Source organism: Mercenaria mercenaria, chromosome 2, assembly GCF_021730395.1.
Source record: "Mercenaria mercenaria strain notata chromosome 2, MADL_Memer_1, whole genome shotgun sequence".
NCBI lineage: Eukaryota > Metazoa > Mollusca > Bivalvia > Venerida > Veneridae > Mercenaria > Mercenaria mercenaria.
In genome coordinates, this window is record NC_069362.1 from 15297190 (window position 1) to 15424040 (window position 126851).

At 34.0% G+C, this 126851-nt stretch overlaps 10 protein-coding genes across 16 annotated transcripts; 2 read left to right on the top strand and 8 right to left on the bottom strand.

The window, feature by feature from the left end:
- Window positions 1-1178: 1178 nt before the first annotated feature.
- On the bottom strand, window positions 1179-6892 carry LOC123563272 (uncharacterized). Of its 3 annotated transcripts, XM_045355984.2 has the most exons (9): window positions 6750-6892; window positions 6468-6571; window positions 6024-6092; window positions 5234-5278; window positions 3981-4115; window positions 3475-3682; window positions 2170-2259; window positions 1903-1992; window positions 1179-1792 (listed from the first exon to the last, which is right to left on the bottom strand). In XM_045355984.2, the coding sequence occupies exons 2-9, from the start codon at window positions 6563-6565 to the stop codon at window positions 1505-1507; spliced, it is 1023 nt and encodes a 340-aa protein (XP_045211919.2). In that variant the 5' UTR covers window positions 6566-6571; window positions 6750-6892; the 3' UTR covers window positions 1179-1504. The 3 variants fall into 3 exon arrangements, with proteins under 3 accessions (XP_045211919.2, XP_045211921.2, XP_045211920.2); XM_045355986.2 differs by lacking the exon at window positions 6468-6571 and having other exon boundaries at window positions 3981-4117; window positions 5235-5278; window positions 6750-6791; XM_045355985.2 differs by lacking the exon at window positions 6750-6892 and having other exon boundaries at window positions 3981-4117; window positions 5235-5278; window positions 6468-6537.
- Window positions 6893-9802: 2910 nt separating this feature from the next.
- LOC123563266 (uncharacterized) lies at window positions 9803-74264 on the top strand. Of its 2 annotated transcripts, none has more exons than XM_053530579.1 (19): window positions 9803-10124; window positions 55443-55474; window positions 59278-59390; window positions 59815-59843; window positions 60337-60868; window positions 61148-61194; window positions 61395-61562; window positions 62330-62455; window positions 63004-63126; window positions 63600-63677; window positions 65915-66042; window positions 67435-67521; window positions 67874-67966; window positions 69097-69183; window positions 69410-69608; window positions 70591-70740; window positions 71664-71755; window positions 72026-72096; window positions 72731-74264. In XM_053530579.1, exons 2-19 carry the CDS (start codon window positions 55463-55465, stop codon window positions 72918-72920), a joined length of 2325 nt encoding a protein of 774 aa, XP_053386554.1. In that variant the 5' UTR covers window positions 9803-10124; window positions 55443-55462; the 3' UTR covers window positions 72921-74264. The 2 variants fall into 2 exon arrangements, with proteins under 2 accessions (XP_053386554.1, XP_045211909.2); XM_045355974.2 differs by lacking the exon at window positions 9803-10124 and adding an exon at window positions 55069-55288.
- Window positions 20631-36533, bottom strand: LOC123563277 (uncharacterized). The gene is made up of 7 exons (XM_045355991.2): window positions 36520-36533; window positions 36151-36201; window positions 35557-35622; window positions 34062-34263; window positions 22462-22551; window positions 22215-22304; window positions 20631-21164 (listed from the first exon to the last, which is right to left on the bottom strand). Exons 4-7 carry the CDS (start codon window positions 34248-34250, stop codon window positions 20874-20876), a joined length of 660 nt encoding a protein of 219 aa, XP_045211926.1. The 5' UTR covers window positions 34251-34263; window positions 35557-35622; window positions 36151-36201; window positions 36520-36533; the 3' UTR covers window positions 20631-20873.
- LOC123563270 (uncharacterized) lies at window positions 40109-50197 on the bottom strand. Of its 2 annotated transcripts, XR_008368471.1 has the most exons (10): window positions 50069-50197; window positions 49808-49911; window positions 49372-49440; window positions 48551-48595; window positions 47046-47180; window positions 46499-46706; window positions 45078-45167; window positions 44814-44903; window positions 41872-44704; window positions 40109-40768 (listed from the first exon to the last, which is right to left on the bottom strand). XR_008368471.1 is itself a non-coding variant. In XM_045355983.2 (9 exons), the coding sequence occupies exons 2-9, from the start codon at window positions 49903-49905 to the stop codon at window positions 44417-44419; spliced, it is 1023 nt and encodes a 340-aa protein (XP_045211918.2). In that variant the 5' UTR covers window positions 49906-49911; window positions 50069-50197; the 3' UTR covers window positions 40109-44416. The 2 variants fall into 2 exon arrangements, 1 of the variants encoding a protein (XP_045211918.2); XM_045355983.2 differs by having other exon boundaries at window positions 40109-44704.
- Window positions 74265-74318: 54 nt separating the features above from the next.
- LOC123563269 (uncharacterized) lies at window positions 74319-93102 on the bottom strand. 3 transcript variants are annotated; one of them, XM_045355981.2, is made up of 9 exons: window positions 93017-93102; window positions 79306-79409; window positions 78372-78440; window positions 76550-76594; window positions 76129-76263; window positions 75669-75876; window positions 75316-75405; window positions 75039-75128; window positions 74319-74930 (listed from the first exon to the last, which is right to left on the bottom strand). In XM_045355981.2, exons 2-9 carry the CDS (start codon window positions 79401-79403, stop codon window positions 74643-74645), a joined length of 1023 nt encoding a protein of 340 aa, XP_045211916.1. In that variant the 5' UTR covers window positions 79404-79409; window positions 93017-93102; the 3' UTR covers window positions 74319-74642. The 3 variants fall into 3 exon arrangements, with proteins under 3 accessions (XP_045211916.1, XP_045211915.1, XP_045211914.1); XM_045355980.2 differs by lacking the exon at window positions 93017-93102 and adding an exon at window positions 79680-79794; XM_045355979.2 differs by lacking the exon at window positions 93017-93102 and adding an exon at window positions 79603-79711.
- Window positions 82929-85760, bottom strand: LOC128548907 (uncharacterized). Its single transcript, XM_053524539.1, has one exon. It carries the CDS (start codon window positions 85758-85760, stop codon window positions 82929-82931), a length of 2832 nt encoding a protein of 943 aa, XP_053380514.1.
- On the bottom strand, window positions 86960-87640 carry LOC128548911 (uncharacterized). The gene has a single exon (XM_053524551.1). It carries the CDS (start codon window positions 87638-87640, stop codon window positions 86960-86962), a length of 681 nt encoding a protein of 226 aa, XP_053380526.1.
- Window positions 93103-93245: 143 nt separating the features above from the next.
- On the bottom strand, window positions 93246-98091 carry LOC123563268 (uncharacterized). Its single transcript, XM_045355977.2, has 2 exons — window positions 97575-98091; window positions 93246-97248 (listed from the first exon to the last, which is right to left on the bottom strand). Exons 1-2 carry the CDS (start codon window positions 98082-98084, stop codon window positions 95920-95922), a joined length of 1839 nt encoding a protein of 612 aa, XP_045211912.2. The 5' UTR covers window positions 98085-98091; the 3' UTR covers window positions 93246-95919.
- Window positions 98092-98104: 13 nt separating this feature from the next.
- LOC128548914 (inactive ADP-ribosyltransferase arh2-like) lies at window positions 98105-98707 on the bottom strand. Its single transcript, XM_053524556.1, has one exon. It carries the CDS (start codon window positions 98705-98707, stop codon window positions 98105-98107), a length of 603 nt encoding a protein of 200 aa, XP_053380531.1.
- Window positions 98708-109505: 10798 nt separating this feature from the next.
- Window positions 109506-115277, top strand: LOC123556475 (uncharacterized). Its single transcript, XM_053524559.1, has 3 exons — window positions 109506-110970; window positions 111298-112548; window positions 115269-115277. The coding sequence occupies exons 1-3, from the start codon at window positions 109834-109836 to the stop codon at window positions 115275-115277; spliced, it is 2397 nt and encodes a 798-aa protein (XP_053380534.1). The 5' UTR covers window positions 109506-109833.
- The last annotated feature ends 11574 nt before the right edge of the window (window positions 115278-126851 follow it).

The window sequence follows — 126851 nt, forward strand, 5'->3', positions numbered from 1 at the left end:
TGTTTGAGTGCAAATATTTTTTCGTAGCTGATAAGCTGACATGTCGTACTAAAGCCCAAGTATTTTCAAATCGTTAGAAACTTCTGAATATTAACTCCCAATTAGCAAACAAAAGTACATGCGCATATATTTAGACGAGGTAGCCCCTGCGCGTGAACCCTGATTATAGACCAATGCAAATGCGACTTTACCCTGTTTACTTCCTTTTCATGTGCTTCCTTAGTATTACCTTAACAATGCCGTAAATAACCTCGTAAATTCAGCGGTATCGTAAGTTTCGAGTTAGAGATTTGTAAAAAATATACGAAAGACGATCTAAATCAAGACCAAGAACTCTGTCTCAAATGGCCATAATGTTTTTCGTTGCTGTTTTAGCAGTTACCTTAGCTGGCTATTAGTTGCCTATGTGCCATTTTCTTTGTCTTTGAAATGAATGCGGATATTGTTCAAAATGAGGTCATAGCCACTGATCTTTATACTCTTGGTGGTGTTGAACAGTACAAAATAATCGAGTCGTTGACTACAAAAAACTGACCTTGTATTATCTCTTCTGAGCTCAGCCTACTGACTCATGTCAGCCACAGAAACAGTTCATTTTCATAATATGGCGCGCTTCTATTTATATTCAATAAGATTTTGGTGATTATATGATAGAAGATGGATTCCCGCGAATGTGCAATTCATTTGTACTAATAATGACTTTTTGAATCATATTTCTCAGCTCCTGTGACTAAGACGTTTCCACAAAACAAACCTGAGGCGTTTAAAGTCTGTCATCACTATAACGGTCATTAATCTGATTAGGTTCAGTTCAAATTTTAAATTTGCGAAATAAGCAAACTGTTACGAGACATATTTTTAAGAACCTTCGTTTACTTCTAGTCCCATGGTATCAAAATATACATCTGCTTTCGGTCAGTCATCTGTACATAATACAATATAGGTCTCACACGGTTTGCAAGTGTCTCTACATTCAATTTCCTGAAACCGATATTCAACTCTTCTTCTTTGCATAAACGGTTGAACTGGCAGAGTGAAAACGGCACACGGTAAAGTGCTATGAATTATATTGTTATCAACGCGTTTGTGAGGAATTTTCAACTAAGTGAAAGACATTTCGGTCGTATATCGTAATGCTGTTACAAAGGTATAGCATGTTATGCTGTTAGATAATAAAGTATTTTTTGATAAAACTGTTTATTGGGGAATTTGCTAAAAATGCTTATATTTGCGATTACAGTATATCTAATTCTATTACAAAATCCATGACACAAAGAAATACCAGGTTACAATGTGGAGTAAACTTATATACAACAGATCAATACATTTAAGCATATAATTGGGCAGGCTGTTTTATTGTGGACACAGTCAATTTCATTGAAGCTGCCATTAAGCATGAACATCTTTTAGCCAGTTGTACATAACTGTAATTCTAACATTTCACTTTCACCTTATTTCTAAAACACAAATGTATAGCATGTCTCTTATGTGCAGTATGTTAGCTTTACTGGTGGAATTCGGCAATTCCTTTCGATATGAGCGATCCTGCTTCTTCAAGAAGCAAGGCAGGCCATACAACAAAAGAAACGTGTTTGCCCCTGTTCTTGTAAGCCTTAAACTCTTCATGTACATTCTCTGTGTGTTTCAAAATCATAGACATTGGAGGATCTTGTATTACCATCAACCAACACAACTTTAAACATTCCTGCGTAAACTGTATAACTGTAAGGTTATCTAGAAAATCCGCTTTGGTCTCTTTTGCTGAGAAGTGTTCCTTTGTGGTAGACGCAATCTGTAACAAAGAAGAAATTTAAAACTGGTTTGAAAAGATCTTAGCATAGGCAAATAATAATAAAGTTCCGCAAAATACCAAATGATACTTAAATAGTTTTCTACACTTGCCTCACTATATTTTGGTTGTTCGTCTACTGCACACAGTTTTCTTTCCTCTTTAATGCGCTGCATTAGGTCACCTATTAGCTTAGTGTCTTTCTGAAAATATATATATATTTGATATATATTTGATCATTATAGATTTATCAAAATTCACGACTTCATATGAATGTAATCAGTACAAATACGTACTGTACGTCTGAATTATTCTAATTATCTCAGTTAAATTTTGAAGTATTACGATATATCTTAAAGTTTACACATTCAAGTACTTACTTTTGTAACTATTAGTACAAGTTTCTTCACGTCGTCATTTAAGTGTGTTAACTGATCATTTGCCTTGTCTTTACAAAACTTGAAACATTGCTGAAATGAACGGCATTATGTTTATTGAAAGAAAACATATTCAAATATAAATATATTAACAAAACATTTATTCGACAGCAAAGCATATAAAAGATTTCTGATTTTTTATGAGCGTCAAATGAAAAGATCATAAGAGTATTTCCCTTGTTGCTTGTTGCATACAGGAATAGGCTCGAGGTTAACATTTTAGGTGGTAATAAAGCTATGCCGAGTTGCCTCAAACACAGCTATTTAAGAGCCGGACATTTTCATCTGCGCCTTCTTCCAGTTATACATCCGTTTTCTTGCATACCTTGTTATGCAAATAATAAAAGAAAAAAATGAAATACTAATTATTTTCTTTACAGCGGTATTGTTTTATAGACGTGTATTTACACGAAGCGTGGAAGATGTACGTCTGCATAGTGTCGTCATGACGTTTCAGACGTGAACAACAACGTAAGTGTTCCAGTTAATTTATTACTGTATCTTAACGTTCTGTGTGTCTCGTATAAGAGCATTTTGGCATCGGGAACTTTACTACAGGGAATAAGCGAAGCTATCAATGTATTATATGTAAATTCGGTTTTACATAAAAAGTAAAAACAAATACACGAAATTTCCCATTTTGATATCATTGACAGCATGCTAGTCATCATACACCGCTAAGTGTAAGATGTAGTTTTACAACACTGGCGAAAACACTATGAGCCATGCCATGAGAAAACCAACATAGTGGGTTTGCGACCAGCATGGATCCAGACCAGCCTGCGCATCCGCGCAGTCTGGTCAGGATCCATGCTGTTCGCTATCAAAGCCTATTGGAATTAGAGAAACTGTTAGCGAACAGCATGGATCCTGACCAGACTGCGCGGATGCGCAGGCTGGTCTGGATCCATGCTGGTCGCAAACCCACTATGTTGGTTTTCTCATGGCGCGGCTCCTATAATCTCCAGTCTGGTGTGCAAGAAACAGGTGTAACAATTATTATACCTCATTTGTCTCTTCCGTTGTTATAATTTACTCTAATTTTAAATTAACTGAACTGTTTGACCAGTAGATACTGATACTGAATTGAGTTTGGCTGGTATCTTTAATCCAATTTTAACGCCATGCTTTCCTTACAGTAAAATTATGAAAATATCTTATATATTTTGTGTCTATTTTCAACATAATGTTACATTATTTACGTATTTCAAAATTTTGTATTGGTGTTCTTACAGAATAATGTTTTACCTCTAAAATGTCTAGCAGCATGCCTATGATTTCAGATTCATTCTTCTGTTGATCAAAATAAGTCTCAATGACACCATATGCATCGGTCCATTGATTGTCATAAAGTTCTGAAAACTGTTCTCCTATTTTGGTTGGGCGATTTTGATCATTCAGATCTGCTACATTAGGATTTCCATCTTTCAAACGGCTTGACATGATAGCACTCAGTCTGCAAAATGCACAGAAAAGTTTGATGTGATGTTTCCCTAAAACGGTTGATCTCAGCGTTTTTAATTTTCTAGTCATTTGCAATTATGGAATCCATTCAACTACTCTCTTTCCTCGAAGCAGGTACTAATGGAATTGAGGGGTGTTGCACGTTTCATAGACCAAACGTGCCTGCTTCTATGCTGTATTTGATTTTACCATTTGAGTATCTTAAACCCTAAGTATAAACGTCCAGGTATCTTATTATTATTTATTTTATTTATAGCTAAATTTCAATACAACGCAAAATAAGATCTTACCGTTTCAGAGCATCTTCTTTTTCAGCTATTTCTTTCTTCTTTTCCACCCTTTCCTGACTAAGCTGCTCTTGGAGTGACTTGATTTTTTGTTTCTGATTTTCATACGACGCTTCAATTTCGTCTAACCTGCTCAGTCTAAAACGGAAGTCCAACATGGTTTCAAGTTCAATGCTATTAGAAATAAACTGATTTTAATGATATCTAACGATTGATAGGAACCTAATAAATAATTGTCTGATGTAACGCTGTTCATGTAATGTCTGTAAATTGTCAAATAATCTTACTAAAAGGTAACGTTATTTAAAAGAAAATATGTTGAATGTTGCAAGGATACATTACTTTCTGTAAATTAAAATTACATAACAAGCCAATGAGAAAAAATAACAGTTAAAAATTACTGCAGTCGAGCGTCTTGCGTATACAGCTGCGTTAACTTATTAATATACCTCCGGGTTTGCACACCTCGGCCATACTTTAGGAGCGATGGCATCACAGTGACAACAACTAAATGTTTAAATGAATTATTTCTACAACCATGATACAATATAAGGATATTATCATCTAACGAATGTTAAGAAGACATTCAGGCCAGTCAAAAATGTTTTTTTATGACTTCAGAAAAAACGATCCCTTGGTGGGATGAACCTAGCTTTAAATATATTACAAAAGATACATAATCTTATTGTTTATTGTCTAAATAGTTAAAACACCAACAGTACTGGATTTTAATTTCTATTTACAAACAAATATTTACAACCCATGTACCTAACTCATTTTGCACCAGAAAATGGTATGTTGCACTGCCAAAGCATCCAGTAACTGTATACAATGTTTAACAGGGGCTTCACAGATGTTGTGATGTAGAAATGTTGTGGCGTTCACATCATTCATTTTAGCGGCATGAAGATTCATTCTACATGTTGTCTCTGTGTGGTAGGTCTATTATTTTCCTATTTCATACTAAAGTTGCTTCATGGAGCCGGGCTGGCACGATGTAATCCCGTAGATGCCACTACCTGCCTCATAGCGACCAGTACCAAGTTGCACCAATTTTATGAATTTTTATTCTTTGGTTACTTATTGCAACCGTCGCAGCTCAATGAATTTATATCAAATTGTTATCGTTATTATGTTTTATTTAACTAAACTAATCATTTAACAGTGTGTCCAATATTCATTTAGATATATCGATATTTTACAGAGTTAACAGTGAAACAAAACAAGTGTAGATTTAGAAAAGATGTCGTATATACCTTTTTTGTATCCAATTGTCCACCTGATCATTGCCTTTGTTGCTCCTGAAATAAAAACAAGGTATGTCGCATGCTAAGAAAGCGTTGATAAACATTTTGCTAAAAGTGAATATGAAGCCCCAACGGCCGAATGATTAAACGCTGATTTTGAATCTCTTGGCTAAACCTTCATGTGTTCGGGCCTTGCTTGTGTCGTTTATAAGGATGTCATAAAAATACTTGCGGAAGATCGACAGCGAAACCTATAGGACAGCCAATGCCTGAAGTAATAGCTTTTGATCTTCTTCCATAATTACAATGGAAAGTCGTAATATGATAATAAATATTATGGTGGACTTGAATCCATAGAAACAAACAAATTATACGATTGGTTATGGCATGCTTTATCTGATAAGTACTTTTTCAAATGTTGTAACATAAGCTTATAAATGAAGGAATATTAGAACTACAGATATTTTCACCTGCATAAGTAGGAAAACGGACTGTATAAGTTTCTATTCTATTCCCATCATCAAATTACTTTAATGGTGAGTTTATTATTATAAACCAAACTTTACTTAATTCATGACGGCTCTAAACCCTAATCAGATCGTTATAAAACTAACTAAACATTGAATTATTAAAATATTATTTAAAACAACAGTAGGCCTACATGATTACCGGTAAGTAGTCAAGCACTGACGCGTATGCGGGCAAAAATGTAGTCGGTCGTTTTAGCAAAACTATACTTTTATTCAATTTCATATCATATGTGATTTAACATTTTTAACTTTATGGTTAGTTTGTTTACCTTTCATTGGACTCCTCAAGGTCTAAGTAATTCCGGCGCCTTCTTTTAGGACGATAAATTTCTATACATCTGAAAACAGTTTCAGTTAGTTATTAGTACAAAAAAAATATGTATAAATATGTCCACTACTGGCTGTATTGTCAAGGTTAAAGCGATAACTATTAACTAAAACTAAACAAAACTAACAACTAACTACAAATTATCGTAATTTCTTGTTTTGTGCAAAAACGTACGTGTAGTATTTATGTATCATATATCAAAACAAAATCATTTGAAATCTTCAAACACGAGAAGTCCAGACGATAGTGATATAACGTGTTTCAAGTTCAGTCGTAATGTAGGTGATACACAGCTATTGACAATATTTATTTAAATAGCTACACTAAATGTGATAATAGTTCAATTAAGTATTGGAACACATCACATATGTGTGTTTGGACATACCCTAAATATTTGGCTATCAACAAACCCAACACAAGAAGAATAAGTGAGGCTAAAGCAACCGTCTCTATGATAACCACAAGATTGATACAGGAAGTCATTCTGTCCTAAAAGTTAAAATCATCCATATTATTGTAATATAATAGTTGATTTACGCAGCAATGATAAATAATAATGTATAAATGGTTATGGAAAACAATTGTCTGTTATAATAGAATTGAACTGAGCATGTATCATATAGATTTAACATTTAATTGGTGATAAACCTATCTATTACATACTTACCTTTGTCCAGATTATAGATTAACGTCAACAGTTTATAACTTAAAACAAATTACACTTTCGATTTAAAATATGTGGTAATTTACTTCCTTTTCTGTATACGTCTACCTGTCTAGAGCAATCAATATGCATAACCTTTTATACCGTGTTCAGACTACGTTTTTAATCCTACATTAACTTGGGTTTATTTTTTAAACTCGTTTGCGTCCACACTATATGTGATGTAAAACGTGAATTTTGTAAAGGTCAAGTGGTTTCTGTAATGTAGCATTAAAACTACCTCGGGAGGTGGTTTTAATACTACATTAAAAAATAATGCTACATTATTACCGTGTTCAGACTACGTTTTTAATCCTATTTTAACTTTGGTTTATTTTTTTAAACTCGTTTGCGTCCACACTATATGTGGTTTAAACCGTGAATTATGTAAAGGTCAAGTGGTTTCTGTAATGTAGCATTAAAACTACCTCGGGAGGTGGTTTTAATACCATATTAAAAAGTAATACTACATTATTTTACAAGTGTGAACGCAAATGTGAGTTATAACTGGTTTTACAATCCCAAATCCATAGATCTTACCTTTTGGCAGAAGAATACCATGTGTTTCGCTTTTGTATCAAACAATTGATGCTATGGCTGGCAAAAGTAATTGGAGTGTTGATGAAATACAAACATTAAATTGCGATATGGAGTCATGCTGATGCTCAAAATGGACTATAGATGGAATGAACAGAAATTCTTAGATGAACACAGAAGTTTAAACATTGATGACTCCTTCTTGTTTCTGTTAGCCTCCTTCTTTGTTACCTTTTTTAGCTTATTGCAAAATATTTGTTAACTTCCAACATTGCATGTATATATTTAAACCACATTTCTTTGCCTAGTGTGGATGCAAACTAGATTATATTTTGATGGGTTTTAAATGCCAAATACCAATTATAGCCAATTAGTGCCTGATAAAAATAAAACAGATCTGCTAGTGTGAACACGGTATATTTTACAAATGTGAGCGCAAATGTGGGTTATAACTGGTTTTACAATCCCAAATCTACAGATCTTACCTTTTGGAGGAAGAATACCATGTGTTTCTCTTTTGTATCAAACAACTGATGCTGTGGCTGGCAAAAGTAATTGGACTGTTGTTGAAACAAAAACGTTAAATTGCGATATGGAGTCATGCTGACGCTCAAAATGGATAATAGATGGAATGAACAGAAATTCTTAGATGAACAAAGAAGTTTAAATATTGATGACCCCTTCTTGTTTCTGTTAGCCTCAATTCTTTGTAACCTTTTTTGCTTATTGAAAGATATTTGGTGACTTCCAACATTGCATGTATGTATTTAAACCACATTTCTTTGCCTAGTGTGGATGCAAACTAGATTATTTTTTGATGGGTTTTGAATGTCAAATACCAATTATAGCCAATTAGTGCCTAATAAAAATAAAACCGTTCTGCTAGTGTGAACACGGTATAAGTAGTATAAATTTTATGCACAATCATGCACAGAATAAATAAAACGCAATTTACAAATCTTTTGATCATTATAGTGTTAAAGCGGACACGTGTCTGAACTTTAAACTAAATGATCTGTTCATTCAAGTTGACAAGTTGCAAACCAAAAATTATCGTATGTGTATACGGAAATAAGGTTGGAAAATAAAGTTAAAATCAAAGCTAATGTACTTGCTCAAATTTGCAACATTTCCATTCTTACATCCTACCATTGTCTTTCTATCATTCTATTAACGTCATCCTAGGGTAGTAAAATATACACAGAACAGGATTTTACACTGTACCAAACCAAATAGAGTGCCATTGTACATATTATGCCCTGGTAATGGTAGTATTGTGTGACGTGCACGAAACAAGAATCCATAGTCCAGTATGTTAAAAATTAAATAACTGTACAGAAGAAGGCAGGTAAATCCTCCTTACAAAAATGAATATTTGAGCACCTTAACTTTAAATAGTTTCCATTATAATGCTGGTTCGTTAGGAAAATGGAAAAAGAGCAATATTTTTATGAGGTTGACAAGACAATAATACGATTATCTTTAGTATCACTTTCTTCGTGTAGTTTTTTTTAAGTGTATTTAGATATATTCAGGTTCCATAAGGTTTTTAGTTTGATGTTAAGAACAGATAAAATGGATAACCAAATAGATGTTATGCATAATCACATTAATATAACAGTAACATAAGAAAAGTGTTACTTCTAATATCGCAAATGAACTTAAACAGTTTGAGCAATAAATGGGGGAGAGGGCGTGAGGGATAGGGAAATAGAATTTTTTAATTCAATAGTATTTTCTACTATGTAAATTAGTATTCAAAGCTTTGAAAATTGTAATAATTGAAAATAGTATTTAATAAGAAATTAGTACAGTTTTTGTTCGTAATAAAATCTGTGGTAGCAACAATATAAACAAAGACATTATGAGCCTTTGAGGTCCAACTGTGTTTCACTCAAAAATGGAATTATGCAGTGTATGTTTAGTCTACAAAAGACAAAAGGCAACATATCATTTTGATACAAAGATATTTTAGCTGTGATAACGTGTGTTTTAAGACGTCGCGTAGTCTTGAACGTCGGCGATAATTAAAGATTGGCCATGCTAAACATATCTAATATCTTTACATCGAACGCTTAATATGTTTTGAAGGTATTTCTATACTTCTATAGTTTTTTTCTGACCTATCTCTTTGAAATAATTTCCGATTATTTATAAATAATTCTTTCGCGTTCAAGTGTAGTTCCGTAACAGTGAAAATTATTAAACGAAAATGTCGCTGAAATTTACAATAAATTTCAATGAACCACTTGTAACAAGTTTACTTTTTCTATACCTCTTGCTTTTGCTTGTTTTATCGCGGAGTCAAAAAGTCACGCTTGATAGCCAGTCATTCCGTAAAACTCTCTGCAATAATACGATATTTTTCATACAGTTATATGCAAAATGCCTACCCGTTTACTAATATATTAAATAAATATTGACCAAAGCTATTTATAGATTGAAAATGACCTATATTCATTTTCTGAAATATCCGTTGGAAAAGCTGTTTTCGCTACTTTCGGTTTAAGTACATTTCTTATATGGTATGGGAAATCCTACTGGAATTTATAGTAAGGATTTCTCGCCGAAAAAATGTGTCAAATGTGTGATTATTGCCTATAACTTATTCCTCTTCTAGAGACAGGAAAATGATATAAGATGACTTATAGAATTATCATATAAAGTACTTCCTAGTGTGACATATTATGCTTATTTAAAAGTGAAACATATTTGAGAACAGATGTTTTTACCTTTGGCGATTCATATTCACTTTTGTTTTGTGTTTTAGTGTAAACTATCTTGTTCATGATGGAGGAGACGGTAAGTTATATTTGCTTATTTCATATGATATTATTTTAAATTACATGGTTAAATGTATATAATTATAACACATTCAGTTAACCTGCATTACATGTACCAGAATGTTTTATAGTGAGTGAGTGAGTTGGGTTTTACGGCGAATCGACACAAAATGGTCATATATCGCCGAGAAGAAGTTATATTGAAAACGCCAATTGTAAAGCATACCTTAAATCATTTATGTAAAGATGTAAAGCATAATTATCTAAAATCATTTATGTAAAAATGTAAAGCATATCTAAAATCATTAATGTAAAAATGTATATACGTATATGTTAAAATATCAGCTTCAAACATAATAATATTGCAAAATATGTGAATAAAAATTCAGATTTTTTGATAAATTCCTATCTGCTTTTAAAACGATAAAATATTTCCGACTGAAACTTTTTCAAATAACTCTTTCAAAGATTGAACGTCATACGTTTATGCAGGGCCTGTTGGACGAGGAGGGAAGTAGACTTATACTTTATAATAAATTCTCGTAATCTAGAAAACCAAGTGACCTTATTGAAGGATAACCATATGGCATGTGCAACAATGCATCCACTAACAAAACAATAGACTGAAAATAAACAATTTCATTATTATAGCTTAAGATATACAGCTGTTAAAATATCAGTTACAATTACATTTAAATGCGGAAGACGCAAGTTGATGAATAGTAAAGAAAGTATTATCATAGATGTTTTATTTAGTATATAAATGTGTCCTTACGGAACGATAGCCATATAGCAAGTTTAATGACGCATTGCACTTGTCTAGATCATCGTTGCATAAGGGCATGGTATACGGTTAGCATGTATTAATAGGAGGGAATATAATACGAATAACGGGACTATCGTATGGTGATATATAAAGCCCAAGTAAGAAGTAATAAAAGTAACAATCAAGCGTGTGAAGTTTCCACAATTTCAAACAATAAGTAAATGAGATACCAACTTACATGTAATATTTGAAACCAAGCGTTGGTACGTTTTAAAAGCGGTTTAAATTTAAGAAAAGGCAAATCAGTGTGTTTACGTAATCTATCAACTGTATGTCATATAATCACTGTAAACAGGTGTGTTTCGTACGAATCTATTCCAAAGGGTGTTTACAGAGAAATCATCGTGCATGCAAAATTCACACGAACAGATGATTGCAATAGCTTTACCAGTTTTTGAGTAGTCGTGCTAAAATCACTTTCTTTGGTTCAGTTCTTTTGTCTTATAAGGGGGCTAAATCAAATGAAATTGTTCACACAAAATGTTGCTTTAAATTTGTGATTGTTAGATGACAGGGTTGATCTGTATTAGTTGACGCTATAGCTTCAATATCCAATGAAATTCATCAAATCGTGACAGTAATGTGCATAAAATAGTAATATTGTTCGCTGTAAAATTTCAGAACAAGAAAAAATTGCATAATAAATCAATTCATATAGCCAACTATATGTGGGTTTTGATAGAAGAATTTTGCTAAACAAAACTTCTGACTAGATTCCGTAGCTATATGAACATTATAAGAACAGTACTATTATATTAGTCATGTAATAGCTATACTGTCGTAAATTCATCAAAAAATGACCTCACAATGATATTTATGTATAGCCATTATGATAATTAAAATCACAAAAGTGATGTCTTATGTGGAACTGCGATACCGTTAGCCCAGCTCCTTTCTAAGGACAAAAACAGCTGGATAAATGATTTTACTTTTAGCACAACTATTAAAAATCGGTGGGTATATTTCCTTCACCCTTTTGTCTGCGTCCGTGTCGTCATCCGCGTCCAGATTTATTTGGTTTATGTTTGTAAGCTTGTATATTAGTAACCATTTGCGGGAACGGATTTAAACTTCACACACATATTTGCCCCGCTGATATGACATGCAGAGCACTAGTTTAATAACTAGGTGTTGCCTTTTAATAAAGTAATGTCTCCTTTTTGATCTGAAATGTTTGAATAAGATTCTTGTGCATTTGACTGTATTTGAGTAACCACTCGTTGACCTAAATTGTCATTCAATGTGATGATCTTTCATGTAATGCACATGCCCATAACTATTATCACAACAGTATGCCTTTTTACGACTTAGCGATGTTTGCTTAATGTTTTAGTATGTAAGCTGGTAAATTACTAGAAAGGGATTTGATTGAAACTCCACACACTTGTTCATTGTTACGATCTGACGTGCGTTGCACAGGTTCCGTAATTGCATTTTGCTTTGTCATAAAGTTGTCTCATTTTCGACTTATTTTGTGGTTAAATTGGCGTACAACTTCTGTTTCTGACAAGTCTTTCGAACAGTAGAGCGTTGCTGTCATCCGCGGGTTGTTGTTATTCAGTGTGGTATTGTTGTTTATAAATTTTAATGAATTAATGTCAATTTGCGGTCTTTTAGTAGCAGACTCACGTCGTTCACTATTTTTATCCCCCTCCCTTCCGCCATATTGTTTTTGTGTCGTCCATCCAGCTGATCGTCCGTCCGTCCGTTTGTGCATGCATGCCTATAACTTAAAAAACCTATTTAAGATAAAATCATAAACCTCGTATAATTATCAATTTTCATATGACATTTACTAACATTATACTGTTAACCCCTTGATTCAGTTTAAGCAGAGTTTTTCCCATTGAATTATTTGAAAACAAAAGAAAATACTTATAATTTCAAAAGTAATCAGCTAGAATCACCAAATTATTAATAAGCACATGACTTTTGCTTACATATTACTGTAAAAGCAAAAATTTTCGAGAGGGTTTCAATTTTGTTATATTCGCGAGGCCCTACATATTGCGAAAATTATTCCTCGCGTAAATACCCAACATTTCAAGTAGGATACCATTTTTACAATTTCGCGAATACTAAACCTCGCGAACGTACTTAAAGATTCAAATTCGCGAAATTTTTACCCATCGAAAATATGTGTTTTTACAGTATTTCATCACCCTTGAGCCAGTATGGATTTCCCCTTGATATGGTAAAAAATGAAAATAAAGCTTATAATTGAAAAGGAGTTTAATTAGAATCACAGACCTCACATATTGACTAATCAGCACATGACATTTGCTCACATTTAGAATTACCCACCTCCTTTACCCATATTTACCCACAGAGTTTTTCCTCTTGATTTGGTATATGGATTTTTGACTGCATCTAAGTAACCGGTTGAGGAATCTTCATGAAACTTGAAACTGTAGATCGTTTTTTTTTTTGTCAAGATTACTTCATAACCAGAGTTATAACCCTTTAATTATTGTACAATCCATAAATTTCGACATTACAATGTAATTCATCGATGGATCTTGATGACATTTAGTACAAATATTGATCACTATGGGGAAGTGTTGCATGCGTATCTTTCATTAGGGTCTCTTCAGTAACTGCAGAGTTATTGCCCTTTAATTGTTTTAAAATTAATAAATTTCCACAAAACAAAGTAAACCATTAATGGATCTTTATGGAACTCAATACAATTAGAGATCACTACAGGGTAGCTTTGTAAAAAAATAGAAACCAACAAACCGTTTCACGGACATTTTGTACATTTCTTGGGTATGTCTGGAATTTAAATGTTTTTCAGAATATGGTCCCCTCATTCACAAAACTGCTTATTCGGCGGGAATGCAATGCAAATTCACTGAATTTGCTTGTTTGCCATGAGTTCTGGCACATGTGGTCTTGCTGTAGTCATGTTTGTATTTTATATTAGTGATATCAACTGGCAATATATTGCAATTTCGAAGTTTTAACTTGATATTGCACAAAGCGTCCATGATGATTTATGACAAATTTCACGTGTACGTCATGGCCAGAAATAAGAAGTTAAATTGTTTTGTTCAGTATTAAATATAGCATAGTCCTTATTAAATCATTATTATTTCAACATATTAGCTCTTAATTTATAGTGGTACTTTCAACATTTTTTCCGACTAGAAGCTCTTTCAAAGCAATAGGTAAAAGGAAAAAGATCTAATATAGGAACAGACACGTTGTAAGAATTATCATCCTAAAGTAGTGTCTGTATGGATGTCTGTAACAATGCAGTGTCAGTGGTCTTCCATCTCTTCTTTCAGACACAGTCGAAATGTATTCCAACTATTTACTAGACTTAGTCACTTAAAACACTAACTTTTGTCCGTATATTTATAACGGATCTACATATGTTGACTAAAAAACTACTCGTCAACGGTTGTATTTTTATCTTTATAAGATAAAGGAAATTAGAACAAAGGTGGAAGATATTGAAACTGGCCTAAAGTCCATGTTAAATCGGTTCAACCAGTTAGTCGACTCATCTGGATGTTTAGGGGATCTCTGTGACTGGTAAGGTTTAATGTGTTTAAGAATTTGTTAGTGATATCAGATTATGTTTATTGGATAATACTTATTGTAAAGCACATCTATTAAATTTCGTTCATTTTTATTCATTAAGATATAATTACTTCTTTATAATCACTGAAATCAAAGAATTGCAATATCAAAAGCAATGTTGTCGTTCATCATGGTAAATGATTTGGCTCGTCCACGCTGCTTTTGATTAAACAAAAGAGTTTGTATAATAGAAAAAAAACTGCATTTAATAACAATTTATTGAATGTTTAGCACCGCATGTCATTTAACTGAGACTCTTTCTGTTTGGAAAGGACTTCGGACACTTTCTATATGAATTTGCCTACTCCAAGAGTGAAAAATAAACCACTAAGAAATAAGTATTTAATTACATATACCATCAAAATACATATTTGAGATTATTTCTTAAAGTCAAGTTTTTCAATATTTGTTTCATAAAATGGTAATTTTTGCTCTAAATAGAATTACATACCCTGTTATATACATATAAAAGCTATTTTGCTTTAAACAACATTGTTCCCCCCCCCCCCCCCCGTGCATCAAAACCATATTTGGCCGGCATATGTAGATATTAATTATACACATTTTCTGTGACTATTGTGTTGATGCAAGGGGTGGAGCAGTACTTTTAAACAAAAAATATAACTACAGGGTGTTCCCAAATGTAATGTAACCAATACTTTTTATATTCATTTTTAATAATTTGATAGTCACATATTTTTACATCTGTTTGTAACTCAAATACTATACAAATGTTTGAAAGGGCACACATAGGCATGTTATACATGTATAGTAGTGAGAGAAGCAAATACAAAATGTACTGTGAATTCATTATTATTCCTTGGGTTAAATTTTCATTGGCTTATCCTGGTTGTTTGTTGCAGTAGATTGGCAACTGTGTGCTGTAAAATACTAGCAACACACCAGGTAATCTTCTGCATGCCCTCCTCGCAACGCGCACACCACTAGCGATGAAGATGTGATTTGTTTTCCATTTTGTTTTTATTATTTTTTGTATTTTTTATATATTTTTCGTTTCCTTATTTCTTTTTCTTCTTTTGTGCAATTATATTTATTTCTTTTATAATATACTAAATGTAACACGCATTCATTACTTCATGTTTTTCCTTCTGTGAAAACTGAATTGAAGATTGTTCTTTGCGGCGGACTAGGCCTAAACACAACAAGAAAAAAAAGAGGCAATATGTGCACAGCAGTTAATCTGATTCTGATTATAGTCTATCCAACAGAAATAACGCTTGGCATTGATATGCCTGTCATGCATAGGTGAAGAACAGTAGCTTCTTGGCAGGTCAGATCGGTGACGGTTTCACATTCAGTGTGATGCCACGAAAGTGATGTGTCAAGTCGCTTTCCATGCAGATGGCATATACAAATACGGCTAGACGCGAAAACGAACTAAACGGTCCAGCCGAGTTTCAGGTGGAATTTTTATGCAGAGACCTGCTTCTACTTTAGCCCTACAGATGACACATTTTGAATATGTTTTGCCCACAACTTCAGCCCTGAATAGACAACATTATCTATAGATGGGTTGTTGTCAGACTTATCCCGATTTAACTTTTTTCCGATCCAGCTTCCTTAGGCAAGCCTCAGAAGTAACTGTCATTTCGGATACATTTTTATTACATGTTTAAGCGAAATGAGCCGTGCCATGAGAAAAACACCATAGTGGCTTTGCGACCAGCATGGATCCAGACCAGCCTGAGCATCTGCGCAGTCTGGTCAGGATCCATGCTGTTCGCTTTCAAAGCCTTTTGGAATTAGACAAACCGTTAGCGAACAGCATGGATCCTGACTAGACTGCGCAGATGCACAGGCTGTTCTGGATCCATGCTGGTCGCAATTGCACTATGTTGGTTTTCTCGTTACGTGGCTCAAATATTATCTGTGCCACTGGTACTTATCCCAAGCAAACCCACCCTACGGCCTTGATAAGATTACTGCCTTTTCTTAGTATTAATGTTATACAGCACACAAATATCTGCCATCACTTATAACAGAGCTATATAGACATGTACATGTACTTAAATAACTACCTGAACCACTGTAATAAAACTGACCGGTCACTTATACATGTATACCTATTCACACATGTAGTGCATCAATAACTTTACATTACGAACAGTGTATAGATAAATCAAGTACAGGTTGTTTGCAAAAATACCGTTCCCTTTTTTATTTATTTATGGGATTTTAATCTTAAAATGTCATTTTTTCCTTAAATAAACAGATTTTGTCACCGTTTTCGACTGGAATTCATATATTTAAAACTTCCGTAAAGTGATGACATTATATTTTTACGGAAATTAAACATTTTATTTTTTCAAGAAAATATACCCTGGCCCACATAAAATAAGAAAAATATCTTGATAGGAACAGATACAGATCAGTTTCTGCTGTAATAAATTAACTAATACATTGGTTTATCATTGACTTGAAACGATTTGGGTATTGTTCAAATACTTAATGAGAAATTTGCATTTAAAGTGTAGGCTAGAAGCATACGATAGTGTCCGAAGTCCTTAAGGTGTTCATTCTATTATTTGCATAGCTTTTTATTGATTATGCAATACGTTTTGATATCATACCCTGAAGAATGGTGTTATTTAACAAAAAATCAAACATAACATTCTTTTTGCAGCATAACGTTTTACAAAGGAACAGAAACACGTATGTAATATTTTAGTTCTTAAAACTTACTCAATGATTGAAAATACAACAATTATGTGTGAAAGTAAAATTAAAGCTTAAATGACTAATAGAGGGAAACAACAAAGATCTCATGAGCACTCACAAAGACGAAAATCCAAAACTGATTCATGCGAAAGTGATGAAAATAGTTCTAACAGTGATAATGGAGGAAGTGATCTGCGTAAAGGTCTTTTAAATCTACAAGATATTGCACAAACAACCCAGACAAACCACTTGAAAAACCAAAATGGAAAACCGTTTGCCAGTTTAAAACACAGGAAGAGAAACAATCGGGGTAATATAAACACCATAACACCAATGTATCAAAGTTGCATTATCTTTGTTAACACACTCTGTTTTGTTTTTGTATATGCAAATGAACATTTTAAAGTTTCTAAAACTGAATTCACAGCTGTAATGAATTATGCAATGAAGATATATTTCATAGTTTCTAAGCGGCTGCTCTTTATGCACAACTGACCATTGCAGAAGATTTTTTTAAAGCTTTACAGTAACTGTTATAAATATGTGACCGACATTAATAAATGTTAAATATTTTTCAGCGCTGAAGCTGCATACCGGCCTAACTTTAAAGCATCGACGGAAGTTGGTAATTATTTATTGTCATAACTGTATGGTACATTTAACTGATATGTAAAAAATAACTACTATTTTAGGATCTATTGCTTAATACTTTGGAGATAAAAGAATGAAAACACGGCGTACTAAATTTCGACATCCAAATAGCAATTTATTGATTGATATGTGTAGTACATGTTATACTCTTGAATATTATATTTTGGTTTCCTTTGCCGACAGAATTGAGACAAACAACTGCTCCTGCTGTGCCTGTTTCTAGTTTAGGATCGCAACAAGCAAAATATTGTAACACTTTACCGACGGTTGTTGAACAAAATGAGAAGGAATATTACCTTACACCAGATGTGTGGGGGGTAGAAGCCAAGACCAAACAGCATTCATGTAAGACATTATAGTGTGATCATTGTGTTTATTTATATACTTGTCTTCAACCCCAAAGGCAGGGACATCTGGGCTGAGATGCATAAACTCCTATATAATGCATGTGATATCATTAATTCAAGCCAGTTGATTCGTAAAAATAAAGTACTTATCAATATATATATATACCTTCGCACATTGTCTCGGGGTCAGATATACAGGGAAACATTTTATTTATGATATTAATTGTGATCGATGATAAGAAGGATAAAGCATATTTGTCAATAAAATTTTGCCTTGAGTTAGCAAAACATATTTTACATTCAATAATGTATGACTAATGATTATATGTCAATATTTCTTGTCATGTGTTTTTGTAATATTTGCTCTCTCATCTCTTTCAAAGCACAAAAATCTTCTCTACCTTCGCTTGAAGCTGTTACGACGATACTACTGATAGACACATCACAAAGCATGGCCTCTGGGGATAAATGGATGCAAGTGAAAACATTTGTGAACGATTACATCACAGGTTATAGCTATAATTGTTATAACTGTCAAATCATTATATCAGTTACTGTTTTCTAAGTGTTTTCTTTTTCAAAATTAACTTTGATGAAACATCCTTGCCATTAGGAGAAGAAGTAAATAGAATTATATAGCAACTTACATTCAGTGCTTCCAAAGGATCTTCATATAGATTTTATTGTTCATGACGGACATTTTACCGTACCAAGTTTACAACATATTTTCAAAGAAACTGCTAACAAGTTTGTATAGCTTAATGTTTGGAAGTAACAGATCTGGTTAAAGTGTGCTATCCCTTACAGAGAAGCAATTTGATTCTAAATTCTCTGTTTTAATCCCAAAACTCGGTTGTTCCAGAACCAAACAAGTAGTTCTTATTAATCAGTATTACAAAGGCAAGTAAATGTATATATCAATCATATTAACGTTATGTGTTGGTCAGGAATATATCAGTGCAATATATACACATTCAATATATCAGTGCAATATATACACATTCGCAATTAGAAACTGAGACAAATCTACCATTTCTGTATCCTTTGTTTACAATAAGAAGCGGAGAGCTTGTAGAATTAGCTTTTTTTCTCAATTACTGTTTTATATTGGAGGAATTCAAGGCTCTGATAAGGTCAAATTTTTATAAATATTGTAAAATCTAGACATAAACCTGGCTAAATACACAAACATTAGAATGGAAGATTATTTACATTTTTGCAACTTAGTTTGAGAGATTTTATTGCACTAAATATTCAAAGTATAGAAGTGTGTGAGCTTTTGTGTCATCATATAATATTACTTTTACCTGTTTTGCAACTATTTTAACATTGTACATGTTGTATAGAATAATTTATATGAAATATAGGATTAAGTTAATAAACACAAATATTGACTTTAACTATAATAATCATAAATTAGCGTAATATACACAATTATTTAGGTACATGAGAGTAGCCCAAACTTACCCTTACCTGGTCAATCAGTTGTTCAGTTGGAATTAGAAGGATAAATATATGTTTTCTGGATTTTTGGCGTTTCATAAAATTTCAAAGACACCTTACAAATTTGACGTAAAGAGTTTCTCAAAATTTTATAGCTCTATTCTTCAAATAATATTTTATAAACTTGATTTATGTAAGTTATTACAATCACCTAATACCTGTACCTACTATGATGCTCGGTTCTTTTAGAGTATGGGCAGCAACGGAAGTAGCCTTTGAATCTACTATTAAATATTGATTCCAAGATAAAAAAAAAGACTTAACGTAAAAAGTATGGATGCACCCTGGAGAAACCTAACTTACTCTGACGACAATTTGACTTGACCAACAAAATTATAATTATTTCGAATCATTACACGATTACTTAATTGTTTCTATTACTGTGTTAGACCTTACACACGTACATTTTTGTTATTTCTTACTGATTGTTTATGTTACACAAGACCATTATATTTAAAATGGTCCGTTTGCTTAATAACATAAATTCAATATTGACTTTACAGACATAGTTTAGGATAATGTTTTGAAATAACAACGTTTGGAAAGCTTCAGTATTATTAAACGTCTTCAGAACGTATGTCCTGTGGAGAGCTTCTGTTTAGATTTTAACATGTGGACGGATCGGAGCGAAGACATGAAGAAAACTTAATTTGTCGCGTGCACAATGTTATAATTAATTAGACATGTAGAATTACAAACATAAGCATTGCAAACAGTAAATAAAATCAGTAAGAAGATCATTTGGAAGCATAGAATGCAACGAAGCAAACTTATAGCAGACTCGGTTTGACTGAGTCTGTTCATGAGAGGAAGTGAAAAATCTCTCACGCACCCTAGCATCGGCTTTAGTGGAACTCTATTACCTATGAACATTAATTGGACTCCATGTTCCCAAAGGACCAGAAAATATAACAACACTGAATCTAAAGCTACCTTATTTTTTTTGTCTAAGATCACTTCTATAACAATTCACTATGTGGCTAAATGATGGGACACGTTTTGTTTTTAAACAATATATACATTGTTTTCAGGGTACATACCGTCATAATCTCTCTAAGCATAATGTACTGCATCAGTTACTTGTACAAACGTAAATACTATTTATATTCTGCAAAATTTAAAAGTCTAATATGGTGTGTTATATTCTTCATCATTTACAGGAACAGTTCATATCCTATTTACGGAACTCGGCAACTCCTTTTGATATCAATTGGCCGCCTTCCTGAAGAAGCAAAGCGGGCCATACAATAAAATCAACACGGTTGCCTCTATGTTTGTAAACCTTAAAGTTGTCAATTGCTTTTACTTCAGATTTTAGTACCATTGTCATTGGAGGGTCTTGTATTACCATAAGCCAAGACAACCTCAAACACTCCTGTGTATAGTCTTTTAGTGCCGATTGTTCTAGAAGATCTGTCTTGTCGCGAACATGAGATGAAAGGAATTTCTTCAGTTGAGGTACCATCTACAATAAAGACAATATAAAGCAACACAAGAGTAATAAACATGCAATATTAAAAGTTAAAACTTGATTACTTTGAAATAGTTTGTACCCTCGGGTCCCCCAAAATCATGTAAAATGCAATATAATCCAGGAATGTACACTTATACACCAATAGCAACATTGACAATGTATTTCAAAAAATATAATTTGATTTAGAAACCTTGATTTAAGCAATAACGCTAGTAAACCAATACACATAGGTCAACCATCTAAAGTTCGTGACATCATGAAGCACTTTCTTAAGCCAACCGCGGTGCTAAATGTTTACATGTACAAGACAAAATAAAACCACAAAAACTTAAAAGTGAAGTTACTTTTTCAATTTGAATCATAATTCAAAATTGATGGGAGTATTTCATGTACAATGTATTTGAATTTTGTTTGCAATGAGGACAAAGAAAATTTTATAGGCCAGATGTAGTGCATTTGGAAAAAAGGGATATTTTTTGAGACATAAATATACCCAATAGAAAACAAACTTAAAAGGGGCGTAGTTCTGAAAATATATGGCAGGTGAAGTTACACAACATGTCACACTATTGATTATTGTCACTATAAGCAAGTACAGCAAGATCCAATTGGATTATCTTTACTTATGAAGAAGTTATTGAACTTCAAAAAAAAATATAACCAACGCGGACGCCGACGCCGGTGCAATAGCCTTCCTTCTTCTTCGAATAGTCGGTGAAAAGTGTGCCCAGTCTTAACTTTAAAAAACGACATTGACCTGAGGAAATGTGTGGACAATTCAGATGACGGGACCCTAAATATTCTGCGGAAATATTTGATAGTGGTGATTTACTTCTGCGATTCCATGTCAACAGAAATTCAACAGTATTCATTGGAGTTTCGGGATCACATTGGACTTTCAAAATGTCCTCTTAAATTACATGAGAATGCAAATTTGAAATTTATTATATGCTATTTACTTATAATATTCTATTATGTAATATAGGTCATCATAAAATGGGCATTTGTAGCGAAGTAAGAGTATTTTATGATTCCACTTACGTTTGTATATTCTGGTACTGCATCGGCAGCACTATGTTTTCTTTCTTCTTTAATACGCTGCATCAAGTCATTTGGTAGTTTGGTACGTTTCTAAAGGAATGAAATAAGATAACAATGATATTATTTGATTGACAGTATACTCTACTAGATTATTTGATTGGATTCTACATAGTGTATTGTTAATACACTGTAGTAAAGACATACATAATTATGTATTACGATTGGTATGAAGAAACACTTTTCTTACCTTTGTGATCATAGCTTCAAGATTTGTCACACCCTTTTGCAGACGCTCCAACTGGTTTCTTGCTTTGTTTTGGCAGGTGTTAAAACATTGCTGCAATTGATACAGTATTAATATGCTAAGGAGTTTCATGTTATTTTAATCATGCTTTCCTGTATAATCATTATATCATCAATAAAAATCTATAAGAAAGTGAAACAATATAATGAGAAGTTGTGCGAAAACTTATTCCAAATAAATGCCAGATACAATTCTAAACAAGAGGGCAATGATGGCCTTAAATCGCTCACCTGAGTTACGCTGCTTGCGTAAAAAGGTCTGGTAGATGGTTATGCATGGAAAATGACTGTGAATTTATATTGAAATAGTACTAGTGTTTTGACATGAATATTTGGCCATATATGGGTAAAACTTACGAGTAAGTTTTGCCTGAGGGGAATAAATCTTGATCTTCTAGACGCTTGGAACTATTTTTATGCGCATTAATAATGTGTTATTAGGTTTTATTATATATCGATATATACTTCATATATTTTCTTCTATATATGTTTCTAATCCATATCTTCATGGTATTTGTTAATTACGATTTTTTTTGTTTCTAACCTATACATGTATGTACTGTACACGATTAACGTTTACCGTATCTACACGCCATATTGCGCAAGCGATAAAACCAATTAATTTAACGTTTACCGTATCTACACGCCATATTGCACAAGCGATAAAACCAATTAATAACTTTGCATGACTGTGTACTGTTTACAATGAACAATGTAAAAGTCGATTTATTTTAACAGAACAGAACAGAACAGATATTTTATTAACGTATACAATACATGTATCTTGTTAATACAACATGAAATTATACATATAATACAATATACGTGATAGGCAAAATGACTTTTCGGTATATGTAGAGAATGAACAGATCTGATTTTAACCATCAGTATATTACAAGAATATTACGACGATATCACAATAGAAACAATATCAATCTTGTTATACTAGTATACAAAAATTAATGCTAATAAATAATCTGCATTTACGAATTCAAGAAGTATAGGTAGTGTAATATAAACTGAATGGCAGTATATGTATATGTTATATTATAATTAATGTCAACACAAACAAACTTACAAGCATTTCCAAGACACGAGTTTAAATTCCTTGCAATAATTCCTTTCTCTTGTTATTAGCTAATGTTTATATTTACACAAATTAACTAGAATAGATTTATTACTTGATTGTAGCAATTCTAAGAATTTATACATACTTGTATGAGTATAGAAATAACGTTTAATGAACTTTGCACGTAATTCTTTATAAACTCTGCATTTAAGAACAAAATGAAATTCATCTTCAATCTCATTAAGATCACATAACTGACAAATTCGTTCGTGTCTTTCTAACCTGTCTCTGCCGTACCTGGCAGACTCTATACGTAACTTATGTGCAGATATACGGAGTTTCGTTAAACAACTTCGTGATGTTTTACATAATAATATATTCAAATAATTTTCAATACCAAAATTTGTTTTAACATGTGAATATAAAGTATTTAAAACATTATTTGCAGCAATGTCGGCACACCATTTTTGCTTAAAACAATCTATAATTCTTTGTTTAAAAATGGGTACAAATGTTTTGGCTTCAAACTGACTTGGTAGATTCCAAACATCAGAGAAACCATGCTCGTTAAGAAGGCATTTCACATGGTATGCCCAATTTTTTACACCATTATGATTACACTGGTCTAAAGCATTTTGGTAAATACCTTTTAAAATAATATTATCTGTATTTAATAACTTAAACCAATACTTAATAATATGAACATATCTATTTATATACAGGGGATAACGCCCAAGTTCACCATAGGTTGCAGCGTTACATGCACTTTGTTTCACGCCAAGTATGTTTTTACAAAATTTAAGGTGAACTCTTTCAAGATCTTTAGACTTTGAGAAACCCCATACCGGACATGCATAATTTAAAATAGAACCCACAAACGAGTCAAACAGTTGAAGCGATATAAATGGACTTATATCATATTTGTTAATATTATTCATTAAAACATTCATTGCCTTTAAGGATTTGCCAACGATACACTGATTATTAAGAACAAATGAACCAGTATAGTTAAAAACAACCCCTAAATAATTAAAATCATTTACAACTTCTAATGGTTCATTATCATAATACCACTTCTCATATAGTTTGATGGGTCCCCTCTTTCGAAATACAACAACTTTTGTTTTAGAAGTATTAACTTCAAGTCCCCAGTAACAGCAATATTCATGTAAATTATTTAGACTGTTTTGTAAGTCTTGTTGAGTTTTACCAACTATGACCATGTCATCAGCAAATAATAGAAGAATTATACTCAAATCATACAATGAAAGTCCGCTGTCTTGCTTACCTTGTAAAAATAATTCAAGATCTTCTACAAATAAAGCAAAAAATGCCGGGGAATTATTTTGCCCTTGTCTTAAACCTATCGATATATCAAAAAAATCAGAAAGTGCATTACAATGTTTGACACATGATTTAACCACAGAATACATAGCTTTAAAAGATCTAAGTATTTTACCATCTAGACCCATATTGAATAACTTAAACCATAATGCATTTCTATAGACTGAATCAAAGGCCTTTTTCAGGTCCACAAAGGCACAATATAATCTTAAGTTTCTAGACAATATATTATTAACTAGATTATGTAAGACGAAAATGGCATCTATCGTACTACAGCCTTTACGAAAACCAAACTGTGCGTCTGACAAAAAATTGTTTTCTTCAATCCATTTATCTACTCTAGATGTCAAAATACTTGTATAAATTTTACCTAAATTGCTCAGTAAAGTTATTCCCCTATAATTATTTGGATCGTTACGGTCACCTTTCTTATGTAAAGGCACTATAAAACCTTGAGACCATAAGTCTGGAAAATAACCAGCATCAAATACTTTATTAAACATATTGGTAATATGACCAACAAGGATATCCAAAGATTCAATAAAATATTCATTTAATAGGTTATCACTAGGACACGAAGCTTTGTTTCTGTTTAAACTTTTAATTGCTTTCCTTACTTCTATTGGTGTTATTGGTACATTTAATTCTTCAAATGTTGGGTTATCAATATTTAAATTACTCTCCTCATTAAAAGATTCTACATCATAAATAACTGTGGTTCGTATGTCATTAAACATATCTGAGAAGTACTTTTTGAAATCATCTAATGGGATATCACACCCAGTTGTTGACCTGTTCCTTTTGAAATGTTTCCAGAAATCCCTAGGTTTTGATTTACGTAGATTTATCAGCTCCTGAGACTGTTTCCGTATGTAAGAGCGCTTTGTTTTGCGCACAATATTTTTATACACATTTTTAAGGTCACATAAAATAATTCTATTTTCGAATGATTTATCACAATTAAAACTATGTAATGCTTGTTTATACGCATTTTTCGCATTTATACACGCAGCATTGAACCACTTATTATCTGTTATTTATGTATTTATTTTAACTATTACTGATATTTACTCCGTTCTTTAGTTTTTTATTCAAAAGTATTATTTTAGAAAATTGGTGTTATAAATGTTGACTTATTCTAAAGTATTACATAATATAACACAAACAATTTATATATTTTGCTTTGTTATTTATATTGTTATCATTCACCTGTATATTCTTATATTTCAGTTTATTCATTCTTTTATAATATACCTTACGTCTGTTATTCTTTTATAATGCATAAACAAATGTTTCGCATTTTAATATATAGATCTATAACACCTTCCTGAAATATTCTTTCATATTATAAAACTTTTAGCCTTCCACCGAATATTGTCGCAGTCATTTAAGAAAAAAATTCACCCAATCGCCGAAAATATAATATGTGGACACAATAAAGAAACTTATTTCATAATAACTTGATTACTTTATAGTAGTGTTATAGAAATGTATAAAGTGTATACAGTATAAAGGTGTTAATACCTCCGCGAAGGATTATCGCTTTTACATATTTAACTGTACTTTGAATATAAATGCTTACAATTACACAGGGTCTGTAAGTTTTACCCATAGTATTATATAGAGCGACGAAAAATTTTTCAACACTACTAGTAATGCAATGCCCAGCGAGGGAAGTTTCTCCCGGGAGAAGGGTTTCTCTTGGGGCTCTTTATACCAGAAAAAGGGGCTACGGAATACTTTTGGGGGTTGTGAAGTGTATTAAAATGCATATTGACGGAAATTTTGCATACCAAAAGAGATAACTCTTACATAAACGTAAATTTTACATGAGTTATCTTTTTACGATTTTTCATATTTTATAAAGAGATAACTCCTTCAACCACAAGCGTTTAAGAGTTGTCTCTTTATGCATGTAACTTATCCTCGGCATATTATATACAGAAATTGAATTATACACTGAGTTATTTAAAATATTCAATATTTTTATTAAATTACTGGCAATTCATGACATATATATCACTTTTCTGAAATGTTCGATAACATCATCAATCAATTATAACGGATTATTGTCGTATTAGAAGGTAGAAAGTTTTTTTCCAATACCTTACAATCTTTGTATATAGAGTTATTACATTTTATACCTTACAATAAACATCGCTGATTACTTTGTTACGATTATGTGAATAGTGTAAAATATTTTTAATGTTTTTATAACCTTACTACACAATTATCTGTATGAACTTTGTAACTGTAACTTAAATAGATGAATCAACTTTTCTGAAATACAGTATTTGTATAATGATCGATATTATACACTTAGTGCAGTATAATCCAATGTGTACAATACATGTTTATTACTGTTATAATGTCTGATTGACAGAAAATGGTAAATATTATACGCTGTATTTCAGAAAAGTGGATTATAGAATTTCATACAATATTATATAACTGTTAAATTATTATAAACTTATGGCTGACAAAGCATTCCATTGAAAAGTTATATTACCCAGAGTATTATATAGAGCGACGATAATTTTTTTTCAACTTTGATTATATATATTGCCTTGCGAGGGACGTTCCTCCCCGGAGAAGGGTTTCTTTTTGGGATGTTTGCATCAGAAAAAGGGGCGGAATACTTTTGGAGGTAATCAAGTGCCTTAAAATGCGTGTTTTATGGACAACTTCGATGCAAAAGGGAGACAACTCTTACACTTTGTAAATTTGACATGAGTTATGTCTTTACGATTTTGCAAAACATTTATAAAGAGATAACTCTTCCATTGTTATATATGCATGAGTTATCTCTTTATGTTTTACATCTGCGCAACACATATTTTGCTTTCACTTTGTACAGAAATAAAATGAATCAGTGCTTAGATATACGTAAGGTCTGTAAGTTTTACCCATAGTATTATATAGAGAGACGAAATTTTTTCTTTTCATGTATGAATATTTATATTGCCTTGCGAGGGAAGTTCCTCCCGGGAGAAGGGTTTCTCTTGGGGATCTTTGCACCAGAAAAAGGGGCTACGGAATACTTTTTGGGGTAGTCAAGTGTCTTAAATTGCGCGTTTTATGGACAACTTCAATGCAAAGGTAGATAACTCTTACACTTTGTAAATTTGACATGACTTATCTCTTTACGATTTTGCATATTTTCTAAAGAGATAACTCTTCCATTGTTATGTATGCATGAGTTATCTCTTTATGTTTTACATCTTACCAACACATACTTTGCTTTCATTTTGTACAGATTTAAAATGATTCAGTGCATATATATACGTAAAGTCTGTAAGTTTTGCCCATAGTATTATATAGAGAGACGAATTTTTTTTTCATGCATGATTATTTATAATGCCTTGCGAGGGAAGTTCCTCCCGGGAGAAGGGTTTCTCTTGGGGATCTTTGCATCAGAAAAAGGGGCTACGGAATACTTTTTGGGGTAGTCAAGTATCTTAAAATGCGTGTATTATGAACAACTTCAATACAAAGGGAGACAACTCTTACACTTTGTAAATTTGACATGAGTTATCTCTTTACGATTTTGCATTTTTAAAAAGAGATAACTCTTCCATTGTTATGTATGCAAGAGTTATCTCTTTATGTTTTACATCTTACCAACACATACTTTGCTTTCACTTTATACAGATTTAAACAGTTTCAGTGCATATATATACGTAAAGTCTGTAAGTTTTACCCATAGTATTATATAGAGAGACGATATTTTTTTCAACTATGATTATATATATTGCCTTGCGAGGGAAGTTCCTCCCGGGAGAAGGGTTTCTCTTGGGGATCTTTGCATCAGAAAAAGGGGCTACGGAATGCTTTTTGGGGTAGTCAAGTGTCTTAAATTGCGTGTTTTATGAACAATTTCCATGACAAGGGAGACAACTGTTACATTTTGTAAATTTAACATGAGTTATCTCTTTACGATTTTGCATTTTTAAAAAGAGATAACTCTTCCATTGTTAGGTATGCAAGAGTTATCTCTTTATGTTTTTCATCTTACCAACACATACTTTGCTTTCACTTTGTACAGAATAAAAAAGTTTCAGTGCATATATATACGTAAAGTCTGTAAGTTTTACCCATAGTATTATATAGAGAGACGAATTTTTTTTCATGTATGATTATTATATGCCTTGCGAGGGAAGTTCCTCCCGGGAGAAGGGTTTCTCTTGGGGATCTTTGCATCAGAAAAAGGGGCTACGGAATACTTTTTGGGGTAGTCAAGTGTCTAAAATGCGTGTTTTATGGACAATTTCCATGACAAGGGAGACAACTCTTACATTTTGTAAATTTACATGAGTTATCTCTTTACGATTTTGCATTTTTAAAAAGAGATAACTCTTCCATTGTTAGGTATTCAAGAGTTATCTCTTTATGTTTTTCATCTAACCAACACATACTTTGCTTTCACTTTGTACAGAATAAAAAAGTTTCAGTGCATATATATACGTAAAGTCTGTAAGTTTTACCCATAGTATTATATAGAGAGACGAATTTTTTTTTCATGTATGATTATTTATTTTGCCTTGCGAGGGAAGTTCCTCCCGGGAGAAGGGTTTCTCTTGGGGATCTTTGCATCAGAAAAAGGGGCTACGGAATGCTTTTTGGGGTAGTCAAGTGTCTTAAATTGCGTGTTTTATGGACAATTTCCATGACAAGGGAGACAACTCATACATTTTGTAAATTTAACATGAGTTATCTCTTTACGATTTTGCATTTTTAAAAAGAGATAACTCTTCCATCGTTAGGTATGCAAGAGTTATCTCTTTATGTTTTTCATCTAACCAACACATACTTTGCTTTCACTTTGTACAGAATAAAAAAGTTTCAGTGCATATATATACGTAAAGTCTGTTAGTTTTACCCATAGTATTATATAGAGAGACGAATTTTTTTCTTTTCATGTATGATTATTTATATTGCCTTGCGAGGGAAGTTCCTCCCGGGAGAAGGGTTTCTCTTGGGGATCTTTGCATCAGAAAAAGGGGCTACGGAATACTTTTTGGGGTAGTCAAGTGTCTTAAATTGCGTGTTTTATGGACAATTTCCATGACAAGGGAGACAACTCTTACATTTTGTAAATTTAACATGAGTTATCTCTTTACGATTTTGCATTTTTAAAAAGAGATAACTCTTCCATTGTTAGGTATGCAAGAGTTATCTATTTATATTTTTCATCTTACCAACACATACTTTGCTTTCACTTTGTACAGAATAAAAAAGTTTCAGTGCATATATATACGTAAAGTCTGTAAGTTTTACCCATAGTATTATATAGAGAGACGAAATTTTTTTTCTTGTATGATTATTTATATCGCCTTGCGAGGGAAGTTAATCCCGGGAGAAGGGTTTCTCTTGGGGATCTTTGCATCAGAAAAAGGGGCTACGGAATACTTTTTGGGGTAGTTAAGTGTCTTAAAATGCTTGTTTTATGGACAAATTCGATGCAAAGGTAGACAACTCTTACAATTTGTTAATTTGACATGGGTTATGTCTTTACGATTTTGCAAGTCATAAATGTAAAAATGAAAGAGTTATATATTTAAGAAAATATGCAAAATCGTAAAAAGATAACTCATGTCAAATTTACAAAGTGTAAGAGTTGTCTCCCTTTTCATGGAAATTGTCCATAAAACACGCATTTTAAGACACTTGACTACCACAAAAAGTATTCCGTAGCCCCTTTTTCTGATGCAAAGATCCCCAAGAGAAACCCTTCTCCCGGGAGGAACTTCCCTCGCAAGGCAATATATATAATCATAGTTGAAAAAGAAATATCGTCGCTCTATATAATACTATGGGTAAAACTTACAGACTTTACGTATATATATGCACTGAAACTTTTTAAATCTGTACAAAGTGAAAGCAAAGTATGTGTTGGTAAGATGTAAAACATAAAGAGATAACTCTTGCATACCTAACAATGGAAGAGTTATCTCTTTTTAAAAATGCAAAATCGTAAAGAGATAACTCATGTTAAATTTACAAAATGTAAGAGTTGTCTCCCTTGTCATGGAAATTGTCCATAAAACACGCAATTTAAGACACTTGACTACCCCAAAAAGCATTCCGTAGCCCCTTTTTCTGATGCAAAGATCCCCAAGAGAAACCCTTCTCCCGGGAGGAACTTCCCTCGCAAGGCAATATAAATAATCATACATGAAAAAAAAATTGGTCTCTCTATATAATACTATGGGTAAAACTTACAGACTTTACGTATATATATGCACTGAAACTTTTTTATTCTGTACAAAGTGAAAGCAAAGTATGTGTTGGTTAGATGAAAAACATAAAGAGATAACTCTTGCATACCTAACAATGGAAGAGTTATCTCTTTTTAAAAATGCAAAATCGTAAAGAGATAACTCATGTTAAATTTACAAAATGTAAGAGTTGTCTCCCTTGTCATGGAAATTGTCCATAAAACACGCATTTTAAGACACTTGACTACCACAAAAAGCATTCCGTAGCCCCTTTTTCTGATGCAAAGATCCCCAAGAGAAACCCTTTTCCCGTGAGGAACTTCCCTCGCAAGGCAATATATATAATCATAGTTGAAAAAGAAATATCGTCGCTCTATATAATACTATGGGTAAAACTTACACACTTTACGTATATATATGCACTGAAACTTTTTTAATCTGTACAAAGTTTAAACAAAATATGTGTTGGTAAGATGTAAAACATACAGAGATAACTCTTGCATACCTAACAAAGGAAGAGTTATCTCTTTATTATTTTTTTGCAATATCGTAAAGACATAACTCATGTCAAATTTACAAACTGGAAGAGTTGTGTCCCTTTGCCTCTATTTTGTCCATAAAACACGCATTTTAAGACACTGGGCTAACCACAAATGAATATTTTGTCTGTATAAAGCATTGTATGGCACAATTTAATAATAACTTAACAGTAATACAATATTGTAAGGAATAATACAATCCACTTTTCTGAAATACAGCGTTTATTAATTTACCATTTGTTTAATCAGGCATTACAACACTAATAAACATTAAATGCACAACTAGGTTTATGCTGTGCTTCCTATATATTATAGATCATTATACACATACTGTACTTCAGAAAAGTTGATTAATCTATTTCAGACATTTCACAACATTAGCAGTCATAACTGATATATTTGGATATTTTATAATATTGTTCAAAACAATGTTATCCACTTTTCTGAAATACTGCTTATTGATTCCCTATATTTTCTATCAGGCATTATAACACTAATAAACATGTATTGTACACGTAGGTTTATGATGTGCTACCTTATTTAATACATATCAATATAAAAATACTGTATTTCAGAAAAGTTTATTAATGTGTTTTATTCATTTCACAATATTAACAGTCATAACTGATATATATATGTAGATATTATTATTTCTTTAAACATTTTCTTGCAAGTTTAATAGTAATATCTCATCGGCGTATGAATGAAGTGAAATATATGAACGGAAGAAAGTAGTTCCAGGCGTATGAATACATAAGCGTCTACGTGATCCAGATTAAGAAAAAAGGTAAAACTCTCTCGTAAGTTTTACCCATATTATGGTGAATATTTTTAAAGTTATGGGCAGGTAATGTGTATGTGAGGGTTGGGGAAGGGGAGGTGGGGTATGAAGCTGGGATGGGGGGTGGGAATGATGTAATATGTCAGTATCAAATATGAGGATTATTTTCACTACATATCAGACAAGATTTTTCCACTACATACATATAGGAAAAAGTGAGCACACACCGAGGCGCAGACAAGATTTTTCCACTACATACATATAGGAAAAAGTGAGCACACTCCGAGGCGCTCGTTTTTGACAAAATAAAAAAAATGTACAGTCTTCGTAAAAGGTCACCCTAGAAACATTTTTATAATTTTTTTTTAAAATTGGGCCTGATGTTTCTGACAAGAATAAGTTCCCACTATATACATTCAGGAACAGTGACCATGCCCTCTAGCGGCCATGATTTATGACAAATCAAAATAATTTGAAAAGTCTTGGTAAAAGGTCTCACATGGACCAGTTGTGTGAAAGTATTTTAAAATCGTGCCAACAGTTTCATTCAAGAAACTTGTCTACGTTTCAAGTATATAAATATACGGAAAATGACCACACCCTCTGGCGACCATGTGTTTTAACGAAACATTATAAGTTGATTTCTCTTCGTAGAAGATCACAAATGGACAATTTGTGTGATTTTTTTAATCGGACCAACAGTTTCATACAAGAATATGTTTTAAGTTTCTACTATTTACATTTAAAGAAAAGTGACCACACCACCTGGCGGCAATGTTTTTTTTTTTGACGAATCAAATAAATTTGAACAAATACGGTAGGAAGTCACACAAGTACCATTTTTGTGAAACTATTTTAAAATCGAGCCAGCAGTCTCACACAAAACGATTTTTAAATTTCCACTTCATACATAAAGAGAAAGTGATCATGTCCTCTGGCGGCCATGTTTTATGACGAATTAAAATAATTTGAACAACTTTGGTAGAGGGTAACACAAGGACCATTTGTGTAACGGGCAAGTAGTTTCACTCAAAAAGATTTTTTCAAAGTTACTACTATATACATGTTGGGAAAAGTGACCACGTCCCCTGGCGGCCATGTTGTTTTTATTTCACAAATCGGAATAATAATATTAACAATCTCGGTAGAAGGGTACAAAAGGACCATTTGTGTGAAACTAATTCAAAACCGGACTATCGGTTAAGGGAGATCCCGTTTTAATTGTTTTCTATTTATAAGAATGGCGGTCCCTATGTTCAACCAAGCACAGCAACTTTACTAGCGAACCAGCCAAGTTTCATGAAAATCCATTCAGTGGTTTTTAAGGAGATGTCGTTTGAAAAAAATATTGACGACGGACGGACGAACGGACGGACTCACGACGGACACTTCGTGCTGAGTTGAACTAAAAATTACATTGTTCTTTTGTCTCACTATAGCAACATAACTTCCTTACATGTCTACAACTACCTGCTTCATAAAATTATATTTAAAGTACTTTTTTTAAAATGAAAAATCCTTTCTTAGCCAGCACTGTACAAACGCGGTATGCACTTGATTATATGCGGAAGCTTAAATTTACCATATGCCTACCTCTAAAATACCCAGCATGAAGGCAATAATCTTGGGCTCATTCTGTTTAAAGTGATTTTCGACAGCACTGTAAGCATCTGTCCATTGATTATCATAAAGTTCTGAAAACTGCTCTCCTACTTTCATTGGACGATTTTGATCGCTGAGATCTACTACATTAGGATTGCCATCTCGTAAACGACTTGACATTATAGCACTCAGTCTATAGAAAACAAATAATAAAATGGCATGTATCATATATCATATTGAATGCAAGGCAGAAGTTTAGCGTCTTTTATCGAATGGTCTCTTGTAAAATGAATATGAATGAAGATTGTTACTATAGTTCTTGCAAAGAAATTGATGTAATTTCTTTCTGTTGAAAATACCTCCAAATTATATTAAGTAATTAAGAAAATCTAGGTTAAGTAATAATTTAAGAAATTAAAGAAAACATGTTGTTTTTCTCGCGAGGTGCACATGCCATATCAGGTTCAATACATGTCTGTAGCAGTAAACTGATTAACCTATGGTGTAACTTGATTGACAATGCATCTATACTTTAAAAGAAATATTTCATTGCTTATTACTTGTGCTTTGTACCAGAATTCATTAATTTTGCTCATGTAAATGATGTATTTGATTTATCTGTATAAATACAGAGACAAATTGTGTATTTTCGGAGTAAACTGAAAGTGACGCCCGCTGACACAGCAACCACGTGGTGGCTCGGAGGCCAGGGCTAATGCCTTGCGCTGTGCGCAGCCGGAGAAGGAATGAAGACGGAGACAGTAAATTATGAAGTGCTTTGTTCGCTCTGTCAGTTAGAAGTTATACTATTGGTAACGGAAAATAAACTAGTCTAAGAGTAAATTAAACAATGAATGTTTCTCATTGCAGAGTTGGTGCAGTCGTTTCTGCGCATGCCCGGAATTATTATCAATTGCAGAGCACGCAAAAGTACTCATTTTTTAAATGATCTTTTTCAAAATACTTTGGTTCAAATTTAGTTAATCCGGTATATACCGGAGTCTGTAATATATCACAGGCGCACCAACTGTTTTTGGTCTCAGCCAAATTAAACAGTGTATTAGGTTATTTATCCAGTGGGTTTTGGAGATTTATGCTACATTCTGTCAAGCAGTCAGAAGGAAAAACTGAATTAAGCAATTAAAATATCGAAGTATGAAAATATTTTCAGACAAAAAAAAACACGATGTTTTTGTTTCTGTAAGCAGAGTTTAACTTTCAAACAGTCTTGCATACAAAACAGGTTTTGTGCGAATTTTCAGGATTGCGAATTGTCAGGATACCGGTACCCTGTTACTTACTAATTCAAAATCATTGGCCAGTTATAAATCAGTGGACATTTCATCTCCTAAGGTTAAACAATGGAGAGAACAGACGTACACTAACACAGTTTTGTTGATTACTGAATTAAGATTTTTTAATGCTTCATAAATTACAGAAATAAAATGTATTAAATCTAAGGAAAAATGACCTTTTACCTACTCACCGTTTCAGAGCATCTTCTTTGTCCGTCTTTTCTTGTTTCAATTCCTGCCGTAACTGATCAATCGTTCTGATAAATGGTAAAATATTTGAGCCGCACCATGAGACAACCAACACTATGCATTTGCGACCAGCATGGATCCAGACCAGCCTGCGCATCCGCACAGTCTGGTCAGAATCCATGCTGTTCGCTTTCAAAGCCTATTGCAATTAGAGAAACCGTTAGCGAACAGCATGGATCCTGACCAGACTGCGCGGATGCTTTGGATCCATGCTGGTCGCAAACGAAACGCACTATGTTGGTTTTCTCATGATGCATCTCATGTCATACAATGACAAAAATGTCTGCTAAAATTTGCTTGACAAAGTTAGATATTTAAATACATGTATTGAAATTAACAACTATTCAAATTTGCCTGAGAAGTGCAAGTTTTGCCATATACACCACTTATTTTGTTAAGAATATCAACGTACTTAAAAGGCTGTGTTTGTTTTTCATTTTTGACAAAATCTTGATACATGCATTCTACAAATTGTTAAACTTCTTAACCGTAAGCTACAAATATTGGTATGAGTAATAATCTGTTTTATTACGTACGTTGGAAGTGCATTTCCATCTTCCTCTCTGTTATGGTTTACGAAATGCTGTCTGTGATTGAAAAAAGTAAATAAACATCTATAAATGTCTGAAAATGGTAACAGCAAAACGAATTTCAAACTTGATAACTAAACGTGTTATTAAGTAATAACCGATCATTGGTTTTACTTATGTCAAGTCTGATAGGAATAAGGCGAGACAATTATCACGTGTGTCATGTATCTAAATAAGTAGATGTTACTTCCTGGTTCATTCCTACATATATCAATTACAAAGCTATCATATTGCTAAAGAATTGTGAGAATCATTTATCTATAATTATTTCACATAAAAAATACTGGTATAGCATGTAATAGCAAGTTGTTTCGCCCTAAAATAATTCCAGCCACTACAGCCGTAATCAGCAGACTTCATGAAACTAACGCAGTCTCTTCGGTAACAGTCACTTTGTTATCGTCGGTCATACTTTTGCTTTATTAAATCTGTAGTCGATAAATACATCGTATTCAAGCATTAGAAATCGTATGATACAGTTTCAATTAATTTGACAAATTAAAAACCCAATGTATACAGCCTAACCGCCATGACAAACAGTTTGCATGTGTACGATATGTTTTTACTGACGTACTTTAGAAGTACACGTAAGCATATAATATATTTTTTTAAAATGATATATTTAACCCCAAAAACGAAAGTGGACGCAACGAAATACTTTAAAACCGAAAGTAGATGTGAAACCTCGCAATTTACTTCTAATGGTAAAGTTAAACAGATTTTACTTTCACATATACTGTTAAACCAGATTGAAAGTCTGATCGTACTGATACTTTAATCATTACCGTTCAACTGTAAGTTAAAACCGAAAGTAGATGTGCATCAAAATTTAACGGGGATATCTTAGCTAAAATGACCAACTGTACAGAACATCTGGACAAATATCAGTGGCATTATCAGTTAAGGAGAGAACAAAAACAAAATATAACTTACATATTTTAAACTTTATATATTAAAATAAATTCAGTATTTAGTCGTGTGCTTGACACAATGTACTTCCCTGTTGAACGAATGGCTAAACTGTTATAGCAAAACACCTTAAATCTATCTATAAATTAACATAACTGGTATTAAAGAAAGCTTAAACGTTAAATGATTTGATTTCAAATAGTACGGAAATGTAAATGCCTCTGTTATGTATGATACGGAATCCGTGAAGGGACGTATTGTCTACGTTTTAATCAGGTTAACCTGATCTCAAATTATAACAAAAAAATTCTTTATATGAAAAAAGTAATTTTGTTGAAATAAGCTTTCGTTTTAATGAATAAGTTTTCGTTATTGTTATAAGGTATCACAAAAATAGATAAATAAAATAAATACATTGGTTGTTGTTTTTCTTTGTTTATACAGTTATATTTCGAAATTACAGTTTAAAGAAGTACAGTCCATAATACATTACCTCTATTATTTCGCGTTCAGCTTATATGATACTGTTATTCCTGTTATATTCCCTTTTACGTATTTATTCTAAACGTACAAGTTTATGTTCTTATGAACTGATGAGCTAGAGAAGTGCAAAGAATCATTACTTTTGCCTGATGTTTTTCCTTCTATAACAGGATATACCTCTATACGTAATAAATTATATTTGATAATATTTGGTCAGTAATTCTTGAATATTCATAACTTGGGTCTTCTTCAATATGTTACTGGAACTCGACATTTTAATAGTTATATATACCCCCCCCCCCCACACACACACACACCCGACACACACCCCGCCCACCCACCCCCCGCGGTTAATGGTGTCATCATTTACTATTTAAGAAAGAAATACTACACACTACCCTACCCATAGAGCCTTACCAACAAGTGCGTTAAATTAAACAAACCTTGGACATATAAATGTTGAAATGTGAAACCTTTTACAAAATTTTAAGAACTATCACCTGCTGTTTTCGCATAATAAACAGTGATCAAAAAATTTAAAACACTGCCGCGAAATCTCTGAAATACAGTGTCTTAAGATTAATTTTTTTTAATGTGTCAAGTGATTTACTTTTGCGTAGTTCTAATGGCAGTTCATTTCAAAGTTTTGGGCCAATAATACAGAAACTTCTATCATTGAATGTTTTGCACTTGTTGTATAGAACAACATAACGACATTCAGAATTTTCAGACGATCTCAAACCTTATGTACTGGAAATATACTCTGTAAGTAATTCTGTTAAGTACAGAGGTGCTCTGCCAGTGTGACAGCTAAACATGAAAGAGAGTATCTTGAACTCAATTCTTGCTTTCACCGGCAACCAATGTAAGTGGTACAATGCTTGTCTAGAACTGTCAAATTTCCTCCTGTTAAGGACAAGTTTTGCGCGCATGTTTTGAGTACGTTGCATCTTACGCACTTCACAGTTAGCTACACCATACAGTATGAAATTGCAATAATCCAGATGTGAAATAACTAGAGACAAAACTAAACTTTCAGTGGCTGCTTTTGTTAAGTATTTTCGGATGTTCTTAATTCGTAGGTAACTCAACATGGCTGTACGACATTTGCGATTTATGTGATCTTTAAAAGTTCAAGGTTTCTTCAAGAAATGCACCGAGATATCTAATTGTGCTTTCACGTTTATCATCATCACCAGCAATATTAATGGAATTTGTAAAACATTTGTTCCATTGAGGTCTGCTGCCAAACATAATAAATTCAGTTTTGGAAGTGTCCATTTTCAGTTTGTTTCTATTCATCCAGTCATTGATTATAACTGCGCTCCTTTCAAGGTCTCCGATCACTTGTGATTCTACGGAAACAGATGTAAGACGAAAGCTTTTATTTGCTATATGATCATAAGCAAAACCGTAGACTGATATGGATTTTGGAATGACATCAAAAAGAGTTCCAGCATAGGTGAGATACAGCCAAGGACCAAGGCAACTGTCCTGGGGCACACTGCATTCAAGATGACGGTTTGATGAATATACATTGTTGATATTAATCTTACAAGTACGAGGCCTTAAATAGGAGTCTACCCTTTGAAGAGCTGTATCACAGACGCCATTTTGTGCTTTTAGGACATTTAGAAGAATGTCGTGGTCGACAGTGTCAAATGCTGCACTTAAGTCAATCGCAATAAGGGCAGTGACTTCCTTTTTCTCCATACCACATAGAAGATCATTGACTAACCGAAGTAGCGCAGATTCACAGGAATGGCATTTCCTGTATGCAGACTGGTTCTTAGGCAAAAGGCTGTTTTGATTTACATGTTTATTTAATCTGTAAAGAACAGCTTTCTCAATAAGTTTTGATAGAAATGATAAATTACTCACTTGACGATAATTGGAAAGCTCTAGTTCAAGACCGGCTTTTTTGAGCAGAGGTCTAACAACTGCTTGTTTTATTTCACAGGGAAAACACCTTGCTGTAATGAGAGATTCACCAATTTAGGGATACTAGAGAGAAGTTCGTCTACATGTGATTACAGAATACGTGTTGGCAAAATATCAACTCTAGGACGTAGTATGATAAGCGGTAATGTTATTATACTTAAAGACATATAATGCATCCCTTACCGAGTCTGCTATTATTCTGCTTGGTTGTATTATATGCTTCTAAAGGATCTTTTTTACAGATTTATTAGCTATCACAATAGCAATCTTTAAGCGCCGTGTGGCGGCTTAAAAAAGTCTCCTTGTACATGGATTCAGTGTTGTTATATTTTCTGGTCCTTTGGGATCATGGAGTCCATTCACTCAATATATATATAATAGAGTTCTGCTTTAGCCGGTGCTAGGGGGCGCGAGAGGTATTGCACATTTCATTACCTCTCATAAATACGCATCATTTCGCGAAATATTTCATTTTTGTAAAATGTTTGTAAATGAAAGTAGATAAGTAAGTAAGTATGTGAGAAATAGAAATTCAATATTACCAAAAAGTTTTCAATAGGAATGACGGTAGCATTGCTGAAAGTGTTTATTAGTAACATAATTAAAACATTCACTGAAGTCTTATCATCATTAGTTACAGTTAAGTTAGACGTTAAACCAAAACCAATATAATGTATTTTGAAAGTCTATGGAATAACAAAATAAATTAAAATACCCTTCTGCATTAAATATTTTTGAAAACATTACACATTTAGACACCCTAATAACATTTCTTTCGGCAAAACAATTGTCAGAGAAGACTTTTCTCAGACAGTGCACAGTAAATTAATTTTAAACATCATGTTCACTGCACTTTTATCAACTAAATTGTTATATCATTGTTCACATTCATCAAAAATACTGTCAATGCTTATCTTCAAACACAGGAACAACTCACAACTTATTTTCGAAAGTCGGCAACTCCTTTCGATATCAGGGGACCGCCTTTATGAAGATGCAAAGCAGGCCATACAACAAAAGCAACATGATTGCCTTCGTGTTTGTAAACATTAAAGGTTTCATTTGCAACTGCTCTAGGTTTTCGTTCCATTGCCATCGGAGGGTCTTGTATAACCATAAGCCAAGACACCCTTAAACACTCCTTTATATAGTCTTTTAGTGCCGATTATTCTAAAATACCTGTAGTGTCACGAACATTTGATGGTAAGAATTTCTTCAGTTGAGGTAATATCTGCAGAAACGTACATAAAGCCAAACAATAGTAATAAACAGGCAATAGTGAGAAATAAACATGCAATATAAAAAGTTAAAGCTGATCAGATTTGAAATATTGTACAGGGAAAACTCGGACCCTTCAAAAACCGGAATCCTCTTAAAATCGAATGATTTTCGAAGTCCAAAGTTTTTCTCTTCTTAATTTAATTAAAAAGCACTCTCAATACAGGAAACTCTAAATTCTTAACGCTATACGGATTTTCATTGCCACAAAAGAATACTTTAGAATTATACATAAAAATCCTCTAAAAACCGGACAGTTAGTGTCAAACGTTTGTGTATTTTCACTTCGATTTGAGCTTAAAAGCATTATCACAAGCAGGTGATACATTTTTTTACTAACTAGCAATCACAAATGTTACCTAGTATGAAGGTGTGGAAAACATTTCTCTGTTTGTTTGTTTTTTCAAAGAAGTATAAAATGCACAGAATGGCAACTGGCTATAATCTTGCATCCGAGCGTGATTCGGCGTTATCTTAGTGAAACGAGCATGGAGTTGCGATTTGTACCTTTAAAACTACATGTAGAATACATGTTAGCTTCTAAAACAACATTTGTTTAATATGAAATAGTCTTAAGCACAAAATACACGTATTTTACTATAAAAAGCGTGGTCATACGGTGATAATTGATTAATTGACAGTGTCATTCTTTCGCATACAAAGTGGCGCGTGGAGAACTTCCGGTAACGAGATCTCGTTTGCAGCCGCGGGATGTTGGCGAGGTTTGCTCTATATGCCTTTCAATTTGCCGATCTATTTATTTTTATAACTCTTTGTTTTTTACATTACCTGTAAGCTGCAAAATATCTGAATCTAACAGGAGAAGTTGATTGATCTACAGTAACAGTTGTACAGATAGTTTTACATAACATGACATTTTTTGGGAGTATGGGAAAGAATAATACCTGTATTCTTATTTATTGTTAAGTATCGATATTTACATCAAGCATGTTCAATGAGTTATAGCAGCTTGTCCATTTATATCTGCACGAGAAACACCTGTTACCATAAAATGAGTTTTTGTAAGCAAGTAAAATACTTTATGACTCCACTAACGTTTGCATATCCTGGTGCTTCATCGGCGGCACTATATTTTCTTTCTTCTTTAATACGCTGCATCAAGTCATTTTGTAGTTTGGTACGTTTCTAAACGAATGAAATAAGATAACAATTTTGACTGATACAAAAATCTTGTTCTAGATTAATACAAATGAATCCTTCATAGTATATTTCAGTACACTGTGATAAAGATATATATCTCCTTTTCTCGTATTCTTAAGGTTTCTCATATTAACGTTTTTGCTTTATAGTCGTCAAATGATATAACGTTTGTTATTTTCTTGACCAGGTATGGGACAAAACTGGCACACCGAAAACTTGAAGTGATTTAAACGCAATTGAATGAAAATATTGACATTTTACTGCATTTCCATAAAAATTCTGGATGTGTAAGCAAAATTACAATAATATTACTTGTCATATTTCTTGATGCATTTACTACAGAATCTATCTCTTTAATGAACCATGGTTATTTAATGTTTTAAATGTTACAAGTTGTTTGCGCTGAGGAGTCATATCTGTATCTACTGAAATACGAGAAACTCTTGGTCCTTTTCTGAGGTTGGGGTGGTATCAAATACAGTTACAGAATCAAAACAATTCTGCTCTTATCTCTGTGGTGAGTTATACTGATATTCAGTCATTTTAGTAACATCCTTGTCATTGTATGAAAGACGAACTTTTTTCATAGAAAACTAATGTCATTTCCTTTTTAGACGGAAAATTTGATTGTAGGGAAAATTGTTGTTTGAACAATTTTACATTTAATTGTACTCGTATGAGATAAACCGGGAGCTCCATCAAGAAGAATATTATACATACACCTCCCAAAAAGTAAGTCCTGTGTTGCATTCGAGAATCCGTAGAATCAACATTTATTACACGAAATTCATTTTTAAAAATATTTCTGAGATGTCTAGGTTGCAGCTTTCAAATACGGAAATATCTGATATCCGATGCAAATATATACTGACATTTTTAGACAAGAGCAAAAAGGACCTTTTGAACGATTTCACGAAGTTCCAAAAATCTCCATATACCCTTGCTCCGTTACGGAACCCTACGGGATTTTTGTTTGAGTGCAAATATTTTTTCGTAGCTGATAAGCTGACATGTCGTGCTAAAGCCCAGGTATTTTCAGATCGTTAGAAACTGCTGAATATTAACTCCCAATTAGCAAACAAAAGTCCATACGTTTAGACGAGGTAGCCCCTGCGCGTGAACCCCAATTATAGACCAATGCAAATGCGACTTTAGCCTATGTACTTCCTTTTCATGTGCTTCCTTAGTGTTACCTTAACAATGCCGTAAATAACCTCGTAAATTCAGCGGTATCGTAAGGTTCGAGTTAGAGATTTGTAAAAAAATATACGAAAGACGATCTAAGTCAAGACCAAGAACTCTGTATAAAACGGACATAATGTTTTTCGTTGCTGTTTTAGGAGTTACCTTAACTGGCTATTAGCTGCCTATGTGCCATTTTCTTTGTCTTTGAAATGAATGCGGATATTGTTCGAAATGAGGTCATAGCCACTGACCTTTATACTCTTGGTGGTGTTGAACAGTACAAAATAATCGAGTCGCTGACTACAAAAAGAACTGACCTTGTACTAATTCTTCTGAGCTCAGCCTACTGACTCATGTCAGCCACAGAAACAGTTCATTTTCATAATATGGAGCGTTTCTATTTATATTCAATAAGTTGTTGGTGATTATATGATAGAAGATGGATTGCCGCGAATGTGCAATTCATTTGTACTAATAATGACTTCTTGAATCGTATTTCTCAGCTCCTGTGACTAAGACGTTTCCACAAAACAAACCTGAGGCGTTGAAAGTCTGTCATCACTATATCGGAGATTAATCCGATTAGGTTCAGTTCAAATTTCAGATCTGCGAAATAAGCAAACTGTTACGAGCCATATTTTTTTAAAAACCTTCGTTTACTTCTAGTCCTACGGTATCAAAATATACATCTGCTTTCGGTCAGTCATATGTTACAGTACATAATACAGTATAGGTCTCACACGGTTTGCAAGTATCTCTACATTCAATTTCCTGAAACCGATATTCAACTCTTCTTCTTCGCATGAACGGTTGAACTCGCAGTGTGAAAACGGCACACGGTAAAGTGCTATGAATTGTATTGTTATCAACGCGTTTGTGAGGAATTTTCAACTAAGTGAAAGACATTTCGGTCGTGTATCGTAATGCTGTTACAAAGGTATAGCATGTTACGCAGTTAGATAATAAAGTATTTTTTGATAAAACTGTTTATTGGGGAATTTGCTAAAAATGCTTATATTTGCGATTACAGTATATTTAATTCTATGTGGAGTAAACTTATATACAACAGATCGGTATATTTAAGCATATAATTGGGCAGGCTGTTTTATTGTGGACACAGTCAATTTCATTGAAGCTGCCATTAAGCATGAACATCTTTTAGCCAGTTGACATAACTGTAATTCTAACATTTCACTTTCATCTTATTTCTACAACACAAATGTATAGCATGTCTCTTATGTGCAGTTTGTTGTCTTTACTCGTGGAATTCGGCAATTCCTTTCGATATGAGCGATCCTCCTTCTTCAAGAAGCAAGGCAGGCCATACAACAAAAGAAACGTGTTTGCCCCTGTTCTTGTAAGCCTTAAATAAATCCTGTGCATTCTCCGTGTGTTTCAACATCATAGACATTGGAGGATCTTGTATTACCATCAACCAACACAACTTTAAACATTCTTGCGTAAACTGTATAACTGTAAGGTCATCTAGAAAACCTTCTTTGGCCTCTTTTGCTGAAAAGTGTTGCTTTATGATAGACGCAATCTGCAACAAAGAAGAAATTCAACTTGATTTGAAATAATTTTACCATAGGCAAATAATAACAACGTTTCGCAAAATACTAAATGAAACTGAGAAAGTTTACACCACTTGCCTCATTACACTTTGGTTGCTCGTCTACTGCACACAGTTTTCTTTCCTCTTTAATGCGCTGCATTAGGTCACCTCTTAGCTTAGTATCTTTCTGAAAATATATGATTGATACTTTTATATTTATAAAAGTTCACGACTTTTTTATTCAATTGATATGAATGTAATCAGTACAAATACGTACTGTATTTATTAACTATTCTAATGATCTTAGTTCGATTTTCAAGCATTACGATATATCTTAAGGTTTACACATTTAAGCACTTACTTTTGTAATTGTTAGTGCAAGTTTCTTCACATCGTCATTTAAGTGTGTTAACTGGTTATTTGCCCTGTCTTTACAAAACTTGAAACATTGCTGAAATGTACGGCATATTTTTGATGAAACAATACAATTTCAAACAACAACATATTAACAAAAGCATTTATTCGATCGTAAAGCATATAAAAATCGTCTGATTTTTTATGAGCGTCAAATGAAATCATCATAAGAGATTTTCTCTTGTTGTATGTTGCATACAGGAATATTAGGCTCAAAGTTAACCTTTAAGGTGGTAATAAAGCTTTGTCAAGTTGCCTCAAACACAGCTATCTAAGAGCCTCATTTGCTCTTACTTCCAGTGATATATTCTTTTTCTTGCATACCGTGTTATGCCAATAACAGAAGAAATAAAATGAAATATTAATCTTTTTTTTACAGCGGTATTGTCTTACTGACGTGTATTTACATGAAGCGCGGAAAATGCACGTCTGCAGAGTGGCGTCATGACATTTGACGTGAACAACAACGTAGCATAACTTACAGTGTTTCTCGTATAGAAGCATTTTACAGGGGCTATCAATGCCTTATATGTAAAGCTGGTTTTACATAAAAAGTAAAAACAAATACATGAACTTTCCCATTTTGATATCATTGACAGCATGCTAGTCATCATACTAAGTGTAAGATGTAGTTTTACAGCACTGGTGAAAACACCAGAATCTCCAGTCTGATAAGCAAGAAACAGGTGTAACAATTAATACACCTCATTTGTCTCTTCCCTTCTTTTACTCTAATGTTAAATTAACTGAACTGGCCAGTAGATACCGATACTGAATTGAGTTCGGCTTGTAACTTTAATCCAATTAGAACGTTATGCTTTTCTTACAGTAAAAATATGAAAAAATATTCAAATTAAATGAACTTATACATTGTGTGTCTATTTTCAACATAATGTTACATTATATATATTATTTTCAAGCATTGAGTTTTTTTTGCCTTTGTAGTCTGCTTACTGCTATTGTGTCTCCTGTACATGTATGTAGTTTGATTTTGTCTTCCAGAATTTGCTATAGCTAAATGTTTGTTTGTATGTAATTGAGTCCTACTTTTGTTTGCATTTAACTATGGCACCTTTGCCCCATATTCTTGGTCAACTTGTAATTAATTCATCTTTGAAGCAGTTTTAAACCAAAGTTGGTAGGTTTAGTATGTTTCTCATAGATTTTATGTTGTACATTGTCCTTCGTACTTGTAGCTTATTTACTTTTGTTAACATACACTTGTTATATAGTTGGCTAAAAAAAGCTCATCAGGTCTTATGTTACTTGTAGTTGTCTTGCCGACTCAAAATAAATCTTATCTTATCTTATCTTATTATTTAGGTAGTCAAAAGTTTGTACTGGTGTTTTTACAGAATAATGTTTTACCTCTAAAATGTCTAACAGCAGGCCTATTATTTCAGATTCATTCTTCTGTAGTTCAAAATAAGTCTGAATGGCATCATACGCATCTGTCCATTGATTGTCATAAAGTTCTGAGAACTGTTCTCCTATTTTGGTTGGGCGATTTTGATCATTCAGATCAGCTACATTAGGATTTCCATCTTTCAAACGGCTTGACATGATAGCACTTAGTCTGCAAAATGCACAGAAAAGTTAGATGAGATGTTTCTTTAAAACGGTTGGTCTCAGTGTTTTTAATTTTCTAGTCATTTGCAGTTATGGAGTCAATTCAGTTTCTCTCTTTACTTATTCCCTTGAAGCAGGTGCTAATGGGCGTGAGGCGTGTTGCACATTTTACAGACTCAACTAAACGTGCCTGCTACTAATTTACTTAATCGCAATCTGCGCTGTCAGAGGACCTTCTTACACATTTGATTTTACCGTTTGATTATCTTATACTGTACGTACAAACGGCCAGCCATCTTATATTATCTTTAATTAAATTTCAGTACAACATAATATAAGATTTTACCGTTTCAGAGCATCGTCTTTTTCAGCTATTTCTTTCTTCTTTTCTGCCCTCTCTTGTCTAAGCTGTTCTTGGAGTGACTCGACTTCTTGTTTCTGGTTTTCATACGACGCTTCAATTTCTTGTAACCTCCTCAGTCTAAAACGGAAGTCCAGCATAGTTTCAAGTTCATTGCTATGTAAAGCAAACTGTTTGTATTAACATTATTTAATTTAGCGATTTATAGAAAACCTAATAAATAATTGTCTGATATCACGTTGTTCATGTAATGTCTGTAGAATGTTAAATGATTTAACTAAGAAATAAGGATGTTTTAAAAAAATGATATTAAATAGTACAAGGAAACAATACTTTTCGTAAGTTACAACTATTCACACAAAAAATAAAACAAATGAGAAAAAAATTACAATCGAAAATGACTACAATCGGGCTTCTATGGTATACAAGTGCCTTAACTTATTAATATATATCCGAATGGTATATTTCGACCATATCCTAGTAGCGATGCCATCACAGTGACAAAAATAAATGTTTAAAGTGAATTATTTCTACAACGGTGATAGTGATACAATATAAAGATACTTATCGTCTATTAACAAAACCATAACGAATGTTAAAAAGGCATTCAGGCCAATAAAAAGTATTTGTGTTTGATGACTTCAGATAAAAGGAATATTCAATTTCATGCCATCGGTGGCTAGAGCTTTAAATATATTACAATTAGATATATATCCATATTGTTTATTATTTAAAAAAACGAAACACCAACGGTACTTGATTTTAATTTCTATGTACAAATAATTATGATTGATTTTTACAACCCTTACACATTTTGCACCAGATAATGGTATGCATCCAGAAATAGTATATACTGTTTAACAGGATTTTCACAAACGCAGATGTTGTAATGTAGAAACATCATTCATTTCAGCGGCATGAAGATTCAGATTACAGGTAGCCTCTGCGAGGTAGGTCTATTATTTTCCTCTTTCATACTAAAGTTCTTTCATGGAGCCGGACTACTGGTACGATTTAATCCAGTAGATGGCACTATTTGTCGCAAAGCGACCATTACCAATTTGTACCGATTTTATGACTTTTTATTCTTGGGTTACTTATTGCAACCATCGCAGCTCAATGAATTTATTCCCAATTGTTATTGTTGTTAACAAAACTGATCATTTTACAGTGTGCCCAATTTTCATTTACAGTTCGTTTTTGTAAACATCATGTTTGTAAACATTAAATATTGCGTTTTGTAACCTTAACTCCGGCTTCCATAATTTAGTGTTTTTGGTATAAGAAAAACGTGAGCTCAAGCTAAAACAAAAGTAGAAAGGTCATTTTGTAAGTAGAGAAATTTTGATTTGAAAAAGTGTAAACAAGTATGACCTATTAATCGAACTGTAGATATATCGATGTTTTACAAATAAACAAAGAGTTAACAAAAAAAAAAAAGAAAAGAAAAAAGAAAACAGGCATGGAGTTAGAAAAGTTGTCGTGTATACCTGTTTTGTACCCAGTTGTCCACCTGATCATTGCCTTTGGTGTTTCTGAAATAAAAATCATGGTATGATGTCATGCTAAATAAGCATTGATAAACATTTCGCTGAAAATAAATATGAATATGAATGAAGCCGACACGGCCGAATGATTAAGCGCTGACTTTGAATCTCTTTGCCTACACCTCCGTGTGTACGGGCCTTGCTTGGGTCGTTCATAAGGAAATCATGCACATGAGTTGCGGAAGGTCGATAGCGAATCTATATGGCAGCCGGGGGCCTCCGTGGCCGAGTGATTAAGGTCGCTGACTTCAAATCACTTGCCCCTCACCCATGAGGGTTGGAGCCTTACTCGGGGCGCTGAATTCTTCATGTGAGGAAGCCATCCTGCTTGACAACGGAAGGTTGGTGATTCTACCCAGGTACCCGCTCGTGATGAAATAATGCACGGAGGGGCACCTGGGGTCTTCCTCCACCATCAAAACTTGACCTATGGTTGTGTCGGTGCGAAGTCACACCCAACAAAAAATATATATAGATATGTCCACCTGCATGAGTAGGGAGTTACTGTTCTGTTCTCATCAACAAATTAAACTAATGGTCTAATGGTTTGTTATTAAATCGAAGTTTACTTAGTTTGTGACGGCTCTAAATCAAAAAGATATAGATTTACAACTACCTAGCCATTTAATTAATAAAATAGTGATATTTAAATTCAGTACATGATTCTTGAGGTAAGAAGTTAAGCAATGACAAGTTTGCGGGCAAAAAGGTAGTATGTCTATTTTTGTAGAACTATACTTGTGTTTAATGTCAAGTTTGTATACCTTTCAGTGGACTCCTCAAGTTTTACGTAATTCTGACGCCTCCTTTCAGAACGATAGATTTCTATATATCTGAAAACAGTTTCAATTAGCTATTTGTACAAAAACAAATGTATAGGCATGTCTTTGTAATTTCCACTACTGAGTGTATTACAAAGGTTAAAGCGATTACTAACAACTAACAACTAACAACTAACTACATATTATCGAGACGCATTGTTTTGTGCAAAAACGTACAGGTAGTATTTATGTATTACATATCCATTTAAAATCCTCGAACACGAGAACACTAGACGATAGTGATATATCATGTTTCAAATTCAGTCGTACTGTATGTGATACAAAAGCTATTGACAATATTTAAATAGCTACACTAAATGTGTTAAACGTTGAATTTAATAGGTATTGGAACACATCACATATATGTGTTAAGACATACCCTAAACATTTGCCTATCACCAAACCCAACACAAGAAGAATAAGTAACGCTAAAGCCACCGTCTCTATGATAAACACAAGACCGCTACAGGAGGCCATTTTCTCCTAAAATTTAAAGTCATCCATGTTATTGCGATATAGTTGATTTACGCAGCAGTATTAATACATAAAAACAATTGTTTGTTATAATAAAATTGAACTAAGAATTTAATAATTTCATTGCTGATAACGCTATCTATTAGAATGATATTAAATTACTTACTTTTATCTAGGTTAAATCCCTATTTCAACCGTTTGTAACTTAAAAACAAATAACAACTTTCGATTTGAATTATGTTGTAATTTACTTCCTTTTCTGTATACGTTTACCTGTTTTAAACAATCAATATGCGTAAACATTCAGTAGTATAAATTCCATGCACATGCAAACACAATATCAGTAACAAGAAATGTCTTTAAAAAGATAAACGGCGTAGAGGCAATAATGTTTGGCGTATGAAAAATTCAGAATTAAACAGAATTTAATGTACAGACAAAAAATATTTGGACAGGTATATAGTATATAGTCTATAGTAAATATTAGTCTTATATATACAAACACATTATTCATTTGCAAATATTCCAACTAAGCAGCAAATTTAAATGATTAAGAGGTATCCTTTCAGTGATAGAAGTTCAAAATGATTTGACGTCCTGGGTTGATTATGAAATAATTTCGTGTGGGTCAGAATCCCCCATAAGTAACCCACTAGCACAATATGTCGACCAGCGTACAATTAGTTGGACTGAAAAAGGCTAAAGCAGTTGACATGAAAATAAAACCCTAGCTTTTAAATCACTAGTAGTGACCCCCATAACTCTAATTACTTGATTAAGTTCTGTTTAAAAAAAACAACTTAAAGCAAAAAATCAAACATTTGTAGATTGGGATACCTTCAATAAATGTTGAATTTTTTTTTATTTGGGTAAAGTAATAGGTATATACTTACATAATATATGATGGAATAGTGATTTTTAAATTTAATTTGCACATTGTTGTTGTTTGCGTAGTCATTATTTTCATGAAATTTAAAAATTTTCAGCTGACCTACTGACCTCCATTGGTGTTGTTATTGTTTTTGTCTGCACTTGGCAGAGCGAAGCTCCAGTGGGGAAAGACCCCTAGTGTCAAATTATGTAGGGAATAACTCAGTTTCGTGAAATAATAACAAAGAATTATTAAATTTCCTGCTTTATTTTCACGAAGAACATGAATTTGCCGTGTGTGCGAAACCGCGTACAGTCCGACACCCGGAACACTGACTCTACAGTTACAACCAGCCACAACTCATTCATCCATAAGCGAGGTACGCAACGGGGGAAGAAGTTTACTTTCGATTTCTCTAGCGGTGATAAATTACTAAACACTTTAAATTAGAATATATCATTTTAGTTCAGGATAACAAAACTACTAAATATGTTTCATTTGATATGTGCCTTCTGATAATGTCATTTAAGACTTAATAAATTGTTTATCTTCTCAGTGCGCACCTGTTCCCTGTCCCGATTACTACAGAATCTAGGTCAAAATCCATGTTATTCAGCTAACGCCGAAATATGCATATGCAAAGCTTTTAATTATTTTAGAATTGAAGCGGACACGTGTCTGAAGTTGAAACACTTGAAACACAACGATCTGTTCGTTTGAGGTGCAAAACCTCTTTTACGTAACCAACACGGAAATTTAAAGCACGCACTTACATTTTACGTCATGCTGTAAAAATAGGCCGGTCATTTGCAGGTAATATGGGACAGAATTTAGAAGGTTGGCACTTTGGACCATTTTTAATTTTTATCAAAATATTATGTCACGAAACCGATAATTAATTTTTTTATCACATTAATGACGGAATGAGCAGATTGTAATTGGTATGGGATAGATGTTAGATATGTCTACATTTATGATTTAAAAAAAATCTAATGTAGGCATATATACTGAAGAATATTTCTAATTCTACCGTCGTTGTTACTCATTTATGACAGGAGAAAATATAACACATGTTCTTTTGAACACACATAGGGCGTTTTGTGTCGTTGTGATTTAGTTTGCCAAACAGCTGTATATACGCCCGTTTGTTGGGAGGTGGGAATGTAAAGGTTGCCTGAAAAAAGCCAGGTAGACGATGGTCGGCGATTTTACAGCATAATTTTAAATGTTACAATTATCTCATGAAGAGAAATTATCAATTGTTCAAAATGCGTAGTACCAATTTGCCCAAAGACGCGATTGGAACTGGCTAGTATAATATCCCGTTGAGTACATAATTATGGTTGTACAAGTATACCCGGGGCCGGGTATAATATGGCAGGATGATAGAATGATGACGGTAGGATGGGGATTGCAGGAAGATCGAATATGATGGTAGGATGATAAAATGACAAATTGCCACCCTGCCATCCTACCGCGGCCATTCTTACATCCTTCCATTGCCTTTCTATCATTCTATCATCTTCATTCTAGGGTAGTAAGATATACAAACAGGATTCTGCAATGTCACCAAAACTAAAAGAAAGCGTCATTGTAGAGTTTATAACCTTGCGCTGGTATGATAGTTATGACGAGTAAAAAACAAGATTTCATAGTCCAGTTTGTTGAAAATCAAATAACTGTACAGGAGATTGCAGTTAAATCCTCGTTCGTTTAAAGAATGGAGAAAAAGCAATTCATTTTATGGCGTTGACAAGCTCTGTAAAATAAATAATCGTTAGTATTTCTTTTTTTTTTTTTTTTTGTTTTGTTTTATTTTGTTAAGCGTATGTAGATATATTAAAGTTCAAGTAAGGTTTTTTTTATTTGATGTTAAAAACAGATAAAACAAATAACCAAATAGATGTTATTCATAATTGCATAATAAGAAAAAAAACATAACTTCCTATATCGCAAATGAACTTACACAGTAAGAGTCATAAACCGTGGTGGGATGGGTAGTCGGAAATTCTTAATTCGATTATATTTTCTGCTATGTAGAAATATTCAAAGAGCTTTGAATACTATTTTTATTGAAAATAAGATTTTACATGAAATTTTCATCATAAAAAAAGTAGTAGCCACATTATAAACAAAGACATTTTGAGCCTTTGAGGTCCAACTGTGTTTCACTTAGAAATGGAATTATGCAGTGTATATTTATTCTACAAAAGAAAAAAGGCAACATAAAGTTGTTTTTTTATACAAAGATATTTTGCATGAAATAAATGTGTGCTATAAGTTGTCGCGTAGTCTTGAATGTCTGCGATAATTGAAAATTGTCCATGCTAAACATATTTAATATCTTCGCTTCGAAGCGAAAATCTTGCTGAAATTTACAATCAATTTCAATAACACACGTAACAACAATATACTCCTGTTCAGTTAGTCTTTATACGACTATACCCCCAGCAGAGCTATTGTGAAAGTGTCTTCTTACGGTTGTAAGCGGACACTTTATAAATAGAAGTGTCCTGTATTACGCACTCTATCAGTTAACTACCTGCACGTGAAAATTGTGAACAAAATCATAAACTGTGCCTGATGTAAGAATGTCCCTTTTTAAGGTGAATTAATTTTTGACTATCTTCTGTTGAAGGTATCAATAATTTAAAATTGCAATGCAAATAAAGCTTTTTAAACAACATAAGAAAGAATTATTAATTTCAATTTATAAACAGAACGACAATGATAGCTTTAGACCGCACTGCAATACCTGACAAATTAAAAATTAAGTGAGCCGCGCCATGTGAAAACTACGGTGTTCCGTTAAGGCCAGCGATTGCTCCCTATGAAGGCGAAGGTACGGTTGTACGATGACTAAGCGCGACAGTACGATGACGATAACACAACAGCCCGATGGTGGAGCGCGACAGTATGATGGTGACAGTCCATCGTACTGTCGCGCTCTGCCATCGCATCTTCGTTCTTCACCGTCGTACTGTTGCCGTCCTGTCAGTCATGCGCAGAACTTATTTGTACGACTTATTACCACCCGAATGTATAAACAGTGCTAAAGCACGGTTTGCTATATATTATTTCGATTCTAATATGACCTTTATCTAAAACAATAGATAAGATGTAGTAGCGCTCTTTTTTGGTGGCAACAAAAACTTTGACGTCACCGCACGTTAGCGTGATGTCATTCTAGCGTAAACTTGTTTTAACAGAGACAAGCATATTAGAATTACTAATAATCTTTTGTACCATAAATTTATAAGAACATAACCGAACTTTATTGAACGAACACATATTACCAAAAGATTAGCGAAAACAAACGACTATTTTCTAGACCTAATCAAATATTATTTATATTAGGCCCTGAATATTTTTAATTTCTCACGAGAAAAGTAAACAATTTGTTATTTGTTTATAAATAACACTTTGCCTGGTGATATTCGTTTGAGTAGTGTGTTCAAGTTAGATATACATTGATTTAGCAAGGTAATCGAGATCCTTAAAGAGCATTATGTCCTCAGTTGAGCTTAGTAACCATTCTTTTTGTGAGCCTACATTGCTCACTTTACCTCTTGTGGCCTTTTTCTGTTTAACAGGCTGTTTTTAAAACATTAAGGCGAGTGTATTACTAACAGATATTATAGACCCCTTTTACGAAGTCCAAGATTATAATCACAACAAACCTCTATTAAACTGTTGAAACGTAATATTTATAAACAGATAAAATATATCGTACCTACATTACAAAATGACACATCCAGCAACGGAGCTCCGATGCCTCAATGTAAACAGTCAAGGATGGTACTAAGAGGTCTAGGATTTCGTCCTGTTCGTTCGTTTCCTCGTCAAAAAAAGCGTCTGTCATTTTTAAGAACTTGTATATCATGTAGTGATGCATACCAATGTACAAACACATGTACAGCCACCCGTTTAAAATTTGAAAGCACGAAAATTTCAGTTGATACAGTATATTATAAAGGCACACGATAATAATTTAATGTTTATCTTTCGAAAAAAATATCTCTATTAATATATTCTGTACAATTATCGTCGTATAAGTCAGATACAATTACTCGTTTTTCTTCAAAAGTGTCCTCTTACAGACGCAAGAAGCCGTTTCACTAGGACGAACACCAATTTTATCCTCGGCTTCGCCTCGGACAATATTGGTGTTCGTCCTAGCGAAACGGCTTCCTACGTCTGTAAGCGGACACTTTTGAAGAAAAAACTCGTACTGTATCTATTACATATTTTGATATTTAGGATCACAAATAGATATGTGTGGTACAGGTTTATGACAAATGACTACCCGTTTATCGATTTAAGCTAATTGAAACTGACCTACATTCGTTTTCTTAAATATCCGTTGGAAAAAACTGTTTTCGCTACTTTCGGTTTAAATTTATTTCGCATATATAGTATAGGAAATCCTAGTGGAATTTATCAGAAAAATGTCTGAAATTTTTTCAGAGCTTAAATGTGATTATTGCCTATAACTTATTCTCCTTCTAGAGGCAGGTAAACGATAAAATTTGAATAAGATTTTAATAAAATTATCACATAAAGTACTTCCTAGTGAGAAATATTAAGCCTTATTTAAAATTAAAATAGATTTGAGAAGGGATGGGTTTAGCTCTGGCGATTTATATTCTCTTTTGTTTTGTGTTTTCAGGGTAACCTTTCTTGTTCATAATGGAGGAAACGGTATGTAATAATTGTTTGTTGTCATTGTCATTTTTCTAATTTATATAGTATCATATGCTTGGTTACATTTAGATTAGCTAACATGTATTATCAGAATGTTTTTCATCAGTTTATGAAAGGCTGTGGGAGGAGGGAAAATAGGTCACTGAGCTGCAGTGGTGTCTGTAAGCTTTGCCAGGGGATCGAACCAGGTAGCCTTGTGATTTCCTACTGTACATTCAAAACACGTTGTCTGTACGATAGTTTGTCGTTTTTCATCAATCTTAAAAACTGATTTTCTTTTTTCAACACCTTTTTATTTATAGGCCATACACACAACATACACACTTAAAGACGCACCACAGAATAACTGTATTCTTTTGTTTTGTATTTCCATGATGGTAATTATACATGATTTGCATGAAACAAAAATGAGATATACAACTATTTAGTTACAAACTGACAGTGACGTATATTAGGCCAAGACAATGTGTGCAATGTGTGTAATGTAACATTTGATTGAATTACTGTAGCAATATGTACAGAAATCATTGTATTTAGTTAAATTTCAATCACATTTTGTTTCTACAGTGCAAGATAGTTATTCATCTACATTTTTGAAGTTGACTGAACAAGTTTGTAGATGAAGTTGTCAAAACACACTAGGGAAGGGCCTAAAGTGTCCACCTGAAAATTTTTAGTATAGCTGTATATTGCCTGTATTATAAGAATGATTTTCATGAAGTTTTTGTGGGGTGAAAAAGTATGTCACTAGGTCATGGTGGGTCTTTAACCGTTCATTGTGAAATAGAAACCTGGTCTTCCACTTTCTTGTTACTTGCCACGAATTGCACGTGCATTTTATAACAAATACTCGTGCACTCTTTAAGCATTTTGGAAACGAAATTGTACTTCGGTTTTGCGATCAGCGATGATTTTGAACTTTTAATAATGGAACGTTCTGTTATTTAGGTAATGTTTCCAAATAATAGTTTGATTTTGACATTTGAGAGCTCAGTTTATAGACTCGTCTATCGGGTAGGGAAATCAGCAAGATTTGCTTTGCCTTATTTAAATTAGATTTTTTTCTAGTCACACCTAATTAGAGTGATGTAATGGTTTCGTGGCGGCTTGTCACATAGGCGGGTGGGGTTCAATATTCCGACGTTTCATTTTTTTCAGTGCGTTCTATAAAATAATTTGTACTTACTTGAAAAAAATATTTAAATACGTAACAGACTTCCAAGTAATATCATTCTATCTTTTATGGATTTATGTAACGCTATGTTAAAGAAGAAGATTTATATAGATTAAAATAGTAAATAGACAAATTGCGACTGCAGAAATGGAACCCACACCAACAAATTACAAAGACTGCAGTGCTTATATTCACATGTAGGGCCTACGATTACGGCTATTAAGGCGGTACATATTTTTTGTTTCTAAAATTAATCAAAATAAAATGTATATCGTATATATTGTACTGAATCATACTGATTTGTAAACATTACCTAGATAATGGACCGTTCCAATAATCAATACAATTTTTGAGTGATGAATGTTCATTTTGGCAATACATAAATGCACGGCCTTAATATTAAATATATGCGAATTAATCTGATACCAAATCCGAATTTACTTCGTGAATATTTTATGGACTTCCAGAAACCATATAGTGATATTCAATTCTAGATTGGTAAACACATTACCTTTGAGTCATAATTGTCGATGAACTTCACATTTTACTAAACCGACTACATTATGTACACAATTCTCACCGAAAGAATTGCAAACCTAACCGTCTCCAGATTACATTAAATTGATCGAACCCGCTGTCTCATCAGAATATAGCTAAACATATCTTTAACTTATCTACTCTTAAAGTGTTGTTCATTGCATTTACTCATGTTTTGAATAGTCGTGTTAAAATAAGTTCTTTTGTCTTGTGAAGGAGCTAAACCAAATGAAATCGCGTGTTCACACAAAATGTTGCTTTTTTGATTGTTACATGATAGGCTTGGTCTGAATGAGATAGCGATATAGCGCTTTTTAATTGCAATATTTGAGCATAAGTTTGTATTTGAGTAACCACTCGTTGAACTGAATCGAAACTTCACACAGTCATTCAGTCTGATGATTTTCATGTTTTGCATATGTCCATAACTATTATCGCAATATTATCCCTCTTTTTTGACTTAGCGGTGTTTGCTTAATGTTTTGCATTCTCGCATACCATAGGTCTACCATGGTACCCCGGTTTGTCTCGGGATTTTGACGAACCTCTGATGGATGAAAATGAATGTTTTGTTAGTAAGGTGGTATTTAAATAACCACAAATGAATTGGATCGAAACTTACCACACACTTGTTCATCGTGATGATCCGACGTGCATTGCACAGGTTCTGTAACTGCAGTTTGCTTTGTCATAAAGTTGCTTTTTTGTGGTTGAATTTTCTTTAAACTTCTGTTTCTGACATATCTTTTGAATAGCCGAGCGTTGCATCCGCGGGTTCTTGTTATTCAGTGGGGTATTGTTATCTATCAGTTTTAATGCAGATTAATGTCAATTTGTGGTACTTCAATAGCAGTCTCACATCGATTACCATTTTTTTATCGCCCGCCCTTCGCCATATCGATTTTGGTATCATCAATCCGGCTGTCCGTCTGTTTATTCCCGCATCCGAAATAAAACATGCTAATATTTCAAAAAGTATTTCAGCTAAAATCACCAAGCCTCATCTGATTATCAATTAGCACAAGACTTTTGCTCATATATAGTATTATCACCCTTGACTAAGTAAAAATAGCAGAGTTTTACCTCAAAATGAAAAACATATCTTTATTTGAAACATTATTTTAATTAGAATCACCTTACCTCACATAATGACTACTCAGCACATGAACTTAGCTCACATTTGATATTATCCCCCTTGACGAAGAGCTTTTCCCCTTGATTTGGTAAAAATAGTGATTTTTGACTGCATCTAAGTAACCTGTTGAGGGTCTTCATGAAACGTAAAAATGTAGATCACTAAAGGGCGGTAGTACACGTTGTAATTTCGTCAGGATCACTTCATTAACCAGAGTTATTGCCTATTAATGATTTTACAATACATAAGTTACAAAGTAATCCATTGATGGATCTTAATTATACTGAACACCAATGTAGATCACTAAGTGGCGGTGGTGCTTGCGTATCTTTGATCACGATCTCTTCAGTAACTGTAGAGTTATTGCCCTTTAGCTGTTTTAAAGTTCATAAATTTTCATAAAGTAAACTATAAATGGATCTTCATGAAACTTAATACAGTAGAAATCACTCAGTGTATAGCTTTTCCCTTGATTTTGTAAAAAGTAGGAATCAATAAATCTTTATACGGTCCTTTGTACATAACTTGTGTATATCTGCAAAATGGATATATTTCAAAATATAGTCCCCTTGTTCATAAACAAGTATTCCGCGGGGATGCAAAGTCACTGAATTTGATTGTTTTTCGTGAGTTCTGGCACATAGTGTTTTGCCTTAGTTATTTTTGTGTTTTCTATAAATGATATTAACTGGCAATACAACTGCCATTTCAAAGTTTTAACTTGATATTACACAAAGCGTCCATGGTGATTTATTACAAATTGCACCTGTACTTCAATGCAGTCCCAGTGGTCTGCCATCTTTTCTTTCAATCACATTCGAAACGTAGTCCAACTATGAAAAAGGCTAAGTCATTCAAAACACTTATTTTTGTCCATGTATATATTACGGATAACAATATCTACAGATGTTGCTAAACACTTCTCGACAACAGTTGCGTTTTTATCTTTTTAAGATAAAGGAAATTAAAACAAAGGTGGAAGATATTGAAGCTGGTCTCAAGTCGATGTTAAATCGGTTCAACCAGGTAGTCGGCTCCTCTGGATGTTTAGGGGATCTCTGTAACTGGTAAGGTTTATTATGTTTAAGAATTATTTTAGTGATATCAGATTATTTCTATTAGATAAAATTTTTCTATTAAATTTCGTTCATTTGTATTTGTATTCATTTAGATGTACTTCCTTCTTCGTAATCACGGAAATCAAACAACTGCAATATCAAAAACAATACTGCGGTTCATAATAGTAACTGAGTTTGCTCGTCCACGCTGATTTTGACTAAATAAATGAGTTTGTATTGTGTAAAAACTGTATCTAATAACAACTTATTGAATGTTTAGCAACCCATGTCATTTATGTTTGGTAATTAAGCTATTCATTATATTTTTTTCATAGATTCTATTGAATGAATAGCTTTTTGATTGACTTTGAAAACGTTTTGATATCAAACGATATGATTATAATTGTGTCATTTAACATACAATTTTTTACAGCATTACGTTATACAAAGGGACAGAAACACGTATGTAATATTTTATTTTTTAGAACTTATATAATGATTAAAATACAATACTTATGTGTAAAAGTAAAACAAAAGCTTCAATTACTAAGAGAAGGTCACGTATTGGGCATGAGACAAAATATACAACTGATAAGCAGTCCAATATCTAGTGTCTCCTAAGTTTTTCCACGAGATCATAGTCCCAACGGAAGCCACGGCCTGGTGGCAACTTTCCAGATTCTGTGGAGGATGAAGGATTGAGGAGATCCTCAGGGAATTCAGATAGGTGATCAATTATTCAAAGACAGCAACTGTAACAGCTAAGCTTTTTTGAATTATAAATATAAAGGTATGGTGTTTTGATTTCTTCGTCACAAAGGCATAAGCGAATACATTCTTTATATTGACGGAACACTAGTAAATGCTTCCATATGAACAATATTTTTATGTACATACCGAGCGACAAAAAACAAATACTGGATTAAACTAAATGTTAGTTTTGTGTTAATTTCAGAAATGAAAGATATCATTCGGCAAGTAAAGTCTTTTGAGATTAAACTGGAAGAAAAAGATAAAATAGATATAGAACGTGATAGAAAATTGGAACAACTGGGTCAAGACATCACCTACATGCGTGGTAGGCAGGATGTAAACCAATCACAAATAGGCATTCCTAATGCAAACTTACGAAAAGAAAGAGATGACTCATTGCAGTCAAGTAATCTGAAAAAGAGAGCACCTGAAAAAGACCAAAAGCCATCGAAAAAGAGTGAGAATGAAACACTTACAAAAGATGACAATAAATTACGTAAAGGGAAACAACAAAGATTCCATGAGCACTTACCAAGACGAAAATCCAAAACTGATTCATGTGAAAGTGATGACAATAGTTCTAATAGTGATATTGAAGGAAATAATCTACGTAAAGATCTTACAAATCTACGAGATATTGCTCAAACATCCCAGAAACCGAAACTGGATCATGACTCTTGCAAAACCGAAATGAATGTTTGCCAGTTTAAAACACAGGAAGAGAAACAACCAGGGTAATGTAAACACCAGAGTATCAAAGTTGCATTATATGTGGTAATACACTCTCACAATGTGCCAACACACTGATTTGCTGCTGTAATGTAAATGCACAATTTAAGGATTCCAAACTTGACTTTTTACTATTGTCCTGATATATGGTGAGACGATATATCTCATAGTTTCGAAGTGGTTGCTATTTTATGTACATTTGGCCATTTCAGAAGAATTTTTTAAGTATTTTATAATTATTATGAATATGTAATCGACATTTATAAATGTTGAATATCTTTCAGCACTGAAGGTTCATACCGGCCTAACTTCAGAGCATCAACGGAAGTTGGTAAATTTTATTTATCATATCTACATGTAATTTCTTGGAAGCTGATAAATTAATTTATCATCTATTGCCTAATACATTGAATAAATGAAAGAATGAAAACACGGCATTCCAAATAACGGCATCCAAATAATAACATTGATTGTTATGTGTAGTACATTTTGTACATCAAAATGCTATATTTTGTTTTCGTCTTCCGACAGAATTGAGACATGCAAGTGCCCCTCCTGTTGCTGTTTCTAGTGTAGGATCGCAGAAAGCAATAGGCGGTACATGTAACACGTCGCCGGCGGTTGTTGAACAAAATGAGAAAGAATATTACCTTACACCAGATGTCTTGGAGGTTGAAGCCAAGGCCGAACAGATATCCTGTAAGACATAGTAGTTTGATAATTATGTTTTTCATGTAATATTCTTAAACCCCAAAATCAGGGGCATGAGTATGGGGATAGAGCTCAGTGCAAGTTCTCATATAATATCATATTCTAATGTATTCATACAATAAAATACTTACTGATATGTATACCCATATGGATGTTACATCACCAACTTTTTCAGAAGAAAGCTACGTAAGATAGGCTTTCACAGATTCAAATGTTTTGACTTTATTTCAGATAAATTGATTTTGAGGTTAATTGCAATACAAAGCAATTATGTTCGGAAACGAATCATTTCATATAGAGAAGGTTGACTTGGGATCGATTGCCTTAGTGTTTGGATCGCAAATTATTTCAGGGTCAAACATATATAGGAGCAATTTCTTGCTTTACCTTGTCATCGATTATTGAAAGAAAAAAACTCATGTGTCAATTATAATATTGCCTTGGCAAAAAGTATTTCTAACCCTTGTCATACTGGACACGACTGAGTTTGCCTTTGCGACCAGTGTAGATCATGATATGCCTTTACATCCGTGCAGTCTGATCAAGATCTGCATTGTTCGCTATTCAGTATCGTTTTGGTTAGCAACCCTTTTAAAAGTAAATGGTTTGATCCAATTTGAAAGATGGACAACTTCATAATAGAAATTTAACAGGGTAAGGGCTAAATTCAATATACTAGTTTGAATAAAGGTAAATTTCAATAGTGTCTATGTATTGGTTTTCTTTTAACATTTGCTATCTCGTCTCTTTAACAGCACAAAAAACTTCTCTACGTTTCCTTGAAGCCGTTACGACAATACTGCTGGTTGACACATCACAAAGTATGGCATCTGGGGATAAATGGATGCAAGTAAAAACATTTGTGAACGATTACATCACAGGTTACAGCTATAATTATTACAATTGTTAGAATAATTATATCGGTTGATTTCGTAGTTTTTTCGAACTTATGTTCAACGAAATGTCATTGCAGTGATAAAGTTAGAAAAACCTATCATCTTTTTATACATCGTATTTTATAAAAAGAAGATAATGTTTGTATAAATAACTTGCTTACTGATTACTGTTTAGTTCATTTTTACATTCAATTTGGTGAAAAACAAGATTCTGTGAGCATATAACGGGGGGCGAGATGATGATTTAAATGAAGAACACGAGCAGTTCAAAATGACCCAGATATGACAGGGATAAAATTGACAAAAATTATAACAGTACACTGACTAAACTAAGATATAAACTTCCTACGGAACATTACACAGTCTGTAAAAATGTGTAAAAATGTATAATATAATTGGCTCAAAATAATATGTATTGAACACGAAGATATCAATTCATATTCTTTCACTGTAACCTTTATTCATTTGTCAGTCTGTAAGCCTTCCATGGTATCAAACTGATCCTGAAGCCCTTTTCACGATGTCTGTTTTAGGGTTAGAACAGCTGTCACCAAGAGTCAGTCATTTGGAATATTTAGCTCTGGTTACATTTGGAGCACAGACGCGGTGTCATCAAAGATATACACTTGACTTTAGTTTGATACGATCGGCTTTTGGTGAGGCAAATATTAATGTATCTTTTTTGTCTTTTTTATAAAGAAACCTGAACTTAAGTAAGTAATAAGTGAAATGGTCATTACGTCATTGATCATGTTAAATGTTTCTATTGTCAAGATGTCCGATTTCCAAATTATTTATGGTTACGTATAATTCTAAAATCTTTTAATATAATGAGCTATGAATATGCCTGCATAGGACTCAATATAATCAAAATATGATACTACTTCTCTCTAAAGGAGACTTCATGTCCTTATATGTTGGCTTTGAGTGAGTGTGTGTGTGTGTGTTGCTAGTTTTGTCCTGATGTGTAAGCTTCGAGTGTGTGTGTGTGTGTGTGGTGCGCGCGTTTGCGTGCTGGGGGTTCGTTTTGAGGAGGCTGCGCTTTTGGTGCGTGGCATTCCCTGTTTGATATTTTCCTTTGTTTTTAAGTTTATCTTTTCAATGCTAGACTAAACCCTTAAATTTTCAGACAAAATACAGCTTGGAGGACCCAGTCCACTTTACGGAGGATTACTGATGGCTGATTCTGTATCACTTACACCTGAAAGTAAGTGTAATGATATTAGAATATATTTTTATACTGTAATTTACTATACATTCCATTAGATGATACGACTGATCTTCAGTTCCAGAAACTAAATTAAATACATTTACTACTTTCTGAAATTATTAGTGCTTTGTCTCGATTTTGTACTGCTCAAGTTTTTCCAAACACAAACATGTGTCTTTATTCTACGCAGAACAATGTATTTACAACATGAAGCAATGAATTGGTACTAGAAATACAGCAAACAAATATAAAAGCTTACTATTTTTACGGACCAATTTTTTACTCTCAAAGCAGTATTCTTAGAAGACATACAACAATGATATTTATGAGAGAAAAGGCAGTAAATAAACAAATGTTTGAAATAGTTCAATGATTAATGAAAATTAAGTACAGTATAACATATTCCAGTGTGCATTGATATGTTATAATTCATTATAAAGTTCTGTTTGCCGTGTGTTTTGTTTGGACCTGTAGAGATAAATGTTTATTAGCTCCTACCTCATTCAGTTGTCACGAATTGCACTCTTTTTTTGAATTATTTATTTTACATTTTAAGGACTTTGTAAGTCTCAGCCATTCCTGTTTAAACAATGTTCCACTTACAAAATATAAAAAGAAATTAAACGAAAAATTACACCATAGTAATGAATTAACGATAACTGTCCATAGTTGCCACTGTGCTTCCTCTCTGGCACTGATAACCGTTAATTGACCTCTTATGACACAATATATACACCAAGGCATAGTTGTGACTAGGAACATAAAGCTTAGAATAAAAAGCATTTTTCGTGCTGATTTCGCCTTTTCTATTACTGGTATATATAACTGGCAGGCAGGTCTTACTTTTGTGACCTTGTTTCTATGGAGATTCACAACAATAGCGATGTTTATATTTCCAAAAAAGATGATAAAAGCTGGTAACAACATATAAAAAATCAACATTATAATGCTCCAGTCGCTTTCATAGAAATTGCGATAACGGTCAGATACAAAGTTACATGGTAATTGTCCCGCAAAGTAATGGCTTCCAGTTGAATTTTGTAGGTCCGTTGTATTTTCTGAAAAACCTACTATTGTAAAACCGTATATAACGTGACTATTTAAACATGAAATAAATACGAAAATTGTAATTGATGCAATAAATGCGTTCTTTGGTGTAACTTTTCCTCTAGAATATACTGGTAGTTTTGTCATTAAAGTTCTTTCTATAGTCAGCAACACAAACATCCATACTGAAAATCCACCTGCAGTGAAACAAAACCAGAATCTCAGGCGACAAATGCCCTCCCATTGGTCATCTAAACGATACCTTGTCATGGAGTATAAAGTTTCAGGCAGTAGGTTTGTCCATAACAACGTTAAATCTGACACAGCCAAAAGAAGTAACAAAACTGATGTTGAATACTTTTTCATTCGCTTCCGTGACAAAATTATTATGTTTATAATATTTCCTAACGTGCCGACCGCAAGGAGAACAAACGGAACTGTCCTCCATAACCAAGAGGCAATTCTGCATTCCAAAAAGTAATTCGGTTCACAAGACCCGACGTAATAGAACAATATATCATCCTTGTTTATCATATCAGCTTACTATTAGGATTTGTTTTTCATTTCTAATAATTGTGAACGTATACTAGTTATAAGTACCTAAATGATGAAGATGAGCTCGCCGGTAAACACTGCCCTTTATAGTAAAGTCTCGCGAGATTTGGAACAAAATCATTAATTATTAAATTACATGTCAGTTCTTTATAACAATTATGAATATGATATCAGTCCTACATTACTGCATTCCACTGAGAGTAAGTGTTGCTAAGGAACATTTCAACCTGGGAAATCTATTACTGACCTTACGCCGAGAGCCTTTTGTGTGATATCAATTTTACATTATTTGACTAGAATGACTGTATGGAAATTGTCTTTAAATTTAGATTTCAATAATTCTCTTTATGTTTCAGATTTTAGACTTTAGTTTCTTCGACGTTGTTTTCATCTACTATATTTTAATCATTACATCTCGTTGGTTATGCTGTTCAAACGCTTTCTCTGTTTTTCAACAAGTTCTACAAACTGTAAGGATGCTTTTGTAAGTAAATATAGCATAATATACAACTCACTCAATCACTTTAGTTTTATTTTAGCTCCTATTACTTATTAAAGGAAGCACTTTTCAAAATTAAGAATCATTGACTTAACCTTAGCCTTTTAATATAATTTAAACATGTGTTTTCCAGAGGACCTGATCGTGTTACGGAACGGGATGTACGTTTATACAAAGATAATCCTTATAACAGACGGTGAACCGACTGAAATTTGCCTTCACAGAGGACCAGATATTCCCGACCCAAAGCAAATGGATCAAGTATTCTTGTTTTTTTACAATACTATATTGCTAGAACGCCGGCAGGCGTATGATTTCAGTTACGATATTTGGTGTCTCATAACGAATTAGAGGTTACTATTTATTTTCAACAAGAAATGTCAGCAAAATCGATTTGAAGCTATATGCGATCTACATGATTAGTATTTTTATGAAGGCTTTGCGCATTACTGTCCTTATTCGACATGTATCTGAATAGATATCTCACTTTTCACTCATTTACTTTAGTTTTGAAAAAGGATTTTTTTGGTTGTTGTTTGCTTTTCAAGTTTCAATCAAAGGTACAAACCATAAGGTGTTTGCTGGGCTGTTATATTTCGATCTTCTCAGATCGCTCGACACGACTTTTATGTCGTGTTATTTCTACATGTACTGTTTAGTTTCTTGGCTTGAAAATTTCGGCCTGGGTGGTTCCAATACCCATGCTTTCATAGCTTTGGGTATTGTATCACCACTTGGATATGGTGCCTGCTTTTTAAATTTGTCTTTTGGCAATTCCTCTGATATATAGGTTTCATAACCTCAGATCCCTTTTTAAATTCAAGTGTGTTTAGTTCTGTCCATTGTTTTCTCGTTTAGGGCAAACCCATTATTTTAACTGGGGACCACGCCGATTTTCATGGAATTACACACTAGTGTATCATTGAAGTGTAGATGTGATCCGCCGTATGAATACATCTGCGGATGTCTCTAAATTGTTTTTTGTACTTGTAGCATGTGTAAATATTCAGTTCTGCTCAACCCGTGGGCTAGAGGGCGTGGACGGTAGCATGCATTTTCACTGCCGTCCATGAATAGGCTCAGTCACACCGGACCTGCAACATTTCCGTTTTTGTCGTGTTAGCGACCTGTGGAGTTTCTATTTTAATATCACTGCAGCGTTGTTTGTGCCGTGTGGCCGCCGTAAAATGTCTCTCTATATATTCAGTCAGGGCTGTAATATTTCGATCTTCTCAGATTGCTCGGCACGACTTTTATGTCGTGATATTGGTACTGGTTAGTTTCTTGGCTTGAACATTTCGGCCTGGGTGGTTCCAATACCCCAGCTTTCATAGCTTTGGGTATTGTATAATCACCCCTTAGATATGGTCCCTGCTTTTTAAATTTGTCTTTTGGCAGTTCCTGTGATATGCAGGCTCCATAAATTCCAGTTTGTTTAGTTCTGTCCATTGTTTCTCGTTTGTTTTTGTCGTGTTGAGCGACCTTTGGAGTTTCCACTTTTTCTATAGTATTATTCTGTCTTTTAACGAAGTTACAAACATGCATGTGTGCGTGTGTGGTTTGTTGTGAATGCAGCATGCGCGTCTGTAAATTACAGTGCTTTCAAGTTTGTAAAAAGTAATTGAAAGAGAGATGATTTGAAATATATTTCAGACGAAGGCTGCCCTGATTACCATGATGGATGTCATGTGCTGTAGGGCTATTGATATATTCTGTGTTCCTGTTGGAAATGCTGATATGGTAAGCAACTTTTAAGCGGTAAGCGGGAGCATTTCAATGTTAAAACAAGAATCGTTTAACTATGGCCAACTGACGCAAAGTTCGGATTTACAATATTTGCTTTGTTTAACGGTTCTACCAAGTATGATTCTTAAGAAAAGACTATTGTAATACTACTTGATGCGAGCAATTAAATAGAGGTTACAATATTTTTAAATCTTTGTGATTATTTAAATTTTGTCTGATTTTTGTTTCATATCAACAAGCCCTAGCAGTCTGCTTATTGTAAGCTGTTTTGCCTAATGAAATCTACGAAAGTCAGTTAGCAAATGCAAGTCTGTTTTATATAGAATATGATTTATGTTTTCGCAAGGAATTCCTACACATGCTGTTTGCAAAGGAAGGAGGGAGAAGATTTCTTAGTTATAAAGATGGCAGCTATTTTTCTAGGAGATTATTTCTTTGTGTAAGAAATGTTCTTATTCGATTTATTTCTAATGCGAAATGTTCAAATTGAAATAACGTTGTTCTAGATATCGTACTTGAGAATCTAAATTATATAAATAACGTTTGCATAAATTTGCTTTAGAAAAGACTTGTTTAAGGATTTTTTTTCAGGATATCCGCTATTTTGAAAAATGTTTCTTCGGATATTGCTTTCTAACAAAAATTTGGCAAAAAATTAATGCTAAATAATAAAATATGGCTAAAATATACCATTTAGCCAAATAGATTCTATTTTTTGCGAAAAAAATATTTTACCCTTATTTTTGGCTGGCATTTGCCTAAAATTGACGTAAGATTTACAATGGGGTAGGGATAGGTCATTTCAAATATCTATTAAAGTATATCAGGTTAGATTTTGATATTTTCCTGACTGATACATATAATGATAAGCTATAATTGAAACTAAAATTTTCAAGATAGCACTATATATTATTGAGAAAATATAAATTAAAACAAAAAGAACGAAAGATATCAAAATTCACCAGTTTTTAACAGTTTTTTTTTTCTTAATAAATCTTTTAGATGCACGGTGGCCCCATATTTTTTCCATTTTATTGCATTTTTGTATGTCATTAAATATGCAAAATATTTTGAAAATCTTAACGTCAGATTTTTTTTTGTAGATCGAAATACGTTTTCTTCTATTGAAAATAAAGTGGGTGGGGTAATTATGTCATCATGTAAAAATGAAAGAGATTTGTTAGTGACATTTATGCTTATATAATACTGACATCACCTTGTATTCATATTAACCTGTAAGACCTGAAATCTCTATAACATTAAGTGGGATATTATATGTTTTATAAAGTACCACCATTTTTTTCAATTTTACAAAATTTCAGAAATGCTAAAACAGTGGGTGAAGAAAATACCCTATAAAATTAAAACAATTACGGTGATCTGTTTTTGGAAACTAATGTTCTTCAAGCTCACAGAGCATGAAAAAAAAAATTCAACGTTAGAAAAAATTCGTTCCTACATCCTTAATTTTGTTTTGCATCAAATATCTACAGAATTAACAGAACTAATTAGTTCAGTATCTCATTTTATATTCTATATTTAATATGCTCGATTGAATATGAATTTCAGATGAAATTTGAACAACGTCGAACTTTATTTGGAGGTTTTAACTTTGTTGTTCCGCGAGACGATCCTGAAGTGACTGCAAGAGATTTTGTAAGTAATACGGAAGATAAAATGAATGGATTTCTATAAACTTGAATATAAAAATATTAACAAGGCGTTCTTTGTGAAGATGTGAGTGCAACTGTAAAGATAACTAATTTATTTTGCGGTTACTGTTTTGCATTTAACACTGCTTTTGTCATACATTTCCGCGACATTTTTTTTTATTTCAAATAAAGTGACGAAATTAATATAACGTTCATATTACTCTTCAAAGGCTCACATGCAAGAAATACTTGATGATTCCAACGCTAAAAACTATGAAGCAATGAAAAGAAAGGAACAAAATCCGTATGAAGAAAGTCTCAATAAACGACTTTTACCGATTGGTTCACGAGTGAGACGAGGCCCTGATTGGAACGATGGAGAAAAAGACAACGATGGACCGGGAACCGTAATTGGACACAATCTCTATGGTATGTATAAAATTTGTTCTTGTTGTTTCGATTAGTTGTCCAAGATGAGCTTCTGCAAGATTAAGAAACGCCTTCGATTTAATCAAAATCACACAATGCAATGTTTGACTGTCATGTAACAAAAACGAATGTCGAGTAGAACTCCACTTAAGCCGTAGCCTAGTGTGATATTGATATCAAATGTCTTCATAAAATATTATTACACTGAGAGTGCCTGGTCGACCTGGAAGTGTAAATTTGAAACAAGATATAAAACTATTTACGAATTATTGTTTATGCGGTTGCAAAACAAATGAAAAAATAAGTTATTTACAAAATATATTGATTTTATTATATTTACATTATTTCATCTAAACAAAACAAATTGTGTATGTTTGACCTAGCATTGAAAATTTATTCAATGATACGTAACAAGTTGTCAAATACGTTATATCTGTAAACGATATTATAACTCGACTTGATGCAAAGACGGCGTAAACTTGTCCAAAAGTGGATTTATAGAAGGATTTCTTGTGTCAGTTATGTTATTTGCGGAAGATTGGGAGGTCAGCAAATTCTTTCAGGCACTGAAATAAAGAAGACAAAATATCCTTCTGGAAAAAATTGTCTCTATGGTGGCGTGATAAGGTGTTCTTATATGCCGTAATTAACACTAAATCATTAACAGTATATATTGGAGTACTTCATAACAAATGAAGAATAGTATCCTATTAGTAATGACTGTAATGACCTCAAATCATTGTCTATTCCCGAAATGTGAGAAAATATTCTGCATCTCTTTTTATTTTATTTTCTGTACAAAGTCATAAAATGCCATTGTATATAAAGTTCCCTATATCTAACATCACAATAAAACACCCATTTATAAGTCGTTAAATTTACCGGCATCATTTATGTACTTTAAGTACTCGAAGCAAGTAGCTTAGTGTATTACCTTGATGCTCGTTAATAACCATGCATGAATATTTTGTTAATATAACAGTTAACAAATTATGGGTAAACTGGGACAATAATGACGAAATTCGACAGTACAGTTATGGGGAATGGAATTATTATGGTGTACTTCCTGTTGAAGAGCCAAGAATACCATTACCCGGACAGCCACTGGATGTTGGTTGTGTTGTTTCTACAGGCAAGTACGCGGACTAAATCTTAAATTGATATGCTATTATCTCTGAATATAAATCAGATAAGTGTCCTTTATCATACATAAGTGCTTAAGACTAATTTCACTTCATTTTGAGAGCAATTGTTGGGTTCTAAATGATACCGTGTCATAATAAGCCTGGTCTAAAAAGGTGAAAGTATTTCATAACAGTTTCCAAGAGCCTGCGACATTGTTGCTTGCATGGTACATTCACCGGCAGTAAACAGCATGCAAGACATGACGAATGCCTTTATTGTCAACTGTTTGATATATTTAATATGTTTACACATTTCACCTATTGAAATTGTCAGTGAAAGAGATTACAAATAAAACAATGAAAATAGTTGAAATAATGCAGAAAATACAAAGAACAAATAAAATTAATGTCTATACCAGAAATAGTTAATATATTTGTTTGTCTGCTAATAGTTTTATTGTTGCTCTGCGGTGTCTAGTTAACTTAATATTTAAATAGTTTTGTTAATTCCGCCTCTATTTGTTGAAATCTCTACTGATATAAGATCACTGCTTAGTTTGGAAAAATATGCAAAAGAATAAACAAATGGGATTCTAGGAAAATTTTCTAATTGTTTGGAATATTTCTGTTACATAACAATTGCTCCTTGTGATGATTTGATATGTATGGTATGTTCAATTATTTAACAACTTGAGAATTCAGATCAAAATTTACTGGCGTCTTTTAATTTTTTAAGCAGTTTTAGATACGTATGATATCAGTTACGGATAGTAATCGGTTACGGATAGTGCATCGGTTATTACTTGTGATCGTATCTTATACAGTCAAGACACATGTAAATCATGTAAAGAATGGAAACCCTGCCTCTAATAATGTTTGATATTTCAGAGTCGGAGACCTATGTTATAAAGAATAATTTATACATTTATAGGCAAGGACTGGAAGAGTGATGTGGCTTCACCTGGTAGTAGGGGTGTGATTATAAAAATGGGTGCAACAGAATCTGGGATCAGAAAGGCACTGGTAAGCAATGCCATATAAAACTTCAGAATTCTGATTTTTTAAATACCTGTTTACGATTTTTATTTAGTTTTATCATTAATAAATATAGTTGACAGTTATTTCGAGAATGAATATTAAACTAACTAACAGAATATCAAATTAAGAGTTGCCAGAATGTTTAAAATAAAGTACTCGTACTTTGACGTTCATATTTAAACAAAGTTAATTAAACTAAAAAAAAACATATAATCACCTTATTGCAATGTAATTCGTTGTTATTTTTTAATGCAGGTTCATTGGGAAAATGGGAAAAGGGCAGCCCATTCGTACGGTGACGACAAGATATATGAAATCAAATTATGGTTAAGTTTAAAAAACACTTTTGACTTTATGATATATTGCCAACATTAAAATGAAATCTAAAAGAAAACCATTAAGAAGCAAATAACGCAATAAAAATTATTACTAATCGAGTGTGTGTTGAGAGTTAGGTCCTTATGCCCCTTGCACCTGTTTGAGAGAAACTCTTTGTTGATTTAGATATATTGAATGGACTCCGTTATCCCGAAGTACCAACTCTGAGTCAAAGTGCGTAATGGCTCTTTTTACAACGCTAAAAAGCTTTAAAATTCCATCGTAAGTTAAGAAACGAATCAAGAAAAAACTAACGTAGCTAACTGAGTTTCTTCATGACAGTTAATAAAATGTTCGATATCTCTCACAGTGGCTAACGGGAAGTTAATATACATGATATATACTTGAATGGTCTCTATTATCTAGAAAGACCCAAATAAATGACGTACTTCGTTTGCTCTCAAAACATTACGAAATACAGAGCATGCATTTGATCTTTGTACTTCATGTTAATCTTTAAAAAGAATAATTTACAATATAAGTCAAAAGTTTGAAGAAAAAAGTAATTTATTTCATTGGTACAAGCTCGAGTACATTAACTAAAATATTTTTATAGAGACGTATTTGAAAATCTTTTTTCAGTATGACAGATACGAGTGTTCCAACAATGCAAAGATCACCAAGGTTACCAGCAGTTCCAGGTACAGCTCAGAGGCCAGCCATACAGAATCGACAGACAATACCAGCTATTAAAGGTCCAACAACGTCAAGCGGAAATCCTGCAATACAAGGCCAGCCAAACCGAAAGAATAAAAACAAAAATAGTCATTGAATCTAATGCTTGCTTACTGAACGATATACAATTGCTTCTTTGAGCCACTGCGGTAACAAGCCGTGTTAGGAGAGTATTTCACATTTCATTGCCTGTTATGAACAAGACTTATTGTACTTAAACAAATGCTGGATCCTAAGGTCTATGTTGAAGCCCGATACCGAATTAATTGCGTCGTTATTTCTTGTATTAAATACATTATTTAACCGAAAGCATCACGAAATAAGCTGAAGAGGGTCCATGTGTTCCTCGAGTGAGCGACTTCGGTCCATTTGAGCTTCCATGTATTTTGCTATCAATTTTCTGAAACAAAATCGTTTCCAGTTTTATCAGTGTTCACTTGAATCTTCAGTGGCAACAGTTTAGCCATTCCGGTGTATTTGTTGATATGACATAGTGTTTAATCGCTTCTAATGCAAACACATAAAACAATATCATCCATCAAAAGTACAATATCTTTGTATTTTTATGTCACAAGGAAATGCCATTAACAAATTTGTGTTTTCTATAACTTCATTATTTTCATCAGTTTTCGTAAGTTTTGTAGCAAACATTGCAGTTGCAGCGATAATGTGTAAAATGCATGCGTATTTTACGTGTGAGACATAGAGAATCTGTCATTGGTCTTCGGTTAAGATGAGAAAATCCCACCCCGAGGGCTGTGCCGAGTTTAAGACGTGAGCGGTCCGCCCGAGGGTTGGGATTTCCGATCTTCACCGAACACCAATGATGGATTCTATTTCTCACTTACCACAACAGAAACAATCAAAACAAGCATGAAAATATGAAACTATTTAAAACGCGGGAAACTGACGTCCATAAGCAGAAGTGACGTCATGACATTTCAGTGACGCACAATAACAAAGTTCCGCTTTAGTTTTATCGTTTGTAGCGTAACGGTACGTTCTTATCATAAAGTAATGAATTTTGAATCGAGGAAAACACTATAAGGAACGCAGAGAAAAGATAAAGGTACCTGATTTTTAATTATTTTACATAAATAATATGTATATCAGTGCATGAAGTAGTCCGTCACAGGAGTGTGGGATAACCCATGTGAGAAAAGATTTTCCAGCATTTCTAAAAATAGTGATTTTTCTGTCCGATAAGTGAGAAAAATACTTCTTTGTAATTTATATCAAGTTGTTTCTGCTCTATGCTCAACCAATTTAGGCTTATCATCCAGTAAGACTGGCTTGATTTTGTATGAAAGTGTCGTTATGCATTCTGTACAAAACAAGGAAATATTGTGCTTTACATTGATAAAATATTTTCCTTTACATGTACTCTAACTTTTTTTACGCATGCCATAGATATATACATTATATTATTTATAAAAATAGAGCATGTCGTTTTGTATTCAATTTGTTTATTTTGCAAAATTACAGCATACTGAGGCAAATGGATGTTTGGATGTATTTTAAGTGCGGAAATTCATGTCATTCTCACAAACTTTTGGATAAACAATTAAGAAAATATTGTTTAAAAATAAATCCATTGATTCTTATCCTTTCCATGAAGTCCTTTACAAAAGACATCAAAGCTCCGTCAGGTTTCTAAATATTACTGTACATACTGTGTTCAAAGATTTAATTAAGCTGCCATCATACATCATAATCTTTCGTTAGTTGTACGTAATTGTAATCCAAACATATTTTACTTCTAAAAGCAAACACACAGTATGTGTTTAAGAGTCCTGTCAGTTGTGCAAGTTTATTGTCTTTACTCATGGAACTCGGCAATTCCTTTCGATATGAGCGATCCTCCTTCTTCAAGAAGCAAGGCAGGCCATACAACGAAAGAAACGTGTTTGCCCCTGTGCTTGTAAGCCTTAAAGTCATCATGTGCATTCTCTGTGTGCTTCAAAACCATAGACATTGGAGGATCTTGTATTACCATCAACCAACATAACTTTAAACATTCCTGCGTAAACTGTATAACTGTAAGGTCATCTAGAAAGTCCGCTTTTGTCTCTTTTGCTGTGAAGTACTCCTTCATGATAGTTGCTATCTATAAAAGAAAAGAAATTAATTTCTTTTGAAATATTTTATCATAGCTACTTAGGCAATTATATAGTTTCGCAATGATACTGAAATACAAGTAGTTTATAACACTTGCCTCATTGTACCTTGGTAGTTCATCTTCTGCACACATTTTTCGTTCTTCTTTAATGCGCTGCAGTAGGTCACATTGTAGCTTAGTGTCTTTCTGAAAATATAAAGTATATCATTCTAAGTTTATAAAAAAATAAAAACTTATTCATTCACTTAATATGAATGAAATAAGTACAAATACGTACTGAAATTTTGAATATTGCAACCATTTTCAGTTACATTTCGAAGCATTACGATATATTTATACACAAGTACATAAGTATACACATTTAATTACTTACTTTTGTAATTACTAGTGCAAGTATTTTCACGCCGTCACTTACGTCCGCTAACTGTGTATTAGCCTTGTCTTTGCAAAACATGAAACATTGCTGAAATAAACTGCGTTTGTTTTTAAAGAATACATACAAATGGCATATTTAAACACATTTACAACGTTTATTTGAATGTAAAAATTGGTGTCCCTTTCATCAATAATCTGACATGGTAGAACATTTTAAAAAATTTGAAAGTCATGCTTTTAGTAAATTATTACACAATTCAAATCGAATGATCTTGTATCAGTTTGAAACATAATGCTACATTATTGAGGTTCGTCAAAAGTCTGTTTTAGTATCTTAGGAACATTGTTTACTTCTAAAATTCCTAACAGTATGCCAATGATTTCGGGTTCCTTCTTCTCTTGTTTAAAGCAAGTCTGAACAGCACCATACGCATCTGTCCATTGGTTGTCATAAAGTTCTGAAAACTGTTCTCCTATTTTGGTCGGTCGATTGTGATCATTCAGATCTGCTATATTAGGATTTCCATCTTTTAAACGGCTTGACATGATAGCACTCAGTCTGCAAAGCAAAGAACATACAGCTAAGTTTGATAAGGTAATTCTCTATAAGGTCTGGTCCTGTGGAACCATGAAGTCCATTCAATGTTTAGGCTTAACTGAGTTCTATAGACTATTGAGACAGCGCTAAAGGGCGTGAAAGGTTTGTCTGCTGCTATTATAATTGGTCCTGTCAATGCTGTCAAAGGAGCTGTCAGCTATCATGTATATGATGTATAGCTAATTTCCGGTATAGGCTAAAATAATATCTTACCGTTTCAAAGCATCTTCTTTTTCAGCTACTTCTTTCTTTTTGTCGGTTCTTTCCCGTCTGAGCTGTTCTTGGAGTGACTCAATTTCAATTCTCTGATTTTCATAGGGTTCTTCAATTTCCTCTAACAGCTTTAACCTAAAATGTATTGCAAAATACTTTAAAGTTTCATGCTAGGTAAAGTTAAATGAATTTAATTGCATGCGCGTAATGACTGATAGAAAATCTAATAAGTTATATGTCTGATAATGCTGTTATAAACGTAATGTCCTAAACTTGTTAAATAATTTAAGAATTAACCTGATGTTTTAACAAGTTAATATTTTAAGTTACAAAAGAGAAACAATACTTACTTTTTGTACGATAAAATTATTCGTTACAGGTAACAGTCGATAAAAACTACAATCGGGCTATTAACTTATACCTGTTTTGAATCCACTTGTCCACCTGGTTATTGTCTTTGATGCTTCTGAAATGGCAAAATGGCAGGATGTCGTGCTAACAAAGCATTGATACACGATTTGCTAAAAGTGAATATGGAGCACCGTGGACGAGAGAGTAAAGTGTTGACTTTGAATATCTTGATTCCTACCTCCGTAGGGACACAATGTTAATTAATAAGTTTAGTTTTATAAAACGTATCAATAATGCCATTCGGACGTACATTCATTGAGTTGTGACGGTTGCAAAGAAGAATCCGTAAAAGAAGAAGTCACATTATCAGTAACTCCCAAATGACTGGAATATACTTTGAAAGTATCGAATCGATGAAATTTAAATTATCATTACTCATTTTAGTTGGAATGGAACATTCGTCAATAGATTTAGTATAACTGTGTGAATTTCATATCGGGTGTATGACACTGCATGAATGACGCGGTCGTAACACGTATATTAACGTCGACAATCTTCGACTTTACTAAGTCAAACAAACGAATGTATATGAAGCTGAAACAAACATACTATTACCGTTGCATCGAGAAATGTGCACTCGTTTTCGCTAATTGACAAAGTACGTACCGCTAGATTATAATGGTAAAGGGGGATGTGTAAAGAAAGGGGTGGGGTGTTGAGTGGAAGAGAAAAAAACAAGAATGGATATTCAATAGTTAAAGCTACGATCCAGAATCGCATCCTACCCAGACCACGAACCACATCAGCATAAACATGGGCGAATACAATACAATCAACTCCCCCCACCACCTCCTCCCAACCACACACATACCTACACACACGCGCATACTCATAGCAAAAACACCAGTTGGGAGCTCCAGTCAGTGTATGATAAATTCATAAAAAGTAAGTAGAAGGGGAAGGAGCAATACCAAAATACAATACAATATGCATACTATAAAATACGAAACGAACAAAAAGCAAGTTGAAAAAAAGGGGCACGGCACCGCCTTGGAACAGTCAGTAACCTATTTAAAGAGAAATGGGGGGATTTAAACGCCGAAACTCTTCAATATTTCTCTACTTTTGCAAATTTGCAGGATAGGCGCCTAATAGCCCCGAGCCCTGACAAGTGCAAACGTTAGCCGATAAAATTATTTAATCCTGCGGGTGGTACTACTTGTCACATGGGTACCGCACCAAGTTGCACTCGTTATGTTATTTTTTATTTTAGGATTCCTTTACTGAACTGTCACAGTTCAATGAATTTAAGTCCAATTGTTATTATTGTTATATTTTATTCCATTGAGCATATGTCAATATTTGAACTAGATAACAACAAATAAGCAAATTTGAATTTGGAATACATGATATCCTGATCTTTCTCCACAAAAACAGCTGGACAGTCGTGATATGACATAAGCTATTAAAGTGTGACATAGATTAAACAGAATAAACTAATTATATGATTGGTAATGGTATCTTCTCTCTGCTTAAGTACATTTTCGAATGCTGTAACCTTTATTTATGCAAGAAGAAAACATGAATGATAGAAGTACAAATATGTTCACCTACATGTGTAGAAAAACTGATTGCTTTAGTTATTTTTGGCATTGATGCTTTAATTCCAATCGACAAATGAATGCAGCAGTCAGTTTATTATTACACAAACTTTTATTTAGATTAACCAGAAACAAATCGCAGTTAAACTATCTAAACATTTTATTATCAAAATGATATCTAAAATCAGTACGTGACTTGGGCGATAAATATTTTCACACTTGGCAATAAAGTATTAGATTTTCGTTTGTATGTTGACATAGATTTTTTAACCTTACGTTTAGTTTGTATACCTTTCAGTGGACTTTTCAAGGTCTACGTAATTCCTGCGCCTTCTTCTAGGCCGATAAAATTCTAGATATCTGAAAACAGGTTCAGTTACATATATAAACATGTCACTCTACTTAGTGGATTGTAATAACTAAACATATATACAAATGATTGTAAATCGTTTTTGTACAATAAATTTTTGTACTAAATGACTGAATAGCTGAACAACGTAGTTGGACAGATCATATTTACTGAAAACAAAACTAGTTATTTTGACAATAGATTGACAACAACTGTTCATACATGTTTTGAAATTTAGAAGGTGTTGATGTTAATAACATAAGTATTAAACATTTAAAATACCAAATGACGTAAAGGAAGAGTTTTGTTCATTTTACTATCTCACCCTATTTCTAAATGGTCGGTATATGAACATACAAGTTCTGTTTTAAGGAAACAGGGGTGTTCATCCTGATCTTTTACTAGAAAATAGTTAAATATTACACATACATTAAATGCTCGTTTTAAGTTGGACACAACAATGACGTTATTTCATATTCTTGTAAATTAATGACAACTTCGCTTATTTCTTTGACTTTTGAAACATGGGTTTGTCATAAAATGAATAAATTTATCTGACGGCACGGTTTCTTCGGTTGAAAGTTTGCCATTTCATTAACAACACATTGTTATGAGTGCGCCAAATTTACAAAATTGGCAAAATACCAAATCACCCCAAGGCACTCCAAAACCCACAAAGACACTTCAAGACACCTAAAAATAATTATCCTATTGTTTAATATAAAGATGTCAAACTTTCTTAATATTAGAGACATAGTAACTCAAGGGAAACAATAAAAAAAACTTAGCTGTGATAAAGGAGTTCCAGTTATTTCCCTGGGTGCCTTTGGGTGAAAAGACCTTCCGAAATGAGGGTTACATATATGTATTACATACCCTAAACATTTACTTATCAGCACACCAACCACAAGCAGAAATAATAACGCTAATACAGCCGTCTCTATGTAAAACACAAGACCAATACAGGTTTCCATTGTCTCCTAAAATTTAAAATCGTCCATAAAATTGTAACACTTGTTTAATTCCGAAAAACATAACGTATATAAAGTTATTTAAAGCATGAAAACAATTACATATTTGTTGTAATAAAATTACATTTATAATCTATCGTTTATAATCTTAAAGATAGTGTTATCAACAAACAAATGTTAAATGTTGACATTAAATTACTACCTTTGATCCAGATTTAAAACCTATTTATAACTTATTTTTCTATTTCTACTTTCGATTTGAATAATGCTATAATTTACTTCCTTTTCCTGTTTCGTAAACAATTCTATTTTAATCTGCAAGAAAGGTGAATTCCCAAAAAATACTGTTTCATTTATTTAGTAGTAACGAATCGAATTCACTGGGGCGGCACTTAATAGTGGAATAAAATGGGGGCAAGGGACAGTAAATTTGAAAACTCCACAACTCTGCGCTGATACCAGTGCGAAAAAAATCATAAAAAATCCAATTTCGAAAAATTCAAGGCAATTTTTGAGCAAATATCTCGCATAGACATAGCACTTCATTATGTGACATTTTCAGTCTGCCGATTCTGTTGCTTCTGTGATAAAAACGAGTAAAACGCAGGTTTCAGGACACTAAATTTTTAGACAAAAATGGCCCAAAATGCACTCCTTGCGCGACCTGTACCGTATTATCTGCAAATGACTGACCTAAAAAACATGCATATTTTTAAAGCATGTGGCCAGACGAAAACAATGGTGAGAAGAAAAGTATCTCATAACCGCTTACTTTTTCCGCAAAATTGAGCTGAAGCTGGATGGATGGAGGACCGTTTCCAATTCGTCTGACTTCCGTTACCTCAGGTAAAGTTTTAGACACGGCCGTCTACATGGAGCTAGGAAAATCGATACATGCACATATTTATTTTACACAATAATCACTCGTACGCAGGAATCCTTAGTTCTATAAACATCATAAATAACCAGTTGAATATATATGCCTGTAAAGTACATATGTCTATTTTATTTAAAAAACGTACCCGGGCCAAATGCGAAACTGGCCCCTGCCATTAAATTTTCTACGAGGAGCTTTTAATTGGGGTAATAAAAAGCGCGCGTTTGATAGGTTCTAATTTAGTACGCTCAAAGTAATCACTCTTGCTACGTGTAGCGAATGCCCCAGTTTTTAAATGCTACATAATATTTTATTCTATTTTTGAATGATAACAAATATCCGTATCATTTAAATCATATTTTATTTTCTTAAACACCTTTTTACTTCTATTAATCCCAAACTGAAAAATAACCTTTTTCTTTTAATATAATACACCTATTTATAGTAATTTCAAACAATGCAATTCACATAAAAAGCGTGAAAAACATGAACAAAAGTCCGCCGACGCTGATCCGCCGGTAAACATTATCATTAAATTAACACACATCCGCCATGCCGGCGTATACATATAAATGAATAATATTGCATACTTTGCAACAGTTCAAATTTATAATAAGTTCGCGTACTTCGCGACACTCCCATACCGGAGATTACTCAAAGTCATCTATGTACTCTTGTTCAGCTGTTATTACAGAATCCACTTCTTCATCACCAATGTAATATGTTTTCTTCGTAAAAGTTAATATCAACGTTTGTGTTCGGGTTGTGACATTCGAGGGCACTAATGCCGTGGATATCTCTTCTTCTTTGAGATATTCATCAGCACTGTTTTCACTTATATCTCCATAAGACCTTTCTTCTATGACTATACAGTCATCACTTTCATTTATATCACTATCACTAGTAATGGCATCATCACTTCTACTAATGACATCACGAACACTGTTGACATCATCAGACTCAACTACATTGTCGATCTTATTATCAGTTTCACTTATGACGTCATTATTATTTGTACTCGTGACGTCACAAACGTCATCTGTAACACTGCTGATGTCACTATAATCCAGTTCATCAGCATCCATTTTTTGAAATGTGTTATCATTATTTATCTGTTGACCTAATTCTTCAGTATCAACAGTATCAGATACACTCTGAACAATCACTTCACTTTCTCCATGGTGACACTCTTTTTCAATTTTATCTACTAGTAATTCATTCACTTCTGATTCATCATGATTGGAACACATGTCAGTTTCGTCGTTGTTCTCTTTGTTGTCAACATGTGTATCTGCTTGAAGTAATGATAAGTTATAATCGCTAACAGTTCCAACAAAGTCACGTTCTTCAAGCTCTCCATTTTGTTCTGCCAGTAAGCTAAAGATGCTTTCATCATCACTAATTTCTTCATAATACCCATGTTCTTTAATATCCCCTCTAAGTGCACAACACGCCTTTTCCCTCGCCGTTGCTGCATCATGTTTATGTGTCAATATCAAATGTTTGCTGAGATAGCTTCTCCTGATAAATTTCGATGAACAATTATTTTCTGTACAGTTCCAGAACTCTATTGCTGTGTGCTTTTCTTTAATGTGTCGTTTTAGATTTCTCATATTTTTGTAATATTTATTACACGTATCGCACTGAAACATCTTCGACAATTTTAAATTATGTCTTTTACAAATGACAGCCTTACAATGATTTACTCAATGTAAAATATCTTCTGAAAACCTCGTGCAAACTTTATTGTCTTTTATTTATAGATACTTTTGTTCCGCCAAGCGATTTGCACGTGAATTTCATGATATTGTTTAAATATAATACTATGCTCCGCCGCAACAAAAATGTCCACGTGAACTGCATGGGAATTAATTTTACTTTGCTCCGCTAGAAAGCAGTATTCACGAGAATTTCGTGTAAGTACATTTTTATTGAATATGCTCCGCCGAAACAAAATGCCCACGTGAACTGCATGGGAATTAATTTTACTTTGCTCCGCTAGGAAGCAGTATTCACGAGAATTTTGTGGAAGTACATTTTTATTGAATATGCTCCGCCGAAACAAAATAAAACTAAAACTACGATTTTATATGCTGTATAAACAGTTTCGTTAACTGTATTTATGACAGTTGGTCCTTTATTTTTTGTCTAGCACTTTCCGCTGCTGTTCGGGGTGTCCTTAATGTCTTTCCAGCTTCATCTGTAGTACCACATTTATCACTATGAAAATATGTTTCACCAGCACTAGATGACGTCTCAATAGGAAAAAGTAGCTTAAGGGGACGCCCAAGCACTTTTCCTGAAGAAACTTTAACTTTTGCTGATCTAATTTTACCGTCACGGCTTTGAATTAAATTCACTATTTTTCCTAACTTCCAACTTCCTCTAGGCAAATCCTCTTTTAGCAACACTATGTCGCCTATACTTGGTTGATCAGAAGATTGAATTCTCCCAGTTTTTAATTGTGTTTGAGTCCTTTCCCGAAGACTCAACAGGTAATCGTTGCGCCAAATTTGCCAGAACATGTTAATCAATTTCTGACCCTTTTTCCAAATTTCTAGAAGACGATCACTTGAACTATAACAAGCTAAAAAATCAGAATCCATGTCATCTGCTTCCAATTCCGGAATACCTGTTCTTGGGTTTAATGTTTAAAAATGACTAGGCGTTAATGTGATGCTGGAATTTACGTCATCACCTACGTAGACAAGAGGTCTTGAGTTCACGACCGCTTCCGCTTCTTTCACTAATGTTTGCAACTGAATAAGTGTTAAAAGTCTTCGGCCTAACGTTTTTCGAAACACTTTTTTTACTATGCCTACGAGTCTCTCGTAATAGCCTCCCATCCACGGAGCAAGTTCCGTAATGAAATTCCAAGTGATTCTGGAGTTAGACGCATACGTTTGAACTTCATCACTATGGAGCGTTCTGTTCCATATTCGATCTAATATTGAACTGGCAGCTTTGAAATGCGAACCATTATCACTGATCAACTGAACAGGGGTGCCTCTTTGAGAAATAAATCGTCTCAGGCACATTAAAAATTCTTCAGTAGACATATCAAGCACGACTTCAAGATGCACGGCTCTAGTCACGAGACAGGTGAATAAACAAACCCACACTTTCTTTGGTGTATCATTTGATTTCACATAGATGGGACCCAAGTAATCTAAACCTGTTCGTGAAAATGGCCTACATTCTGTCACTCTAGATGGAGGTAAAGACGGCATCGGCGGCATCTTATAAGGACCTCCGTCAAAGCGTCGACACACTGTACACATATGTAGAACAGACTTTATTGTTGCTCGACCATGTGGAATCCAGAATCTTTGTCTTGTTTTTGCTAACGTTTGGGAAACACCACTATGCAGAATTTCTTTGTGTGTTTTGTCAATGAAAAGATATGTCAAACGATCTTTTCTTGGCAGAAGTACTGGATGTTTGGCATTTTCACTGATATCCGCATTCTCTAATCTGCCTTTGCATCGCAGTAGTCCAACTTCATCAATATGAAGACCTAATTGTTGTTGCAGATTGTTTTTCTTTGCACTTCTAATTGACTCAAATTCATCAGCAAAGTGTTTTCTTTGAACATGTAGTAACCACATTTCTTCTGCAGTTTTCATTTCAGAACTTTTCAAGCTTCCATTTGTGTAAGGTAACTTGCGTATTTTTTGTATAAATCTTAGAGCCAAAGCTGTCACTCTTAGCATTTTTGTAACAGAAGAATATTTTTCACTGTCGATTTCAAAAGGAGATGAAAACACACAAGAATTTTTATTTTCACGGGTAGAAATTTGTATCATAACATTTTCTGAATCATTTATTTCCTCTTTTGCGCAGGAATTTCTTTCACATACGTTGCCGCTGTGTTTCAACCAAGTGCTTTCTTGCTCATGAAGCCACCATGGACCATTCCACCATAATTCAAAAACACTAAGTTTTGTTAAGGAACAACCTCTAGAAGCTACGTCCGCCGGATTCTGATCTCCTGAAATATATTCAAACTTTATTTTTTCATCTGCCTTTATTTCACTAACTCTGTTTCTCACGAATATGGGCAGATCTTTATATGATTTAATCCACTGAATAACACACTGAGAATCCGTCCACACGTACATGTTTTTAATATCTAACTTCAGTTGATCACGCACAAATTTCAAACATCGGACACCCATAAGAACAGCCATCAATTCTAATCTGGGTATAGTTATTTCTTTTAAAGGAGCCAGTCTGCTTTTAGCAAACACTAGATTCACTTGTGTGTCTGATTCACCTTTTTGATGAAGATATATTGACGTAGCGTAGGCGTCTGCGGATGCATCACAAAAACACAATAAGGTGTACTCAGTATTTTGCCTACACGTATACACTGCCATGGACCGAGAAAATGAGAATGCTGTTATCTCTTCTAGGTTCTTTTTCACGCTCGACCAGGTATCAAGAATATCGATTTCTTCTAGTGGATCGTCCCAGTCAAATTTTCTCTTCCATATAGTTTGCAAGAGAATTTTTCCTTTTAACAAAACTGGACTTAACCCCAGTGGATCAAAAACAGAAGCAATCTGTTTCAAAATGATTCTTTTTGTTAAGCTGTTTATTTCACTCAAGGACTGTGGTACACTTACACTAAGTGTATCATTTTTAGTGTCCCAGGTATTTCCTAATATTTTGATAACCGAATGTTTTGCTTTGTCCTCTGATGCAATTGATTCTAATAGGTCAGAACTATTTGAAGCCCATTCTCTTAAATTCATGGAGGCTTCACTAAATATCCTTTTACTTACACTATACAAGTCAAGTGCTTCTTGCCATGTGTCAGTGCCCGTAATCACATTATCCACGTAGATGTCATCTTTGATTTTGTTGGCAATACTGTTGTTATAAGATTCCAAGTGACTTTCAATAGTTGCTCCCAACAAAAAAGGACTGGAAATAACACCAAATGGAACACGACAAAATCTGTACTCCTGTACATTTTCTTTATTTACAAAAGGCCGTTTTATGTCTCTTATCCAGAGAAATCTTGTCTCGTCCCGCTGGTTTTCTTGTAGCCCGATTTGTAAAAAGGCCTTCTCTATATCTGAAACCACTGCCACTTTATGTAACCTGAAGCGCATTAATAATCCACAAAGATCACTTAGTATTACTGGGCCTCGATACAAGCATTCGTTCAAACTTTTGTTCTCTTTTCTAACTTTCGCAGATGCATCATACACTACACGTAATTTCGTTGTAGTTTTTTGTGGAGTAATCACAGCATGGTGTGGAATATAATGTATCACTCCATTTTTCGTGTTGTTATCTACCTTTTCAATTACACCTTTGCTAAGTTGTTCCTGTATCACGGTGTTGTATTTCTCAAGAATCTCAGGCTTGTTTTTCATTCTTGCTACATTTGATTTCAACCTTGAGAATGCAAGATGTCTATTTTCCGGTAGTTCTGGATTTTCTTCTTTCCATGGCCAGGTCACAAAGTACATTCCATTTTTATATCTCAACGTCTCTTTGAATGTCGCCAGAGCAACCTTATCACTTATTTGACTTTGATTTTCACATTTAGTAATTCCCAAGGATTCGATCCAAATCTGGCTTTGTTGGAACAATCGAGTCGACACTTGAAAACACCTTTGTTGCACTGATATTTGTTCCGTGTGTAAGAATTAGCATGTTTGTTTCATTTTCATTTTCGCGTGTTTCCTTTGTTCTGCCTGTAAGTATCCAGCCTAACTTTGATGCTAGTAGGTAAAGTCCTGATGTAACCTGAATCTTTTGTAACATAACAATATCCAGGTAATAATCGTTTCCTAATAGCAAGTCTACATTTGCTGATGTTTCTGCTGGTTCAAGTGTATCAGCCATATCTAAACTTTTCAATAGGTGCTTTAAGTTTTCATCTGTAGACATGTTTATTTGTCTTTGCTGTATGTTCTCACTTATGACTGGAACAATATTTGCACTGATTTCAATATACTCTCCATTTTTTAACTTTAAGCACAATTGTGTGGCATATGTTTTAATAATCTTCGGTTTATCACAACCAAATGTGACTAGCTTTATTTCTTCTTCCTTGCCTTTCTCTACACCGAGCTTCTTGGCTAATGACTGTGTAATGTAAGTTCTCTGGGATCCAGAATCAAGTAGTATTCGTGCGTGTTCTCTGGCTGTTCCTTTGGGGTTTTGCACTTCCGCTCTTGCTGTTTTCATTAAAACCATTTCACCAGATGAAATTAGCACGTTTTCCTCACGTATTTCACTATTCTTAGAAGAGCCTGTAGTCTCTGAACTAACCGCACAAACGTCTGTCGATTTGAATTTGTTTGGACACAAACTACGATGGTGAACGTTTAGTCCACTACAGTATACACAACTTTTATTCCCTTTACATTCATCTGAAGAATGTCCCACTTTCAAACACTTATAACAGCTTCCCTTTAACTTCTTTTTTCTTTCATCAATAGTGCGAAAAGTAGGACATTCGTCACTCCAGTGTCCCTTTCCACAATAACGACATTTGTTAAACTTCGTGTTTACTGACTTCCTTTGTTCGGTAGTAACTAGAGCCTCGGCAGAACCTAGTTTTCCAGAATTGTGTAAAAAACTTGGTTCTCGAAACTTGTTTCCGTGACCATCTCTCCCTTTCGGCGTATGTCGACTCAGAGAATTCTCATTTGATCGATTTCTACTTGAATCTGATATTGATGATTTTTTTTTCTGCTTTCTCACGAGCTGTTACATAACATCTGAGTTTGTCTCTAAGGATTGAGACAGTCCACTTATCCACTGTTCCTTTTTGAATTTCTAGTTGAAGCAACACATGTTGAGGAAGTTTTGAACGTATCATTGAAACAAATACGTCCTGATTGATATTTTGATGAAGCACTTCTAGACTTCTAAGATGTTTTTCGACTTTGTCCAAAAGTATTCTCAAACTTTCTGTTTTGTTGCTTGCTGGATACAAATTTATCATCTGGTTATAGTGCAAGTCAATCACTTCTTGTATATTTCCAAAACGATCTTTCAGAATTTCGATTGCCACATCATAATTTTCTTCAGTAAGGGCAATACCCATTATGGCCCGTTTTGCTTCCCCGTACAACTTATTCCTTAGATATGTAAACTTCTCGACGTTTGAGAGCATTTTATTTTTATGGATTGTACACTCAAATGAATCCCAAAACTCCAACCACTTAAGTTTATCTCCACCGTAAGGTAGTAAGTCTAGTTTGGGTAATTTTACTGATGATTTCATGTGTTCTTTTCTCTCGTTCATTTCTATTAGCTTTTGTTGTTGTTTCATTTGATTAACAACAATATTTTGTAATTCATATTGTAATTCTACAATTTGGCTTGCACTTACCATTTCTTCGTTTCTTTTAGACTCTTCTTCTTTCTTCTTTAGATTTAACTTTTTTTTTTCATTTTATTAAGTGCAATGCAATTGTCCGTAACCTTTTCACAAAGAGAACAATCCTCTTCAAGTATACTTTGGGTGTAATCAGCTTCTTCTTCACTAACTGCACTTGCTATTTTATCCGTTTGAATTTCAAGTTTCTCAGTATATATCGTCATTTTCTCTACACATTTTTCAGCACTCTCTATGCATTCATCCTTGTCACTGAATTCTAAATCACGTTGCAATATTTCTTGTGCAGTTTCAACTTCCGTTTTCAAGATGTTGAAAAATCTTGTCCTAACGCCTTTTAAATACGATATTTTCGACATTTTTCCTTTTTTTTTTTACACTTTTATTCACAATCACAAGCACTTATTATCGGTGTTTCTTTGTTCCCGGGTTCCGGAGCCAATTATGTAGCGAATGCCCCAGTTTTTAAATGCTACATAATATTTTATTCTATTTTTGAATGATAACAAATATCCGTATCATTTAAATCATATTTTATTTTCTTAAACACCTTTTTACTTCTATAAATCCCAAACTGAAAAATAACCTTTTGCTTTTAATATAATACACCTATTTATAGTAATTTCAAACAATGCAATTCACATAAAAAGCGTGAAAAACATGAACAAAAGTCCGCCGACGCTGATCCGCCGGTAAACATAATCATTAAATTAACACACATCCGCCATGCCGGCGTATACATATAAATGAATAATATTGCATACTTTGCAACAGTTCAAATTTATAATAAGTTCGCGTACTTCGCGACACTACGTACACAAATGTTTCAAACGTTTAATCCAATTTTTAAAGCCATTTTCAGACACATTTTTAGGTATACCCAGCATGCATTGATAAACAGGGCCTGTTGTGAGCTATTATGTTTACTAGCTAAATCTATGGAAAAAGAAACAGTCACAAGGGGCTAGGTCAGGGGAATATGGTGCACGTGGAAGAACTCGAACTCTTTCCTTGTTCAAAAACGAGGTCACAACAGTAGACTTATGTGCAGGAGCGTTGTCTTGCAGCATGGATAGGTACTTAAACCCAGTGTGTGGGCATCGTTTAAAACATTTTTATTTAAGTTTCTTCAACTCTTTCATTTTATGAAATAATCCAGCCACAGATTTTCTATTTGGTACAACAAGTTGCATAATCGTACCACGGAAATCAAAGAAAATAACAAAGTTTAACATTGTTTTCTGAGCACCCATCAATCTTTTGGTAATTTAGGGGAGGGGGGGGGGGGGGGCGGCAGTTTTTGGTAGCCAATAGTTTGTTGTTAATTTTCCTGGTAGGCTCAAAAAGTGTACCCGTGTCTCATCTCAAGTAATTATGTCAGAAAACTACTGATTTCTATTACATTTTGGAAACATTTTAAGCAGATTATTGGCTGTTTTAAGTCGGACACGTTTTTGCTTGTCCGACAATAAATGAGGGAGCCATCTAGCTGTAATGCGTCTCATTTTCAAATTACGTTTTAGTTTGCGGAATACACTTGCGTCTGAGATAACAACTATACTAGCTATCTGTTGAACAGTTAGTATTGCGTCAGACTTAACCACATCACATATTGTTCGACCATATTGTTAGAAGTGGCACCACAAGGACGTCCAGGTTTTGGTGCCTCATAAATGGAGTCAAAACCGTTTTTAAACTTATGTAAAAATATGTAAAGCGCCTTTGAACGTGTTTATCATGAAAAGGGCGCTATATAAATCTGGTATTATAATATAACAATAACTTCTTAATCCACCTTGTGACTGTGGCATACGACACTTTATTCTGCCCATGAACATCGCACAATTCCTCAAAAATCACGAAGCTTCCGCCTTCTTGTCATATAAAGTCTTTAAAATTCACTTTTATTCCATCGAAAAGAAATGACACAAACATAAAAAGTAAACCCGTATTACAAATCAAGTGAGTGCAAAGTGTAGCAATCGTTATATAATACGCAACAAAAGTATGTATTATGCGTCTTCATTTATTTAGCAGAATTAAGAAATGTATAGATCTTCGTGATCTAAACAGTTTTAATTTTGCATGCTGTTTATTGTGATGGCTTCCTGATTGAAACAAAATAGATAAAACAACAACCGGGCATTTTGTACATACACTATTGGCCTTTTCCAAATCAGACACTTTTTTAAATTCCGTTTCAATATACAGTCGACATCGTACTTGCGACCACCTCTATTCAGCGACCAATCAGAATCCCTCCCGAATGTTTTCAGAACATAAATTCATTCCATTAAACGACTTTTTTATTAAACGACTAGTGACCACATTAATGTAGTCCCGACAGGTAAAATATTCCACAAAAGTATCTATTAAGCAACCTGGTACCAAATTCCCACCTGGCATTTCTTCACCTGTGTACTTGGCGAGTATGTTTTGCACCTGACTGAATGCAATTAACATTATTCACGATCTTAAAACATATTTTGAAATCATACATACAGTTTTCCCCATCTTAGCATCCACATCGGCTAAACGCAGAGTATAAAAATAACTTTGCTCTTCACCTGACTGAAATTCATTAAGAGACCATTCCATTAAGAGACCACTTTTTAGCAGTCCCTTGGGTGGTCTCTTAAGACAGTGTCATCTGTATCCGTTTTTAAAACTATACATAAAGTTGTTTGGCCATATTAGCTGTACAAAAATTATAAATCTTTCAACCGTGACGATCCGGCAGTCTTGCGCCTGGTACGTGCAAGATTTCAACACATTGCACGAGGAAATGTTTGTAAACAATAATATCGATTTTCATTTTCATTTATTATTCTAGAATTCTATTCACCCTGGGTCGAGTGCGGGCGGTCGTGGGTTCGATCCCCGGCCGCGTCATACCAAAGACGTAAAAAATGGTACTAGCAGCTTCCTCGCTTGGCGCTCAGCATTAAAGGGATAGTGCTAGGATGTGTCAGCCCGGTGTCAGTATAATGTGACTGGGTGGAGTATCATGCCACGTGTCTACGGCGTGATATTCCAGTGAGGCAGCACTATAAAGCTGGGCATTGTGCTCACTGCTACAAGTAGACACCGTCGTTTATATGACTGAAAAATTGTTGAAAAAGACGTTAAACCCGAACACACACACACACACATATTCACCCTGGGTGTGTTCGATTCGGTCAAGCGGGAGTACACTAGTATTACACTCGCACATGCGCAGTTTACTGTCGAATCGAACAGGCCCGAGTCGGGTCGAGCTGAGAGTAAATATGATTTTTTAAATCAAGAGGACGCATCTACATTAATTTGATCAATTTGCATTGTTTCTCAACATCAGCTTCGATGCAAATGTTAAACTTTATTAACAATCGGTATAGTTTGTGCTGCATGCTAACCTTTGGCTTTAGGCTGCTATGCTGCCATTTTGGATTAAGTCATACGCACATTTGCCCGACTTCACTCCCCATTGCGGGAAGAGCATATTCTTGACCTGTGACCTCGACACTAACGTTGCACTACTCGCGTTCGATTGGCGGCAGTGTGAAAAATCCGCCCGATTCTACACCCCCCACTCCTTGATAAAAACAACATAATTTAGCTATTAAATATTGTAATGGTTAGGATGAATGGTCGCGCAACCGGCATGTTGCACGCCGGACATTCACTCAGACACGTAAGTAAACCTTACTTAAACTTTAATATTGAGTTATTTTCTTTACAGGTTGCACGAGTCTTTTGCAGCCATATGTTCACCATGGCTAGCCTTCGGCAGAGGTTGAACGCACAGACCGAATTGATGATGAGCCCAGGCAGCCTCCCAGAAGGGTGACAACGCCTGTACATGATGCACCGATCATTACAGATCATCTTCGAGATCGTTTCAAGACCTCAATTTGCACCGCGAGGGCGACCAATGGACCGAATGCTAGTCCCGGACATTGACAAACAGTAGCCATGCCGCCCGTGAACAGCGAATAAGAGCTGGGCTGCCATTTAGAGGACGTATTCTAGTTTAATCTTATCTTATTGCTCTCTGTTTCAAAGATACACACAACAGTACATAATACAGTTTTACCACTTAACAAATAACAAAAGGATCGGGCTTCGAAGAATTTCAGCATCAGCACACAGCTCTTCCAGTCTATGGGACTTATTCTGACACCACATCACAAACAACAGTGGGAGCGATAGGCCCGCCGGCGTATGACACGAGCTGGGTGGTCAATTGTCCTGTTCACCGACGAGAAACGGTTTAACTTGTACCACAACGACGGAAGGATGCAATTGTACAGACGTCGAGGTGATTGAACAACGGGTGTGTGTTTCAACGAGACCAATATGGCGGAGGTTCATTGATGGTATTGGCCAGAGCGTCGTTACACACCAAGCCAGTCTTGACAGTTGTTCGCGAGAACCTTAATGCAGCTAGGTACCACCAGGACATCTTAGTCCTTGTCGCAGTTCTGCACCTACAAGCCGGTAGAGATGGCGTGCAATTGCTTCGAGACAGGGGACTAGCCCATACCACTCGTACGACACAGATATTGCTGCAACAATAGAAAGTGCGACAGCTGCTTCAATGTTATTGAACATCTGTAGGACGAGCTGGACAGACGAGTACAGCCCCTCGCAGACTCCGTAAACTGGAAAAGGCAGGAATGGAGGAATATTCCCCAATGGGTCATCCGGAACTACTTGCTGCCGATGAGGCAGATGTGTGTGCATGTAGTGAGAGCCATGGGAGTACACACGAAGTATTAATTACTCAGACGTACAAATTTTTCTGTGATTCAGTTACTTTTCAAATTTTTGGAATTTTGCGTTTATGCGACTTTGTGAATTCGGACTTTACAGTGATATTTTTTATTTGTTAAGTTTTATCAGCTGGGATTAAATTATGGGGCAGTAAGTCTAGTGTGTTAAATTATTCATACTCAAAATTTGAACGAAATCTGTCCGCAAATAATCGAACTACATGGCATATAGGTGTCGGGTTAGAAATGGCCCTAAGTGTATACACTAGTCTTGCAAAGAAAGTGTATGTGTAAAAAATATTATTCGTCGTATTAGTATTTATTAATAAGTGAAGAAGTTGTTACTGGTTTAAATTACTGCAAACTATCAAGGAGATATAATATGTATATGCTACCAACTGAAGTAGGTATTTTCTTTTGTATGTAGTGTTATTGACATGATTAATACATTTTATATTTCATGCATTGTTTGTGTGTGCAACCGGAATATATATTAGTACCCATTATCTTTGGTTAAGAAAAGAGTGGTAATAGTAAAGTGATAGTATAAAACTGTTTTTAAAAGTGTATGAATTTGCAGTGCCTCTTTCTTTTTCATCGAAAGGCATTATCTACTTACCGAGTATTGTTTTTCTAATTATGTTCCTTGTGTTTGGAACATACAACCATATGCAAATATTGTCACTTGTAATTTGTAGACGTATCAGACATGGTCAGACATTACTTTTAAACTGAAATTCGCAATTAAAAATTAAAATAAAAATCTGAAAATCTTCAACATTCAACATAATAATGCATATCTAGAAATTGGTCAATAGAGTATCATAAAACTAACTCAAAGGTGAAACTGTAGTTTATTAATTTGATTAACTTCTAATGACACAAATAAATCTAATAACGGTAAATAACTAACAAAAATATTCAGTAAAAATATTGACTCGGGTATGAACTGTCACTAACGTGAACTGAAAGAAGTGAACGACATGCTGGTAACGAAAACTTAAAATATCTGTCTCATGTACAACAGATTGATGTCAAAATTACACATATTTTTACTTCAAAAAGTGTTGTCATAAGTCTGTCACACTGTAATCAGAAATCCGTAACAAAGGAACATATCTCGTCATTAAACCTGTGATATTTAAGACAAAAATGGCGAAAGATTTATTTTGCTTTTACCTAATCCGGCCGATAATAGTCATTTATCTTAGGCAATATAGTAATATACTATTGAATATAGTGAAATATTATACACACGTATCAGTTTTATGAATTGTCAAACCCTTATCATTTTCAGTGGCAGCAAACTTGAAATCCGTAGGACTTTGCTCAAAACCCCGTTAGAAAGGATCGTCAAAAATCATCTCTTCACGTGACCAACATCCCTAACATGCTAACACCAACTCTCGAACTGCAACTCTCGAACACAATTTAGTTTTTTTTAATAATTCCTAATCTGTTTAACATTGTAGATGGTAGGCAGTGTAAAGATGTGCAGGTCATTTACCAACGTATTGTTTTGGCTAAGTCCCAAAATATTAGCCTCGCTTTGAGGGATTTGGTGTCAGCCGAATTTTACAAAGTCTAGCAAACATATTACATTTAGTGGCTATTTTGGTAAGTAAAATAATATAACGCATCCTTCTGATTAAAATTTAATACAAAGGTAGTTGAAACTCAAAGAACAAATATTTTACGCGCTTTCTGTAAGGTAGCAACATGCTTTTACTCTATGTTCACTTTGTATACATCCTATGACCTGTTAAATTTGTGCTTGATTTATGTTCAACTACTTTAGATTTTAATCAAGAAAGGCAACCAGTCATTATTAATGTACAAATTAGTTCAATTACCATGTGTTTTAACACCGGAAATTAGAGTTATGTTGACCATAGTTTGGCTTCTGGCAATCAGTGGCTTTGTGGCTTTTGTGTAGACGAGTATAAATTTTTACAAGGATTTTTTCTCAATGGAATGAATAAAACGCGTTTCTCTCAAATTACCTGTACATTTTAAGGTAGTTCTGCACGTTTGAAAAACCGGAAGTGATGGCGTAACGTTATTTATCCGGAAAACGTAGAATAAAGCCTGGATTCGGCCTACGGGAATGAAAATCAGTTTATGAATTAATTGAAACCTATGAGTAAATTTATTACAATGGCACTGTTGCTATATTTCTAAAGTCAAAAAATGATAGTAAAACATACGGGACGTTAAAAAAATTCAAAATAATGTGTTAAAATTAGCGTGAAATGTCCGGTTCACTTTATTCATGGTCAAATATCTCAAAAATAGGCACACGGACCTATACATTTTATTTCATCAAATTATAGTCCATATGTGTATTAACAATCCTGGGAAGATTCATCAAAATCTACATTGTAGAAAAAATTCTATTCGCGAAAATGTTATGAAAGTTATGGTTTTCCCATAGACTCCCATTAAGAAATATTGCATGAGGTCCAAATTTTTCGAAGCAGTCTAGCAAAAAATCAAGCGCACGACCCTATCTTTTTTATTTGCTGAATTTTCTAGGTACATTCTGAAGTTTTGAAAAATCAGAGTTTAATCAAATTCTACATTGTAGAAAAAATTTCGATCCAAACGTGCAGAACTACCTTAACGTGACTTAATGTTTTCAGTTTTAAAGCAAAAAAAAATGTTAACGTTTTCGGCTGTATGTTACTTAATAGCTATGGTCGTTCGAAAGTTGGTTCAAACCAGTCTTTTTTACTTATCAAGTACCACTCTAGGGTCATGGCCATCATTTATAAAAATGATATATTCAAATCATAAGTAGATAAAAAGTGATGACATAAGCTATGCGTGATCATGTACGCATATATTCACATACTCAAAATAGTGCGGTTTTACTGTTTCATAAATAATAACTTTTCATAGTTTGGATATAGAAATAATACACACAAATAGCAAGCATTATAAACAATGTCAAATAGTCTACATTTAGACCACAAATAGAAACGGTATTGGATGTATCTAGTTCTGTTACAAACTATTGGCTAGTGCAGTATATTAAATACTGATACACATCAAGGGTAGACATAACTGAGTTGTGAAAAAGAGAATCACAATGTACCTATTCAATATCAACATACAGTGTTAGATTATCCTGATTTTTTATCAATTCATAATAGTGTACTGTCTCTAGATTTCAATATGTCGTTACTGTACCTTCTCCTATGAAATGTCATTTGTTAAGGGTAAACGTTTCAACTAACATAAAACAAATTATTTTGGGTGTATTTACACGTACCTTTATAGAATGAAATATTCGAAAGAAACCCTTGTATACAAGCTTCTAATTTCTATATTACGGTATATTATTGTATATACTTTCAAAATTATCGTCATTATGTACAATGACGAATATCAAACTATTCTAAATACAATGACATCTATGTGAATGCATTTGACGGTTTTTTATTGCTCTTTACCAAATACACGTGCAAAATATGGTTCTATTTTTGATGTTTTGAACGAATGTGATTTATCATCATGTCTTTATTTCAGTTTTAGCATTAACCCTTGTTTCCTATTCGGCCACCAGTCAGTCTGGCACACCGCTTCAGCTGATGCCCCGACTGTATCATCTATCGCTTGTAACATTGTATCAAGGCATGACCATGTTCGTCCGGAGAAGTGAATTGCTTTCAAATCATTGACCATTCTGTTTCGTAGGCCTTTCAGACACTTCACAGATTTATAAGGCTCTTTGTACAGATTCTTGAACTTGTCGAATACGCTTGGAAGGTATCCGATAACCGTGCCGTTTAAAGTTTCGGCTTCGTAAAGATATCCTTCGTCGATACTTTTCTGCATTATTTCGACAACATCCCGGAGACAGGTTTCATGTTCAGGCGTGCTATCCTTACAGTTTTTGTCGTGGTGGATAACAATTGTTTTCAGCATATAAGACGAAAACGGTAGATATCCAGACACCTTTAAGAATTCGTGTTCACCGTACTTGTAGTTGAAGTATTTCAAATAGAGATAAAGGATTTTGTGATTGGAATTCAGTCTTTCGCGGATATATTCCACTTCTGTCTCAGTAAGGGTGATTCTGAATCCACCCATGTAAGCCACCAGGAGAAGCGAGCCTCTTTCGACAACTGCCCTACCTATTTCAGGCACGGTTGCGTTTTCAGGACTGAAGCATTCCTCGATATTTCTATATCTCACAGCTAATGTTATATCAACAGAAATTCTCCGATCCTTGTAGAAGAACTCCAAAACCATATTTGGAAGTCGTGCCTCACTAAGTCTTACTAAAAGCTCTATTCCATTAACTGGGGGTAGAGACATCGGTTCAGCATAGTCAAAATGATCGTAAACAGACGCAAGTTTAAGTGGTTTTCTGTCACTCATCACTGTGTTGTAAAACTTTTTGCAAAACTTTTCCATCATTTGAATTGCTTGATTCTCTTGCCGGTGAGTTCGATCCCAGTCTTCTTCTATATACAGAAATCCAAGATTTGTTTCATTGAAACAAAGTTCCACCTTTCCTTCGTCTTGAGAGTCGATGTCTACGGTGAGAGCGTCTGGCTCTGAAAGTGCAGAAAGAACTGCTATGAAATCAAACTCATCTGGAAAGTAGATTTTTGTCCCTTCGTGGAAACTGCCAACTTTTAACAGTTCTGAGATACTCCAATTGGGATATGTATTTCCAAGCTTGTCCATGAAATGTCGGAGGTGAATGTAAATCGCATCACCAATTCTGATAGCCTCATCTGTTGTAACTTCTTTTCGAATTTCAACAACTTGACTTTCTATCAATCTATTGATGCTAAAACCTTCTCGTACGTAAATGCATTTTGTATTATCCTCCGACAACTGTAAGATTCCAGAAGAAAATGCATCATTTAAACCGGCTATAACAATTAAAATCAATTTTAATCAACGGTAACAAAAGGCCATGTCGATGATTTCATTTGATCATAAGATATAAAATGAAATCAATATTTTAAATCTATGATATCTCTATTAAATCTTAAAGTCTAAATTTTATCTAAGCTTACCTCATTATAATACAGGTCTATTAAACTGTTTTATCAGACATATATATAAACGTTTTGCATGTTAGCTAATCTTAATTTTTGAACCATATGTAATTACTTGGAAAAACTATTTCAAATACCATTTAGTGTAATAAATCTTACTTTTTCAACATGACTTTCTGTGATTTCTGGCTGCCGAATTGTAAGTGATGGAATTTCCCCAATTTCATGATAAGAGTGGTTGTACAAATGGTGTCCTACTGCTTTAAAGTGTCTCCAGAATTCTACTCTTTTATAATTGCAGTCTTTGACCCCGTCATATCCAAACATAGCTCCGTACCAGCATGCTGTGATCGAACACGTGACGTTACTCAAACCCCCATGGCATATTGATCTAATACACAGGTCCTCCCAAGATCCATCGAAACTGAGGAACACGTCATATGCTATTATTGTCGCATCGCAACCGTTGCCGCCTGGTTGTTTGCTTTCGGAAATAGACTCGTAGAATTCTTCCCTCATTTTGATACCATATTGGTCAGGAAATTTAGGATCTTTTTCTCCGGTCTCAATTTCTCTTAATTTTACATAGCTTTTCCATTTCTGTTCAAAGTCTTTCCATGCATTTAGGTTTTCCTGCGCGTCAATGTCACGTTCTTTGACATACGACATAGCTTTCGGGAGCGTTTCTATCAGTCCATGCCCCCATTGTCTGACAGGTATCTTCTGTAATGCATATGATGTAAATAGTGCAGTAGCCAGAGTGCCAAGGTATCCTGTTGGGTGAAAATGCGGCCAAAGTCGATACTAACCTTAATAAGATCATGTAATTCCGCCGGATTCGGATGACGAAGGCCAATACACATTCCTCTTACAGCTGCCGCACTGCTTATACCGTTCGGATCGAATGGCACACAGGATCCTCTGACATTAATTGGATTTAGCTTTTCCCGCGCGGCCATAAATGTCTGATCAGGATTTCGGTCTTTCATGTCCCAACAATTTGCTGAAGATTTGCATTGTTGCGCTGCTCGTATGATCAATTCACCAGTTACTTTCTGGTACTGCTCACAGGTGAGTATACATGCCGTATGAAGTCGTAACAATGTGTAAGAGCTCACAGTCCATTCTGGAAGTTTGATATTAAGATTATTTACTCCACCAAGTTTTTCAAGTTCGTCGAAAATTTGTAATCCGCTTGAACAATTGGACCAGTCTCCATTTTTAAAACCTAACGAATCACCAACAACACTTAGCTGTAACGCAGCTTGATATCGTGTATCAAGCGGAGGCATTTTCCTCAATGTTTCAGCCTTTGTTTCTCCTGTCAGTTATCTACACTTTTGTTTCTAATATTTGATTGAAATTGTATACTATGTACTGAATGTATTGAATGTATCTCCCCTAAAATGACTGTATTGATTATACTCGAACGTCATTATGATTTATGATACCCAATAACTCGAGGTTCTGTCCTCAAAACTGATAACGAAGTATAGGACGGTAGCTGTACAGCATATCTACTTATGAAGCATACTGAAAGTTTGCACGATAAGCAGAAACACAGAGGAATACTGTATCTAAGAGAAATGAAATGATGTTTACCATAAAATTACCTGATCTATATTCATCCTTTAACTTAATTGAATAATCAGAAGTATTTGAATTTAAGTAAATAAGTACTTAATGATCTGAAAAAGTAACTTACAACAGCAGCTGTTTGTAAGAAAGCATGCATGCCCACCATGACAGTCTGTTAGAGGCAACTGCGTATGTTATTTAGTATTCTGTGACCTTAACCGTTAATGACTTCAACAACTGCTGGGTCGATTTACTGACTACATACCACTGAAACAAGCGTTCCCCAGATATTGATAAGAAACTATTTTCAAGTTCGATGTCATTTTAGTGCAGTGGTGATTTGAAAAAGTAACGTATTCTACCGATCTATGATAAAGGACCGAAACTTTTTACTCCAAAGTATTTAGAAGAAAGTTTGTTGCAGAAACAAAGTTATGCAACGAATGCCAATTTTTATTTGATAAAACACTTAGCATTTACTTTTTTGCATTTCGATATTAACAATTCTATTTATCATTTGACAGACAATTACCGTTTAGCAGTCAACATTTGATATTAAGAATTTAGCAAATAGCATTTTGCATTAACTATTTGACATATTGTATTTGACAATTAACATGGCACACCGGCGTTCCATACAGACCTTATCAGGTGAGAGTAAAAATCAATGAAACAATTCAGTACATGCGTAAATATGCAACAACGTCTTTAACTAAAATAAAGTTGTGGTTTTATAGAAGTGATCATTATGTCTGCTGTTTAAATAATAAGATTTGTAATTACACCTTGTTTGTGTACTTTTGTCTTGATAATATCATGTACGTTAGTAAACGTTTTGTGAAAGCATACCAATTCATATCTAATCAGAAAAAGAAACAATTATTAACAACTTATTATAAAATCTTGTGCACTTTTTATGTTCTGTAAATACTTTACAAAGTGTGATGTATTGATTATAAAATACTCGTATACCCGCAAGCATGCTAAAAACAAAAGGCTTTTATCAGCGTGATCATGTTACTGTCACAAATATTTGTATAGTGCTAAATGTCAAGGTTGTCTTGCTGGATTATACCATTAAATGCAGTTGAACCTAACTTAGCGGCCATCTGTATAAAACAGCACCCAGCCAACATCCCAAACTGACTTTTTTGTTCTAATTTCAACTTGTCCGAAGCAGCAATCTGCCTTATGCAGCCAAACTGTTTCACTCAATTGGCTTACTGCTTAATATAGGCAAAGTGACTGCTTATTACAGGTGGTCGCTAAAACAGGTTTAACTGTATATTAAAAACGCGATAGATATGGGATACGTGTAAATGTGTACACGTACACAATGACGGCTAAGTACATTCGACCTGAAATATGGAATAATAAAAACAAAGAATAAAAACATTAAAGGGACTAACCAACTTATTTAAGGCGAACAATATTTTCTCTCAAAAATCCGTAAAAAGTTAGTACTCTGAAAGTGACTAGTGGTACAAACTTATTGATATGAGACTTTTACAAGATTATTCTTATAAATAACCAAAACTATTGTGCTTAAGGTAGTACACCGTTGCAACGCTTTTGAAATAATGTAGACATTTTACATTTTTATTGCACTTTACCAATATCTAAATTATATTATCACCCACATTATCATTTTCAGTGTCATGTACACATTCTATGCCAAACTTGGTGGAAATGAATATTCTGAAATATTTCATCCAGGCCTTGGGAGAATACCTTTAAGAATGGTCGAAGTAGTGCACGTCAGAGGTGAAAACAAAAACAGTAGGAGTGTTAAAGAAGTACGCATGTCCAAATTTATTTTAACTCAGAGGTAGACACATTTTGTTTATTCAGTTTTAGAAGATGTTTGTATCTGCATACCATTTAAGTTACGTTTGCGATTTTGATAATTAAATCATGATAGTTAATGTAGTAAACAAATTTCAAACGTTAAAAAACGAACTACTTTGAGCAAATACAATAGATATATTTTCGGAAGTTAACATAAAAAACTAGTCCTGCATTATTATTTGGTTTCAAAATTGGTTCCAGCTTAATCGATTCAGCATGATGAACATTTTCTGTGTATAAATAAAATCACAAGTCAAAATGTGTAGTCTTTATATTTCCCACAATTATCTTTTTTGAAATAAATCCCTTTAAAAACACAATTGAGTCTCTTATCTTTAAACCGTCAGAAATGCACATTAAATGTATAAATAATAGTAACAAAGTTTTAAAACAATTAAAGATATCTCATCTTTCACTAAACAATTTTGTCTTTAGTTATTTGCTTCAAATGTATAAAATCCTCAAAATCCTCATTTAATAATTTAACTTGACTGAAAATATAAATTAAGTTTGCATATAGAACTACTGCATTCATAATCAAATGTCATGCAGTATGAGTTGATTGTTAAAAAAAAACAGCCAGATTTATAGCAGTAATACAGATTTATTCTGTATCAATCTATGCGTGCATACATTGCGTACTATTCTAAACCTAATGCATTGTAAACATGTTAAATTTATGGTTACATAAACCATATATAGCGGTTGTTGGTGTCTTTAAATATGAAATATTGGATCTAATACTGTAAAATCATTAAATTTCGTAGGCATGAAATTTCGTGGTTTTGGTCTAAACGACCATTTCGTGGGGATATGACTCGTGGAACTCAACTTTTGAACATAAAATTATTCGGGAATTTTACTTGTTCGTTGGGATTGACTCAACCACGAAATCCACGAAAATTAGTCCCCCACGATTATTAATGATTTCACAGTATACATTAAAAAGTTTAAACATCAAATGTATTTATCGTAAATAAAAGTCATTTTTATTTCATTCTATCTTACTCTTCGGAAATCTTTTATCAACATTTGCAAATAGAATTACGGATTCAACATAATGAAGATTTGTTTGAAATTTCGATATGGCAATACCTTGATTGATCAAGTTTGTTTGAATACTTTAAATGACATTACCTTTAGTGAAGTATGGGACATTATACTTTAGTTACCCTGAATACTACCTTTTTGTGAATGAATCGGTTGCAGCTGAATTGAATATAATTGGTGTTTTATATTCTCTATACCAGTATGACATTTGCGGTCTTACAAAATAATTACATGGGGTGTGTAATAAAATCAGGTTTTTTTTTTTTTGAAATTATTTAAAATCATATACAGGTTATAAATTGAAAATTCAAACAAAATGCCCCTCTAGATACACGCTACCAACTCCCAATGCTTTTGAGTGGTGTAGGGATCGCTAGGTACAAAAATGAGTATGTTCAGTTGTTCAAATGAATAAAAAATTCATGAGGAACTTGAGAAACTTGGAGGAGTAAATAACCTCGAATCAAACGTCCAAATGGAAAGTAAGTTCTTACACGCTATTTAAATTACACACAGCAATTGCACCTCACTACATTTGCCGTACAAGACCGTTAATGACTCATTTTCTCATGCTTGTTGCCAAAATGTACAAAAAATACAACCGAGACTGGGAAAATGGATGCACGGCATCCTGACAAAACTTCTATGCAGCACGAGAAAGATTTAATTTCCTGGTGGTGATCAAGGGATTATAGTACCGTTTGACGTTAACGGAATAAGTAGCGCGCAGCTGTAAGGGGAATGTGTATCGGTCGGGCGACATCCTGGTCCTAGGATCTGCATAATTTAATACAAGCTCAGCATAGAAATTGGTCGATTTCTTAATCACAACCCATCGGTTTCCTAGTACAAGGGGCCCAACTGCGTTATTCACTCATATGCATACAAAAGAAAGTAAAAGAGTGGGGGTATGGACTGATGAAACTCTTCCTAAAGCAATGTCGTTGTGAAAGAGCGTGGAATTGCCGTGAAGAAAACCTAACAGCGTGGAATGAATTTGAAGACAAATGGCGTAGTTATGTCAATTGAGAAAAATTGAAACAGGAGAACATGACCCTGAATTCCCCACGCCCTTTATGATATAAAAAATAAGGGAAGAATTCTATAAGTCCATCTCAGGAAACGAAAGACCAGGCGCAATGGATGCGATCGACGATAATTGCATATGACGTTTTCCTAAGTTTTTGACGGATCTTGGGAAGATTTGTGTGCCCGGTCAATTTGTCACGGTGGATTGAGCAATGTTACTTGCTCACTCACTGCATGCTGGTACGTGCTTTGTATGGATAAAAAAGGCGTTGAGAAATGCAATTTTTCCCAAAGGTAGAATTTTGGAGACATTTGCAAGGGTTAGAAGACCTTTTTGTTCAATCAATGGGATAATGAAAGATTGAAGATTACTAAGGATCTTGAAAGAGATTGAAATATCGAAAATCCAGGAATAGCGGTAAGAGATGTAAGGCAATTTTCTGATGAATAATAGAATATTTGCACAGTCACATTTTAGGTGCAGTTATCAATTTAAAATTTTAAATATATGTTAAAAATAATATAGAGATTCGTTAAACATGTAATTTTTGGAACTTTCTGATCCTTAAGAAGTCACAAAAAGACATGCTCTCTTATACTCGTAATAAGTATATTAGTCCAGACATAAGATATAAGGTTTTTGACTTGTATTAAATAAGATAACGAAATATTTGATAGAATAAAATATATATTAGCTTAAAAATTAGAATTATAGCTGATATATCTTTTCACTTATTTTTCAGCCAGCAAATGATGATATCAGATGTATTTACGTGCGAGAAGGCATAAGTACTAATAATCTTATAGATGATCAAGTTGCTAAATTGAGAGAGGATGTAACATCGGATGAAAGTATGAGCATAGGGATGCAATTTACCCCCACCTACAAAATTTTCTGGAAAAGCTTGGAGACGCATATCAAGTTTTAAAGTTTCTGAACTAATAAGTTTGGAAGTTTTCTAAGGGTACAAAAATTTTACTTTGCAGACGAATTTGACTTCATCGCAGTGCTGTCAGAACTTTCAAAACCTGGTACGTTTGTCGTAGAAAGTAGTTGTGATGACGGAGGTAGGGTTAATATCCGTTTCAACGATGACTGTACAGACCTTGTTCACGTAAATGAACATTGGGACAATGATGAGCTACAAGAACAACAAGCTACTAAGATTACAGAAAAAGTCTGTACTCGTCTTTACAATACTGTGATGACAGACAGAAAATCAATTCGCCTTATCAGTATTTATGACCACCATGATCGTGCAGAGTGGATGGCTCTACCATCTGTGAAAGGAGTTGAGCTGTCGGTACGATTTAGTGAAGCTAGGAGCCCAAATATGGTCTGGGAGTTTCTCTACAAAGATCGTATAATATCTGTAGATATTACTCTGGCTGTGAGGTACAGTAACATCAAGGAATTGTTCGCACCAGAAAATGCAACCGTACCCGAAGTAGGCAAAGCAATTTTGCAAAGGGGCTCTGTGTTACTCGTGGCTTATAGAGACGGTTTCAGGCTAACAATAACAGAGACTGAGGTAGAATATGTTCGGAAACGACTTGCCATAAGACACATACATCTGTATTTGTATCTGAAATACTTTAACTACAAATATGGTGAATACGCCTCACTAAAGAGGATTGGATGCTTACCATTTTCGTCATATATGCTGAAAACAATGTGCATCTACCATGACCTAAGATGTAATAAAGATAAGGAGAAGATAACAAATGAAACATGTCTGCGTGATATCGTAGACATAATGGAGGAAAGTTTGAGCGAAGGATACCATATCCGGCAGAGACTGTCAACGGTATAGTAGTAGGTTTTCTTCCAAGTATATTCAACAAACGAAAAACCTGTATAAAAAAAGCCTTTAATCAGTAGATCGTCTAAAAACCCTCGGAGTTATGATACGGGACATGAAAACCACACATTCCTCTGGAAGGAAGTGGCAAGGCCTTTCTGATATCCTTTCGCACCGCTATCGTAAAACCAAACGCCTACCTGAGACGCCAAATGCAGACTATATTTTCGGGGTTCTCCATTACCGCTTCTGTTTGCAGGGGGGCTACCGCAGACGACTAATACGTCCCAAAAAAATGGGGGTGCTCATTTCCATAGCGCATAATGCAGTATTTGGGTAAAAATTGTACTTTTTCGAAATTTGAAAATAGAAGGAATTAACAAAATATACTACATTTTTATACTGCGGTATTTTTTATGTAAAACGTGTGCTACACTAGGTATTATGTCCTTGTGTGGTTATTGGGTATAACTACACTGTGGCACAACTTATATTTTTCTTGTTTCCTTCAAATAGTCTACTATGGTATTTATATGCAGATAAAACAAACAGTTAATGTTTTTTATTAAAGTCACATATTAAACGGCCACTGCATCACTGTGGCAGTACATGCTGTTTTGTGTGAATATGTATTAATACGCTGCGGCGCTCTCTTTGGTTTCGCATGCCCTGCATTATACTACTGTGGTAATCGGGGGAATAAATAATGCCTACAGGATAATTTTTTATTACTAGTATAATCCTTTTGTAGGGTAACTTTCTCAGCACTGTGGAAGTGTACTTAATTTCATTTATTATGTATACCTACACTATGGCACTGCCTTGAAGTTCAAATTTCACACAAATGTCTACTATAGTTCTTAGTAACAGGACGAGTAAAACTACACTGCGGTACTACATTGAAATTCGTTCTTCCTGCAAACGTCTACTGTGGTAATTATTTGCAGAGTGGTTTGGTTGCTGTACCAGCTCCTCCCCCTCCCCAATCCCGTCTAACAAGACATATGCATCAATACTCCTATACCTAGATCCTCACTCCCTGTAATTACTATAAGTACTCTTTTTTTCCAGGCACCATAGTGCTTTGGGAATTCCCCTTCCAGTACACCTTGTGCAAGCCCCAACCCTGAACCAGTTTAGGCAGGGTGTAACCCCAAAATTGCACACAAAGCTTAACATGAAAGACCTGTTTCTTAAACTGCTTTTATCTGTAAATCCTTCTTGGTTTTAACACTATCAACTGTATTTATGCTTGCAAAACACATCGTGTATTACTTTTACTCTCCTGTCCATTCTATTTTTAAAATTCTTGTACAGGCGCGCAGCTGCACGTATTACTCGTAAAGAGGAGTGAGCAGTATAAAAAGATAAAAAGATAAGCATTTAGTTAATATATGTATTAAAGAGAGGCTTCGTTTTAGCAAAATGCAGTTTCTGCATATCTTTGGAAGTTTAAAGTTTATTTAGAGGGGAAAAAAGAAGTAGAACTAACGAGGAAGGTCGTTGAACATCTGGTTGAACCGTATAGTGCTTCTAGACACATCCCTTTGGCACAGGCGTTCCTTGCCAGCTCAACCATCTTTGTGGGTCTTCTTAATAAGGGTGAAAATTCTTGCCATAATGATTTTAAACCACAGAAATTAGTCCCACCGATGGGTGTTTCGGCAGGAATAATGTAAACAAGTAATACTTATAATTCCTGGTTTCGGTTAGTACAATGAACAAAGGACAGCATTGACACGGTCAAATCAAAGATGGAAACATGGTAGCAGAGTATGGAAGGTTACCGTTCAGGAATTAGGAAACCCAAAACAAACGCAGGTAGTTGATACCATGACCGAGAGTTTGCAGACTCACATGAAATTATCTCAATGTCCAGTGCGAACAAATTGCTTGTTTATTTTGCAGATGAAAAACTAAAGACCGCCGTGGTCTCCGAACACCAACGTCATCATTTGGTTGTAAGGAGGTAGACAAATTTACAAAAAGGTAAATAACAATAATCTTCTTATTAAAAAGTTATATTGATCTAATGAGTAGTTTTTAAAAATTTCATTGTATATTGAGTCTTCTATATTACGCAACGTACTTTCTTTTACTCCCCTGTATATAAATTGGTCTGAGTCAACAATCGCTCAAATCCAAACATGTACTCAAATTATCGCTTTGGGTCAATTCTCGAAATATTTAAGCATGTCAGAAAAAGGGAAAAATCTGTTATTGCATTAATATATTCGACTGCTCTAACACTTTCTTCTTATACATTTGTACAGAATAAAATGTTTCGAGAAAACCAGCCCTTAAGTACAAAAGCCAGTTCCAGAGAAGTTGTGCAATAATTGTAGTTTAAAATCAAAATGTCTGCTTACATAAAAATATTTGTCCATCTATTTTTCAGGGTTAATCCCCCTGATCTTTTAAATAATACTTTCAAAGGGGAAAGCTTTCTTTCGTATCATGCGTCCAGAACTGGGATTGGCTAACTAAAGGACAAGTCCATACAGACCTCCAATCCGAAAACGTCCGTAAAACTTATGGGAACAAGAGAAAAATTGGAACTCCAGAAAAATCGATTTTAGTATATATAACCATTGCAAATCACTAAATGTTATAATTTGATACGTTTTATTATTGCTCATTATTACTACATTTTAATAAGAAATCCCTTCCTTCAATTCTGCTACATAACGGTTACAAAAATCACCCAGGAAGGTACATATTAAAATAGAAACACCCCGTAAAATGCCAACAAAATTATCTTGGAAATCAACGAAGAAGAAATGACTGTCTGACCAGCGGAAATTAAGCACAAACTGGAGAAAGAAAAGGACATTGTCTAAGATTAGTGACAACATTACATGGTGTACACATTTTACTATGTGTCATGTGTATATGTATGTTATGGTTTTTGGTTTTAGTACGAATGAGAACGTTTGATTGATTCATCTTTTGATAATACTTTTCTAATATGAGCTGTCTCAAGGGAAAATGTGTTTAGAATAAAGTTTTGAAAATTTAAGAAAAACATGTGTCCCCTCAAGTTTGGCTTTCTTGTGAATTTTGATACATTGTAATATGGTAAGAAATAATAATCATACAACTGGGCATATTAAAAATAGACACATAACTAACTTTTTAAACAGTTTTAACCGATGACATTTTATCACAGTGAATTTTGGACATTTTATCTTTCTATGCGTCATTAACAATGTTAATTACCCTACCCCCCCACCCCCTTGCCTTTAGAGGGCTATTCAAAAATACATGTATATATAGATTAACGGTTATTGTCGTAAGTTGTTGACAAAATTGTTTCTTTCTTACTCAGTTTAAACGGACTACAGGTACAAATTCAACAAAAAACAGGAATTATTTCATGACTTTTAGTGAACTTTTTGTGTAACATTACATATGCTCTATATAACCTTTTGCGATGATTTGTAAGTAATGAAAGATACTCCCTCGTTTAGCTTTTTTCAACTGCTTTCGTTTAAATATTTTTTTTTTTTAATTTTCTGTCAAATGTTTCTGTTTGCTTTTAATGTTTTTACTTTAGTCTCCTACCCGTTTCTCCCGATCGGACTATAAGTAGACTGTCCCCATAAAATTTAGTCCCAAAATTACGTTGTTCGTTGTGTAGCATTTGAATTATGATTCTTCCTACTCATACCCCTTTATAGGAGATTGCCTGTACTGTTGTTTTTTTCATTCAGTTGTTAATTTTATTGTTTTATCTTATATTTTTCTGTTATAAAAAAAAGTTTTTGTTGCATTTTACTTTAGTCACCTACCAGTTTTTGTCAGCGGATCGGACCATGTAAACGCGTCAACTATACGTTATTAAGGTTCATTTAAATTTATTCACTTTGAGCAAATACAATAGATATATTTTCGGAAGTTAACATAAAAAACTAGTCCTGCATTATTATTTGGTTCAAAATTGGTTCCACTTAATCGATTCAGCATGATGAACTTTTTCTGTGTATAAATAAAATCACAATCAAAATGTGTAGTCTTTATATTTCCCACAATTATCTTTTTTGAAATAAATCCCTTAAAAACACAATTGATGTCTTATCTTTAAACCGTCAGAAATGCACATTAAATGTATAAATAATAGTAAAAAAAGTTTTAAAACAATTAAAGATATCTCATCTTTCACTAAACAATTTTGTCTTTAGTTATTTGCTTCAAATGTATAAAATCCTCAAAATCCTCATTTAATAATTTAACTTGACTGAAAATATAAATTAAGTTTGCATATAGAACTACTGCATTCATAATCAAATGTCATGCAGTATGAGTTGATTGTTAAAAAAAAACAGCCAGATTTATAGCAAGTAATACAGATTTATTCTGTATCAATCTATGCGTGCATACATTGCGTACTATTCTAAACCTAATGCATTGTAAACATGTTAAATTTATGGTTACATAAACCATATATAGCGGTTGTTGGTGTCTTTAAATATGAAATATTGGATCTAATACTGTAAAATCATTAAATTTCGTAGGCATGAAATTTCGTGGTTTTGGTCTAAAACGACCATTTCGTGGGGATATGACTCGTGGAACTCAACTTTTGAACATAAAATTATTCGGGAATTTTACTTGTTCGTTGGGATTGACTCAACCACGAAATCCACGAAAATTAGTCCCCCACGATTATTAATGATTTCACAGTATACATTAAAAAGTTTAAACATCAAATGTATTTATCGTAAATAAAAGTCATTTTTATTTCATTCTATCTTACTCTTCGGAAATCTTTTATCAACATTTGCAAATAGAATTACGGATTCAACATAATGAAGATTTGTTTGAAATTTCGATATGGCAATACCTTGATTGATCAAGTTTGTTTGAATACTTTAAATGACATTACCTTTAGTGAAGTATGGGACATTATACTTTAGTTACCCTGAATACTACCTTTTTGTGAATGAATCGGTTGCAGCTGAATTGAATATAATTGGTGTTTTATATTCTCTATACCAGTATGACATTTGCGGTCTTACAAAATAATTACATGCGGTGTGTAATAAAATCAGGTTTTATTTTTTTGTAATTATTTAAATCATATACAGGTTATAAATGAAAATTCAAACAAAATGGCTCCTCTAGATACACGCTACCAAGCTGCAATGCTTTTGAGTGGTGTAGGGGATTCGCTAGGTTACAAAAATGGAGTATGGTTCAGTTGTTCAAATGGAATAAAAATTCATGAGGAACTTGAGAAACTTGGAGGAGTAAATAACCTCGAGATCAAACGTCCAGAATGGAAAGTAAGTTCTTACACGCTACTAAATTTACACACAGCAATTGCACTCACTACAGTGCCGTACAAGACCGTTAATGACTCAGTTCTCATGCTTGTTGCCAAAATGTACAAAAATACAACCGATGACTGGGATATGGATGCACGGCATCCTGACGAAACATTCTATGCAGCACGAGAAAGACTTAATCCTGGTGGTGATCAAGGGATTATAGTACCGTTTGACGTTAACGGAATAAGTAGCGCGGCAGCTGTAAGGGGAATGTGTATCGGTCTGCGACATCCTGGTCCTATGGATCTGCATAATTTAATAAAGCTCAGCATAGAAATTGGTCGACTTCTTAATCACAACCCATCGGGTTTCCTAGGTACAGTGGCAACTGCGTTATTCACGTCATATGCATTACAAAAGAAAGATGTAAAAGAGTGGGGGTATGGACTGATGAAAACTCTTCCTAAAGCAATGTCGTATGTGAAAGAGCGTGGAATTGCCGTGCAAGAAAACCTAACAGCGTGGAATGAATTTGAAGACAAATGGCGTAGTTATGTCAGATTGAGAAGAATTGAAACAGGAGAACATGACCCTGAATTCCCACGCCCGTATGATATAAAAATAAGGGAAGAATTCTATAAGTCCATCTCAGGAAACGAAAGACCAGGCAGCAATGGATGCGATGCGACGATAATTGCATATGACGTTTTCCTAAGTTTTGACGGATCTTGGGAAGATTTGTGTGTCAGGTCAATTTGTCACGGTGGATTGAGCAATGTTACTTGCTCACTCACTGCATGCTGGTACGGTGCTTTGTATGGATATAAAGGCGTTGAGAAATGCAATTATTCCAAGGTAGAATTTTGGAGACATTTGCAAGGGTTAGAAGACCATTTGTTCAATCAATCGGATAATGAAAGATTGAAGATTACTAAGGATCTTGCAGAGATTGAAAATATCGAAAATCCAGGAATAGCGGTAAGAGATGTAAGGCAATTTTCTGATGAATAATAGAATATTTGCACAGTCACATTTTAGGTGCAGTTATCAATTTAAAATTTTAAATGATATGTTAACAAATGAATATAGAGATTCGTTAAACATGTTAATTTGGAACTTTCTGATCCTTAAGAAGTCACAAAAAGACATGCTCTCTTATACTCGTAATAAGTATATTAGTCCAGACATAAGATATAAGGTTTTTGACTTGTATTAAATAAGATAACGAAATATTTGATAGAATAAAATATATATTAGCTTAAAAATTAGAATTATAGCTGATATATCTTTTCACTTATTTTTCAGCCAGCAAATGATGATATCAGATGTATTTACGTGCGAGAAGGCATAAGTACTAATAATCTTATAGATGATCAAGTTGCTAAATTGAGAGAGGATGTAACATCGGATGAAAGTATGAGCATAGGGGATGCAATTTACTCCCACCTACGAAATTTTCTGGACAAGCTTGGAGACGCATATCCAAGTTGTAAAGTTTCTGAACTAATAAAAGTTGGAAGTTTTCATAAGGGTACAAAAATTTACTTTGCAGACGAATTTGACTTCATCGCAGTGCTGTCAGAACTTTCAAAACCTGGTACGTTTGTCGTAGAAAGTAGTTGTGATGACGGAGGTAGGGTTAATATCCGTTTCAACGATGACTGTACAGACCTTGTTCACGTAAATGAACATTGGGACAATGATGAGCTACAAGAACAACAAGCTACTAAGATTACAGAAAAAGTCTGTACTCGTCTTTACAATACTGTGATGACAGACAGAAAATCAATTCGCCTTATCAGTATTTATGACCACCATGATCGTGCAGAGTGGATGGCTCTACCATCTGTGAAAGGAGTTGAGCTGTCGGTACGATTTAGTGAAGCTAGGAGCCCAAATATGGTCTGGGAGTTTCTCTACAAAGATCGTATAATATCTGTAGATATTACTCTGGCTGTGAGGTACAGTAACATCAAGGAATTGTTCGCACCAGAAAATGCAACCGTACCCGAAGTAGGCAAAGCAATTTTGCAAAGGGGCTCTGTGTTACTCGTGGCTTATAGAGACGGTTTCAGGCTAACAATAACAGAGACTGAGGTAGAATATGTTCGGAAACGACTTGCCATAAGACACATACATCTGTATTTGTATCTGAAATACTTTAACTACAAATATGGTGAATACGCCTCACTAAAGAGGATTGGATGCTTACCATTTTCGTCATATATGCTGAAAACAATGTGCATCTACCATGACCTAAGATGTAATAAAGATAAGGAGAAGATAACAAATGAAACATGTCTGCGTGATATCGTAGACATAATGGAGGAAAGTTTGAGCGAAGGATACCAGTATCCGGCAGAGACTGTCAACGGTATAGTAGTAGGTTTTCTTCCAAGTATATTCAACAAGACGAAAAACCTGTATAAAGAGCCATTTAAATCAGTAGATCGTCTGAAAGCCCTTCGGGAGATTATGATACGGGACATGAAAACCACACATTTCTCTGGAAGGAAGTGGCAAGGCCTTTCTGATATCCTTTCGACTACCGCTATCGTACACCGACGCACTACCTGAGACGCCAAATGCAGACTATATTTTCGGGGTTCTCCATTACCGCTTCTGTTTTGCAGGCGGGCTACCGCAGACGACTAATACGTACCAAAAAAAATGGGGTGCTCATTTCCATAGCGCATAAGCAGTATTTGGGTAAAAATTGTATTTTTTTTCGCAATTGAAAATAGAAGGAATTAAAAAAAATATACTAAAATTTTTATACTGCGGTATTTTTATGTAAAACGGTTGCTACACTATGGTAGTTATGTCCATTGTGTGGTTATTGAAAAACTAAAACTGTGGCACAACTTATAGTTTCTTGTTTCCTTCAATAGTCTACTATGGTATTTAAGCAGATAAACAAACAGTTAATGTTATTTATTAAAAGTCACATATTTAAAGGGCCACTGCATCACTGTGGCAGTACATGCTGTTTTGTGTGAATATGTATTAATACGCTGCGGCGCTCTCTTTGGGTTTCGCATGCCCGCTTATACTACGTGGAAATCGGGGGAATAAATAATGCCTACAGGATAATTTTTTATTACTAGTATAATCCTTTTGTAGGTAACTTTCTCAGCACTGTGGAAGTGTACTTAATTTCAATTTATTAGGGTATACCTACACTATGGCACTGCCTTGAAGTTCAAATTTACACAAATGTCTACTATAGTTCTTAGTAACAGGACGAGTAAAACTACACTGCGGTACTACATTGAAATTCGTTCTTCCTGCAAACGTCAAACTGTGGTAATTATTTGCAGAGGGGTTTGGTTGCTGTACCAGCTCCTCCCCCCCCCAATCCCGTCTAACAAGACATACATCAATACTCCTATACCTAGATCCTCACTCCCTGTAATTACTATAATACTCTTTTTTTCCGGGCACCATGGCTTTGGAATTCCCTTCCAGTACACCTTGTGCAAACCCCCAACCCTGAACCAGTTTAGGAAAGGGTGTAACCAAACTGCACACAATGCTTAACATGATAGACCTGTTTCTTTAAACTGCTTTATCTGTAAATCTTCTTGGTTTTAACACTATCAACTGTATTCAGCTTGCAAAACACATCGTGTATTACTTTTACTCTCCTTTCCATTCTATTTTAAAAATTCTTGTACAGGCGCGCAGCTGCACGTTTTACTCGTAAAGAGAGTGATGCAGTATAAAAAGATAAATAGATAAGCATTTAGTTAATAGGTATGTATTAAAGAGAGGCTTCGTTTTAGCAGAGCAGTTTCTGCATATCTTGGAAGTTTAAAGTTTATTTTAGAGGGGAAAAAAGAAGTAGAAAACTAACGAGGAAGGTCGTTGAACATCGGGTTTTAAACCGTATAGTGGCTTCTAGACACATCCCTTTGGCACAGGCGTTCCTTGCCAGCTCAACCCACTTTGTGGGTCTTTTAATAAGGGTGAAAATTCTTGCCATAGTTTTTAAAAACCACAGAAATTAGTCCGACAGAGGATGTTTCGGCAGGAATAATGTAATACATGTAATACATTATAATCCGGGTTGGGTTAGTACAATGAACAAAGGACAGCATATGACACGTCAAATCAAAGAGGGAAACATGGTAGCTAGAGTATGGAAGGTTACCGTTCAGGAATTAGGAAACCCAAACAAACGCGGGTAGTTGATACCAGTGACCGAGAGTTTGCAGACTCACATGAATTATCTCAATGTCAGGGCGAACAAATGCTTTCAGTTTTGCAGTAGAAGAAACTAAAGACCGCCGGTGGTCTCCGAACACCAACGTCATCATTTGGTTGTAAGGAGTGTAGAGAAAATTTTTACACAGGTATAACAATAATCTTCTTTTTAAAAAATTTAAATATTGATCTAATGAGTAGTTTTAAAAGATTCATTGTATTATTGGTCTTTTGCTATTTTACCAACGTACTTTCTTTTACTCCATGTATTAAATTGGGTCTGAGTCAACAAGTCGCTCAAATCCAAACAGTACCAAATTATCGCTTTGGGCCCAAATTTCTCGAAATATTTAAGCATGTCAGAAAAGGAAAAGTCTGTTATTGCATTATATATTCGACTGCTCTTAACACGTTAATCTTCTTAGTACATTTGTACAGAAAAAAATGTTTTGAAAAACCAGCCCTTAATACAAAAGCCAGTTTTCCCGAGAAGTTGTGCAATAATTGTAGTTGAAATCAAAATGTCTTGCTTACATAAAAAAATTTGTCATCTATTTTCAGGGTTAATCCCCCTGATCTTTTAAATAATACTTTCGGGAATGCTTTCTTTCGTATCATGCGTCCAGAACTGGGATTGGCTAACTAAAGGACAAGTCCATACAGACCTCCAATCCGAAAACGTCCGTAAAACTTATGGCAACAAGAGAAAAATTGGAAACTCCAGAAAATCGATTTTAGTATATATAACCATTGCAAATCACTAAATGTTATAATTTGATACGTTTTATTATTGCTCATTATTACTACATTTTAATAAGAAATCCCTTCCTTCAATTCTGCTACATAACGGTTACAAAAATCACCCAGGAAGGTACATATTAAAATAGAAACACCCCGTAAAATGCCAACAAAATTATCTTGGAAATCAACGAAGAAGAAATGACTGTCTGACCAGCGGAAATTAAGCACAAACTGGAGAAAGAAAAGGACATTGTCTAAGATTAGTGACAACATTACATGGTGTACACATTTTACTATGTGTCATGTGTATATGTATGTTATGGTTTTAGTACGAATGAATATGTTATGGTTTTAGTACGAATGAGAACGTTTGATTGATTCATCTTTTGATAATACTTTTCTAATATGAGCTGTCTCAAGGGAAAATGTGTTTAGAATTAAAGTTTTGAAATTCAAGAAAAACATGTGTCATCAAGTTTGGCTTCTTGTGAATTTTGATACATTGTAATATGGTATAGAAATAATAATCATACAACTGGGCATATTAAATATAGACACATAACTAACTTTTTAAACAGTTTTACCGATGACATGTTTATCACAGTGAATTTTGGACATTTTATCTTTCTATGCGTCATTAACAATGCTAATTACCCCCACCCCCCCCCACCCCCTTGCCTTTAGAGGGCTATTCAAAAATACATGTATATATAGATTAACGGTTATTGTCGTAAGTTGTTGACAAAATTGTTTCTTTCTTACTCAGTTTAAACGGACTACAGGTACAAATTCAACAAAAAACAGGAATTATTTCATGACTTTTAGTGAACTTTTTGTGTAACATTACATATGCTCTATATAACCTTTTTCGATGATTGTAAGTAATGAATGATACCATCTGTTATAGCTTTTACAACTTGCTTCGGGTTTTAAAAATATATTTTTTTTAATTTTCTGTCAAATTTTTCTGTTTGCTTTTAATGTTTTACTTTAGTCCCCCTACCCGTTTCTCCCCGATCGGACTATAAGTAGACTGTCCCTCATAAAATTTAGTCCAAATTACGTTGTTCAGGTTGTGTAGCATTTGAATTATGATTCTTCCTACTCATACCCGTTCATGGAGATTGCCTGTACTGTTGTGTTTTCATTCAGTTGTTAATTTTAAATTTTTTTAAACTTTATTTTCTGTTATAAAAATGTTTTTGTTGCATTTACTTTTAGTCACCTACCAGTTATGTCAGCGGATCGGACCATGTAAACGCGTCAACTATACGTTATTAAGGTTCATTTAAATTTATTCAAATTCATAATCTGTTTTTGTGGTGTATACGATGCAAGTGCCAAAGCAAAACTCAAAAATGTCGAATGAAAACTTCGTGGTAAAACTTTTAATAGTAGCTAAAATGTCCTTTTTCTTAGTTTTTTATGCCTTACTGACTTTCAAACAGATTTTAAAATAACTGAATTTATTAATAGCATTATATCTAAATTAGAGCGTATCCCAGTTGCGAGCTGTATTCCGTTGGGACTTTTCTTTAAAATCACAATTAAGGGAATCAATTGTTTAATCATATAATGAAGAATTATAAGATCTCATTTAACCTAAGCACATTCATGTACGGTTTGGAAACAGATCATTTTAGAGTCTGTTTTTGTTCGAAAATTACGGCCATTTTTCAACAAATTTTTCCAGTTATATCAGGCAGCCAGTTAACTAACCATCGTTCCTGGGAAAGACCATACTAGACGCCAAAGTCCGTAAGCAACTGCCAAATTCCACATAAAAAAAATCCTAGTCGGTAGCACAGCTCGAACCTGCGACCCTCCGTCAGTGAGAGGATTCAGAGATTACAAGTGCACGAAAGTATCTCCTACATTACGGACCCGGACTATAAATTAATATAAGAGTATAAAAAAGGCACATGTGAAATACTGAATACTGTACCATTTATAAAGCATTCCGAGTATCAATGCATTATAGTGCATAATGCATGGAGCTCAAAGTCAAAAAATTTCCATTGTGTACTTTGGGATAATTTAAATGCATTCTTACCTAAATTTGAGTTTTAAATTTGAAAAGTACAATACTTCCATAGTGGATAAATTTACACACGTCTATATGCAAACGGAAAAAAGCGATGTGTGCATATGTATTACCGTTTGGCGGCGTAAAAACCCATGAACGTTTCTGTAGAGAATTACCACAGTGATATATGTATGTTCCATGGGCAAAAACAATTTAAAATATTACTGCCGTAGTGTATAAATGTTTCACTATTTCTGATTACCACAGTGAAATTTTGTATTTCATGAAAAAAAGTTCAGAACTACCGTAGTGCCACAGTGAAAGTAACTGGTGAAAAGTCTACAAAACGCATCAGTGGCAGACCCATGGTTTTCATACTTCTAGAATGCCGGAGCCGCATAATGCAGACGTAGTAAAATAGCTTTAAATACCGTAGCGTAGAAATGAGTAATTAATTAAGTTTTAAAAACGGAGTTCGGTAATTACCGCGACGAGCAACCATCAAAACTAATGGGTATTTTTGGAGAGTAATGATCCCGTAATTGTCTGAAAAGGATTTTCTTATCAACAAATTGCGATAACAATGATTTTAGAATATTATTGCGCACGAGACGTTTGGTTTTGTTTTTAAATTTTATGGAGACCTGTAATTTATTGCGTAATATTATTTGGTATGTCATATGAATGATTTAACTTATTAGTTTAACTGATTTTACACAGTTTTGTTAATAACATAAATGAAAGTTTACACTTCAGATCAAATTCTGCAATAAATAAAAAGCATTCAAATTCCCCCCCAGATACAAAGAAAAATTTAAAAATTTCGGTAGTCCTACGCTGTACGATGTCGGTAATCTGGACCCTCGTTTTGATGGTACGTTTTAGGCGTCTGCGGTAGTCAGTCGGTGTATGATAGCGGTAATAGCGACCCCCGTTTTTATGGTACGTATTAGTCTGCTATGGTAGCCGAAAGGATATGTTGAAAGTAACACATGACGAAATTATGACATCATCCAAAGAGGTGTGTGACCAAAAATGGTACGATTCAAAATATGCCTTAGAGATGAAGTTGAAATAAGACTAAAGCCTTTATTTATGTGGACATGCGTGAGGTTTCGTTCTACATTTGTGCCGGTCAGTGATTTTCCGAATATCAACGTTTACGATTTAATTATTTATATGTAGTGGCATGGTGCTAGAGTAAGCAAATCAAGACAGCTATATTTTTAATACTTTTCTGCGTTCTAAGAAAAGAAATGTAACCATGATGGTGATTAATTTATGTACTTCAAACTGGAAATGTCAACACTGAATATAAAGAATTGCCCCAAGTTTGCATAAAACTTGCAAAATTTGCATCATGTCAAGATACTGTTTGCCTATTTGCCTTGTGTAAAACTTCAAAGTGAAATAAAACATAATGAACGGGCTGTTTAATATTTGTCAAAACAAGAATTAAAGGCTCGAAAGCATAGTTGCTACACAGGTCGTTTTAATCTTTTACCCTGCTAAATTTCTAAAATGGACTGGTCCATCATTCAGTTTTGGTAGTACCATTTATTATTCAAAAAGGTGTTCATTGAGAAATTATTGACAGAATAACAAACAGTGCTGACCATGATTAGATCTTGGTCTGCACTGATCTCAAAGGCAAACTCAATTACTACCGGCAAGCTGAATGTAAAATACCAGTATGTACACACATAAACGTTATAACCTTTAAAAACGTCTCATCCAGATATAACATTTATTTCATTCTCTCAACTTATTTGCAAATACGTTGATATGCATTTATAATTTTACATTCATTAAATATGTTTTAATTTATTGTTTCTTTTGAGAAATATCAAGCAGATGTTGGAATTCATTTCTTACAAAAATTGCAGCGTGTATTTACAAAAATCCACAAACAAGTTAATATATGTTGTCTTCGATAAAAAAAAATCTCATTAGCAACCATTGTTTACAATATTTAACGATATTTTATATAAATAAAAGTGTATTTATTTAATCAATTGTTGGTTTTTATTCTTGTCAAATATAAGACCGAAAGTACCATGCAGATATTTTGGTATTGTACAGTCACCAAATATATACTAAACAGGCTGCGCTGTTTGACAACATCACGTTAACGTTTTAAATTACTTCAAAGTTTTGCAACTTAAAAATCGAATCGACCTTAGATTAATGGAAATACTGGCCAGTTTATTTATCCTTTAACGGTAGAACGACTTACGGATATCGAATCTCTGTATCTCCAAATAAAAATAATCCGGATACGGTATTCAAGGGCAGCGCAGAAATCGTACGATTCACATTCTTCACTAATTATATTTTGAGGTATCAGCACTTTTTGCAAAGAGAGAAGAAACAGCACATTCTAAAACTACCTACATATATATTTCCCATATCAGATGTTGTTATAAATCTAAAATGAAATTTGCTTGTCAATAATGTAAACCTTTAACAATCGCAAAAATATGTGGATTTGCTTGTGCAGTTTTGTCCTGTGAACAGTTTCTCATCAGAACTAAACTACTAAATCTCCATTTTAAAGAAAGAAACTACTATTTATTTTTCTGAGAGAAAAAACACTGACAATTGATAATGTCAATAGATCAACAGAAAAATGCAGGTCACGAAAGGGAGTAAAATGATCATAAATGTTTGAACAAGACTTACAGCCAGGGGTAACCACAATATACCTATTACGTTTTATATACAGTCTAACCTGTACTAATGTACATGACGCCCCCGACGGATTTTCCTCTATTTTATCACTTTATTTAGCGGCCACCTGCCGTCCGCGGCCAGCGGCCACCGAAATTGCCTCCCGACCGCCGTATTTGACCCCTTTCAGCGGCCATTTTTCTTCTAAAACCAATTATTTTTAGGCAATAATCGCCGAAGATACCCGATTTTGAGAAGCACGTGGTTGCTAAGTTTCGCGTGACTTCACCACAAGAACGACAAAATAACATGAGCTTCTCAATTAAAACTGATAACCAAAGGTGTAATCCCCTTTTGTTATGATCAAATGGCCAGTAATTATCGGTAGTTAGCGTGTCACCTCGTGTCAGTTTTGTTGTTCACAGTTTGACCTCGGTTAAAGATAATACTCGATAATTAATTAGTAGCATAATATTTGTGATTTTTTTATACTTCTGTCATGAAAATACTATTAAATTTATACGAAATTAATTGTGTTTGAAAAAAAAATATAAACAACTCTTATCTTTTACGGAACGTAACGGCAATCTTAGATTTAGCGTAGACAATAAGCGCCGAGAGTGGCTTCCCTTACCAAAATGGCGAAAATTGTAAACAAACTTGTTTGAAGTTGGAAAATTGTCTGTAACAATTTTTGTGGTAAAAAAAAGCACGCCGGAGTTTTAGATTGCTAAAGAAAACCATTCGTACTGCGAAGGCAAATGCACGTCATTGTATTCTGGTAAAATAATAATGGAAACCCCAAAAAGAAATGGGCCAAAAGGCTATAGACCGGTCAGAAGTCTGAAAAATACATATACTGGCTGCACCTCCGATCGGCGGTCACCTGGCTTAAGCGGCCAAATTGTCTGCTTCCCTTGGCTGGCTGCTTAAGACAGGTTAGACTGTAATATACCCTGCTTTAAGGAACCGTGCCAAACTTTGTGAATTATCATCTGTTTTGGTTTTATGACATTTGGTATTGTTAGAGAATATAACCCCCTGTCCCTGCATATAGAAGCAGGTATAACACAATATCTTTCTTTGAAATATTAATACCTTATTGATAATAAGTTATACAAACTGTGATGTTCTTTTTCATCAGTAAAATCCTTTATCTCTACGTCTATGACAAACTACTTAATACTACAAGAAATAAATACGCAAAGAATCATCAACTTTTGCTTTAATCCTAATTCCTGCACGCAGTAATACATGAATAATATTATCCCTTTAGTGCCCTTTATCTTTCAATGCTGTCAATACCTTTACAAAGCATGATTCAGGTCGTCCTAAAACATGATCTAGGTCGTCCATATAGGGTCTGGCGACGTCTAATCGCCCGGGATGCCTCATATTCAAAACAAACGCAGAGTTCATTTGCTTACATTACACAAACCTCTTGCGTAGTAGAGTCCTATTTTCAGTACCAAACTAGCAAAGACAAATTGATACTCTCTTTAAAACTGTACAATCAATTAATTCCGTGATCATTGTCATGAACACTGCTTCGTTTGGATACGAATTCGTGGATTTTAATGTTTGGACATACAAGAATAGGAATTTTACTTGTTCTTTTGGCTTTAATTGTGTGGATTGGCTCTTCCGCGAAAAAGAGTCCATCATGAATATTAATAACTTCCCAGCCTCTGAGCTCTGAGTTTATATTAAAGTGAAGGCAACAAATACAGACAAGTTATTCGGCTCCAGGAGAGACTTTTACAAACTATAGTAAGGAGTTTATAATACCTGTTAGCTCCTTCAAACCTCCAAAATAAAAATGAATGCCAAATATTGACGATATGATATTTATTTTAATTTGCTGTTTTGAGCTCTTGAAAGAGCTACCATAAAGGGTATTGTATAAATATTCATCGCATAATATGCAAAGTTCTATATAAAATCTAATTGATACGCATAGGTATTCCAGTTAAGGTGCTGACATGTCCGTACTTTGCATCACTAAACCTGTAACTACATTCAAGTACATATATATTTAGATATTGCAATGTGGTTTTCACATCAAATGCATTAACACAAGCCTTGCATCTGATGAACTTACATTTATCTAAGATACCAGTAACTCATATGATGTCTCTTGTACGTAGACGCCCTGATAAATGTAAACACTAGCAATAAATTGATGACCCCTATAATCTATGCATTTTATGTAGCTCTCAGTAAATTTAAAGAGTATCCAAGACTTCAGCTTACTTCAGGTTTTAAAATATGGCTTTATGAAATCAGCCAAACATATATTGTACAGAAAAGTCCATTTTCAAACCAAAATAATAAGTATGTTCGCCATCATTCAGTTTTCGTAGCACATAACTATACAACAACTTAAAGTGACTGTTAAAATAGACTTAATTTATCTCAAAGCTTGTAAAAATCGTATACTGTTGAAGTGATGATAAGTACCTAGTCACTTAAGCCTGCATTAAAGTTTTAGCGTTTTAGCTGAGTTTCCTCCGGTTTTCCCAAATATTTTACCAAGGGTCATTTTTTTGGCTCAAATAACTTTTTTCTTGAGGAAATGATCCTCTCATCATTATCATTTTTTTTCAGGAAACTTTGATAAAAGTAGCGAATACGTGAAGTTTTTATTTTTTTGTTCCACTGCCCAGAAACCGTTATGACGCTATTGAAGTATGATGAAAGGGTCAATCTTCTCTCAAATGTTTACACATATAAAACGCCGGATGAATTATCAGATTTATACTTGGCACGGGCAGCGATTTTGAAGAAAACTGATTACAACCAGTATGGTTACATTCTTTGGTACTTATTTAGGGATCATGGAGTCAATGTTCGTATCCGTATAACTGCATTCTGCATAAGCAGGAATAAGGTTGCATTAGGGGTGTTGAACATTTCACTATTTATCACGAATAAGTTCAGTCTAACCGAGTCTGCTACGACCTTGTGTGGTTTCGTTATACATAATTATCTTTTTAACTAACACAACTCCATTCTTTAAATACCGTGTGGTGGCTGTAAAACGTTTCCCCGTATTTGAACCCTCTGTTGTTATATTTTCAGGTCAGTACATTCAATGCATCTGCATAACATAATTCAGCGGAGGCGCTGCATGTTCATTGCTTGAAACGAAAAGACTCAGTCAGTCCGAGCCTTGGCTGCGTTCTGCGCTTCTTGGGAATCTTGTTACAGATTTCTATGGAAAAAATCAACTGCTGCATATAAAGTAATGTATATTTTTGTAATTTTTGAAAAATGGATAAAGATCGCAAAATAAATGAAATATTATCATTGAGTGATTCGATTTGATTGAAATTTAATAATTGTTTAACAATAATTTTGTCAACGTGGGAGACATATCCTAAATGTATAACTTGATATTTATGAAAGGTATTGCCAATAGTTAGGGGCGTTAGACGTTTCGATTAGCAAATATGCGTATGTAAACACTGATATATATCTCACGGAATAAAACAAGATCAATAAGAATATTTTGTATATGCACGACTTTTGCATTTCCTACTGTAAAGTAAGGTTTTGTCACCTGATTCAAATACAGTGACTTAAACCACCTGGTCTCGGATGTCCGTAGTTTTATAATACAAAAGCCTTATGTTTCATTACGGAAGTTAACTTCATATGTTTATTTCACTTTCGTTATCTTTTCTTCCTGTTTGTACGTTTTCAAGAAATCATTTAATATCGCACGGTCATATTTTTATACGCAATAATGTTATTGACAAGTCAATTAATTCATACTGTTAAATACTGCGTCAGTTCTCCCATATTGTTATACTTAAATCCTGACGAAGCTTTATCTTCCTTGTGCAGTATTTATATTATGAATGCATTGTGTACTTGTTTATTGAATCGAAAAGATCTGTATGGCAAACAAAAGCCTTCAACTTTAACATACAATATCTAAAAAGGGGGAGTATTTGCCACTATAATATGAACGTGAAGGTCATGATGAGAAGATAAATCCAAAGTATTGATATTTTCAACCTTTTAAGAGACAAATTGTGGTTATGTAGTCCTATACATTGTGCTGTTAACTGTATGTTGGGACTGAAGGCCTTCGTGCGTACTTTATAGTGCAAACCCAGTGTATTTCACCCAGATGGTAACTATATAACCACAAGAAATAATTATTTTTACAATTTTGTTTTCTTTTACCTTCACATTGATTCATTTAATTGAATATTGACTACTCTTAAAGTAAAAACTCGAAAATAACGGCGGCATCAAAACACACACATTCGGGCGGTGTTATATCTGAAATGCTCCGCCTTTGGGGCCACAAGATTAATTTTCGGATTACTTTTTTCTGGTGTTAATACATGTGCAAACCCTGGCAAATAATAAAAAAAATAATACCGCACAGGGATGGCTTTATGTTAAAGGTGTGCGCTAATTACTTCACAAATAATTAATGATATACTTATAATTCCAAGTAAACACGTTTCTGTTCCGAATTTTCGTTTTTTAATGATTTGCTGTCCGCTTAAAAGATTTCGGAAGTAATTTTGAATCACTGAATAGGAAGTTATCTAACTAAGAAAACGAGTAATATGAAAATTATCGCCTATTTTTGGCATATTACTGCTATCGGTTTCAACACCGATGCAACGCTGAAATACGTGCACGAATACAAAAATGATGAAATGTGTGAACGTCTTGGCTAAACCAATCAGACTGCTTGAATAAGTGGATGGTGAAAATATTTTGGAATGGTATGCATTAGCTTTTACGAACTTGTCTCGGTATATCCTAATACGTTGTGTTGGTGATCACATAATTCAATACATGAACTATTTGTAGACCAAATTGAAAACGCATTCGGTTCGTATTCAATTGAAAATTCATCGGTATTTTCGCTTTCCATTTAGAAATATGATCTTTGGCAAACATTTGAAATAGGCCATGCCTAAATGAAAATCACTAAAACGGGGATGCATATTTTCTATTTTGCGGTTTCTCCCTTATATTCACATCGTTTTCAATAATTTTGTTTTGTATGTAAGTTAAATCGCCCTCTACCGACTGCTGTAAATGTTTCGCCTTCTAGGTCTATATACGTTAATGGAATCAGTGCTGTACATAGTTTCATCGACTGTAAATAGTTACCAATATACTGATGTGTCCAATCAAATTGGTGGTGTGAATAGATTTGCCCCTTTGCTGTAGTCTAAAAACTGCGTTTAACGGAACGAAAAGTGCAGTCCATTACTTTATTGCTTGATATATTGCCATCTTGTAACCATAACACTCTCATCTTAATTAAAACATCAATTACTGATAAACTTTTCTGGGATTGCAATTTCGGAGATGTGACTTCAGGCAGAACATTGTCTCCCACCTTATATACAAATACTTACAAGTGGCTTCTTTAAGAAAGAAGCCAAGGAGAGATCAGCTGCTTTGCACAGTGTGTAAGTCCGAGCTTCTCAAACAGTTTCTTTTTGCGTCTTGAATTACCCGAACTCACCGTGTACAAAAGAAGAATTGCCACTGTTGCAATGGACGAAATATTTTTATTTTTATTTTTCAAAGCTGTTAAATACCTGTGCAGTAGCATAACAAAGTTTTCTATTGCATTTGTGCATATGGATAACATGTGTTTATACCATTTCAGGACATTGTGTGCGTAATTATTGCCGTTTTTTTAATACGCAAACTTTTAACAATGGTTCATAATTGAATTCTAATTTTGTAGTCATCCAGGCAATTTTAGATTGTGTTAATGTTATTTATGCTAAAATATACTGTCATTATATTTGTTTGAAACAAAGTCTTGCTTTCATCGTGATGTTTACCTCTCCAATTAGACCAACCAGGCAAATGCATCCACTAGCTTACGACAGCTACCTCTACCATAAGTAGCCGTTTTCCCACATACAGTATCACAATTTTGAACCTAGTAACATTGCTGTCATATTCTACCTTGTCCATTTCTTGAAACTAGGCTGTAGTGACTAGTGTAAATGAAGTGATAGATGTTTTCCCTTCTTAATTTAAGTTCTTCTTATTTATTAAATTACTGTTTAACTACTGATTGAAATACTATATTTTCCAGTCTTTTGGTTCCTGACAATGCCCATTGCATTGCAGGTTCTTTTATTTAGCTTTTAAGGTTAATATTCAAATTTATACTTGTAACGAGCGAGGGACTGGCAGTGTAAAGTGATGGAGAGATCCGTTGTTAGAGTTCAAAGCACGATAACTTGATAATGTTTGCAATCACGATAACGCGTTGTTTATTCGTGCAGTAGACCTTTAAATGTTGTGTTCCGGTTACCCCAAATCTGCTTGGAAATTTTTATGGAATATCTAGAATCCTATTCAGAGACGACAACAACCAAGCATATCAATAATGTTTAGAAAATTTTCTAGCCGCTAAAACAATGACATGATAGATATTTATATATGTTTAAAAAATGAATGGGTATTAGTCCGTATACAAAATGAGTCTAAAAGAACAATGCACATAAAACTGTATCTGTATCCACTTAGCTATTGCTCATTTTTCTCCGTCCAAGTCCAATTCTTTATCTATGTCTGCAGTAAACATTCAATGGCAAAAGAAATGTTTTCTGTTCACGAGCGTAAAACATAGCAGCTATGTGATTTCCCCGAAATTGAGCGTTGTCCTATTGATTCTTTTCAGTTAAGTTTCACAGCCCATTTCAATAATATTAAAAAGAACGATGTCATTTTTCATCTTTATACTTTATATTTATCTATTTGTATACGTGCAAGTTATAAATTGAACTGGTAAAGTGTTCTTATATGGTGATATTTTGTAAGATAAAGTGAATCTTTCACCGAATATTTATTTGACTTACTCTTCAACGTGTCTAAAATTTATATAAGCTTCTTTGACACAAAAGTGTTCTTTACAAGCTAATGTCATATTTCTAAAATTACATAACTATTTTGCTATTTACTTTGAGATTTCACTTAAAAGGACAATTTTAATTAAGAATACTTTTACTTATTATTTTATATTATTATTATTATACCATATTTATATAGCGCCCTTTTCATGATCAATTTCACGTTCAAAGGCGCTTTACATAGTTCAAATGCAGCCGCACAGGGCGCATACTCTACTAGTACAGACACAGAGCGATCTGACCAGAGGGACAGAGTGAGACAAAGCCCCCACGACAGAGAGATCAGAAATCAGATACAGGCA

Excerpts from the sequence above, each read along its gene's own strand:
- LOC123563270 (XM_045355983.2), bottom strand. The coding sequence starts at position 49,905 with ATGGCCTCCTGTAGCGGTCTTGTGTTTATCATAGAGACGGTGGCTTTA. Across the intron at positions 47,181-48,550 it reads GACAACTGGGTACAAAACAG|ACTGAGGAGGTTACAAGAAA; the intron begins GTATACACGACA and ends CTTCCGTTTTAG. Across the intron at positions 46,707-47,045 it reads AAAGACGATGCTCTGAAACG|ACTAAGTGCTATCATGTCAA; the intron begins GTAAAATCTTAT and ends TGCATTTTGCAG.
- LOC123563269 (XM_045355981.2), bottom strand. The coding sequence starts at position 79,403 with ATGGAAACCTGTATTGGTCTTGTGTTTTACATAGAGACGGCTGTATTA. Across the intron at positions 76,595-78,371 it reads CTTGAAAAGTCCACTGAAAG|AAGCATCAAAGACAATAACC; the intron begins GTATACAAACTA and ends TTGCCATTTCAG. Across the intron at positions 75,406-75,668 it reads TACTGTTAGGAATTTTAGAA|CAATGTTTCATGTTTTGCAA; the intron begins GTAAACAATGTT and ends AGTTTATTTCAG.
- LOC123563266 (XM_053530579.1), top strand. Across the intron at positions 66,043-67,434 it reads ACCCAAAGCAAATGGATCAA|ACGAAGGCTGCCCTGATTAC; the intron begins GTATTCTTGTTT and ends AATATATTTCAG. Across the intron at positions 69,184-69,409 it reads AAGTGACTGCAAGAGATTTT|GCTCACATGCAAGAAATACT; the intron begins GTAAGTAATACG and ends TACTCTTCAAAG.
- LOC123563272 (XM_045355984.2), bottom strand. The coding sequence starts at position 6,565 with ATGACTTCCTGTATCAATCTTGTGGTTATCATAGAGACGGTTGCTTTA. Across the intron at positions 5,279-6,023 it reads CTTGAGGAGTCCAATGAAAG|GAGCAACAAAGGCAATGATC; the intron begins GTAAACAAACTA and ends TTTTTATTTCAG. Across the intron at positions 1,993-2,169 it reads TTGTACTAATAGTTACAAAA|AAAGACACTAAGCTAATAGG; the intron begins GTAAGTACTTGA and ends ATATATTTTCAG.
- LOC123563268 (XM_045355977.2), bottom strand. The coding sequence starts at position 98,084 with ATGTCGTATGTCAAAGAACGTGACATTGACGCGCAGGAAAACCTAAAT. Across the intron at positions 97,249-97,574 it reads CAGAAAGTCATGTTGAAAAA|TTGTCGGAGGATAATACAAA; the intron begins GTAAGATTTATT and ends GGAATCTTACAG.
- LOC123556475 (XM_053524559.1), top strand. The coding sequence starts at position 109,834 with ATGGCTCCTCTAGATACACGCTACCAAGCTGCAATGCTTTTGAGTGGT. Across the intron at positions 110,971-111,297 it reads TCGAAAATCCAGGAATAGCG|CCAGCAAATGATGATATCAG; the intron begins GTAAGAGATGTA and ends CTTATTTTTCAG.
- LOC128548907 (XM_053524539.1), bottom strand. The coding sequence starts at position 85,760 with ATGTACTTTGTGACCTGGCCATGGAAAGAAGAAAATCCAGAACTACCG.
- LOC128548914 (XM_053524556.1), bottom strand. The coding sequence starts at position 98,707 with ATGCCTCCGCTTGATACACGATATCAAGCTGCGTTACAGCTAAGTGTT.
- LOC123563277 (XM_045355991.2), bottom strand. The coding sequence starts at position 34,250 with ATGTCAAGTCGTTTACGAGATGGCAATCCTAATGTAGTAGATCTCAGC. Across the intron at positions 22,552-34,061 it reads TCATGCTGGGTATTTTAGAG|CAATGTTTTAACACCTGCCA; the intron begins GTAGGCATATGG and ends TATCAATTGCAG. Across the intron at positions 22,305-22,461 it reads TTGAAGCTATGATCACAAAG|AAACGTACCAAACTACCAAA; the intron begins GTAAGAAAAGTG and ends TCATTCCTTTAG.
- LOC128548911 (XM_053524551.1), bottom strand. The coding sequence starts at position 87,640 with ATGGTAAGTGCAAGCCAAATTGTAGAATTACAATATGAATTACAAAAT.